Below are 132,206 nucleotides of genomic sequence, written 5' to 3'. Positions count from 1 at the left end.
ACAAGTAAATGCCAATGAGCCGATGGGCCCAGCCTTATTCCTTATATAGTTACTCTATTGTCAAGTAACAAATTATCCCAAAACTTAGCTACCTAAAACAGTAAACGTGCATCTCACAGTGTCTGTGGGTCAGGAATCTGGTCATGGCTTAGCTGACTGGTTTTGGATCACGGCTACTCATGAGAGAGCACTTGAGCTGTCAGCAAGGCCTCAGTCGTCTGCATGCTTGACTGTTGCTGGAGGACCGGCTCCCAAGATGGCTTGTTCATAGGGCTATTGGAAGCCTCTGTTCCTCACCCGGGCTTCTCCATAGAGCAAACTTGATCTGTCCTTGCAGCAGGGTAGCTGGTTTCCCCAGAGCAAGTGATTCAAGAGAGCAAGATGGAGACCATACCCTTTATAACTGAGCTCCAGAAGTCACACGCCACCATTTCCACAACATCCTATTGCTTAGACACTACTATGGACTGACTGTATTCCCACAAAATTCATATGTTGAAATCCTAACCCCAAAAGTAATGGAATGAGGAGGTGGGGCCTTTGAGAGGGGACTAGGTCATGAGGGCAGAGCCCTCACCAATGGGTCTAGTGCAGAAGAGGCCTGCGAAAGCTCCCTTGTCCCCTGTGCCCTGTGAGGTTACACTGGAAAACCACCTATTAACCAGAAGTGAGCTCTCACCAGACACCAAATGTGCCAGCATCTTGATTTTAAACTTGGCAGCCTCCAGAACTATAGAATATAAATGTCTGCTGTTTATAAATTTCTGTTGTCTGTGGTATTTTGTTAGTGCAGCCTCAATGAATTAAGACACAAAGTCAGCCCAATTCAAAGTGAGAAGGGATTGCTCAAGACTATGATCATTGAGGGCCATCTTAGCAACTGGCTACATCTCTTTTATTATAAAGTGGGTTTCTTGGTTAGAAATGTTTGTGGAGGGGCATCTTTAATACTATCAACAACAATCCTATATAATAAAAGTCTAATATGCAAATTGTTTCCTTGACTGGGAGTTTGACCGGGGGGTGGGGCCAGCCGGCCAACCACCCGTGTCTCCTCCCCCTGGCCAGCCCAGCCTGCCCGCCCGATTGGGGCAGACCAGCAGAACCCCACCCGTGCACAAATTTGTGCATTGGGCCTCTGGTAATAAAATAAACAAATAAATAAATTACATTTGTAGGATGCCAAGTTGATGAATAGACCCATTCATCCCTAATAGACATTCTGTCAGTCTTGCAAACTCAGGTTGATTAAGCACCCTTCAGGTACATTCATTTCCCTTCCCGAGTGTTTCTGAATGTTCTCAGATACCAATCCTCATCCGAGGTTTTCTACCTATATCATCCCACATGGCATTCATTATACATCATCTTGATTAAGTGGTAAGTGGTGCCTGCAATGTCATAAAGATCCTGAATCTGACTCACGAAGCTCAAACCTTCACATGCCTTTAGGTCTGCAGAACCAAATACACAAACCAGCATTGCCTCCTAGACCAGAAATCTTGGGAAGCTTAAAGCAGCTATTTTCAACCATTAACGTGCAGAGAAATCACCTGGGGATGTTGTTAAAGAGAAGATCCTGGCTTAGGAAGTCTGGGATGGAGCCTGAGATAATGCATTTGCAACAGTCACCCAGGCAATGCCTGGTCCTCAGATCACACTGAGTAGCAAGGGCTTGCCCCTGACTCCGAGCCCCCTACGTACCTTTACACGCTGCTGGCTCACAGCCCACCTCGCCTTTTGAAAGGATATCAGGTCCGAGGTCAGCCCTGGCCCCCAGCAGTCCCAGCCTGTGGAAGTAGGACTTGGAAATCCTAACATCTCCCTATCCAGGAAGGGGAGACAGCTGGGATTGGAGGCCTAGAGGAAGGGAGCTGGTGGAATGTGGAAGACTCACAGGACGCGCCAGTTGTCCAGGTTTGGCGGGCACCAACCCCAGCGTGCCTCTTTATGCTACTTCAGGTAAGAGTCGCAGGCGCTTCCTGCACAGCAGAACCTCCCCGAGAGGGGAAGGGGGAGAGGGAGGGAGGGGGGAGGGAGACACAGGGAGAGGGGGGAGGAGAGGGAGAGGGAAGGAGATGGCTCTGAGCTGATGCCCCGCCACCTCCTGTGTAATTGGGCAGGAGCAGGCGGAAAGGAGATGACGGTCCGCTTTTATTGGATAATTAAAGGAAGATCCAGGAGCCGCAGCCTCCGATTGGTCCCGTTCGGTAGAGGGTGCGCGCAGCGCTTCGGGGAAGAGGTGAGAGTGTCCCTACTTTGCTGCCGGTAGCTTAGCGGACCGTCTAAGGAGGTCCTCCCAGCGCGCGGGAGACGCACGTGGAGAAAGTGGGAGGGAAATTTAAGGGGGCCCCAAAAGCTTAGTAATCAACAAATATTTCAATGCAGTGGTTTATGAAAATCAAAATTAATGCAAAAGTCTTTAAACGAAATATCAAAATTTTAAGGTGTTAGTTCATTATTGAAGACCTTCGTTTGGCCCAGAGAAATTGTCAGACATGGCAATTCCCTCCGTTGAAACCAAGATAGGCCAAGAAGTAGATTTTGGTTAAGTTACTTCCACTAAAGCTGGTGTGAAAATAAAACACAACCGGAGGTTAATTAAAGCAGTGACAACCGATTTTATTCAGTAACTCCTGACAGCAGGGGAAGGGGCGGGCACCATTCCAATTTCTGCAGAGGTGATGAAAATGAGGAAGTGGGGAGGGGGAGCGGCCGGGGCGTAAGCACCCAGGAAAGTGGAATTTTACAAAAAAGTGGGATCACGGGGTTGGTCCTTGTGAAACCCATCTGGGTCTGCTCTTATGAAAGTTAACCTCCCAGCCTCTCGCAGGGACAGAAGGAAAGGGACCCCCCTCTTCAATATTCCCGGAACAGAGAGCAAATTCGTTTGGCAGCCTTACTTTTTCTGAGGCAAAAGTAAGGGGGGCCAGGGTCGTCCTGGAGATGTGGTCCTGAGCCGTCAGGTGCCACATTGGTGTTTGTTCAAGTTTTTCAGGCCAGAGTTGAGCCTGGTCCACAAAAGGGAGGAGCCTGACTAGAGTTTGGTCAAGGAGGGAATCTTTTTCACTAGGAAAGTAAAATTTTAAAATATTCTGGTTTGGACATAAGTAAAATATTGGAATTAGACCTGTGAGTTGTAATAGACTCTTTAATTTTTAAATATTTTTAACTACTTTAAATGTTTGGGGGAAAATTAACTATTAAAACATGACTGGGAAGCTCCATTATAAGGTGGCAGAGAGCTGAGCCAAGCCCATAAGTTCCTTCAGGAAACTTTTTCATCTTCCTCTCCAATGACTTCCCCATATATTTAAAAATATATATTTTCATTGATTTCAGAGATTCCTCATCAGGGCACATGCCAGAGGTTCGAGCTCGATCCTCAGTAGGGAGTGTGCAGGAGGTAGCCAATTGATGATTCTCTCTCATCGTTGATGTGTCTATCTCTCTCTACTTCCCTCTTTCTTGCTGAAATCAATAGAAATATTTTTTTAAAAAATAAAAAGGGGGCCCTAACCGGTTTGGCTCAGTGGATAGAGCGTCGGCCTGCGGACTGAAGGGTTCTGGGTTCGATTCCGGTCATCCCCAGTAGGAGGTATGCAGGAAGCAGCTGATCGACATCTCTCTCTCATCGATGTTTCTAACTCTCTATCTCTCTATCTTCCTCTCTGTAAAAAATCAATAAAATATATTAAAAATAAATAAATAAATAAAATAAAAATGGGGACTTATCTGAGATTTGAACCCAGGACTTCTCATACCCTACGCAACAATCTTAACCCAGACCAACAAGCTACCCAAAGTTCTGGACCTTCTTTATAATTACACTAGAGCAGTGATGGTGAACCTTTTGAGCTCGGCTTGTCAGCATTTTGAAAAACCCTAACTTAACTCTGGTGCCGTGTCACATATAGAAATTTTTTGATATTTGCAACCATAGTAAAACAAAGATGTATATTTTTGATTTTTATTTTATATATTTAAATGCCATTTAACAAAAATCAATCAAAAAAATGAGTTCGCGTGTCACCTCTGACACGTGTGTCATAGGTTCGCCATCACTGCACTAGAGGCCCGGTGCATGAAATTCTTGCACTCAGGGTGTCGGGGGGCGGTCCCTCAGCCTGGCCTGCACCCTCTTGGGGGATGTCTGACGGCTTAGGCCCAGCAGTCAGACAACCTTACCACTGCTGTGGAGGTGGGAGAGGCTCCCACCACCACAGCTGCACTCACCAGCCATGAGCCCGGCTTCTGGCTGAGTGGCACTCTCCCTGTGGATGTGCATTGACCACCAGGGGGCAGATCCTGCATTGAGCATCTGCTCTCTGGTGGTCAGTGTGTGTCATAACAACTGGTCGTTCTGATGTTCGGTCAATTTGCATATTAGGTTTTTATTATATAGGATTGTTGGGGTCCAGCCCCAGCAGGTCCAGGGGTTCCCAAAGGGGTGGATGGAGTCAGCGAAGAATGAAGGACACGGAGACAGCGTTCATTTGATCATCATAGCCAGGTTCTCTAGCCAGGATCTCTAGCCAAGTTCTGTGTTTATTGTCTTGTTACATCTGTATTTATACCAGTTGATTTTAATCCTATCAATTTCTATTCCAAAGGTTATCTCCAATCCAGGGAGTAAAGATTATGTAGCTTAAGCGTGATTGTTCGTAGTTAAAGTGATTAACCACTCGCCTGGCACTTAATTAAGGGGTTTTATTCTCTCCCTAACTTCAGGGGAAAATCCCTGGGGAAACAACCTTTCTTGGAGAGGTGACCTTGGTTAAAACACATAGCGCCAAGAAGGGGAGCAAACATATTAAGAACAGTATGCCATATACGCCAGGTCCCTTGAAACATAAGCTGTGCAGATGTTTCTTCCCTGCAGCGACTGTGTCAAGCAGCAAGGATGGACCGGCTTCCAGCATAGGATGACTCTCTAGGGATGGGACAGGTAGCGCCTGTAAAGTGGCACAGAGACTCCGATTCCACACCCACAGGGAAGGGTTCAGCCCGGGGGGGGGGGGTAGGAGGTAGGGGGAGCCCAGTGCTCCTCTTGCCCACAAAATGAGGAGCAGTCCCTGCACACCCTCCTCCCCCCACATGGTGGCTCCAGCTCTGACAACAGAGAACCGCTGGCCGGGAAGGGTGGGCGGCAGAGCCTGCGATCCCATCGTCCCCATGCCTTCCTTGGGTCGCTTCGCAGACACTCCTCTCAGTGACCAGGGCACTGGGCACGTGGTGGTGCAATACAGCAATAGGTCCCCAGCGTTGAGTGTTTTTGAGCCTCAGTCACTAAGACGCCTTGGAAAGGTCGCACCCCTATGGATGCTCACTAAATGCTGCCTGCACCTGCTGAATTTCTCAGGTCTCCTAGGTCCAAACCAAGAAACAGAACCGCCCAATGTGAGGCTAGAACCCATGACCTTGAGATGAACAGTCTCCTGCTCTACCAACTGGCCTAGCCAAAAGTCTCTCAGGATGTGTTATCGTGTCTAAAATTTTCCAAGAGCCTGGGGGTGGTGGTACCTAGGTTAGATAATGAATTGGACCTGGGCACCAAGGGCAGGTCAACAGCTAAAGCTTCCAATGCTACAACAGGGGCGCTCCCAGTCCAAGACTTCCCTCACCACCTGGTGGACTCCAGCTGAGAAACCCGGCCTGGTCCCCTTGCCCACCACCGGGGAGCCTACCTCTAGCACAGGAAGGAGCAGCTCCAGCAGCCAGAAGACGAGAAGGAGGTAAACAAATAAAAGTTTAACAAAATAACAAGTGAAAACTTAGGGTGAAATGAACCACAGTGAAATTATTGGTCCTTGAAAGACATCTGGATTGTTTCCTTTTTGTTACTGTTACGATATAATAGCTATAAACATTCATGTACAGTTTTTTTGTGTGTGAACATAAGTTATAAGTCTTCATTTTTCTGGGATAAACACCCTAGTCTATGTAAGGTTTTATGTGAGATCAAAATTTTTTCTTTTTTCTCTTGGTATCTTCCATTATTTGGTCTTTTTTTTGTTTTATTTATTTATTTTCAATTACACTTGAAAATATTAGACATGTAATTTAAAAAATGATCCCCCTGGTAAGTCTAGGAACCCCCTCTTTCCTGGCATCATACATAGTTATTACAATACTAGAGGCCCAGTGCACAAAATTCATGCACTAGTGGCTGCCGGCTGCTGGCCGGGTTCTCCCTCCCTTCCCCTGGCAGGCCAGACCCCTGGTCAAACTCCCGGAAGAACTCTGGTCACGGGGACCATTTGCATACTATGCTTTTATTATATAGAATTATTGACTATATTCCTTATGCTGTACTTTACATCCCCATGACTATTTTGTACCTACCAATTGTACTTCTTTTTTTTTTTTTTAAAGAGAATGTCTTTATTTTTAAAAAATATTTTTATTGATTTCAGAGAGGAAGGGAAAGGGAGAGAGAGATAGAAACATCAATGATGAGAGAGAATCATTGATTGGCTGCCTCCTGCACACCCCCTATGGGGATTGAGCCTGCAACCTGGTCATGTGCCCTTGCCTGGAACCGAACCTGGGACCCTTCCGTCCACAGGCCAACGCTTTACCCACTGAGCCAAACCAGCTAGGGCCCAATTGTACTTCTTACACTTGTCACCATTTTCACTAGTCCCCCCACCCTTCCTCCCATCAAAATTTTCTTTTTGAATGTTCGGTAGTACACTTAACTAGAACCGTCTGGGTCAAGAATTTCCTGTGGAGGATATTTGACTATTGATCCACTTTCATTACTGGTTTTAGGATCATTTACATTTTTATTCCATTAGGATAAGTTTATATTTCAAAAATACAAAGGCCAGCCCTAACCGGTTTGGCTCAGTGGATAGAGCATCAGCCGGAGCAATGAAGGGTCCCGGGTTCGATCCCAGTCAAGGGCATGTACCTAGGTTGTGGGCACATCCCCTGTAGGGGGTGTGCAGGAGGCAGCTGATCGATGTTTCTCTCTCATCGGTGTTTCTAACTTTCTATCCTTCTCCCTTCCTCTCTGTAAAAAATCAATAAAATATATTTTAAAAAAACAAAAACAAAGGCCAGCCGATGTGGCTCAGTGGTTGAGCATTGACCTATGAACCAGGAGGTCAGGGCACATGCTGGGGTTGCAGGCTCCATCCCAGGTATGGATGTGCAGGCTGCTGATCATCATTGATGTTTCTATCTTTTTCTCCTCTTCCTTTCTGAAATTAATAAAAATATATTTTCTAAAAATACAAATACAAATATACATATATACATATATATATATATATATATATATATATATATATATATATATATATATATATGTTTCAGAGACTTGTTTAGAATATGGGATGTATCTTAACTGCAACACTGTAAAGTCATTCTTATCCCTGGGTTAAGCGTGTCTTGTTTCATTAGTCCTTAATCAGTTTTTGCAGTTTTATCAATAACATTAGCTTTTCCCAAGATTTGTCTTCAGGATTTGTCATTAATCTCTATGATATACCTGTTTTCTACTTCATTAATTTAATCTCATCATTTTTTCCTTCTTCTAACTTTTGTGTATTTATTTTTGCTGTTCTTTTTCTAACTTCCTGTCATTAGTTTTCAACATTTCGTGTTTATTATGCACATTTAAGGCTATCAATTTCCCTCTAACTACTGCTTTAGCTATGTCCTACAGGTTTGGGTATGTAATATTTTCATCATCATTTTCAAAGTGTTTTCTAAATCCCATTGCAATTTCTTTCTTAAACCATACAAATTTTAGATGTGTGTCGTTTAATTTGCAATCATATTGGGATATTTTAGTTTTTCTTTATTTTTGTATTATTTATTTTTACTTATTTGTAGTTTACTATTTCTCTTTACTTTTTGACAGTTACATACATATATTTTTTGTTTCAATTTTGTGTATTTTTATTTTTAGAAGACAGTTCTTTTTTTATTTTACCTAGTTTCTATCCTCAAATATTCTTTTATTATTGTCTTTCATGGTTTTATACATAATAAGGATAGTTGTATTATATTCTTTCTTATCATCTTGGCATCTGAAATCTTTGCAATTTTATTTCCATTGCCTGTTCTTTGGTTGTTGCTTATAGTGTCTTCTTTGCTTGTTGTTTTTTATTGTGAGTTGCCTATTTTTCTCCTAAACTATTTTTGTGTGGGGAATTCTGTGAGGTCTGGAATAAAAGTGTATTTCACACAGAAAATTGTTTATTTCTACCAGGGAGGGGCTCAAGGACTTACTAGTCATGGATCAGTTTAAATTAAATCTTTTACTTGAGGGTTGTGTTTTTTTTTCCAATTGGCCCTTGCATACACAGAATTGGATAATTCATAATCCTTGGTTCATGGCACACTCTCAAACTCACCATCCCAAACAAAAGGAATAATATTTGTCCAACCACATGTCCTCTCCACCACCCCACTCCGCTCCAGCGTAACCGGCCCCCAGACCCCGTTGGAGACAGATGCTCTTGGCACCCCTTGGCACTCCCCTTGCCATCACATGCTGAAGGCACCAGCAGGCGGACACTTGCAGGAGGACTTTCCCTGGGCCCAGTGCTGGACCAGCAGGAAAGGCTGAAGGAGCTAATTCACCTCCCACAGCTCCACTTTCCTCTCACCCCCAGGTACTGGGAAGAAAGATGCCTTCCCAGTGAGGGAGTGTTTTGTAAGAACTGGCCACCCCCAGGCATCCTTCCCGACCTCCCCAGAGGAAAAGGGGAGCGTCAGGAGGCCACCCTAGGTGAGGGGTGACCGGCTGGGGAGGCAGCCTGGGGATGCCAGCGGCGAACGCTAGTAACGCTAGTAGCCGGTACCCATGGCCTCTCCCAGCTCCCAGTCCCCCTGGAGAGGCCCTGCCTCTGGGGCTCGGACTGCAGGGGGAGCCCCAGGCTGGGTGTTGAAAAGGCGTCCGGCGTCCGGCTAGAGAAGCACGGATGCCTGATGCACACAGGAGGGAACACCTAACTCGGACCCGCAACGCCACTAGCTTGTCGGGAGACAAGGTTTGGCGCTTTGAAAGTTTCATTTTATTTGTTTAAAGCGGTAGTGCGATGCACTTAGTCAGCCTTTTATGAATTCTCTCCCACGGAGCCAAGCTTCGTGACCCTGTGCTGAGATCCCAAGGCCGCGCCTAGATCTCTGATCTCTGGTCACATCTGGAGAGTCCCAGAGGGCTCGTCGGGATCTCCCGCACCCACGGAGATCGCACCCCGACACCAACGAGCTACCGCCGAGGCTCTTGGCGGCCGGGGTGGCGGCCGGGCGGGATCCGCGGAGGCGGTAGATGTGCAAGGGCAGGAGGCCCCGATTTCAGACCGCCCGGAAGGCAGCCCCGGGTTCCCAAAGCCCACACCGGGGAGCAGCCCTGCGCGCCCCGCCCTCCGCCGGCGCCGCCTCCTCTCTGCGCTGGGGCGACACAGACCCCCGCCCCGGAACTCCGCGCTGGGGAGACACAGACCCCCGCCCCGGAACCCCGCGCCGCCTCCTCTCCGCGCTGGGGCGACGCAGACCCCCGCCCCGGAACCCCGCGCCGCCTCCTCTCCGCGCTGGGGCGACACAGACCCCCGCCCCGGAACCCCGCGCCGCCTCCGGTACCGCCGGGCGCTCCTCCCTGCCGCGAGCGCGCGGGACCCGCTGGGGCAAAAGCCCGCGCGAGGAGTTCCCGGTCGGTTGGGGCGACGGCGCGTGGAGGTCCTGGAGCCCTGATCCCTGGGGACCCCGATTTGAAAAACGCCGCACCCCCACGGTGTGACACCCAGTGGGTGAAGCAGCCGCCACCGCCGCTGCTCCTCCCCGGCTCCGCTCGCCGCTCCACCCCGAGATCAAAACCAAGAACATGAGTTTCCGACCTGGGGCGTCCGGCCCCGGAGGCTGGGAGGCTGGGAGGGAGGCTGACGTGGAGAGTCGTTTTGTTCTACGGACCAAAGCAACCGGCCAGCAAAGGTCCTGGCCGCAGGGGCCCTGCCTGGCCCGGCCCCGGGAGAGGGTGGCGGTACCTGGGCGGGTCCGCGGCGCCCTCCCCAGCTCCCCAGCTCCCCGGGGCGAGGAGGCGGGTCCTCCCTCGGGTTTCCCGAGAGAGCGCAGAGCCCCACGCGCCCTCCCATCCCTTCCGATCGGTGGGGCTAATTTCCTTGCGCTCTCGCCTAGGAAGGCCCGGTAGCCTGGGAGGGGGCGGGCGGGGCAGGAGCCACTGAAGTTCCGCTGCCGGAAGCCCGAGCCCCCCACTAAATCGCAAGTTTAGCGGAGCGTGGGTAGGCTTTACCCCGGACTTGATGGCGTTGGTCTGGAACGCTAGGCGCTCTTATTCCCCGAGCAACCGGCGAGGCGCTCTCGCTCCCGGTGAGCAGCCTCCGGAGTCTCCGCCTCGGACCGCGGTTGGCTGGGAGGCGGACCCCCAGCGCCAGGGATGCTTCTGCGTTACTAGGCGCCCACCTGGTTGTGCCGGCAGGAGCCTCGGCCCAGTAAGTCTCCCCTATATCCCGCTGAAGACAGAGAAAGGGAAAGGGGGCTCATTCTGGACTTCAACCCGGGGCCACTGGCACCCAAAGCGCGAAGCAGACCCCCGAGACCAGCGATTTTCAATCCGTGTGCCTGGTGTGGGCGTGGGGGTGGGAGTGGGTTAGAAGAGGTCAATGGGGGGGAAAGGGGAACATATGTAATACTTTCAACTATAAACTATATTCAACAATAAAGATTTAAAAAAACACCCGTGATACCTGCCCAGCCGGTGTGGCTCAGTGGTTGAGCTTAACCCTATGAACCAGAGGTCACCGGTGGATTCTGGTCAGGGCACGTGCCCGGGTTCCGGTCTCCATCCCCAGTAGGGGGCGTTCAGGAGGCAGCCAATCAATGATTCTCATCATTTACGTTTCTCTCTTTCAAATCAATAAAAATATTTTAAACACACACACACAAAAAAAAACCCATGTGATACCTGACTAGTCAGGGGTACTGCCTTCTTTCCCCTTAGATTGTAAAAAACAAAAAACAAAAACAAAAACAAAAAACAGCCAACCAAACAATAGTCATCCGTGTGAATGAATCAAAACTATTGTATACCTATTTTTTTGTCAAATCAGCAAAAAATATATATGTTGTGATGTGCAGCAGGATTTTAGTCATCAGTTTATGTGTGCCAGGAGATGGAAAGGGTTGAGAATCCCTGCCTTAGATCAAGGAGCCACCATGCCACCCTGCCCCCCTTCTTTTACTTTCTCTTTCTCCTCCGGCAGCTGACAAGGGAAAACTTACACAATCAATCAGGTGGCTCAGCTGTTAGGGACCACACCTATACATTTGGCTCTGTGGTGAGCTGCTACAATTCTGGGACGTCCCAAAACCTCTTATGCCTCCTACCAAGGTGGGTGGTCTCCCCATGGGCTTCCCCAGTGGAGGAAACAAGAGTCAGGGAGTGGAAGCCATGCCCCAAGCCAGGCTGCTGCCACACAGACCAATCATCTGTCCCCTGTTTCGCAGGGGGCAGGGGGCAGGGGCCGGAGGCAGGGACAAAACAGACACTGGAATTCCCAGACTACTAAACGTTAGGATCCCTGTGCCCCTCTACTTGATCAGACATCTGAATCAAACTCTCCCCCAACATGACCCCATGGGGACCAGGGGGACTGGAGTCTGGACAGCGTTGCTGAGTGAGAGGTTAGCAGCAACAGGAGTTTCCCTGGGTGGCTCATTCGTTCAAGGGATGATTCTCGCTTAGTGTTCGAAGAGGGTCAAGTCCCAGAGGAGTCCAGTTTTCAGAGTTTCTTGTCTTTTAGTTGGGGACAGCCCTGGGGAGGGTAACCCTCGTGGGACTCCTTCCCAGGGCCTCTGCCAACAGGGAGTGAGGAAGCCCTCAGGTCGGCCTTAAAGGGCGTCATTGATCCTTGTCTTGGCCTGGGACTGCTACTCTCCTGGCCCTCCAGAAATGGGAGTCCAGAAGGCAGATCCCAGTTCAAGAGCTGAAACCCAGCATAGCTGGGGTGAGCAGGCATCTGCTTTTATTATCTATATATATAAAAGCCTAAACGACCAAACGACCAGTTGACTGGTCGCTATGATGTGCACTGACCACCAGGGGGCAGACACTCAACACAGGAGCTGCCCTCTGGTGGTCAGTGTGCTCCTACAGTGGGAGCGCCGCTCAGCTGACTGATGGGCACCAGATGCTGGGCTCATGGCTGGTGAGTGCAGCTGCAGAGGCGCAAGCCTCTCCTGCCTCCATGGCAGCTACCAACCAGCAGCCTGACATCCCCCGTGGCATCCCGAATTGTGAGAGGGTGAAGGTCAGACCGAGGGACCCCACCAATGCACAAATCCGTGCACCAGGCCACTAGTAACTATTATAACTGCTTTTATTTTAACTCTCATTGTGCCCCATCAGGGAGCTTTTAGACCTAGGTGGAAAACCCAGAACAGAAAAACAACCTACAAGGAGCAGAAAAACAGCCCGTAGGGACCGGGAACCCAGATGCCTTCATGGCACACAACTGGCGATTTAAAAACCCACCCAGCAAAAGTCCACCCCGCTGGGGCTCAAACCCACGGCCCTGACATCAAGAGTCTCCTCCACTGACTGAGCTGGCGGGAAACCACACAGCTACAGCTTACTGAATCTTTACGTTAAAGCCGAGTTTTAGATCAATGTGATGCCACCGTCGAAACCGGAATATGGACAACATTTTCAGTTGTACTCATGGCCTTCAACCCAGACTCCAAAGGTCACATGTAGCCCGAGACCCCCTGATGTTGCCAGGCACCAAGCTGGGTCCTAGTCCTTCTCTGTGCCCTGAGTCCCTGGGTCCCAGAACCACCCTGAAGCCATTGGAGGGGGGTGAGTCAGCTTGAGGCTGCTCCAGAGATACGGGAACCAGGGACACCTTCCACAGGGTGATGGAAAGCCAGGTCTGACCCACTGATTCCTTCTTCCCTCGAAAGATTCTGCTGAACTCAGACTAGAATCCTTCCTAGCGGGAGCAGGCCTGCAGAATCCAGCTTCTTTGGAGGGATTGACACAGAGCCAGGATCTTCCCATTTGGAACAAGAGACTGTTCCGTTTCCTGCCCAAAGCCAGTGAGGAGAGTGTGAGGCAGGGAGGTGGGAGGGGCCTTGGAGAGAAAACCTGGCTTCCACGGGACCAGCTGAAGGACTGGGACTGGGGTGGGGAGGCAGGCTGGAAACTCAGAGAGGAGTTCAGGTTATAGTCTTGAGGCACTGTTGAAAGGGCTTTTTCAAAAAATAAGTTTTAATATCACAAATAAGTTTTTGAGGCATGACCTGCTGGTATCCCCACTTTACAGATGAGTAAACCGAGGCCCTTGAGAGTCCAAGCATTGTAGGTCTGGATTTGTGGAGTCCTGGTTGGGAATTGAGGAGCCTAGTCCTCCATCCCTAAAAGAACTGCCCAGGATTTGTGTCCTGGACCTTTCACACCTAGGGGGAGGCTCAAGACCCCAGGCCACAAACCAATTGGCCATGGGAATTTCCCAGGCCAGATTTCTCCAGGAAGCACTGAGTTCTCCAGAGACTGGGGCTCAGGGATGGAGTCTGTGCAAGAAAGTTTGGATACAGGGCTCTGGGACAGGAGTTAGCTCTGTGTGTCTACAGTGTCCTAAAGTGGGATCTGAAAACTGGAGTGGGGGGTGGGAGGACTCAGGCACCAGGGACCTCCTCTCTCCACCATCTCCATTCTCAACCCCTTTTTTCTCCATCGTAAAATAAAGGGTCCACCATGGCATACACACTACAAACATGCCCTGGTGCAAGGGAAGGGCTTGTCAGGGATCTGAATCCAGGGCCTCTCACTCCCAAAGCCCAGAGAGTAGCCCTAGATTAACATGTCCATCAAGGTCAGTTTCTTTACCTCTCTCTCTCCCTTTCATGGAGGAAAATGGTTTTACCCCCTGGTTCTGTGGGGGCCGGGGCCATCCATTCTTCTGTAAGTCACTGGCTGAGCCAGGCCTTGGGCTGGGGATACAGCGAGTGCCAACCTGTCCAGGGGACCTCAGTAGCTGTGATCAGGGACAGGGTCTCCTACAGCGGGAAGGGTCTCCTACATGCTGGAGCGGCGACGGTGGACAAGGAGGGGATGAGACTGCCTGCACTTGGGGAGGGAGGACAGAAGGCCCCAGAAATCGGGGTCAGGTTTAGTGTTAAGCAGGTCTGTTCCTTATTCCCTGTATTGTCCTCACTGTCACTGGGGCTCCTGGCTTCCTCCGGACGGGGAGGGGGACGGTGGCTTGCTCCTGTGGGTCTGCATACAGCTTGTCTGGAAAAGGCCAGGAGGGCACATCTTGGGGAGTCACCTGCGTCCTTTTACATGATGGGTTCCAGTTTGGTCTGGGCCCTGCAATCAGATGGTCAGACTTGTTCCAGCTGGGAGCCCAGAGTGGGTGGAGGCCTCAGTTAAACCCACAGGTTCAGGGCCACAAGAGGGGGCCCAAGGAGGGGTGCTGGCCAGGTCCCTAAGATAAGAGCCTCAGCTCAGCACCCCCACCTCTCCCCCACAACCCTGCACTTCAGGCCTCACTCTGCCTTTGTGTATTTAGACCACCTCCCCCAGATTACACCTCCGAACCCCGGGAAGGAATCTCACCCAAGTGTGGTGCTGAGGAGGAGCCGAAGCTCTTCCTGTGAAGATCGCTAAGCAGATTAGTTGTTGAAGAGCCTGGGAAAGCCCAAGGAGGGGCGCGTATTGAACCCGCGACTCTCATATGCCGATCTCAGACTCATACTGACGGGCTGAGCCCGCCAGGCTCTCTGGCCTTTGTCCTGGGGCCTCGGGTGCCTTGGGCGCTGAAGTTCCAACTCTGCAACCGGAGGAGACGGAGAACGGAGGTGGGGCTTCTGCCCCGACAGCAGCCGGACAGTAGCTGATGCGCCCGAGCTGCCGGGGTTGTGCATCCGGCCGCTTCCCCGCCGGCTCGCACAGGCCTGGGCGCTGAGCGCTCGGCTGAACCGGTTTGAGGTCTGGGGTCGCTGGGTGCCCAGCCGGGCGCCCGGAATTTGAGGAGTGCGGCCTGTCTCTCCTGGAGGGTCCTGGGTCCCAGCCGAAGGGCATTTGTGGGACAAGGTGCCGCGGAGCTGGAGTGGGGCCGGGACCTGAGTGGGGCGGTGCTGGTTCTCCACGCCGCGCCGGGCCCTACACAGCGGAACCAGCACAGCAAAATGCTACACCTGTGCGGGGAACGCGGGGCCCTTTGGCACCGTGGGCGCCGCGGGGCACCTGGAGGTACCCACCAGCTCTGGGCGCCGCCAGTGTGCAAGGGGTGGGGGTCCGAGAAAGGAAGCTCGCGTGGGGCAGCGCACAGGGGCCTAACGGAGGAGGCACTGGCCTCCTAAACCAGGGATTATGGGTCTCACCCAGGGTGGTTTCCGTCGCCAAAAATGTCAGCATTCGCTGAAAGACGCACCTTCTAGGACTCCCACGATTGGGGACGGATGTTTCTTTGCACCTCGTGAAGGTTAGGAAAGAAAATGAGCCAGACCTGCTGGCTCTGGTTTGGGGCTCATTCCCCAGCGGGGAGCCTGCAGGAAGCAGCCAATCAATGATTCTCTCTCATCATTGTTGTTTCTATTTCTCTGTTCCTTCTCCCTCCCTCTCTGAAATTAATTAAATACAATTTTTTTTAAAAAAAAAGAAAGAAGTGAACACAGGCCCAGGCCAGCCCTGAGCAGACCCTGGCCCTTTTGGGTTGTAGCAACCGGACCATCCCGGGAAGAAAAATATCCGAATTACAGAGCTCACATAGAACCTGAACCTGGGACCACTTGCATCCAAAGCAGAAGTCACACCCCTATACCAGCGAACCGAACTGTCTTCTGTAGGTGTCCTCGATTCCGTCTACTTTCTCCCCCTCCCTCAGATGGGGCAATGTCCCAGATCCCCCCGCCCCCCTGGCCCAGGTCCAGAGATACTGACTGAACTGTCCTACTTTCAGGGCTGTGGGCTGAACATACCCACCTCCTCCAGGGCCACTTGGGATCAGGAAAGGCTGAGGCAGTGGTGGGCGGGGAGATGGGCAGGGGCAGGACAAGTTGAGGTGTGTGATTCAAGTCTCACGTTTGAGGCCCCTCTCCCTACCCCTTTTCGCAGAGTCAGCCTGGGACACCTCACCTTCTGTAACTCCTGCCCCCCCCACCCCACCCCGGGAAGCACCCAGCCAACCCTACTGGGCCGATAACTCCAGGGCCGTGGTCCACGAAGCCCCCAACTATGTTCAGGGTGAACAGGGTCTGGCCAGTGGCCTTACACTACTGTGTATTGTTAATAGTGACCAGTGTGGTGTCGGGGTACCCTGAGCATCCACTTCACAAAGCAGATCTCTCCACTTTGGTCCAGGTTTCTCCTCACCTCCCCGTTCCCTTCCTGGGATCCGAGCAGAGACGGCAGGGCTACTTCAGCCTGTGGCCCAGTGCCCAGCAGCAGCCGCCTGTCCTGCCTGCATTACTCTGGCCTTTAATGATGGACATAGAGATTGCCCCATCCTTCTCTTTGTCCTGGTGGAGTAGGGGGCGACCACCTTCTCCCTCAGCCAGAAGGTGTCAGTGGAGGCCTCCTGGGGATCTTCAACTCCACTCCTGCCCGGCAGCATAGGAGGCCCCGCCCGGGTGAGCGACCTCCGCAACAACGGTGCGGTGCCCTCTTTACCCACCAGAGGGCGCTTTTGTCAGAGGAGGCTGGTAAACCAGAGACAAGTAAGATCGAGTTTCCTAACATAATACCGAAAATGTCCAAGATGCAGTGAGAATCACCGGTCATATTAAGAACCAGGAAAAATGTCAACTTGGAGGAGAAAGGACAGCTGAGAGACACCGACCCAGATGTTGGAACCACCCGACAGGGTCGTAAAGGCAGAAAAGCAGCCACCGTAAACATACTCCAAACAGCAATTACAACCCGACTGAGAATTCAAAAAAACCCCAAACACACCAGAAAGTCTCAAAGAAATAGAAGCTATAAAGCATAACAAAATGGAAAAACTTAGAACTGAAAAATACAGTAACCTAAATAAAAAAAACGTAATGGATGGGCAACAGTAGAATGGACAAGACAGCAATAAGAATCCGTGAACTTAAAGATAGAATGATAGAAATGATCTGATCTGAAAAAAGAGAGAATATGGATTTTTTTATAAAAAGAGCCTCAGGGATTTGTGGGCTTTAACAAAATATCTAGTGTTTGAGTCATTGGAGACCCAAGAGAAGAGAAAGATGGGGCTAAAATAGTATTAGAAGAAAGAGGCTGAAATTTTTCTGTGTGTTTTTAAGAGAAGTTTTAGGCCCACAGCAAAATTGAGCAGAAATATATAGTTCTCATAAATCCTCTGCCCCCACATGCGCACAGCCTCCTCTGTTCTTGTATATTTTTTAAAACCTACCTGCTCTGGCTGGGTAGCTCAGTGGGTTGGAATGTAGTCCTCATGTACCAAGGTTTCTGATTAGATCCCTAGTCAGGGCACATGCAGGAATCAACAGATGAATGCATGAATGAGTGGAGCGACGAATCAATGTTTCTCTCTCTCTCTCTCAAAAAAAAAATCAATAAATTACAAAGAAAACTATCTTCCTCCACTTCTAAAAAGATATTTTAAAGCACATATAATATTGCTTTACCAATAAAAGCATTTTGCCTTTTTTTTTTTTTTTTTTGCAAATATCTCTACAAAGAAAGTTCTTTTGTTTTATAATATCCCCAATACCATGCTCACATCCAGCAACTTTAGTATTTTCTCATCCCCAGTTTCAGCTGCTCACACCTGCCATTCAAGGCCCTGTGGCAGGAAACCTGGTGGGCACCCCAGAGTCTCCAACTTTCTCTGCCCTCACAGCCAGGTGGCAGCTCAGAATTACCCAAAGGGCAAATCAAGAAAGGTTGGGGCAGAATAACTTAATTTTTAAAAAATAAAATAGTTTTCAGACAACTCCAAAAACAAACAAAAAAACACACAAACAAACAGCTGGAGTAATGTGAACAATTGGAATCCAGTAGGCCTAACAATTATTTTAAGTTCATGGGTTCGTTGACCACATACAGGGCAATGGGTTCTGTTGTCATTTCCCCATTTCCTGTCCAGGGACCCAACTTCTGGAGTCCAAGACCAGCATCCCAACCAGGAGGGTGTACAGGAAGTGGGGATATTTCAGTAGGGAGCAAAACGATGAGGAAGGATGTTGAGGAAATTCATGGAGCCCTCAGGGGAGACATCCCACATTGCCACTGCTCATAGCCTCGGGCAGGCGTCTCCCTGTCCACCGAGCACCCCTGGACACCAGGCCTCAGCTGGGATCTGCACCCTCCCTGCAGCCTGCCTCCCATCTATCCCCATAATCCCAGACCGCACTCCACTCTGCTGGGGACTCCATTTACCCCCTAAAATAGCCAGGAATGACAAACTAAGGGCTCCTCTGGGATTTGAAGCTGAAGCAAGAATAAGGGCTCCTGAACAGGGACCTTCCTCTGCAGCATGCTCTTCGCTGTCCTGGACTGTCCACTCCCCGTCCATCGGACAGATGACACTGAGCCCAGCTCCAGCCAGGCCCTGGGCTGAGGCTGGGTGGACAGCGGAGCGGACCCTGACGCAGAAGTGGGAAGGGGGCCCGAGGGAGGGCCGACACGGAAGAGGACTTTGGAGAGGAGCTATCCTGCTTGTGGAGGCCGTAGTGGTTTCCCCTTAAGGACGGGGAGTCTTAGAAGATTCTGATCACCAGAGAAGAAAGCCTTGGCCAGGGAGCCTGGTTCCTCCCTTGACGCCATGGGCCTTAGGGTAGGAAGAGCCCTCCCTGGGCATCCGCGTGGGCTCTGGTTTCTGCCCAGGAGACCCACTCACTCAGGAATCCAGAGTGGAAGGCTTGAAAGAGGCACCCAGATCACCCCCCACCCCCAGGCGAGGCGTAAGTAGAGAAACCACGGAGGTTTAGATCAGAGACGGCCCAGCCGCCTGCAGGCTCCCCGGGGACTCTGGCCCCGAAGCAGCTTGCAGGGAAGGGGGCTGGGTGGCTGTGCGGCAACCCCTGGGCCAGGCATGCCTCTGTGATTGGGATCAGGAAACTCTTCGCAGCTGGGAGCCCCCGTGAAACTTCCACCAGAGCTCCAGTCCTGCCTGTACCAGCCGTGTCTTCTATTTTCTGTATTCTGAAGCTCCGGCTGCCCCTCCCGGAGTTAGCCAATCTGTGGCGATAGCAACTCCCCCTCCCCATGAGCAGGCATTTCAAATGCAAACCAACCAATCCGGAGTCCACAGCCCCAGAGCAGCTGTGTATCCGGCTCACACTCAGAGCCCCCGTCCGCCTTCCAGAATCACCCCGAGGCCAGGAAACGGACATCGCAGGACCGCACCTAAGCCCGGAGCCGGCTGAAATGATTCAAACGAGCCCATCTACTAGGAAACCTGCTTACCCGGCCCCACCTGTCTCACCTCCCCGGAACCACCATGAAGCGCTGGCCCAGGTTCCCCGCATCCCTCTGCCTGGACCCACCTGGTGCTCCCCCTGCGGCGCCCTGAGGCCGCGTGTCCCCGGGGCTTGGGAGCTGAGTAACAGGCCGTCTTGTCAATGGCCGGAGCTGGAGGCCTCATCAGATCTGAGTAAGGAAGCACTGCAGTTCTCCAGCGAGAAGAAAAGACGCCCCATGTCGGAGCGCAGCCCCGGAGACCGGAGGAGCTCCTGCCCTCGGCGCCCCCACCCCCCCAGCCTTCCGCCGCGGGGTCCTTCCTTCCCTGCGGACAGCCCCCCAGGAAGGAAAAGGGCGTTTGGAAACGTGGCTCCTCCAGAATTTGAATTTATAACCTTTCACACCCAAAGCAAAAAGGTATTCGCAGCCATGTTTCCCGGTCGCGGGATTCGGAGACCGCAGGGCACACACCGACCATCTTCGCTCCCGGCCCGGCGGTCCCGGCTCCGCTCCGGGATGAAGCCTCGGGTCGCGGGAGGGAAAAAAGTGGGCTCGTCCGGGATTTGAACCCGGGACCTCTCGCACCCAAAGCGAGAATCATACCCCTAGACCAACGAGCCGGCCCGCCGAGGAGCGGCTGCCACTTGTCCTGGAAGCCTCCGGCGGCTCCGCCCTCCCGCCGGCCGGTTCGGGTTTCTCTGTCCCGGGAGCGGGACCAGGGGAGGCGGGAGGCGGGGCGCCGCCAGGCCCGCGCGGTGGGGAGCTGCGGCCCTCCCCCCACTGGACCCGCGGAGCCCGAGCCCCGGCCCCAGTCTCCGGAGGAGGGGCGGTGGCAGGAAGGGGCCGTGCCTGGGTGAGCGCGGAGGCGGGCCCCGGCCCGGAAACGTCACCGAAGTGGGACCCGAGGGCAGCACCTGAGCGTCACGCTGTCGCCCCCAGGGGATCCTCGAGCATCTCGGGGTCCGCACGGACCGGGGCCCCTGTCCCCAGCCGAGAACCCTCTGGAACCCACGCAGGGGTCAGAGGGGGTCGGAGCGGAGCGCACTTCTTCCCCAAGGGCAGCTCCAGCGCCCCCAACTTTTCTTTCCTCAGCCAGCATCGCCCCCAACTTTTCTTTCCTCAGCCAGCATCCACCTGCCCCCCAGTCTTCCTGATGCATCCACCTGCCCCCCAGTCTTCCTGATGCATCCACCTGCCCCCCCAGTCTTCCTGATGCATCCACCTGCCCCCCCAGTCTTCCTGATGCATCCACCTGCCCCCCAGTCTTCCTGATGCATCCACCTGCCCCCCAGTCTTCCTGATGCATCCACCTGCCCCCCCCCGTCTTCCTGATGCATCCACCTGCCCCCCCAGTCTTCCTGATGCATCCACCTGCCCCCCCAGTCTTCCTGATGCATCCACCTGCCCCCCAGTCTTCCTGATGCATCCACCTGCCCCCCCAGTCTTCCTGATGCATCCACCTGCCCCCCCCCCCCCCATCTTCCTGATGTGCCTCTTGCTGCGCCCTACGAAGGGCTGCGAGTTTGAAATGAGGGAGTCGGTGGTTGGAATCCGGCACTTCCCACACCCCGTCCTTGCCCGCCCTCTGGAGCTGCTGAGGCACCGAGACCCACAGGACGGCAGACGGACGCCGGAGGCCCCTCGCTTCCTGCCCACAGGACCCGCAAAGTCAGCGCCCCGGGCCGAACGCAGCACGAGGGGATCCAGGGTGGTTCCTACCCGTTTGGGGCGAAAGCTCCAGGCAGCTGCAACTAGCGCTGGGGCGATGAGCCCTTTCACTGCCTGGCCAGCTCAGTTAGTGCAGCCTGAGAGCCCTCACACCCCGGTGGCGGGTCTGAGCCCTGCGCTGGGTGTGACTTCTGCCCCATGGGGACTAAGCAGAGGTGCCTGGGTCTATGAAAACGAAATCTCTTCCTAAGGAAAACCTGCTGCTGGCCCAGGGAGGACAGCTCCCGGAGCTGACCCCAGTCTCACCAGAATAACCTGCTTTTGTCTCATTCGTGTTTTATTATATATATATATATATATATATTTGTAATTTAAGAAGTTGAAATGGACACAAAAGTATCTAGGCTAAGAATTACCCCCTAAAGTATTTGGAGACCGACAATAAAGGACTTGGAAGTGGACTTCCAGCTAAAGGTAGAGCCTCATAACTCGGGTCCTGAGCCTTTCCCTCCATGAGGTGTGGTGTCCTGAGGTGCTCCCCAGCCCAGGACTCTCACCTCCTCCACAACACTGTGCCCCTGTGCCCCTGCCCGTGCCTGCCTCCGTTTTCTTCCTTCCTGGGACAGAGAAGCAACAGTGAAGGGAGTCCTTTATTGGTCATCCAGCCCTGTTCCAGCACCTCCCCCACCTAAAGTAGAAAGAAAATGGGGGATCGTGGGATACTCCGAACAGAGGTTAGGTGTCACTGCACTCCTGAGAAGCAAGCAGTGAGGGAAGTGTGGGTGCCTTTCTGGGGATGGGTTAGTGTTACCCGGGAAACTCCCAGTTGAGCTCGGGCCGCCTGTCACTGTGTCCAATTACGAAGGCGGGTTGAATCATATAAGGTGTTTATTGAGAAGGTCAGCCAACCAAGAAAACAGGGTGCTCACAGGCATTCAAATCCTGTCTTCCAGCAAGGTGAGGGGACAGGATTATAAAGGGGAAGGGGCTAGAGTGAATCTGGGAACGGAATACAGCATGCAGGAGGCAGTCAGCAAGTGATTCAACTTTAGAACCTCATTCTCTCTCTCTCTCTCTCTCTCTCTCTCTCTCTCTCTCTCTCTCTCTCTCTATATATATATATATATATATATATATATATATAAATTGATTTCAGAGAGGACAGGAGAGGGAGAAATAGAAACATTAATGATGAGAGAGAATCATTGATTGGCTGCCTCCTGCATGCTCCCTACTTGGGATCGATCCTGCAACCGGCATGTGCTCTTGACTGGAATCGAACCCGGGAGGGACCCTTCAGTCCACAGGCCAATACTCTATCCACTGAGTCAAACCGGCTAGGACTGGAACCTCATTCTTGAAGTCTGGCTCCCACTATTTTTGGACAAGTTTCCTAGAAACAAGTCTGAGACAGGAGGCATCTGAAAGGAAGTAGGAGAACCAGGATAGGGCAGGTGTGCCAGTTATTACACGCTTACCTCTCCACTTCAAACTCACCCTTCTAGACCCTATTTAGGGAGACTGTGTAGATTTGCCAAGAGGGGGGCTAGAGAGACTGAAAGGCTGGAAGAGAAAGGACTCCCTACCGCCTCTTTCCTGTTCCTATTGCATCCCCTTCACTTTGTTTTGTTTTTTTGTTTTTTTTAATATATTTTATTGATTTTTACAGAGAGGAAGGGGGAGGGATAGAGAGCTAGAAACATCGATGAGAGAGAAACATCGATCAGCTGCCTCCTGTACACCCCTACTGGGGATGTGCACTCAATCAAGGTACATGCCCTGGACTGGAATCGAACCCAGGACCCTTCAGTCTGCATCCACTGAGCCATCCACTGAGCCAAACCGGTCAGGGTCACTTTGTTTTTTATCCATGCAACAACAGTTCATTCCAGAAATTGTAGCTGAATCCAGTTTGAAGTTTTCCCAACACTCACAGAATCAGCCTCATCATAGCTCATTAGAAACATCAGTGCAAGCTGACTGAAGTCCCCTCCTCAGAGATCTGCATTCCAGCTCTTTTCTGAGCTCAAAAACACCCACACTAGCTGAGTGGCACCTATTTTTCAGAGCTCCCTAAACCCTCTCCAAGCTTCTAATTTTTACTAATCTCACCTTGGCCCTAACCAGTTTGGCTCAGTGGATAGAGTGTAGGCCTGCGGACTGAAGGGCCCCAGGTTCGATTCTGGTCAAGGGCATGTACCCTGATTGTGGGCACATTCCCAGTAGGAGGTGTGCAGGAGGCAGCTGATCAATGTTTCTCTCTCATCAAAGTTTCTAACTCTCTATCCCTCTCCCTTCTTCTCTGTAAAAAAATCAATAAAATATATTTAAAAAAATAATAATCTCACCTTGGACCTGGCTGGCATGGCTCAGTGGTTGAGCGTTGACCTGTGAACCAGGAGGTCACGGTTCAAGTCCAGGTCAGAGCATATATGCCTGGGTTGTGGGCTCGATCCCCAGTGTGGGGCGTGTAGCTGATCAATGGTTCTCTCTCATTATTGATGTTTCTGTCTCTCTCTCCCTCTTCCTTCCTTTCTGAAGTCAATAAAATACATTAAAAATAAATAATAATAATCTCACCTTGACCTGGCCAGGTAGCTCAGTTGGTTAGAGTGTTTTCCTGATGCACCAAGGTTGTGGGTTTGACCCCTGGTCAGGGCACATGCAAAAAGCAATGAATGCATGGGTGGGTGGAGTGGCAGATGGATCTCTTTCTCTCTCTCTTCACTCTCAAATCAATGCTTTAAAAAATTTCACCTCTTCCCTTGGTCTCCCAGCTAGATAGGTGGTAGCTGCTTTCTCTGTGTTCCCTTTCTGCCTCATTAACAACTCTTAATGCCTTATTATTTTTTCATTAATAATCTGTTAAAATAATGAGTGGATTTTCTTCCCCCCCCCCCAGCTTTATTGAGGTATAACTGACAAGCAAAAATCATATATATTGAAGGTACACAATATGATGATTTGATATAACTATACATTGTGAAATAATTATGACAATCAAGCTAATTAACACATCCATCACTTCACCTGGTTTACCGCGTATGCGTTGAGAACACAAGATCTATTCTCTCAGAAAATTTCAAGTATACACTATGTTATTATTAACTATAGTCATCATTCTATACATTAGATCCCCACAACTTGCAACTAAAAGTTTGTACCTTTTACCAACCTCTCCCCATTTCCCTCACCCCCAAATGGATGGTTTTTCTGATTGTTTATGTACCTTAATTCAGTAATGAACTTGGGCTTGAACGGAGTACTGAGCTCCTTGCCAACATGAAACGGGATACTGGTAACTCATGGCACACAGTGGCCTCATGATCAAACCACAATCACCTGGTTGATAATGACAGCGTGCTGACTGAAGCAAGTGCTCTGGGGAACCACGTGGCTGCTGCACTGGACTGTTACGGCGGTAAAGGTGACTACAAGGACCGTGGCATGGAAAGGATACTGCGTGCACTGGCTTGCTTACGGAAAAAAGATGACAAGATCAAGACTTTAAACTTTCAGCCTAAGTCGTGTTCAGAGACAGGGACATTTTATGACAGCCATAAAATAATCTTATAGCTTCGTGGCTGATATTGTTAAAAATCCAATACATAATTGAATTATGCACGTTGCAGAACTATGTTTTTGTATGGATGGATGACAAATCTCCAGTGGTCATCTCTTCTACAGGCATGTGTTATATATAGGAAACTTCTAGTTTTCTAGATCATGTTCTGGCAGGCAGAGATGGTTAGGGGTGACCAGGCTGGCAGGGGAGGGCAGTTAGGGGTGACCAGGCTGGCAGAAAAAGCATTTGACAAAATCCAACACCCATTTTTGATAAAATCTCTCAGCAAAGTTGGAATAGAGGGAGCATATCTCAACATGATAAAGGCCATATAATGACAAACCTACAGCCAACATCATACTCAATGGGCAAAAACTAAAACCATTTCACGTAAGAACAGGAACAAGACAGGGATGTCCACTTTAACCACTCCTGTTCGACATAGTACTGAAGTGCTAGCCACAGCAATCAGACAAGTAGAAGAAATAAAAGGCATCCAAATTGGAAAAGAAGAAGTAAAACTGTCCTTATTCACAGATGACATGATATTGTACATAGAAAACCACAAGAATTCCACAAAAAAACTACTAGACTTAATACGTGAATTTGGCAATGTAGCAGAATACAAAATTAACACCAGGAAATCTATGGCTTTTTTATACACCAATAATGAACTCACAGAAAGAGAAACTTAACAAACAATCCCCTTTACCATTGCAAAAAAATAAAATAAAAATTAAGATACCTAAGAATAAACTTAACTAAGGACGTAAAAGACCTGTACTCAGAAAACTACAGGATGTTGAAAAAAGAGATAGAGGAAGACATAAATTAATGGAAGAATATACCACGTTCATGGATTGGTAGAATCAACATCATTAAAATGTCCATACTACTCAAAGCAATCTATAGATTCAATGCAATCCCCATTAAGATACCAACAGAATAGCCAGAACCGGTTTGGCTCAGTGGATAGAGCGTCAGCCTGCGGACTCAAGGGTGTCCCGGGTTTGATTCCGGTCAAGGGCATGTACCTTGGTTGCGGGCACATCCCTAGTGGGAGGCGTGCAGGAGGCGGCTGATCAATGTTTCTCTCTCATTTTTTTTTTTAAAAACCAGCTTTCTTTTTTGTGTTTTTTGTTTGTTTGTTTTTTAAATATATTTTATTGATTTTTTACAGAGAGGAAGGGAGAGAGATAGAGAGCCAGAAACATCGATGAGAGAGAAACATCGATCAGCTGCCTCCTGCACATCTCCTACTGGGGATATGCCCGCAACCCAGGTACATGCCCTTGACCGGAATTGAACCTGGGACCCTTCAGTCCGCAGGCCGATGCTCTATCCACTGAGCCAAACCGGCCTTGGCTGTTTCTCTCTCATTGATGTTTCTGGCTCTCTATCCCTCTCCCTTCCTCTCTGTAAAAAATCAATAAAATATATTTTTTTTAAAAAAAAGATACCAACAGAATATTTCACAGACCTAGAACAAACTGTCCAAAAATTCATCTGGAATAAAAAAAGACCCCAAGTAGCTGCAGCAATCCTGAGAAAGAAGAACAAAGTTGGAGGGATCACAATACCAGATATCAAGCTATTTTACAAAGCCACTGTTCTCAAAACTGCCTGTACTGGCACAAGCACAGACATATAGACCAATGGAACCAAACAGAGAACCCATAAATAGACCCAAGCCATTATGTTCCACTAATATTTGACAAAGGAGGCAAGAGCACATAATGAAGTCAAGATAGTCTTTTTTTTTTTTTTTTTTAAGATAGTCTTTTCAATAAATGGTGTTGGGAATATTGGACAGATACATGCAAAAAAATGAAACTAGACCACCAACTTACACCATACACAAAAATAAACTCAATATGGATAAAGGACTTAAATGTAAGATGGGAAACCATAAAAATCTTAGAAGAATCCATAGGCAGCAAAATACAAGACATATGTCGTAGCAATATCTTTACCGATACAGCTCCTAGGGCAATGGAAACCAAAGAGAAAATAAACAAATGGGACCACATCAAAATAAAAAGCTTCTGCACAGCAAAAGAAACCATCAACAAAACAACAAGAAAACCCACTGCTTGGGAGAACATATTTACCAATGTTATCTCTGATAAGGGTTTAATCTCCAAAATTTACTGGGAACTCATACAACAAAAGGAAGATAAACAATCCAATCAAAAATGGTCAAAGGACCTAAATAGACACTTTTCAAAAGAGGACATAAAGAAGGCCAAGAGATATATGAAACATGCTCAAAGTCACTAATCATCCGAGAAATGCAAATCAAAACAACAATGAGGTACCATCTCACACCTGTCAGAATGGCTATCATCAACAAATCAACAAATGACAAGTGCTGGAGAGGATGCGGAGAAAAAGGAACCCTCGTGCACTGCTGGTGGGAATGCAGACTGATGCAACCACTGTGGAAAATATGGAGTTTCCTCAAAAAATTAAAAATGGAACTCCCATTTGACCCAATAATCCCACTTCTAGGAATATATCCCAAGAAATCAGAAACACCAATCAGAAAGGATATATGCACCCCTATGTTCATAGCAGCACAATTCACCATAGCTAAGATCTGGAAACAGCCTAAGTGCCCATCAGCAGATGAGTGGATTAGAAAACCGTGGTACATCTACACAATGGAATACTACGCTGCTGTAAAAAAGAAGGAACTCTTACCATTTGCAACAGCATGGATGGACCTGGAGATCATCATGCTAAGCAAAATAAGCCAGTTGGAGAAAGGTAAATATCACATAATCTCACTCATTTGTGTGTGGGGAGTGGTTACGGTGTTTTGGCCAGGTTCAAGCCTCGGACTAATGAAAGGACAGGGTCCTCTCATTGCCACGTGCAAGTCCCAGCTGGAGGGCAGCCCCCCCACCCCCCCAGCACAATTATAGCCAACGGCTGTGGTTGTAAGCTTGAGCCTATGGTCCAAACACATAACCCCACATGCCTTGTGATAGAGTTCAGGTGCGTGTAGTTGAGTGAGGTTGGAGCTCATGAGAATGCTGTAAACAACATGATCACGACCCTACTTTGCCTCATGGCATCTGCTATAAAATAAAGACACGGCTTGTGGGCGCTGGCGCTGTCTCCTCATCAGGGAGCAGCGTCCCACCGAGACCCAGCTTTCATTCTCTTGTCTGTCTTTCCTTACTCCTTTCACACCCCCCACTCAGTTTACCCTTGGCCGCAACATTTGTGGAATATAATGAACAACATAAACTGATGAACAAAAATAGAGCCAGAGGGGGGAAAATATTCTAGAATATAATAGAAGTAATCCTGTTATTTGCAGATTTTTAATATTTCCTACAACTTTTGTGATCATACTATGTTAGTACAATTTTGGTAATATTATTATACTTAAAATCCTTTTGTTCTTGCATGTAATATTATTATATGTAAGATCATTTTTCTTGAATAATTGGTGTTTATTGCATATAACATTATTATATTTAAAATCATTTTTCTTGAAATAAAAAAACTGGGGAAAAATACATATGTAACCATAATACAATTAACACACCTAGAAAAAGAAATAATTATTCTTTTTTTTTTTATAGATTTTTTATTGATTTTTTACAGAGAGGAAGGGAGAGAGATAGAGAGTTAGAAACATCGATGAGAGAGAAACATCGATCAGCTGCCTCCTGCACATCTCCTACTGGGGATGTGCCCGCAACCCAGGTACATGCCCTTGACCGGACTCGAACCTGGGACCTTTCAGTCCGCAGGCCGACGCTCTATCCACTGAGCCAAACTGGTTTCGGCGATAATTATTCTTTATCATCAGATAGAATGGATTGTTTTTAAAATAGTTTTTAAAATGGTATAAAGGATGCCAGCATTTCCTCCTGAAATCTAAGGGATACATCTGGATAACTTTTTGGATCGAGGGGTCTAAAATTCAATCCTTTGTACCCAAGATGGGACTTGAACCCACAACCCCTGGCTTAGGGGGCCAATGCCCTATCCATTAGGCCACCAGGGTGTACTGCAATAACCTGACACCAATCTCTCAATCATCTCTTCTGGTTTCCTGCAGGTTACACTCAGTCTCCAAGTTCCATCCCAGCCCTTCTACTGTCCCTCCACTTCCGCATGGGGTCCACACTCCCTCTCAGATGCTTTCCGCCCGAGCATCCTCAGGTTAGAAGAGACTGCGCACTTGTGGAGCCCAAAAACCTGGGACAGCAGGCATCAAGTCATCTCATTGGATTGGGACCCCATCCTCACTAAGGGTACAGGAAGTCAGGGGCTCAATCCCAGAGGAACCCTTCCCCCCTCCTTTCAGGAGAGTCTGGGTCCCGGGATAAGTAGCTGCAGGAAGGTAATGCAACTTGTAGGAGCTTCGGGGAGAGCGGGCTCAGCCAGACGCTTGAGAAAAGTGCAGGTCTCTGCCTCCACCCTCCTCCCCACATTGCCCCTTTCGTCCAAAGCGGTACCTGGGCCCAGGTCTCCACGGTTTCTAGCAGAGCCCGATGGCCTTAGGCCTTTGTCCTCAGGACCCTGCGTAATGGCTCCCTGTCCCGTTCCACCTGGCTAGCTCAGCTGCAGGGCCTGAGACTCTGAGAGAGCCCAGCGTTTACTTTCCTACCGGAGGAAGACGGGTGTTCTTTCTCATCTGTAAAATGTTTATTTTAATGACGTTTTTCTTCTTTATATTTATGAGCCCTCAATAAACCACTGAAACATCACCAAAATGATAAAAGAGAAAGTGACACAATGCATGACTCCAGGTCAGCTGAGCTGATCATGGGGTGCCATTCCCCCAGCGTTTACCCCGGTGTGTGTGGGGGGGGCAGGGGGGGGGTCCAATCACCTTGGTCATTGGTCAGAATCCTTTGGAGAGAATTCCTTTGCAAAGGTAGAGACATTTTTCCTGGGCAAAATGATGGCTCAATCCTGGGCATACTCTTCATTTAAATTTTAATATATATAAGAAACCAGAAACACCAATCAGAAATGATATATGCACCCCTATGTTCATAGCAGCACAATTCACCATAGCTAAGATCTGGAAACAGCCTAAGTGCCCATCAGTAGATGAATGGATTAGAAAACTGTGGTACATCTACACGATGGAATACTATGCTGCTGTAAAAAGGAAGGAACTCTTACCATTTGCAACTTCATGGATGGAACTGGAGAGCATTATGCTAAGTGAAATAAGCCAGTCAATAAAGGAAAAATACCACATGATCTCACTCATTCATGGACAATAGAGACCATTATAAACTTTTGAACAATAATAGATACAGAGGCAGAGCTGCCTCAAACAGATTGTCAAACTGCAGCGGAAAGGCCGGGGCAGGGGGGGTGGGGGGCAGGAGGTAGGGGGGTAAGAGATCAACTAAAGGACTTGTATGCATGCATATAAGCATAACCAATGGACATAAGACACTGGGTGATAGGGGAGGCTAGGGGACTGTCTAGGGCGGGGGGATAAAATGGATACATATGTAATACCCTTTGTAATACTTTAAGCAATAAAAAAAAAAAATTTCATTGCAAAAAAAAAAAAAAAAAAAAAGAAAAAAAAAAAAATAAATTTTAATATATAGGGTGTCCCCAAAAATGTATCCACATTTAACAGCTGATAGCTCAATTGATGTTTCTTTTCAGATTTAATCCAGTTTAAATAATTATTAATTGGAATTAATAATTATTCAAACTGTGTATACATTTTTGGGGACACTCTATACATTCACATAGTAATTTAAGGGTACACTCAGTGCAAGAAATTGAAGTAATCTATTACATTTTAAAAAATACTTTATTGTGGTAAATATATATATATATATATATATATATATATATATATATATATATATATATATAGTTAAATTTGCCATTTTAACCATTTTTAAATGCACGATTCAGTGGTATCAATTACATTCACATATTGTGCAGCCATTACCACTATTTCCAAACCTTTCTCATCACAATAATCTCTTACATTTTAAAAGGCATCCTGGGGCAAATCCTCTATTCGATACCTCCCTCAACAGCCCGAAACCTCCTCTGGGACAGTTTTCTTCATCTGAACTGTATTTCATGCAGTTCCCAGTATTCGGGGTCCGCAGTCCGGTTGCTTCCCGCCGGCGCTGATGGAGTCGCCATGGATAACTCCGGGCTCTTAGAGGGGAAAATATTAAGCGGAGGGAGAAAAACCAACCTCAGCAGCGACCACGAAGGGACTTGAACCCTCAATCTTCTGATCCGGAATCAGACGCCTTATCCATTAGGCCACGCGGCCCTGTGAAAAAAACGCTGTACGGCTTTTTCCATAAAGCTTGCCTAGGCGCCTGCGTGGTGTGCATCGGTGTCCGCGCTCAGAGAGAATAGGAGCTCTGCCCCCCACTCTTTCCTTCCCCACCCCCAGCCCCTCGGGCTCCGTGTGGGCGGGGCTCCGGTCCCGGCTGCAATGGCTCTTGAGCACCGACGGAAGACGTGGTCCTGCTGCTGCGAATTCCAGACCCAATCAGGCCGCCAGGCCCCTCCTGCGGGGAGAGGCCCCTCCTCGCTTTCCCGCAGGCTCCCCGCTGGCGTTGGGCCAGGAGCTGCCACTGCTCCCCGCACCGCTGTGCTTTCCCCACCACAGCACCGCCAACCGGCAATGCCTTGTTCCCGGCCTGTGGCCCAATCTGGACTCTGACAGTCCTGAAGGCAGCGGCCAGGTCTGCAGCTGAGCCCAGCACCTGCTGTGATGCCCATTTAGAGGTGAGGGAACTGAGGCTGGATGGAGTCGGTGGTGGCCCTGGGTGGGGCCACTCCGTCAGCACAACTGGGTGGCTGCAGTCAGGCCTGCAGGCAGAGCCGGAGCCTCAAGGAGCTGCGGATCTCCAGGCAGGCCTTGCGGCGCTCATTGCAGTCCGGACCCAGCACATCCAGCTCACACACCTGGCGGTTGACCTGCGAGGACCAAACTCAGCCTGTGCCCAGCTCCTCTCGTGCCCAGTCCGGCAGCCAGTGTATTGTAAGGCCGAAAGTTTCAAGTGCTGCCTTGATATCTTTGGGCCTCACAGGGCTCCAAAGGACTAGCCGGGAGCCCCCCTGCTCTTGTCAGATATAACCCCCATCCCCCAGCAGGAAAGGCTCCCTACCCAGCTAGTCCCCCCACCGGCCAGACCAGCTGCACTCCACCCCAGCCTCTGCCTGAGGGGCTTCAGTTCCCTGCCAACCTGCAAAGCTATTCAGACAAGCCAGTCACTTCCTCCTGCTGGTTCCTCTGTTCCTGAGTGCAGCCCTGGTGGCCCTGCCTGGTGTAGGGTGTCCGCCCCCCCAGGCTGTGAGTGCCTGACTGATAGCCGCTGTGGGTGTCATGTGTTCAGCCACGCCATCCCATTGAGGTTGGGGATCCCTCCCTCACCAACGGGGTGCACAGGAGGCGATCAGGACGCCAGGGCTAAGAAGGATGAATCTGGCCTCTCCCCTTTGCCAACCCCCATTCCCCAACACACCTCCGTCAGCAGCTCCAGGAGGTCTCCCTCGGGGGTCGCTCTGAGGACCTCCACCAGTGTCTGGATAAAGTCTGAACCCTTCTCATCCCGATAGGCTACACAGCCTAGGCCAGAGGACGGGCAGCGCGTCAGACAGGCTGACCAGCCGCCTTCCCATCCCCAGGGGCCTGTTGATGGTGGAAGTGGGGCAAGTAGACAAGACCCTGGGAGTCAGGCAGGCAAACGGGGCAGGGAGCGGGAGCTTCTTGTTTCTGAAACAAGTGGTTGCTCGATATTTGCCGGATGGATATATGATGACTTCAATATTAAACGAACATTCACTGTGAACATCCTATTTGCTGGGCCCTGGGAAGGGCCCTGAGCAGGCAGAACTGCCCTGCCCTCATGAAACATACAGCCTGGAGGGAATGCTGCAGGTACAGTGCTTGGCACAGTCAGCCCGCAACACATGCTCACCAGCATTACTATTATCTATATATATAAAAGCCTAAGCGCCCCTCCGACTGTCAGAATGGTAGCTATGACGCACACTGACCACCAGGGGGCATATGCTCAAAGCAGGAGCTGCAGAGCGGTGGTGACTTGGCAGCTACGGTTCAGGAACCAGAGAGGAGGGAGCCTGATTCTGGGTGCATCACTCGAGAACTGCTCTCTTGCAATCGGGACCCCTCAGAGGACGTCAGAGAGCCAGTTTTGGCCCAATCTCTGCAGGACAGGCTGAGGGACCCACTTGGTGCACGAATCTGTGCACCGGGCCTCTAGGTATAAATAATAAACATGAGCCCTAGCCGGTTTGGCTCAGTGGATAGAGCGTCAGCCTGTGGACTGAAGGGTCCCTGATTCCGGCCAAGAGCACATGCCAGGGTTGTGGGCTCATTCCCCAGTAGGGGGCATGCAGGAGGCAGTCAATCAATGATTCTCATCATTGATGTTTCTATCTCTCTCTCCCTCTCCCTTCCTCTCTGAAATCAATAAAGAAATACATTAAAAAAACATAATAATAATAAACATGAAAGGAAAATGACCTAATGGGAATCAGATGGATGACCCTGTGCCACACATGTCAAGCCCCAGCTGCCACTAAAGCCACACCAGACCTCCCGCCAGGCTGGGTCCTGTGTAACGAGGCTTCTTGATGACCCTTACCCTTACCCTCGGCCGCTGCATAGACCATTAGGATGTCTGCTTGGTCACAGCTCCCTGGCGTGAAGCCCCCAGAAGAGTTGCCTGCAAGAGGGATCAATTGCATTTACTCAGCACCCAGGACTCCACCATCCCTGGGGTCTCCCTGAGTCTGGCTCAAGGGCAGCACACGCAGCGGAAAGAGTGCAGAGCAGGAAAGACAGATTAGAGTTCAAATCTCAGCCCTGCCACTTACCAGCTGTATGACCTCAAAAAAGCTATTTCACCTTCTTAACTCCAGGGTTGTTTCAAGGCTCAAGTAGGGGAGAAGCCCTTGTGGTTTCAGATGGTTTTTCTTCCCATCCTCTTGGCAAAGAGAGGACAGAGGTGGCAGCAGGACCCCAGCTCAGAGCCCCTGACACACACACACACACACACACACACACACACACACACACACACCAGCCCTGCCCAAGGCCAGGCTCCAGAAGGAAGACAGACCCACCTTGGGCATCTGCATAGATCCGAAGGACATCAGCATGGGAGGGGGTGGCTGGTGGTGCCCGCAGCCAGCGCCAGAACCAGGGGAGAGCTGTGGGCCCCATGCCAGCATCCCTGTGTCCTAGAGAAGGAGAGGACAGGCAGGTCCTTTCATTTAGCAGATCCTGGAGGTGCCTCCAGGGGTCCAACCCCCAGCCCCTAGAACTCCAGGGCAGGTCTGCCAGGCTGGAAACATTCAGAGCACTGAATGAAAAGTGCTGAGGGCAAAGTGCTCGAGTTCACGAACTTGACCTCTAGGAGACACTGGGAAAGGGGGCGGGCAGGAAAAGGACTAGTGTTCAGGCTTCCTGGAGGAGGTGGGCTGGGTGAGGACATCTAGGACAGGAGCCAGGCAGGAGGCTGACCCCAGGGAGGGCCCCAGACCCCACTCACCCCCACGGCAAGCCTGAAGCAGGAAAATCTTGGGACAGCCCCGCAGGGCCCTGCAGTGGCTCAGCTCCTGCACCAGTGCCTCTGGCCGCACTTCTTTCCCATCAGCCCCCAGCAACTGCCCCTGAGGTCCCCCATGAGCCATCAGGGCCACGAGGGCACAGCTCACGGGGCTCCTGCGGGTGTCCAGCCGCGCCTGGAACTGGGCCAGCTCCTCCCGGAAAGCCTAGAGTGCAAGGAGAGGAGCCTTGGGTCAGGGCCACTGCCTTCCCAGTACCTGGAAGCCTTCCAGGTAGACTTCTCCAGCCCAACCCTACCTCCCACCTCCTGCCAGCTTCAGGACCAGGAAGGAAGTCCTTCTAACCCCTGCTGCAAAGCCTGGCATGGCCTTATTGGAGGTGACAGACATGTGCTTGGCTCTGTAGCTGGTCCTCTGGTGCCAAAAAATTTAAGAGGCATGAGGGGAGGGCAGTGAGCTGATGAGCTTTGGGAAGGAACCTGAGACCCTTCCAGGAAAAACCTGAGGGTCCAACTGGGGCCTTGATCAGGAGAGCAAACAGCCAGCCTGGGAAGCCACAGGCGCCCTGAAGCCCAGGCTTCCAGAGGCAGGCATTCCCAGTGCATGCGGCAGGGAGGATGGGGCTAGACTTGGGGCTGCCTTTCCTGCCCCCCACGGGGAGAGGCCCAGGAGAGTCCCCAGGGTCCGGGGTGGGGGTGTGCCTTTCTTTAGAGCAGCACCAGAAGTTCTGGGCTTCCCCTCACCTGGGCTGTAGGGTCTGTCCTCAGGGTGGTCTCGAAGCCCAGGGTCTGGCACAGGCCCCCCAAAGCCTCCACATCACGCTGGGCCCCCGGCCGGTCCCGGGTCACGGCTAGGAAGAGGGCGGCCCTGTCTCTAGACAGGTCATACTGAGCACTGGGGCTGGGTTCTGGCTGTAAACAGACACGGTGCACTGAACGTAGTCACAGGACTTCCAGCTCCTTGTCTCTCCCACCTCGGGTCCCCCTGAGCCTCTGTCCCACTTGCCACTGTGCCACATGGTTGGACACTCCTCCTGCCCCCTTACCTCAGGCCCCCAGGGATCCACGTCCCCTAGGCACAGCGCCCCCCGCAAGGAGCTCTGAAGGACTGGGCAGTAGGTGGCCCCCGAGGACTCTCCAGCTGTCCTGCAGAAGACCTGGGGGGATGGAGCCACAGGGTCCTCAGGGGGCTGCTCCATGGGAGCCAGGTGGGAAGAGAACCTGGCTCCAAGGAATGACTCGACCAGACGCCTAGCTACTATGGTCCCTTTGGGTTCCTCTGCCAGTTAGAGGGACGAGACACATGAAAGAGGGGGAGGCTACAAGGAGAGTTCTATTTCAGGCTCAAGGTCATACGCTTCTCTGGACATGGGTTCTGCAGTGGCCATACCATTAACCACTGCCTTTCAAGGAAAGGCACCAGGCTGGAGCAGACCTGGGGCTCACCCCTCACTTGCAGGACCACCCAGGGCCACCCAACCATCCAGTGAGATCTTTGGGTGCTGGATCTAGAACAGAATCATTCCCAACCTCGCCCTCCAGGGACCTACAGTCTGATGGAACAGTCACTACCTGGATGAGTGTGAACCGGGAGGGCAGAAGTATAAGGGTTGACTCAGGGAGTGTGAGAGGGGATCTCACGGGCAGCCTGGGGCTGTATGAGGCTTACCGGGACAACAGGCAGGGCATGGCAAGTAGAGGGAGCAGCTGGAGCAAAGGCATGGAGATGTGAAGATGTTGGAGTGTCTGAGTGGGTGTGAGGCAGGGCATGGATGGGGTGTGAAAGACGGGGCCATGTCTACCACGTGTGTAGACAATGAACTGTAGAATAGTACTGTAGAATGAACGGGTGGGAAGCATGTGAATGAATCTGTGTCACAGGCTCACCCCCCTCCCTGCGGCTCCCCATCCGGGGCTCCCACCTCTGTCAGCAGCTGCAGCAGGGACCAGTGAGGACAGCGGCCACAGAGTTCACTCAAGCCAGTGAGGAAGGTCCCGGGCTTGGGGGCAGCTGGGTAGAAAAGTACAAGGTTGGCCTGAGGGAAGGTCTTGGCCGTCCATCCACCCCCACTCTCAGTCTGCTCTCCCCCACAACAGGGGTCCCTGCCCAGCCACTCACCCCCGGGAGCACTTGAGAGCAGCAGGAAGACTTTGGGGCAGCCCCGCAGGGCCTCACAGCCACTCAGCTCCCGAACCAACTTCTGTGGCTGCCTCAGCTGCCCACTGGGGGCCACCAAGGCCACGAGGACACAGCCCATAGGGACCCCGTGGGCATCCAGCTGCTCCCGGAACCCAGCCAGCTCCTCAAGGAAGTCCTAGAGCAAGAGTAAGAGGGAGGCCTGGGTCTGGGGAGGCCCCAGGTGGGGCTGAGGCTGGAGGCAGTAGGCAGGGTAGGGCTCACCTGGACTGAGGCCTCCCGCCTCTGGCAGCTCTCAAAGCCCAGGGTCTGGAACACACTCTCCAGGATAGCCACTGTAGAGGCCGATACCTCAGGGCTGCTGAGGTTCAAGGCCACCCTTGGACCCTGCACGCTGTACTTCCCCTGGGAAGGCAAGGCCAGAGTTGGGCGGGGTGGGGCTCTGCTGGGAGCCAGGAGTGAGGAGGGCCAGGCAGTGCCTCCCACTACCTTTCTTCCCAGGCTGTCTTGAGCATCTGCTATCTGCGCGGCCACCCGCAGTGTCCCGGACACCAGGAAGGCCATGGATGCCAGTTGGGCACTTCCTCTGAGCCCAGAGCTCACCTCCTGGCCCCAGCACCAATGCCTTGGCTCTCAGTACTTGCTCTCTCCCTGATCTCTGATCTATCAGCTGTTTATGAGCTGAGCCGGACTCTGTCCCCGTAGGCTACTTCCTGGCTGGCACTGCCATGCCCCTGCCTAAGCCAGGAGCCTGTGCCCAAACCTATTCTTAGCTCCTGGGCCACCTCTTGTCTGATTTTGTTACACCCGAGTGCCGCTTCTGAGCCAATCATCAGCATCAGAAGTTTGTGCACTACTCCTGCCACCTGTCACCCTACTCACTCATGCAAGATGCCCACACACATGCACACAGCAGCCTCAAGCATTAAAGTACAGAGTGAGGGGCACTGTCTCAGAGGTAGAATCCCCCCCCCCCCCCACAACTGGAGTCAGCTGTCCATGGTGAGACCCCAGCTGCTTCATCTGGGAAGAGGGGTCTGTCCCAGATCAGTGGTTGAGCATTGATCTATGAACCAGGAGGTCACGGTTCGATTCTCAGTCAGGGCACATGCCCGGGTTGTGGGCTTGATCCCCAGTGTGGGGCATGCAGGAGACAGCTGATCAATGATTCTCTCTCATCACTGATGTTTCTCTCTCTCTCTTCCTTCCTCTCTGACGTCAATAAAATATATTGACTGGCTGAGGAAAGGCCCAGGGGGCAGAGAGGCTGGCACACAGACCAAGGAGCGGAACATCTTGTCTCAGCCAGCCCCACCTCTCCTCAAGTGAGCCTGCTGAGGCCTGGTGCACTGGGAAGGGCGCAGCAGGGATGGAAGGAGCTGACATGAGCCCAGCAGCTACAGGCAGGCCCCAACCGGGGTCTGCGCATGCGAGTGGTCAGATGTCGAGGGCTACGTGGGGGGTGGAAGCAAGGCCCACTCTGATTGAGCAGCCCTCTCCCTAGTGGATTTGAGCACAGGAACCAGCATGAGCACACCACCACCCCGACCAGCAACCCTGTCTCATTTCACCAATGGGGAGAAGGGAATGGCCTGGCAAAGACCCCGAAGTCCTGTTCAGCTGGGATAGGGGAGGGTGCTACCGGCGGTCTCATCCTGAACGGGCCCCAGCCCGGGGCAGACACTGACTAGCACAGCAGGATCAGAGTCTCAAGGCTCATAGTTGCCCTTCGGGCCCAGCTCACCTGGAAGCCAAGAATGTGGCTCTACCTGGGAACCGCCCAGCACCATGTGCGAATGGGACTACCAGGTCAGGAGACCAAGGGGTACTATTCTAGGCTCCCCTACCCAGCAGCCACCTAAAGAACAGAACAGCCTGGAGGAAGTTTCCACATTTATTCAAACCCTTTTGCTGCCCTTCGGAGGCAGGCTGGGCCGAGCTCCTTTGGAGAGCCTGTGGTGTGTCCCTGTGAATGCCCATCTGCAGACGATGCAGACAACATGGAATGCCGTGCCTAAGGACTCAGTGACAAAGTGCTGAGAGAGTGCTAGTGTTAAGTACTATAAACCCCACGTCTCTGGAGGGGAGTGTGGGCGCAGTGGGCTCCCACTGGCCCTGATCTTGGTCTGCACAGACCTCCAGTCCTGGGAGCTACCACGAGCCTCAGCTGAGGCTCTGGTGGGCTCTCGAGGGGGAAGTTGGTACAGATCAGTAGTGTGTTGCCAGGACAGGGCAGAGTGGTCAGGGCAGAAGTGGGAGGGGGTGGGGGCCAGAAAGCCCTTTCGGCCTCACCGAGGGCCCAGATCTTCACAAGTGTGGCTGACTCGTGGTCAGAGCCTGTCCTCCACCCCTACGGGAAGGCACAGGTTGGCAGGGCAGAGGGCCTGGCCATGGACCCAGCCAAGAAGGCAGGGAACAAAGAGCCACAGGGCAAGCAAGGCCGAGGGCAGTTTCTTGGAGGGGGGACCCTGGGTCCTGCCCAAATCCTCACACTTCCCTGCTGCCTCAGTCTTTCTCCCATGCTAAGGCCACCTGCCAGGAATGTGCTGGGGCTCGGGGGGGGGGCCAGAGGGCAAGAGAAACCCCCAGAATGGCTGCGAGGTCATAGGGGATTTCCATTACTTGGTTGTGTTGACCAGGTCCTGGGGCAGAGAAGAGCAGGGCAGTAGGGGTGGTGGCTGGAGAGGGGTGGCCATCCGGCTGCTCCGTCTCCCGGAATATCCCTCCAGCCCTCACCCCACGGGCTGGGCCATCTTGGCATGCAGGCTCTGGTGGGCGATGAGGTGGGCGCGCTGCTTGAAGCTCTTGTCGCACTCTCCGCAGCGGAAGGGCCGCTCGCCAGTGTGCACGCGCCGGTGGTCCAGCAGGTAGGAGCGCAGCGAGAAGCTCTTGCCGCAGTCGCTGCAGCTGAAGGGCTTCTCACCCGTGTGGATGCGCTGGTGGTCCGCCAGGTTGGCGCTGCGGCTGAAGCTCTTGCCACACGCAGAGCAGGAAAAGGGCTTCTGGCCCGTGTGCACGCCCTGGTGGCGCACCAAGTCCGAGGAGCTGCGGAAGCGCTTGTCGCACTCCTGGCACTTGTGGGGCTTCTCGCCTGTGTGCGTGCGCTGGTGGCGCGCCAGGTCTGAGCCCCAGCGGAAGCGCTTGCCGCACTGGCCGCAGCTGTGTGGCTTCTCAGCGGCCAGGTCGCGGAACTGGCGCCTGCAGGTGGGCGGCCGCCCCCGCCTCGCCCCCACCGCTGGCTCCAAGAGCGCCCCTGGCCGGGCCTCACTCTCCCAGGGTTCGGCCTCCTCAGGGCTCCAGGCCACAGTCACATCGCTGCCCGCCTGGCCTGGGGGCACCCTCACTGCCTCCTCCAGCGGGGAGCGCCCCCTTTGGCTCTTGAGCCCCAAACCTGCAAGCGAAGAGGAGGAGGTGGGCTCTTCAGTCCCATCTGGTCTGGGCTCAGAGCTGAGGCAAGGCAGAAACGGGGCGCAGTGGCAAGTGCCTTGGCCGTCAGGTTCGGAGTCCTGGGCTGGGCAGACCCGAGCCTGTTCCCTCCTCCATAAAATGGGGACGTGATGAAAGGCCGGCAGAGAGGGCAGGGGCAGGGGCAGAGTCAGAGGCAAGGAGTCGGCTGATCCTGCCCCAGAGGCACCAAGTGTACACCGCACCAACCTAGGCTTCCCTCCCATAATAGGGTCCAACACCCCACTCTCTGAGCCCTGGCAACTCAAACTCCAAAACTTAAGAGATTAAGGTAAAGTTCGTAAACGATCCAAACTCTCACTATGCATTATCAGAAACAGGACTCACATGGGTTCAGCTACCATGGTTCCTCTCACTACACAAGCTCGTCTTCTTTTTTTTTATAAACTTAAAAAAAATTTTTTTTAAATTGGTTTCAGAGAGAAAGTGTGGAGAGAGAGATAGAGAGAGAGAGAGAGAAACATCAATGAGAGAATCATTGATCAGCTGCTTCCGGCACACCCCCTACGGGGGATCCAGCCCAGATCTCCTGGTTCATGGGGGGGACCCTCAACCACTGAGCCACACCCGCTGGGCCATGCTCTTGTCTTCTAAGCTCAAGAACGGAGTTGGATCCAGAGGGATCCTAGCCCACCACATCGCGTCGTGTAGATTATGTGAGATGACCCCCACATAGAGCTCAGAAAGGTCCTGGCTGGGAGAGGTTCCAGGGAGCGTGGCCTCTACCGCACAGGCCCAGGCCCTGGGGCCCAGCATGTGTTTCAGAGTCCCAGGTCAGCACCTCTTCCCAGGGCAGCCTGGAGGGCCCTGCAACCACCATTTGGACTGAGTCCCAGCTCTGTCCCTTCGGTGTCCACTGACCTGAGTCTCAGGTCCCTTGTCTATAAAACAAGGAGAACACCTCTATGTACCGGGCTGTGAGAACCACGTGAGAAAATGTCCATATGTGTGCTCAGCCAGTGCTAGCATGTTGCAAGCACCCACCATATATTAATACATGTTCAAAGGCAAAGAAAATGAACCTTAACCCACAAAAATAAATCAGCCAGGGCTCTTGGAGACGGGCTGGGAAAGCCCACCTTGGAGCCAGCTGGGAGGGAGTGCGGAGGAAGACTGAGGATCCCAGCAGGACGTGCAGGGGAGTGCGGCTACTGCCTCCAGCTCAGAGAGACCAAGGGCTCCCAGGGTCCTGGCTGCACCTGCTGCTTACCCACAGCAACGTTCCGGGAGTTTTCCCGCTTTATGTCCCAGAAAAGGTCCCGCTGAGCAGGGTCCAGGGACCCCCATTCTTCCTGGGAGAAGTAGAAGGGAACGTCTCCAAACGTCACAGGCCCCTGGAATGAGGTGAGAGATCCCGCTCAGGGATGCCTTGCTCCGGACTCGCCTGGCAGCCAAGAGGAAGAGGATTGGGATGGGGAACAGGCTGGGCCCAAGCAGGAGCAGGGGGATGGAGAGGCTTTGAGAAGGCAAGGCCCACAGAGAGTCGTCAGTACCAATGGCCTCAGAGGGGACAGAGGGACGGGTAACTTACGTGGATCTCAGAGGCAAAGCAGGCATTCGTTTTCTGTTTGGTACTCCCCTCCTTCAGAGGAGCAGGAAGCTGGGCTGAAAGAAAAGAACAAAGCTTCAGAGAGGCCAACTCAAGCTAGATATGAAACCCCACACACTCTCCTATGTGCACATACATGTACACACACACACGCCTGAGCTTCGCAGAACAAGTACCCTTCCTGGTACCCTTAGGGCAAAGCCCGGGAAGGAGCTTACTCACCACCGTGGCTGTGCTGCTCCCGGGGCACAGGTGGCTGGTTTGGTGCCCCCGCCTTAGGGGGAGGTCCCTTGGCCTGAGATCCCTGGACTGCAGCCTGGGGTTCCACCTCCTCTGAGGGCACGTCCTGTGCAGGAACCACAACATGTTCATCAGCACCGAGACCAGGTGGGGAAGACGGAGTTTAACCCCTGGGAAGGAGACATGGGACATGTCCCTCACGAGGCTGGGGTTTGGGGAGAGATCAATACAGGGCCCCAGGAAAATCCAGAGGATACCAGGCAGTGCCATGTACCCGGGGACACTCACTGATCAAACACAAGGCAAGAACCAGCCCCCAAAGGAGAGAACCACAGAGCCATTTAGCGAGGAGGAATGTGTGTGTGTGTGTGTGTGTGTGTGTGTGTGTGTGTGTGTATGGGCTGGGGAGACCTCCCTGTGAAGGAAGAAACCCTTACCCCAGTTACTCAGCACCTCCCCAGATGCGTCCAGTGTCAAGGACCCAGCACCTCACAAGACCGTAGGGCCCACATGTACAGCTCTACCTTCTCATGCCCCCTCTGCTGCTCTCACTATGCACATCACTGTATCCCCAGTGCCTGGCCTAGAGCAGAACATGAACACACATTGGCAGAGCTTGTGTGGCGCTAAAACCTGCCTTTCTGGAACATGCCTGCTTCGGGCCTGCTCTGCCTGCCAAGGCCACCAAAAGGAAACAGATTCACCTGGACAGTGTCTTTCAGACAGGCAGCCCCTGCGACGACATGCTCCTGTGGGTGTGCTCCCTGGCTCTGCGTCCCCCCCCACCCCCACGCCGGGATGTAGGAAGGGCCCCTCACCTGCGGCCATACTTTCACCGGCTGCTTCTGCAGGTCCTCCACCAAGGCAACAGCTTCCTCGCCACTCTCGGGGCGCCGCTCCCGCACCCAGTCCTGGACACCCCCGGGCAGCACGCTCAGGAACTGCTCCAGCACCAGCAGCTCCAGGATCTGCTCCTTGGTGTGCAGCTCCGGCCGCAGCCAGCGGCAGCAGAGCTCCCAGAGCTGGCTGAAGGCCTCATGGGGCCCGCCCGCATCCCTGTAGCAGAACTGCCGAAAGCGCTGGCGGCAGGCCTCCGAGTCCCTGCTGTCCTCGTGCTGGGCAGAATCCTGGTCCCAGGAGGAATCTTCCACCTTCACGATTAGAAGCCCTGCTCCCTCCCCAGGGGCCTGGTCCTGGGGCTCCAGGGGGGCTGCCATCCCCCTGGCCTAAGGCTCAGGGTTGGTGGGCCTCAACCCAGGCGCCTGCCCTTCAGTCTCCCAGAGGGATTCCCTGTGGCAACTGGGCCAGCATCTGGACGCAGGCTCCTAGGGAAAGAGCAAGATAGCAGGAGGGAAGAAGGCACATGAGCAAACACCCGTCTGGAGGGACATCCAGGGACTTGAGCTCCCATCCTTTCCGGGCCCTGAGGCCTTATGTAGGCTCTCCTGTAATGCCTTGCTCATTCGACACTCTCCCCCCTACCAGTACAGGTCCACAGCCCCTTATCCTCAGCTCTGACACCCCAAACTCCCAGATTATACCAGCTGGCCTACTGATGTGAGCATGTTCGTAATCTCCATTTATCCCACTTAATGTAAATGTTCATATATTTTACAGCAGAAGTATTCACGTATTTGAGTTTGTAAAACTCCATCAAGCTGTTCTTACGTGTATTTCTGTATGTGTACCATGGTTCAATAAAATAAAAAAAAATTTTAATAGGTTTGATTGAGTGTTGCCCCAGATTCTGCTGCCAGGGGTTACTTGATATACTATGTGCACTGTATTATCTTTCTGAAATTCAGAAACTTCTGAATTCCAAACAACTTCCGGTCTAGGGGTGCCAGCGATGGGCTCACGGGCATCATGCTAAGCCATTCATCCACAGGTATGTATGAATGTATGACGTGTATCATGCCTTACATTGCCATAAAAGTCTCGAAAAGAGTGTATTTTAGAACTCTGGTTTTTTGTTTCAATAAAGAAGTGACACCTTGCCGTAACCGGTTTGGCTCAGTGGATAGAGTGATGGCCTGCGGGCTGAAGGGTCCCAGGTTCGATTCTGGTCAAGGGCATGTACCTTGGTTGCGGGCACATCCCCAGTGGGAAGTGCGCAGGAGGCAGCTGATCGATGTTTCTCTCTCATCGATGTTTCTAACTCTCTATCTCTCTCCCTTCCTCTCTGTAAAAAACCAATAAAATATATTTTTTAAAAAAATAAGTGACACCAGCCATTGTAATAAAAGGGGAGAGGGGCTGCACAATACAGAATACATAATAGAAACTCTCCATTGGACACTGCAGTGCACCCTCCCATCAACAGCCTGACATATAACCTCCCAGACCTTCCCCTAAAGCACATTTACTAAAAATGTGCTTCTAGAAACGGAAAGTGTTTTCTGTGTGTTTTCACAGAATGAGGTCTTCTTGCACAAACTATTTTGCAATACGCTTTCCCGCCTAACACCGCTTCTTCATTAGCCACGCGGTGCGGATGTACTCGCTTCTGAGCCAATACCCAAGGGAGGCATTGGGGTTGGTTCCAGTCCTTTTCTCTACGGCACACTAAGTACTTTAGTCTGTCCTTTTAAAATTTTTATTTATTTATTAGAGAGAGGGGGAGAAAGAGAACCATGGGTTTGCAGTTCCACTTATTTATGCGTTCACGGGTTGCTTCTTGGCTGTGCCCTGACCCAGGCGCAAACCCGCCGCCTCGGCGGGGCAGGAGGACGCTCTTGTCTAACCAAACCGGGCAATCCGGCGGGGCGCGCACTTTATTCTTGTAACTTCTCACAGCACCCCTGAGAGGTTCGCGCTCCACTCTCGTCCTCTAGTGACCGAGGAGGAGGCTCCGCTCGGAGAGGGCGAGGGACTCACCAGGGTCGCGCGGCAGGACGCGGCAGGCGGGAACGCGGACCGCCCGAGCCCCGGGCTCGATCCCCGGCAGCCTCGCCTGCGCGGAGCCGAGAGGCGGCGGGGCGGGCAGGGGGTGCGGCGCCCGGGCTCCCCGCAGCGCTTCTCCGCGGTGCACGCCCCCTTCGGCTTCTGCCTGGGAGCGCGGGCCCCTCCCGCAGGGAGACCCGGGCTCGACCTGGGAGTCCAGCGGCCAGGTCTCGCGTCCCGCCCCGGGGCCACACCCCCCACAGCCGCCCTGGCGTTCCCAGTTCCGCTGGATTCCGGCGCCGGAAGTCCGCGCGGAGCTCGCCGGGAAACGGCAAGGCGCACGCGCTGCTCTAAGGACTCGGAACTACATCCCCCAGAAGGCCGTTGCTCAGTGAGCCCGTTCGCCTTGACCGATGGCCAATGAACGGAGAGAGTTACCTTGCGCGTCAACACCCACGGCCGCGGGTTGTGGTCTGCGTTTGACGCGGTCAGTCCTTTCGCTCGCCGTTCAGGTTTCTCAGCGCCTCCGACTCTGAGGAGCGTGGGGCTTTCTGGGAAATGCAGTGAGGGGCGCGGAGCCCCCTTCGGCTGTTCTCTGTCCCGGAGCGTCGGCCGGAGTAGCCCGACGGGACTCGGCAGGCGGGGACTCTGACCTCAGGGAGCCCCGCGCTCTCCCACCGGCACCTTCGCCTCCGGGGCGGCGGGGACCCCGGGCCCAGGGAGAAGCTAGAGCAGGCGGGCCGTATCCGGGAACCTTGGGGTTCTCCTGTCCACAGATTTGGACCTGCTCCCGCCCTCGCTACTTACTCCTCGACCTGGAGATCTGAGCCCTCAGATCTTTTTCTGAAATAGAAAAGGCTTTCTTGTTTTGATTATGTAAACATTGCATGCGTAGCGTGGAAAAGAAAATTAAGAAAATACGGAAAATATGGAAAAAAGGTATCGAGATCCACAAGGTGAGCTCCCTCACTTTGTTCAATGTCACTCCCTCACAATGGCTTTCCCTAACTCTGTGTAAACAGCACACACACACACACACACACACACACACACCGCCCTGGCTCTGCCCAGCCTTATTTTTCTTCCTTTTATTCAGTACCCGACATATTTGTATAATACCGTCTCTTGACTACAAACTCCACGAGGTCACACTATTGCCTTACTCCCAGCACCGAGAATAGTTTCTGACGCAATATTTGTTGAATAACTAAAGGTTTAAAATATTCCTAGCAGAGTCATTCAGAAATAAATACTATTAATATTTTAGTCTGTTCTTACAGTTCTACATCTATGAATGTTTCTAATGTAAACCTGGAATCATTTGCTCAGGCCAGGTGGCTCAGTTGGTTGGAGCGAGAGCCTGTGCACCAAAAAGTTTGTGGGTTGGTTTCCGGTCAGGGCACATACCTAGGTTTCGGGTTTGAGCCCCAGTCCAGGCACATACGGGAGGAAACTAATGGATGTTTCTCTCAGGTCAGTGTTCTTCTTGCTCTCTTTCTAAACAAACAGACTAAAAACATCCTCAGGTGAGGATAAATCTGGAATCATTTTATATAAGTAATCCTTTGTTGCTTTTTGTTTTTTCCTTTTTATTGAATCTATGGGGGCACCCAGGTTAACAAAATTATACAGGTTTCAGGTGCACAGCTCCATAACACATCATCTGTACACTGTATTGTGTGTTCACCATCCCAAGTCAAGTCTCCTTCCATCACCATTTATCCCCCATACCCTCCTCCACCTCTCCCTCCCCGCAAGTAATGTTTTGTTGACTGAAAAGTCTGTCAAGGATATTTTTCCATATCAGCATTGATAAATAAAAGAATGCATCTGTTTTTCAAGCTGTATTATTCCATAGCATGAAAGTTGCATATTTTATTTAAAGCCCCTTACTACTGGGCATTTAGTTTCCATTTTTTCTGTATTTCTACATACACTTTGCTGCATTCCCTTGGGGAACTTGCTGGAGGACATGAGCCAAGACTGTTCTATCGAACAGCTGAGGTGGATGTTACTGGATTCCCCTCCTTCTACTGGCCTCAATGGAAAAGGACAAGGGGAAGAAGAAACTTGAAAGTCCCCTTTATAGTGTTCTACCAACGCCCTCTATTGGCAAAAACTAACATCATACTGACGAGCAAAGGAGGAATGTCTACAGGATCCAGAAGGCTTCAGTATCACAAAGGACAAAATGAGTGTATTGGGGGCTGACAGACAAATTAATAACTAACACACCTACCATATATTCTATTGGGCATTACTGGTAGATGATAAATTATTTTCATACAGATATACGAAATTGACAACCTAGTTGAACTTTCTTTTCCTTCTGGCAGTATTTTAGTTTATTTTTCTAGCTAGAAAATATAATCTATAATGAAAAAAGTAAAAATTTCTTTCCAAAAAAAATTATATTCATTTCCAGAACTTATATGCATTATTTTCTTGGCATTATAGCATTGTCCAGAACTCCCTAAACAATGTTAGGGCAGCAGACATCATTCTCTTGGCTAATTAAAGTACTTTTAATGATTTACAACTGTCTATTGTTTGTCTCTTATCGCCATGCTCATATTAAGCAACATTTATTCTCATTTGTAGCAGAAAGACTACTAGTTGTTCCCTAGTATCAGTTTTCCCCTTCTGTAGTAAGAATCTTTAGATGGGCACATGGCCATTTAGAATGAAGAGTGTATGTTCCAAGCCTCTCCTGTAGCTAAGTATGGCCATGTCATTAACGTGAAACCCATGAGAAGTGAGCAGGTGTGATGTATGCATCTTCCTGGAAAGGGATAGGTCATGTCCCTAGTCTCTCTTCCCCAACTGCTAGCAGGAATTTGGACATAGCGGCATGGACCATGCAAATTAGAGTAACATCCAGAGGTGCCAAAGCAATAAGATGGAAGGTGCCTGGATTCCTCCTGACTGTGGAGCCACCAAACTAGCCCTGGACTTATACTCAGGAAGGTAATGTGAGAGGGAAAGAAATACCATGTTTAAGCCTCTGTTATTTGGAGTTGAACTGAATCCTACCTCATAGGGTCATTGTAAGGATTACACAAATGAGAGAATCCAAGTAGACCAGTATTAACTCTTAACACACAGTAAGTGCTCAGCAAAGAGTGGTTAGTCTCAGGGCATTACCACCACCAGGAACTTGTCAGGGGCATAGAGTACCTGGAAGCTGCAGGAGTTAGGACCCCTGGGCATCTTTTCCACTTTCCCCTGAAGATTTCAGCCCAACCTGCTCTGGTCAGTGGCCTGTTCCATTGTCTTACTCTTCATGCTGGCCTTGAGCTTTATTCGTTGAGAACAGAAAAACTGGAGTGCTCCGGGAGGTGAGTCGCAGGCCACCGAGTGCTGCATTTGGAACCCAGACGGAGGCGGCCTGACCCTGTCACAGGAACATGAGGACGAGGAAGGCTGGACCGGCCTCATAACCTCCCGTTCTCCACCATCCAGGAGACACCCGGGAGAAACCTCGGGCCACAGCCCTTCCCAAGTCCCACTTCTCTAGCTTCCCCTCCCGCCCACCGGGGTTGTCATGTCGCCTCATGAAACGCCATCTCTTCTTGGCAGGGCCCTGATGTTGTTGGCTTCATTTCGTTTTCCTAGCTTGGAAGGGTCTGCCCCCAAATTCTCCTAAAACGGCTTCTTGTCATTCTTCAAGTCTTAGCTTAAATGTTCCCTCCTTGCATGGGCCTTTTCTATTAGTTGCTAGCATCCTCCGTTGCTTCACCTGTCCTCTTTCTGGCATTTGCCACTACTTGAAATTAATGTAGCATTTATCTGCTTGCCAGCCTCCTCCACCAGGGCCAACCAACCCCATGAGCGCAAGGATCTTGTGTGGCTTTCTCATCGCTTATTCCTCTGCATTTAGCGAAGAACCTGGAATGCATTCATTTCATATTTGAAAGATTAATGAGTGAATGCAGCAAAGACGCTGTTTAATGTGTTCCCGCTTTTTACCACCCCCTCACCTCGCACCGGAGTCCTCAGTTTACCCCCCCCCCCCCCCCCCCCCAGGACCGCAGTCTCCTTCCAGGCAGTGGCCGCACCAGCGCTCAGCTCTCACTGGCTGCACCGTCAGGCCCCGCTCCGCTCGGAGGGTGCAGTGTCAGCGGCAGGTGTCCGGGCCGAGGCCGGAGGCGCGGGCAGGATCTCCCTGGCGCCGCGGAAGGGCCAGCCATCAAGGCTGGATGTGGCCGCCAGGCTCGGGCTCCCCGGGTCTCGGGGCAGCAGCCAGGTGAGGGGGGCTCGAGCAGGACTCCGGAAGTGGCCCTGGCCCTCCGTCCGCGTCCTGTCTAGGATGGCAGGAGGCTTGGCATCTCTGTGGTAGGCCCAAGGCCGGCTCTGGGGGCTCTGGGGCTGGCGACGACACCAGGAGTCCAGCCCCCAGTCGTTGGTTCCTTTTGCAACCGACGCCGGACTAAGGGGAAAGGGGCAAGTTTCAAATTCGAGAGCGTCGGGCCCTAGCCATGGGCTCAGTGGCTGGAGCCTCCGTCCGCACATTGGAGAGTCCCGGGTTTGATTCCCCGTCAAGGGTTGCAGGTTCCTCCTGTCCTGGTGGGGGCATGTGCGGGAGCAACCAGTCCATGTGTCTCTCTCCATCGATGTTCCTCTCTCTCTCTCTTTTTCTCTCTCCTTCCCTCCCTCTCTCCCTTCCACTCTCTCTGAAAATCAATGGAAAAAAATATTCTTAGTTGAGGACGGAGAAACAAAAATGAAATCCAGAGCGCGGGGACAGTTGCCCTAGCAACCCTCTGTGGCTTGGGGGCGTGGACAAAACAGCAAAGACAACAAAAAACGGTCCGCTCCCGAGAACGTCAGCCGTGATTGGCCGGTTTCCCTGGTGCCCGCCTCTCCCTTCGCCTACACACTTGATTGGCTAAAGGCAAGAGGAGAGGCGGGGCCTTCCAGAGCCAGTCCTCCGGGAGGCGAGAACCCTGGTGGTCGGCTCCCGGGGACCCCGGCGGGTTCCCGCACCCCAACGTGGTGCTGAGGCCGTGGACCACGCACCGGGAGGGCTGCGCGCCCCCCAGGACCTGTGCTGAGCCTGCGGCCGCCCAGGAAGAGGGTGGCGAGCCCAGAGGAAATGCTCTCCCCTCGCTTTCGCGCTTCTGAAGGCGCAGGTGTCGGTCAATCGTGGGTAACCTAACCAGGGTGGGGTCTGCAGCGCCCTGAAGCTGGATGTCAGGTGTGAGCAGCAAGGAGGGAGTGGGCCACACCTCAGTCGCTACCCAGAGCTACCAAAACCCTGGTGTCCCCCCACCCGCCGCCGCTACCTCTCAGTGGCACTCCCTAACTCACCAAACCGCCAACACCCTTCACCCTGACATTCCAGGCCCTGCTAGGATGCCCCAGCTACCTCCTCACTCTTAGCTGCTCTTGTCACATAGTTTCCAAACTGCCAAGTTCCACTCTTAAAATGCTCTTGCCTGGCCTGTGCCAGAACGGTGATCTGAGGATGGACATCTGGGAAGGGAGGGAGAGAGCCAGGGGAGTCTTGGAATCACCTCTCTATGCCTTACGCTAGGAAAAGGGAAGACAGTTTCTCCTGGATACTGCGGTCTCTGAGCTTCTCACGGGCCAGAGTGAAGCCTTTAGATGATTCCTTGACTCACTCAACAGACCTCGAGTGGTTCAAGTCCTGACACCCTGGCCGTGCAGCCCAAGCAAGCAAATAGCCACCGTGCAAGTGCATATTCTGTGCTAAGCTCGTGCCAGGTGATGACAGCTCCCAGTGTCCTTGTAAGCCGCCTTCTCACTTCTCTCTCCTTCAATGGAAAACAAGCTCCCGAACAGCAAGCCTGCTTTATGTGCATGAGCCCCGTCAGCCCTCACACTGAGCCAAGCAGAGGAACCCCATTTCTGGCTGTGACTGGAGCCATGAAGGCAAGCTGAAGGGAGGTAACTGCTTTCTTTCTCACCAGTCCTGCCGGCAACTAACCCTAGATCCCACTGAAGCCTCCCAGTCCTGCCTGGGCTCCCACTCGTCAGCAGCTTTCTGGCATCCCAATGGTCATATGCTCCTCCCTCCCCCATCTCCAGCTGGGTCCAGCACCCCAGAAGGTCAAGTCCACTCTCTTACTCTTTTTAGACAGCCCTACTCATAATACCATGCATTAGTGAATAGCTGTTGGGGTGCATGGAAATAGGGGTGTTCTTCACCTGGTAAAATCCCTGGCCCTGAACCCCAGCTTTCAGCTCTCTAGTTGTATGGCTTTGGGAAAGTTAGCCTTTTCTCCCGCCTCCATTTCCTCATCTATAAAACTGGGATAAGCCCTAGCCGGTTTGGCTCAGTGGATAGAGCATCAGCCTGCGGACTGAAAGGTCCCAGGTTCGATTCCAGTTGGGGGCACATGCCTGGGTTGTGGGCTTGATCCCCAGTGTGGGACGTACAGGAGGCAGCCAATCGATGATTCTCATCTTTGATGTTTCTCTCTTTCTCTCTGAAATCAATAATAAAATAAGTTAAAGAAACTGGGATAAAACCCACTCTTCCGTGTTGTGGAGTAGAGGTGACATATATGGCACTTGCCCATGCCTGGCAGGGCAGCTGCTCAACAACTGGCAGCTATCATTACTATCCCCAGTCCGCCATCCCTGAGGAGCTGGGAGCCAACCAGGGCTGCAGCTGCCCTGCTGGCTCCATGATCCACAGAGACAGGTGCGGTCTCCATGGCCTCTCTGATGCAGACATCAAGGTCAGAGCTGCATGTTATCTGGAAGCCAAGCTGCAAAACCTGGATAAGAAGCAGGCTGAGCCCGCCCCTCCCAGGAAAAACAGTAGAGAATGGGAAACAAACAACAGAAGTAAAAAACTAGAAGGCCAGGGGTAAAATAACCAGGCATAGGTGAGTAGGGCAGATTATAAAGGACATGTGTGAAGAGGCCAAGGAGGGGAGAAGTAGCAGGAACTGGCAGCAGCCCCAGAAGGAACGAGGAGGGACAGTAGTCCCTGGTGAGTGAGGATTTCGTACTGAATTACCACTGGACCCCAGGGGAAGCAGATGGAAAATGTCCAGCCACCATACTCGGCCCTGGTACCTGCGACAGGAGACAGGGCAGGCCGGAGACAGTAAGCATGAGTTCACAAGCTGGCCCCGGCCCGCTCCTGGCTCCCAGCGGGCCCAGGGGGGTCAGGGCTCAGTGGGCAAGGCCCATGGGATGAGAGTGATAGCAGCAGTAGAGGGCCCGCCAGGGGTCCACAACTCCAGCAGTGGCTGGTTGGTTTCAGGTCTTGAAACCTCCTCTGCCTGGAGACTTATGGTCCTGACCATTTGGATAGGGCCCCAACCCAAGTCTGGGGGCAGCCACCAGCATCACCAGCATCCCCCATGGCCCCAACTTTCCCCACCCCCACCACCCCACCCCAAGACAGTAATAGGCTGTGGCTTGAATTCCAAGTCTTTTAATTTAATTTGCAACTAGCCTGCCTGCTCTTCAACATAGATCCTCCCAGTGTTGCCATGTCCCACCCACATGCCAGCACCTCCCAACTCCCTTCCCACTACTTTTCTCACTGCCATTGCAGCTGCCCTCCTTCCTCCCGGGGGGCCTGGCCCCGCCCTCCAGGCCTCCTAGGTGGGAGCAGGTGGGGGTGCCGCCAGAGCGCCCGCAGCCCCCAGCATCAACATGGCCAAGGCCTTAGGGCCCGTGGTGTGGATCTTTTCATGCCGGTGCAGGTTGGAGCGCCTGCTGAAGCTCTTGCCGCAGAGGGGGCAGGAGTAGGGCCGGACCCCGCGGTGGGTGCGCTGGTGGGCCGTGAGGTGCGAGCTGTGGCTGAAGCTCTTGCCGCAGTCGAGGCAGTGGTAGGGCTTCTCCCCCGTGTGCGTGCGGTTGTGCGCGATGAGGTTGGAGCGCTGGCTGAAGCACTTGCCGCACTCGGGACACGGGTAGGGCTTGACCCCCGTGTGGGTGCGCTGGTGGGTGACCAGGGCCGAGCTCTGTGTGAAGCACTTGCTGCAGACGGGACACTTGTGGGGCTTGGCGCCCGTGTGCGTGCCCTGGTGAGTGACCAGGTCCGAACGGCGGGTGAAGCGCTTGGCGCAGCGGTCGCACACGTAGGGCTTCTCGCCCGTGTGGATGCGCTGGTGCTGGATCAGCGTGGAGTGGTGGCTGAAGCTCTTCCAGCAGGAGGGGCAGGTGTAGGGCTTCTCGCCGGTGTGGATGATCTGGTGCTGGATGAGGTGTGAGCTGCGGCCGAAGCGCTTGCCGCAGTCCGTGCAGGCGTAGGGTTTCTCGCCCGTGTGCGTGCGTCGGTGCGTCACCAGGTGGGAGTGCCAGCTGAAGCCCTTGCCGCACTGCTCGCATTTGTAGGTCTTCCTGCCGGTGTCACCATCGGGGGCCAAGCCCTCCTCGCTGCTTTCGGGGGCGCCTGTCTCCCCCTCGCTGGGCTTCTCTAGGAGGTCAGTGTCGGACAGGGCTGGGTCCAGCTGTCTCTCCTCCGGGGGTCCCGGCTGCCCCTCGTCGTTGGCTGGCCCCGTTCTCTGGCTGCTGGCTGCCTGCCGTCCACACGGTAGGACATCCTGGGCTCTCCCTGCCCTGGTCCTAGAGGACTTCACATCCCCAGGGGCTGCCGGGGATGAGGCCGGGTCCTCCTTCCTCACCTCCACTCCTGGAGAAAGGGTTTCCAACCAGAGAGAGGCTCTTGTGAGGGACCCAAGGGAATCCCAGAGATGGAGAAAAAGCGCAAGGACTCAAGGGGGGCCTGGGGACGACGGCCACCCTGTGCAGAGGCGGGGAGGCTGCACCCCACAGGAAACAGGGCCTGCACCCACAAAGGGCACCTGGGAGTGACACTGACAACCCACTGCCCACCCATCACCTCTGGACGCACCTCTCTTCTCCTCTTCATCTCCCATCTGCAGGCACGAACTTGAGGCCTCGCCCTTGCCCTGCACCTGGGAGGCCCAGAAAGTTCTGCTGAAGGGAAACCCTGCCCAAAAAGAGATGCAGTGCTCAGTCACAGACCTCCCGGGCAAAGGGGAATGGGTGCAACGCTGGGAACACCAGGTAATACCACATGAGCTCAGAGACTGCTTGGGGTCAGTGTCCACCCTCTCTAGGGTCACCCCTAGACACAGTCTTTTCAGGGCTGAGTAAGGGCTCCTCCTTGTCTCCCTGAACGAGCACCAGAAGTAAAGGGAGAGGGACTGGTCAGCTGCCAGCAACCCGCTTCCTCACACGGCCACAGCAATGGCCCAGCCTTGTTGGAAACCAGTCTCCCACCCCTGCACCTACACCTTTCCAAGATCATCAGCATAAAAGGGCTCCTGGGGGAGTGCCGGGGACAAGAAGGCCAGAGACACTGACCACCTAGAAGTCAGGGACCAGAGGTCCACTTGGCAAGTCCTTGGTAAAGGCCTGAGAATTCTGGTCAAGTCAGTAAGAGATCAGAGGGCCTGGCCTCCATACCCTGATCCAAGCTCCCGGGAAGGAAGGGACTGTGTTGGACAAAGTGGGTAATTTAGGTCATTCGTGAGACCTGTCATGGGGCCACAAATGGCACTAGCTTCCCTCTGATCTCCAGGACTTGCCCAGACCTGCTGATCTGGGCCCTGAGAGTGCTAACAATTAAGGGAGTGAGCAGGGTGGCTGTGATTTGGGGGTCCATCAGGGACCGTAGGGGTCTCGGCTCACCACTGAAGTCAAAGGAGGCCATTACCAAGCCCCCAGCTCCACTTGGACTAGCAGGTGTGCAACAGATGTGTTGACAGACATACTCACTTAATGAGTGAACGAAGAGCCCAGCCTGCGTGGCTCAGTGGTTGAGCATAGGCCTAAGAACCAGGAGGTCAAGGTTCGATTCCTGGTCAGGGCATTTGCCAGGTTGTGGGCTTGATCTCCAGTGTGGGGTGTGCAGGAGGCAGCTGACCAATGATTCTCTCTCTCCTTCTTCCTTCCTCTTTGAAATAAAAAATATACATTTTTTAAAAAATGAATGAACACACTGAGTTTTCCATAAGATCTCATAACAATCTGCCAAAAAAACCCTAGAGTCTGAAAGTGAGGAGTACAGCCCTGGGACTTAACTACTTACAGTGAGAAAAACAGAGCGAGCCACGGCCCCTCTGAGAGGAGGACATGCCCCTTGGGCATGAGTCTACGAGTCTGGAGATTAACTGGCACCATGTACCCCCTCCTGCAGGCACGCAGCCCTGACCCCAGAGCCAAGTTTTCTGCTCAGACACTTCTAAAGCCTGGCTTCAAGAAAGAGGAGGGTGCCTGGCTGGTGTGGCTCAGTGGATGAGTGTCAACCTATGAACCAGGAGGGCACAGTTAGATTCCTGATCAGCACACATGCCTAGGTTATGCGCTCAATCCTCAGTAGGGGGCGTGCAGGAGGGAGCAGATCAATGATTCTCTCTCATCATTGATGTTTCTATCTCTTTCTTCCCTCTCCCTTCCTCTCTGAAATCAATAAAAATACATCAAAAAAAAAGAGGAGGGTGAAACTACAGGAATAAGCACCACAGAAGCACTAAAGAGAAGCAGGATCTGCAGGTACACACTGTCTAGTCCAGCGGCCAACTAGCCACATATAGCTATTTCAGTTAAAAATTGAGCTGATTAAAATGAAATAAAATTAAGTACCCACCCAGTTGCTCTAACCACATTTCTAGTGCTCAACAGCCACATCTGGCTCATGGCTACCATCTCAGCCCAAACATGGAGCATGCCCATCTCTAGGAAGGTTCTACATAACAGCACTGTCTACGTGAACTGTGAGAAGGTTTAAGCCTTGGAAAGCTGGGAGTGACGGTGGAACGGACCCCACTCTGACACCCAGGGCCTCAGGAAGTGGTCGCCCCAGCACAAGTGCCAGCCCTTACCCAAGGCCAGCCCATTTCGCTTCTGCAGGACATCCCGGTAGAAACTCTGCTGCGAGTGGTCCAGCTGCCCCCACTCCTCCCGGGAGAGGTACAGAGCCACGTCCTCAAAGGTGACTGGCATCTGGAACAACACAAAATGCCTTCTCTGCAGGACGTGACAAGGCATGGCGGAGGGGGCCTGAGAGTGCCAAGATGAGGCCAAGATGAGATTCCCAACTCCCCACCTGCTGTCCAGGCCTGAGGGTGAAGCAGGAGCCGCCCAAGGATTTTTTTTTTGGGGGGGGGGGGCAAGAATAAGGTGGTTGTGTACACAGAAGACAGGAACAAAACCCAAGGCCTTCTTTCCGACCCCACAGCCAAAGCTCGGGATCTCCAGCACATTTCCCTCCAGCACCCACCCTCGGGTCCGGCACTGAGACCTGGAGAACCATGCAGTCAGAGGTGCTGTCCCTCCCGCCTTGGACAGGTGCACTCACCTGGGACCAGGCAGTGAGGAGCGCTGCAGCCATCTGCCGGTCTCTGGTCCTCCCCTCATGGGAAAGCACAGGGATCTGGGGGGAGGGGAGGGCTGAGAGAGGAGAGAGGTCCTCAGAGAGGCCACCTCATCCTGCTGCATCCTGCTGCTCCCCAAGGGGGCTCATGCCTGGCACACCCACAGCTGCCTCAAACCCCACCGCTGAGCCCACCCAAGAAGAGGTCAGGCCGAAACCGGTTTGGCTCAGTGGATAGAGCGTCGGCCTGCGGACTGAAAGGTCCCAGGTTCGATTCCAGTAAAGGGCATGTACCTGGGTTGCGGGCACATCCCCAGTAGGAGATGTGCAGGAGGCAGCTGATCGATGTTTCTCTCTCATTGATGTTTCTAACTTTCTATCTCTCTCCCTTCCTCTCTGTAAAAAATCAATAAAATATATTTTTAAAAAAAAAGAAAAAAAAGAAGAGGTCAGTAGGCTCTGAGGCTGTGCCAGGATGGCCTCCAAGAGGCAAGTGAGCAGACATCCAGGCATCTCTCCTGACCACGGCAGGGGCCTCTTCCCCTCCCCACCTGGGCTGTGAGCCTCCATCTCTCCTCACAGCTGCTGCCCAGGAAAGCACTTCTCTTCACACCCCTCTCCTCACCTCCTCCAGGCAAAAAAGGAGCTTTCTCCTTAGAGCCCTGGCTTAGGCGCCCCCAGCTCCAAGCTCCTTGAGCCTTGTCCTCCTGCAACGCCTCCTCAGGGTGTGGTTCTTGCAGCTCTGTCTTAATGTGGGTGGACCCCTGAGCGGCTCCCAAAGGCACCATCTCCTTGGACTCAGAAAGCATTTCTTGACAAGAATGCCCAGGACCTGGAACCTAGGAATGGCACCCCATCAGCACTGGGGTGGAGACGGGGAGACATGGCCAAGCACCATGTCCCCCACACCGAGGGGTCCCTGCAAGGGCAGGCACCTCGTGTGGCCGAATGCACAACCAAACACAAGACACGGCTTGAAGGACCGGCCTTGCTTCCTTTTCCCATCCCCAGGGACCTGTGCATCTCCTGCTCGCCACAAGGGAAGGAAGGCAGGCTTACCAAGGCCCTGCTAGGTGCAAGCTGGCCAAGTGCCCACAGGACGGCTGCCTGTTTCCGTTCAAGCCTTGCACCTCTAACAGCTGTGTGGATTATTATTTTTAATATATGAGGAAACCAAGTGCAGGAGGTTGAAAACTCTAATGAGTGGTGTCCTTATAAAAAGAGGAGAGGACACCGAAATAGGGGGGAGGCCATGTGAAGACAGAAGCAAAGGTTGGAGTGATGCTGTCACAGTCAAGGGACAGCCGGAGCCCCCAGAGCAGAAGAGGCAGAAAGGACTGTCCCCTAGAGCCTTGGGAGGGAGCCCTGGCAACACCTCGATTTTGGGTTTCTGGCCTCCAGAACCGAGAGAATAAATTCTGGTTGTTTTAAGCCACCAAGGTTGTGGTCCTTTGTTACGGCAGCCCTAGGACACGAACGTACCCAGGCTCAGAGATCCATGGCCCAGGATCGTGGAGCTGGTGAGTGACTCAGCCAGGATTTGAACTCAAGTGTATCTGACTCCCAAGTCACCCTAGGGCCACCATGTCTTAGAGGTGACAGGGAGGCGTCATGTGGCCTCGGGCTGTTTCTGTCGGACTCAATTTGGTCACAGCAGTTGGGAGTTGGTTGGTTTGGAGAAAAAAAGCCCAAGGGTGCCACTAAGTGTGCTGAGGCCTGATGCCCATCCTGGTCTGACAGAACTCCTCTCCAGCTCACCCCCTTCAGCACCACCCCGCCCCACACAGTGGGACTTCAGGGTCCTCCCAATTTGTCCCCAATTCATCACACCAGCCTCAGCCCCAGTCCTCTGGGAGAGTGAGGAGCAGGCTTTAGTTAGGTGACTGGGGCTCAAATCTGGAGCCATTCCTCGCTAGCCATTCACCCGAGCAGGCACCGCCTCCACCCAAACCTCCAGAGTCTCAGTTAAGTTACTTCCCTTACACCTGGAGGCCCCTGGTGAAGCCTCATTGCCCTCCACAGCACAGGGACCAGCCAGCCTTCTGCTGGGAACTCATGCAGAACCCTCCCCACTCCCCCCGACGTCCATCTGTGTTAGGGTCGCACAGGAAAAAACGCCAGGCCAGGAGTCAGGGTGCCTGAGAGCCACGTGGGTGAGGCAGCCTCCAAGACTCAGCTGCTCTGCCTCCTGCACAGATAACGGGTGAGCAAGAGCTGCCCAGAAAGTTCTAGGTAAACATAAAACAGTTACTATAATTCTTGTTACTCAACTGTGTGAGCTGACAGAACCCAACATCAGCAGAGAATGTCATGGATGTGTGAGGCCCTCTGGTGTTACAAAGGCATTGTGGAATGGAAACCGAACACGAGTAACAATTCTTTGTGCTTCTATGGCAGGAAAAACAGAACCAGTACTGGATTTGTATTTGTACTACTAGGTGAGGGGATAGAGGTCTCTCTGACTAGGTTCCAGTCGCTGTGGGTGCTCTTGTATTGTGTGTTACAAAAGGACCTCCTACAGGCCGATGAACTGCTTACAGAGGACTCTTGTGCCCATTATCTCCCCGGAGCCTCCTAAGCACCTGGGTGAGACAGATGGGAACAACAGGCACATGATCCACATTTTATCGGTCACACACCTGGTTTCCAGAGGCCAGGGGACTTGCCCAAGGTCACACACCTGCCTGTGGCTGACTCATATTCCTGATTCCAAGCCTGGTCACTCTGGTCTCCCTACAGGTTGTAATTACACACACACACACACACACACACACACACACACACACACACACACACACACACGCTGTACAGAAAGGCCTAGGTGCTCATACCCAGAGAGAGGAGAAGGGGTCCCAGGCCAAGGACAGTGCGGGGGGCGGGGGAGGGGGGTACTGAGGCGTCCCTGTGTGCTCTGGGTTCTGTTCAGAGGGTCCTCCTCAGTAGGGTCCCGACACAGCCTAACTGCTACCTCACAACGTGGCCCTTGGTCCTCTGACTATGGCAAAGCAATGCAGTTCCGCAGAAGTCAATTCCCAGGTGGAAAGTATTTCCCATCATACCTTCTTCTTTTGAATACCCCCATCACCCGCACCTACCAGCTCTGCACCCCACTGAGTCTCTCTCTTCCATTGGTCCAGATACCCTCCTGCGAAGATACCATCCAGCTCCAGTGCCTTCCAGAGCACACCCCCCTCACCTGGCGCCCCGTCCATACCTCTGGGGCTCTCTCTTTGTCCTGGGTAGCCCGGCTGCCTCCACGATCTGCAGACATTCTATCTCACAGCAAGAAAGCACAACTGAGTCGTTTCTCCTCTGTTGGCCAGGACCCCCTCCAGCTTCTGGCCAGGAGCCTGGAAGAGCAGAAGGAAATCAGGCAACGTCTCCTGGACACCTCTGCAGTGCCCCCCAAACCCCATGTAGGGCCAGATGCACCCCTGTTTTCAATAAAAAATAAAGCCTCCTTGATGCCATCCAACGGCCTCCCTGTTCTTTGGCTCCTCGCTTCTACACTGTGCTATTTTGTATTGTCCCGTTTGTCACTAAACAAGAGCCCATCCGCGCAGGCAAAGCAGGGCTGAGGAGGAATCTGTATCTCCTGTCATCGGAAGCTGAAAGGTCTGCAGAGGGGCAAACCAGGTGCTGCGTGGGGCCCCAAACACCACAGCCAGCTCAGCGGAGGAATCCAGGCGCTGGCGTCTCTCTGGCCCAGGACACACAAACACCCTCAACTCCCCGACTCAGCCCTGCCTGGGCTCCAGAAAGTGAGCTGCCCGCTCTCGGCAGCCCTCCCTGCAGCTGCAATGGCCCGCCTGGGCTTGGGAGTGGACAGAGGATGTCCTTCCTGTCCTTCCCCTTCCCCAAGCTGGGTCCGGGACCCCTTCTCTCCAAGCCTTGCCCCTCTGACCCCGTCCCCCCTGCCAGCTGGCCGCCCGCACCGGTTTTTGGATTCAGGTCCCTGCCCCAGCCCCCCACCCTCACTGAGGTGGAGGCGAATGGGGCACCTTGAACAGTGGGAAGGGGGGTCCTCCCCAGGAAAGTTGTCGCGGCGGGCAGCACCAGGGAAGGGGAGCCCGGTGGAGACCGGGATTAAGGGCAACAGGAAGTCCTTCCCAGATCCCGTTCCCCGCGTAGCTGCCGTCCTAGAGGGTTCCTGGCTTCGAGGGTTCCTGGCTTCGAGGGTTCCGGGCTTAGGGTCCCGAGCCCAGCTGTGCCTGCTCTTGCTCCAAAGGTCACTCCCAATCCGCACTGGCAGCTCACAACCACTTTTCCGGGCAGGTACTACTCGTGAGGCCCCCCAAGCGGGGGTGCAAATATGGGAAAATGCATTTTATGGGAGGAGTTTGACATTTGGCATTTCAGAGAGAACATTGCAGCTGTCCTCACAGGAGGACGGGCACTTTGCTGGGTGGAGGGTAGAGGGTCCTTTTCAGCACCCTTGAGGACTTCTGAAGGTCTGTGGTGTCTCTATAAAGATGCCCCCTGGATTTTATTTACGGCCCCCAGGCTGGTCAGCAGGTCCTCTGGGTCCCCCCAAGACGGACACTGAGTTCCCTCTCCATAAGAGAGAACTTAGGAAACAGAGAGGTCCAGGATCTCCCTTCCCCCCCTCCCCCCCATTTCCCTACACCTCTGACAGATGGGGGATCAATCTAATTTTTCTAGTTGCCTCCTACCCCCTACTCCCTCTCGAGGCTGAGGTTAGCGGAGGTTAAGGGGTCTGGCCCAACTATCCATGGCCCAGACCCTCAGACATCCCTGGTAGTTTCAGATTCCACCTCCCAGTCAGAAAAGGGGTGGGGACTAGCCCTGAAGTCAGATTCCAGGAAGATTCATTCCTCCAAGAAACATTCCCCATTGCCTTCAGCCCATCAGCCCTGTGAGACATATCCACTTCATCCAGTAAGACAAGCATGACTGGCCCCTGTTCCAGCCCATAGGCATGCTAGAAAGACTCACAAGAATTTCACTTTTTAGAAAACTAGAGGCCCGATGCACGAAATTCGAGCAAGAGTAGGCCTTCCTTCCCCCGGCTGGCTGCGGGCACCGGCTTCCCTCTGGCACCCGGGACCTGGGCTTCCCTCGCAGCCCCGGCTTCATCCAGAAGGTTGTCCGGTCTAATTAACATATTACACTTTTATTATTATAGATTAGTTTCCAACATTTAAAAATTAGAAGCATTCTCATGAATTTTATTTTCTTGAAAAATCAGAACATCTGGTAACCCTGGACCCAAATTCCTCACACCCAGGGGCTGCTCTCAGATTGGCACATTTGGTCCCCACTTGGCCCCTGCAGCATTTCGAGTTTGCAACTCTCCTTTTGGAGTTGAACATGTTTTAGGAGTCCTAGGACTCGAACCCATTCTGTTGTCACTTTGATGAAGGAAAAATTACCCCTAGGGTTTATCTCTGGTCGGTATTTCCAGGCATTTGAATCCTCAAGGTAAAGGGAGATGTACAAAGGTGTAGCAAAAGTAAATATTGTTGTCAAGCCAGAGAGGGCTACAAACTGAGAAGAAGCCACAGGGAGCCCTGGAAAAGATGAACTGCTCAATCTGTGAGCATTTCCCCATCAAGGAGGAGCACAGCCAGTGTCCAGAGTGAGGGACCTTGCTCCTCAGGTGAACCATTTTAGCCCATGGCAGTCCCAGGAGCGCACCGAGTCCAAAAAGAGCGCTTCCTGGGCAAAAGTCTCTCTACCAGACATAAGGGACACGCGAGGGATACTGGGAAGCCTGGAGATTTGGATCCCACCAGGGGATTGCCTAAACTAGACCGAATGAAGTAACATTTATTTAACTGTTAAAAATATATATATATTGAGCATCTGCTATATGACAGACATTAGCCCCTTCTTGGAAATAAAAGGAAACCCTTCCAGGACTGGCTCTAGGGCTGAGCAGGTCTAGGAGGAAAGACTCTCACATTTGCTATGTGGGAATTCCCTGCAAGAGTTCAGAAAGGCACCCAGGCAGGGTGAGTAAATAAGTAAAGCAGAGATCAATACCTAAATGCATTGGTTGTACCAAACTTGTGTATTAAATATAATCATGTTCTGTTTAAAAACCAAAAAAACCTAAATGCACCAAGCAGCCAGGCAGTACCACAAATGACTGGTTCCTTGGGTATAAAACCAGAGTGGGGAGGGACTTCAGAGGCCTCAATAAACCATATTTTGTTTAAAGGGGGGCAGTTGGGGACCCAGAATTGCCAAAGCTCGAGGATTTTTCAAGAGAACTCAAAAAGAATTAGATTTCTATGTGAAATGTCCTGACTTTTAAATGTTGATGACTAAAATAAAAAATTAAAAAAAATAACTCCATATAAATCCAGCACAAAACACCGGCTGTCCAGTTCACAGGCCACCAATTTAGGTGTGTACTCACCTCAGGAGCCTGTCACAAGGGTAATTATCATGGATGAAGGCGCTTATCGGAGCTTCAGGCACGGGAAACACAAATGCAAACTGGTATCAGGTGGCTTCATTGAGCTTGAGTAAGGAGAATACGCTACCTTTAGAAAATGAATCATGACCTATCCTCAGAGATTGGCCTCAGAGCTAATTCAGGTCTTAAAGAGGACTTTACAAAAACAAAAAACAAACAAAAAAACACCCACAATAATCTCCAGTAAGGAAAAAACAACCTTGTATTAAGTCAGCCCAGGCTGGAGACAGGGCAATAAAAACATCTAGTCTTAGGCAGAAGAGACCAGAGGGGGAAATAAAGGAATGGGGGAGAGGGAGAAAAACAGGAATAATCGAGTAAATAGAGCAAATGTTAACAACTGACAAAGAAAAAAAAAGAAGACCCGTATAAGTGTTAGATAGGAGGGGTCCCAGGAATAAAGAAGAAAAATAAGAAACCCCAAGTCTGCTGGAGACCAGGTCGTGGGAGCTCACCCCCAGAGGCACCGAGGTGACTCCACGGCTGGGTCCCCTAATGCGAGGCAGCGGGAGAGGACGCGTTCGGAGCACCGATGCTGGGAGCGTGTTGCCTAGGCAACGACGTTGCCCCGCCCCGCGGAGACGCCGGTGATTGGCTGACGTCCATATGACCCCGCCTCTCCAAGGCACCGCCCAGCCACTCTCACCTGCGCGCTCCCGTCCGCGCCCCCGAGGGGCAGCCCTGCCGAGTGGAGTCACCGTGGTGCCTCCCGACCCAGGCGTGTGTGTCGGCGTTTCCCGTCCGGCTGCCCCACTCCAACTTCCGGTTTTCCCGACTCTGGCGCCGCCAGCTACGGGCCCTGGGCGCGGGCCACCCGAAGCAGCGAGAACCGCGGGGCAGACACTTGCCAGCCCGCGCGTCGGCTGGGGAAGCTGAGGCGGACTGCGCGGGGCTGCCAAGCTCGCAACCCGGAGCAAATTCCGGCCCAGCCGTCCGGGGACGAGGGTCTCCTCCCACACCCACCTGTTCTGAATTTTGTTTCAGACATGGGAGTATACCACCCTGTGCTGCTGACTTGCCCCCACGCTGTGTGACACATCTTAGAGATTATTCAATACTAAAAACATACAGAACCCTAACCGGTTTGGCTCAGTGGATAGAGCGTCGGCCTGCAGACTGAAAGGTCCCAGGTTCGATTCCCGTCAAGGGCATGTACCTGGGTTGCGACACATCCCCAGTAGGGGGTGTGCAAGAGGCAGCTGATCTATGTTTCTGGCTCTATCCCTCTCCCTTCCTCTCTGTAAAAAATCAATAAACTATATTTAAAAAGAAAAAACATACAGAGAAGAAAAAAAAAAACATGCAGCGTGTCGAAGACAAACACAGCCGGGCATTAGCTAAAGCGGCGGGAAGATTTTATTCGGTAACTACTGACAGCAGGGGAAAGGGCTGCATGCCATCGGTTTGACAGGGCTTTGGGGAAGGGAGAATGAGGGAGGGAGAAGGGGCTCAGTAGTGGACGGTCACAGAGCCGGTCAGTGCAGATGTGATTAGGCCAGCTGTGTCTGCTCCATGTGTCAGTAGTCTGTCCTCCCACGGAGTAGGCAGACAGACGCCCTGTCCTTCCTGGCAAATACATTTCAAAGGAATAACTCTCAGGTCTGGGACAGATGCTTCTGAGCTTTAAGAGACCCATATTCACAATTATAAGCCCTTTTTAGTAAATACTCTAAGAAAGGGAGGTCAGGGGCCATCATCAGGTGTTGGCTAGAACAAACAGTAAATTCTCCTGGCAGCAGCGTTTTGCTTTTTCAGGCAGGCATTTTAGGGGTGCGTGGGGGGGGGGGGGGCGGCGGGGAGGCGGGGCTGCTAGGGTCATCCTAGCCTTATGCTGTTAGAAGCCATGCCACAATTTGGTCAAGTCTCTTAGTGCAGGTTTAGATGGAGCGGTTGTGTGCTGAGAGTTCTGCAGCTCTCAAGTAGTGCCTTGCTGTTTTTTTAAACTACGGCATAGCTCATTGTGTGGCTATATCGGTTTCTTTAACCAGGACCCTCTCACCACCAAATTCTTGATGCCCTTGTCTTACAGCAACAGGAATACCCAGCAGTTATTATCATGGAGGCTTTGTTCCTGCCTAGTGGGTGAACAAGACTAACATCTAACCTTGCAAACAGGGGAGGCAGAGAGGCTGCCAACCCCAAGCCTGGCTTCTGGATATCAGCCACAATGCTGGCTTGGCAGTCTGCCCATCCCAGTTGCTTTTTCCTGCCCTGGGCAAGCTCCAGGGGGACAGAAGTCTGGTCCGTAGGCACCAACACTAAGTCTTTCTTTCTACAATTGTCAAGGCTAGCAGTTTCAGCCTCAGCCAAGCAAGCCACCAAATTTAATAGGGTAAACTGGTTGTGTTCCCCAGGCGTGTTGATATGTTCTTTTTTAAAAAAATATTTTTATTGATTTCAGAAAGGAAGGAAGGAAGAGGGAGAGAGTGATAGAAACATCAGGAGAGAGAATCATTAATTTGCTGCCTCTTGCACGCCCCTACTGGGGTTCAGCCCACAACCTGGGCATGTACCCTTGACCTCCTGACCCAGGCGAATGTCCCGGGGTTCTTCAGTCCACAGAAGAATCCACTGACCCAAACCGGCCAGGGCAATAAGTTCTGATTTGATCCCAATGCTGGCTAAAAGGCTGTTTTCACTTGGTGGAAACCCATCACACTCTTCATTGTTGGTTTGTATACGTTTCTGATTGTTACTTTTAACAGTTTACTTTAAAAAACAACAACAAAGTGAAGGATGAGAAACCAGTTTAGCCATTGCTATGGTTCAGGTAAGACATAATGGGAACCTGGATTTGGGTGACGGCAATGGAGGTAGGAAACAGGCAGATTTGAGAAGTATTTACAATGTTAGACTTACAGAACTTAGAGATTGATAAGATGTGAGAATGCAGGAAAGTGAGGGGGTCAAGAATAAATCCAAATTTCTGACTTGAGTGACTAAATGGGTTGTACTATATTTACCGAAATAGAGAACTTCAGAAAAGATACAAGTTTGATGTGAAATATTAATCCAACCTACAGTTAGTGAGGATTTACTATGTGCTGGGCACTGGGGACATAGCAGTGAATAGCAATGCAGCCACTCTCATGAAATTTGAATTTATTTATGTAGCTGGGTGAGTTGGGTTGGTTTGTTTGTTTTTAAAAATATATTTTATTGATTTTTTTACAGAGAGGAAGGGAGAAGGATAGAGAGTTGGAAACATCGATCAGCTGCCTCCTGCACACCCCCTACTGGGGATGTGCCCACAACCAAAGTACATGCCCTTGGCCAGAATCGAACCTGGGACCCTTCAGTCTGCAGGCCTATGCTCTATCCACTGAGCTAAACTGGTTAGGGCTGGGTGAGTTGGTTTTGAACTGAAAACTTTGAGGAATTTATGAAACAATAAAGTAGCAATGTCAAGAGATTTGAGAGGAAAATATAAATACAGAGATACTGTCACTGAAGCCACAGGAACTATGAAACCATCAATGGAGGTATGTTAGTTATCTCTTGCTGCAAACAGATTATCCCCAAACATTGCAGCTTAAAACAAATATGTGCTATTTTAAAGTTTCTGCACCCAACCGAGTTTAGCTGGGTGCCTCTAGCTCTAGGTCAACAGTTATATTCAAGTTGTCAGCTGGGGGTGTGTTCTCATCTTAAGGCTTGATTCAAGGGAGGAGAAAACACATTGGCTGGCCTTGGTCTCTCACCACATGGACCTCTCCACAGACACTGCTCCCTCCAGGGATAGCAAGCAAGAGAGTGAAAGTGTGCATATGAAGGTCCCCAAGAGAAACTACATTCTGTTTACAACCTAATCTCAGAAGTGACACTCCACCACTAACCAGACTGGATTCTGTTTATTGAAGCAATAACTGAGATTAAAAACGGCGGTAGAGTAGGAGGATGCAGCACAGACATGCTCCCAGGAACAAGTTGGAATTACAACTAAAATATGGAAAGTCTTCCTGAACAATCAATGAAAAAACTTACAGGAGAGAACCCTGATACCCAAGGACCAAAGGTGGAGACCACATAGAGACTGGTAGGAGGGGCAGAGGCGAGAAGAGCTGGTCTGGCACCCATAGACAGCAACTGAAGTCCCGGAGAGATATCTCAGCCGTAGTAGATATCTCACTGAGAACACTGGGATCTAATCCCAAAGCTAGGCTCCCCAGCAGAGAGCACCAAATCTGGGGAGGGTACCCACATAACATCTAGCTGTGAAAAGTAGTGGGGTGCTGGCTGCCAGAGAGTGGCAGCTGAAAGTTCAAGCACCCTCTTGAAGGGCTAATACACAAAAATTCCCTGTGGAGCCACCCACCTTGTGCTCTGGCAAAGGGAGAGTGAAGTGGACTGGAGCTGTGAGAGCAGATCCCAGGACTGGGGATTTGGGGGGATAAATCTCAGAAGGCAGACACCCCAAGTTTCCTGAGCTGAGTCATTCCCTCGTGCAGTGGACATCTTTCCCACATAGACACTTGCTTTGTCTGGGGGGGAAGACAGTTGACACACCCTATTGGAAAACACCTTGCCCTACGGCCACTTAAGAGATTAAAAGTAACAATTAGCCTTCAGGCAAAAGCAACTGCCCCATCCTTTTGAAAAATTCTCCCTACATCTGAGGACAACTGCCTGGGGGCAATTCAAGTCGAATCCTATTAGTCTCTAGACAAAGGCAGTCTCTGGAGGCTTTGAGTCTTTGCCTGATCCAATTTGTCAGAAACAGACTTTAACACTGTCCTGAACTACAGATTGAGAAGTGTAGAGCAGCAGTCACCAACCTTTCAGACTTTACGGACCACCAGTGGTCCGTGGACCACCGGTTGATGACTGCTGCTCCAAAGGTTTTCTTAAACCAGTGGTTGCCAACCTTTCGAACCTCACTGACCACCGGTGGTCCATTGGCAACCCCTGGTGTAAAGAATCAACCTAAAACATAGACACAAACCCAAACAGACAACCAAAATGAGGAGACAAAGAAAGAACCCCCAAAATGAAAGAACTAGAGAATTCTCCAGAAGAAGAGATAAATGAAGCAGAAATAAGAAATTTATCTGAAACAGAGTTCAGAATAATGATGGCAAAAATGCTCAACAGTATAAAAAAAGATATAGTAACTATGAAAAAAGAACAGTCTGAGATAAAGAATGACATAACACAAATAAAGAACACATTGGAAGGAATACACAGCAGATTAGGGGAAGCTGAGGATCAAATCAGTGAATTAGAAGACAGAGTTGAAAATATCACTATTTCAGAGAACCAAAAGGAAAAACAATTAAAAAACAGGATGACAGCTTAAGGGAGATGTGGGACAATGTGGAACCTAACAATATTAACATAGCAGGTGTGCCAGAAGAGGCAGAAAGGGAGAAAAGGATAGAGAAGATGTTTGAAGAAATAATGGCAGAAAACTTCCCTAACCTGGTAAAGGAAAAAGTCACACAAGTTCAGGAGGCAAGTCAGAGAGAACCCCAAGCAAGAAGAACCCAAACAGACCCACGCACAGAGACATCATAATTAAAATGCCAAAAAATTGGGGGTGGGTTCGAGCTGGAGGTGGGCTGGGTGAAAAAAAAAAATAAATAAAAATAAAAAAATAAAATAAAATGCCAAAAAATTAAAGACAATGAGAGAATCTTTTGGGTAAAACAAAACCCAAAAACTTTTGCCTATAAAAGAGTTCCCTTCTCATAAGGCTGACACCTGATTTCTCATCAGAAACTCTACAGGCCAGAAGGGAATGGCATGAAGTGCTCAAGGTAATGAAAAGCAAGGATCTGAGACCAATATTACTCTATCAATCAAGGCTATCATTCAAAATAGACAGTCAAATAAATACAAATAATAATTTTAAAAAAGAAGCAATAACTAAGTCCAGCCGACCCTCAAGGGGAGTGGATTCCACTAGGGTGTGAATAACAACAGGCAGGAATCACTGGTGGCTGGGAGGAAATGGAGGGAGAAGGCTAAGCCAGTGCCCATATAGGATGCCAGTAGTTAATGGTCAGGCAAAGAGAGAAAAGTTGGCGAAGGAGACTGAGAGGAGACACTGGAGAAATATAGAAAGGAAAAAAAAACAGCAGAGTGTGAATTCTAGAAACCAATAAAGTTCTAACGAAGATGAAAGTTCAAATCCACTGAGAGGTCACGCTGGGAAGCAGTGAACCACAAAGACATGGTCTATGGCTTACAGTCCAGCGGGGAAGACAGACGAATAAACAAAAAAGCAGTAAGTGACTTACAGGCGGTAACAAGTGCTAGGAAGGAAATGAGAGTGCGGAGAGAGAACACTTTTAAAAGAGCAAACAGAAGCAGTCTTCCCAAGGAGACTGAAATGTAAGAATGACGAACTGGCAAAGTGGGGATGTGGTGAAAGCATCCAGGCCAGGCCAGGCCGGGAGGTAGGATCTGATAGGCCTGTTCAGGAATTGAAAGGTGATGACTGGACTGTGTTAGGCAAAAGTAAGGAGGGAGTTAGATGAGATCCATGGTAGGAAGGGGCCTTGGATGGGCCCCCAGGGTACGTGGTCTGGGTCTACTAGTAGTTCTAAGTACAATGGGAAGGCATGGAAGAGCTTGGAGCAGCAGAGTAAAAGGAGTCGATTAAATGGCTTGCCAAAGCCACACAGATTGCAGCAAATGGCAAAGCTGAGACTTCAGCTCAGGCCTTTGGATCCAGACTTCCTGCCAAAGAGTGACAAGGAAATGAAAAGCTTGGGGGACAGATAATTTGCAGACCCTGAAGAAAGTCGGGGACAGGCCACGTCTCATCTCGTGTTCTTGTCAATATCCCCAACACTTTAAAAAATATATATATTTTATTGATTTTTTACAGAGAGGAAGGGAGAGGGACAGAGAGTTAGAAACATCGATCAGCTGCCTCCTGCACCCCCCTCATTGGGGATGTGCCCACAACCAAGGTACATGCCCTTGACCGGAATCGAACCTGAGACCCTTCAGGACGCAGGCTGACGCTCTATCCACTGAGCCAAACGGGTTAGGGCTCCCCAACACTCCTGGGGGAGTTGGCCCTCAGTGAGGGGTCTGGCTATGCCATAAACACCATGTAATTACTCCTTCAAGACTGTGACTGCCCAGAGGAAAATGCTAGAGTTACAGCTTCAGGAAAAGATATTATAAAAAAGAATTATTAATTATTAATAAAGATATAAAGTTTATTTTTTAAGCTTTTATTGATTTTTAGAGCGAGAGGAAGGGAGAGAAACATCAATACATCAACCAGCCACCCCTGCAAACCGCCTACTGGGGATTGAGCCCACAACCCAGGCATATGACCTGTCCTGGAATTGAACCGACAATATATATTTTTTTGTTAATCCTCACCCAAGGCTATTTTTTCCATTGGTTTTTAGAGAGAATGGAAGGGAGGGAGGGGTAGGGGGGGAGAGAGAGAGAGAGAGAGAGAGAGAGAGAGAGAGAGAGAGAGAGAGAGAGAAACATCAATGTGAGAAAGACACATCAATTGATTGCCTTCCACACACACCCGACCAGGGCTGGGAATGGAACCTGCAAACCAGGTACATGCCCTTGACTGGGAATCCAAGACCATTCAGTGCATGGGCCAACACTCTAACCATTTAGCAACACCAGCCAAGGCTTAATGCAGTTTAGGGACACACTTAGGCCACTGGGTTAACCAGAGGCTATTCAGGGATCAAAGGGCTTTAACATATATATTATTGATTTCAAAGAGGAAGGAAGAGGGAGAGAGAGATGGAAACATCAATAATGAGGATCATTGATCGGCTGCCCCCTACTGGGGATCGAGCCTGAAACCGCAACCCAGGCATGTACCCTGACCAGGAATCTAACCATGATCTTCTGGTTCATAGGTCAACACTCAACCATTGAGCCACGGACTTTGCAATCATAGAGCAGTTAATAGTAATTCTTCCCAGTGTTGGAGAAATTCTCCCTTTGCATTGAATTATTTATTTATTTTTTAAAATATATTTTATTGCCGAACTGGTTTGGCTCAGTGGATAGAGCGTCGGCCTGTGGACTGAGGGGTCCCGGGTTCGGTTCCGGTCAAGGGCGTGTGCCTCGGTTGCGGGCGCATCCCCAGTGGGGGGCGTGCAGGAGGCAGCTGATCGATCTCTCTCATCGATGTTTCTAACTCTCTGTCCCTCCCCCTTCCTCTCTGTAAAAAATCAATAAAATATATTTTAAAAAAAAAATAAATAAAATATATTTTATTGATTTTTTACAGAGAGGAAGGGAGAGAGATAGAGAGTTAGAAACATCGATGGGAGAGAAACATTGATCAGCTGCCTCCTGCACATCCCCCACTGGGGATGTGCCCACAACCCAGGTACATGCCCTTGACCGGAATCGAACCTGGGACCCCTCAGTCTGCAGGCCGACGCTCTATCCACTGAGCCAAACCGGTTTCGGCTGCACTGAATTATTTTAAATGGAGGAATCCTATATAAATTGAAAATACAGGAAAATTTGTTTTTCTTTTGGAATCTCTGAAGAGATGGGAGGAAAGATGAAGACCCCGTCAGCCATCACTGTCAGATACTTCTGCTGACCTGACTGATATTAGATTTAATTTTTTCCACATTTAATAAATAAATGCTAAGTTGTGTGTGTGTGTGTGTGTGTGTGTGTGTGTGTGTGAAGACACCAATTACTTCCAAAAATTCTAAGGTAACAAGTAGAATAGTTGAGGTTTGCATTTTCAAGATAATTTCAGGAGATACTGAAATATACCTCAAATAGGTAGGTGAATATTACAAGTCCTTTGGGGATGTGTTTATCACTTGCTAAATAGAGATAAGTAATCCAGCAATTTAACAAGAATTTTTGTTTGTTCATGGATAGCACTCTGGGAGAGGGGGATGTACTTTCAAAGATCAGGACGAATTTGAAGAGAACTAAATGTTCATTAAGCACTTTTTTCCTGCAAAGTAACTTCTGTTAATAAGAGAAATCAAAAGGAATCCTGCTTCAGGGACCTAGTTCTGTCCAGACTAAGCCTCATGGAGGCAGCACTTGTGCGTCCACTGGGCCCGCATCCCTGGAGGGGGGCATCCCTGGGGTGGGGCCCTGGCCCGACACACAGTAGGGAAGCAAATATTTTCCGAGTGAATGAATGGTGCAAGTGCGCGGCGAGCCAGGAGCTGGGATATTAGGCAAAGCCCACAAGCTGGCGGGGGTTTAGGGACGAAGGCCAAAAGCTGCTGTCGGTCTTGTCTCACTCCAGGCCTTCCTGGTAGTTGGGTCAAGCTGGTCTCTGCTTTCCTAACATATTTCCAGGAAAGGTGTGCGCCTGAGTCGGAGGCCCTGGAAACCCGTAGTAACAGCGAACCCCGAATCTTCCTGCCGCACTCCCAGCCAGCGCCCGGAGACAACCAGGTCGGATCCTTAACCAGACAGGCCATGTTCCTGCAGTTCGGTCCAGCCACCCCCGCTCCCAGGGGTCAGGTGCAAGGCCACGGCCTCAAAGGCAACAGCCCTGGGGTCGCAGGAGCAGGGGCAGCAGCCCAGGGGGTCGGTAGAAGAGCCCAGGTCAGGGTGTGCGGGAGGAGCCTCCGCCCCGCCCCGCCCGCAGGGAGGTTGCAGGACTTCCCACGGCAGGGCCTTGCTGCCCCCACTGCCCCCAGGACTGACCGGCCTCGTGGACTCGGCTCAGCGCTAAGAGCAGGGCCCAGCCAATAAAGACAAGCCGCTCCTGCGCGGGGAGGGCCGCAGCAGCGGGGTGGGGGTGGGGGTGGGGGTGGGGGTGGGGCTAGGGGTGGGGGTGGAGGTGGGGGTGGGAGGCTGTGAACCCGGGAGGAGTCGCACAGTGGGGAGCCCGGGGTGGAGGGCGCAGCAGACCTCGGACTACTGTGGGCCCGCGGGCTGCTCTCAGCCATCTCGTCCGTCCTGAACCGTGCCAGGCGCTGGGCCAGGAGAGGAGGATGCCGAGCAGAAAGGGAAACACCCCTGTGGGCAGGGGCTTGTGGTCCCGCGAGGCCCACGCCGGACAAACAGAGGGACCAGATCAGCCCGGTGCTCAGCACAGGACCACAGCGAGCCTGCAAGGGGCTGCCAATCTCCAGCCTCCATGAAGGTGGCCCCGGGGTGCCATGCCACCGGGGCGCACCTTCCAAAAGCACAACCCAAAGGCCCCTTAGAACAAAGACGTTTGAGTCAGAGGTGAGGTCACTTCCCCTCCCGGGAGCCCCTGCTTTGTCATTGGTGAGGCTGGGGTCAAAAGCCACCTGGCAGGATTCTTGGGAGGATTTTAGGTGGCAATGTTGCCGGCGCCCTCCCCTCCCCCATTACATAGTCCTATTCCGTTTTCTTCCTGGCACCCATCACTGTTTGTTCCGCACCCTGGCGTGTAAGCCCCTGAGCCCAGGTCCTGCCTACCTCTGTGTCCCCAGCACCTACAGCTGTGCCTGCCCGTGGCAAAGACTTGCTGCACGAATGAAATGCCTCGCAAAAAGCCCAGCCCACAGCAGGCATTTTTATTAATTAATTAATTAATTAATTACTCCTCACCCAAGGATATTTTTTCCATTGATTTTTAGAGAGACGGGGAAAGACAGAAACACATCGATTGGTTGTCTCCTGGGCCCGGGCCAGGAAGGAGCCTGCAACCGATGTACGTACCCTTGACAGGAATCGAACCTGGGACCCTTTGGTACGCAGGCCGATGCTCTATCCACTGAGTCAAACCGGCTTGGTCCACTGGCTTGGGCATTTTTAAATGGCACCTCTTGTGTCCCCCTCACCCCAAAGTATAGGCTGACAGACCCCAAGGGGCATAGAACCAGTCTTGACTAGGTGGGGGCAGTTCTTACTTGGAGGGGTAGTTAGACTCACAAGCAGTTTGGGGTTGGAATCTGGATTAGCCTCTTTGTCTTTATTTCTCTGGCCCTGCCCTGCCTTCTCTCCACCCAGCTCCCAAACTGGGAGGTTAAGGGTTAACTCTAGGATGCCCCCTCATCACCTGGATGGGGCTGGGAACTTCCTGTCCCATTTTCCTGGAGTCCTTCCCCAGGCTGGCCGAGCCTGACTGGTCCTACAGCCCTCAGAACCCCAGCACCTCTGGCTCTGGAGTGGGGACCGAGTGGTGAGTTGCAGGGGCGCCTGGGGTGCAGGCTGCCAGGACAAACGTAAGGGGTCATAGCAGCTCGGAGAGAAAACTGGCGGAGGGTGGGGCGGCCGGGAGTGGGGGGAGGTTGGGTGCTCCAGGCCTTGATGGGGGATTAGGTCGCTGGAAGACAGTCTTGAGAGGATGTGGGTGGTCCACGCTGGGGAAGGGTCCAGTGCCAACCAGGTCAGTGGCTGGTGTTGATGGGGCATCAGGGAGGTTACAAGACTTGCTATGACATGGGCTTGCTGTACCCGTGGCCCCCAGGAGGACCGACCGGTCTTATCAACTCAGTTTAGCACCAAGAGCGGAGCCCAGCCAACAAAGACGAGCCACTCCTGCCAACTGTGTTCAGGGAGAAAGGTCGAGTTCCTGGCCAAGGACCCCCGCTCTGTGCCCATGGCAGCAGCTCCCCTCTGGGCTGGTCCAGCTTTGGCCTCCCTGACTCTGGGCTCCAAATTAAGATGGTCACATGCCAGAGGGTGGCTGCAGTCTTCCCCCTCCCCCAGCCCAACCCCCACAGATGATGTGCATATTAGCAAAGCTTTTGTGTGCTCCGGCTAGGGGAGGGGGCGAGGCACGGAGGGGCTCAAAGGCCAATTTCCCTTGAATTCCACTTCTTTCAACCCTTTTGGTGAGACCTCACCTGGCGGTTCCGGCACCCCGGGTAGCTAGGCCTGATGGCTGGAATTTGGAATACCCTTATTTTTTCTGATTCACATTATGATGTTCTGCTAAGATGAGGGCAGGAGGGAACCTGGGCCCTTTTCTGTTTCTGGGCTTTTGCTTGGTGGTCAATTTCAGCAAATCTTGTCTCCTCCTGGGGTGACCTTGACCAGTTTACCCATCCTGTTTGAACACAGTCTTTGCATTTGTCAAATTTACCCCGTGGGTCGGAGTGGGACTCAGCAACCCATATAGCTAGGCACCCTGTTAATACCGGGTTCCTGATTACGCGTGATTGGTTCTCTAATTATTTTGCTCTTGCTACCAAAACACAATAGAACTGTTAGGTCAGACCTAACCTAACAGGAACAAAACTCCATTTTTTTGAATATTTATCGAAGACCTTTTCTGTACCATTTTGCATGCATTCCTCAAAAATGACAACTGCAAGGCAGCCATTATCGTCTCATTTTGTTATTTCTATTAACAAACATTGAAGTCACAGCAAGTGCTGGGTGAACAGTTACTGAACAAGAGCCCGTTTGTGGCTCCGTTGGTCCGGAGCGTTGTCCTGTGCGCCGAAGGGTAGCAGGTTTGAACCCTGGTCAGGGCACATACCCAGGTTGTGGGTAAAATCCCTGGTAGGGGCTGCTTTCTCTCTCACCTTGGTACTTTTCTCTCTCCTTCTCCCTTCCTCACTCTAAAATCAATTAAACAAAACAAAACACACACAAACAGTCCCTACTCGCAGGCCAAGGGAAGAAATACACTCACACAAAATTGTGGCACCGAGTGACACTGGAGGGGGAGAGCCACGTGGCTGGTGTGTTGTGGAGTTCCACAGGCGAGGGGACAATGGGTAGAGGAGCCGGCAATAAAGGGAAAACCCCCCAGATGACATAGAGCAGGAAAGACTAGAAGTTGGAGAGGCTAAGGGGAAACAGATGCAGGAGAGTCTGGGGGAGTGCTGGAGGGAGGAGGGGGAGAAGGGGAGATTAAGGAGGGAAGGGGAAAGACTGAAGAGAAGCGGGAAAGTGGGGGAAGGGGAGGGAAGCTGGAGAGATGCAGGACGGAGGGTGGGGGAGGCTGGAGAGAGAGGCAGCCTGGTCAGGTGGTCAGGATGTAGGCCTCTCCCTTCTCCTTTCTCCTCTTCTCTGCGGCAGGAAGTGTAGGACCAGGCTTTCAAAAAGCCAGATTCTTTCTGTTCTACCAGTTCCCACCCCACTCATCCCACCTGAAAAGGAGGTTTACAGAACCCTCAGCCCCTTGGCCCCTGAGTCCCATATCAAGAGGGCTCAACATATTGTCAAAGCTCTGCACCAAACTGACTTCTCCCTGGCTCCATGGCCAAGGTTGAGTTACCTCCTTTTTTTTTTTTTTTAATACGTTTTTATTGAATTCAGAGAGGGAGAGAGATGGAAACATCAATGATGAGAGAATCATTGATCGGCTGCCTCCCGCACGCCCACAACTAGGGATCGAGCCCACAACCGGGCATGTGTCCCTGACTGGAATTGAACCTGGGACCCTTCAGTCCGCAGGCCAATGCTCTATCCACTGAGCCAAACCAGCCAGGGCTGAGTTACCTTCTTGGTCTGTACCTCTGGACATTGGCGTCCTCAGCCATCACACGGGACCACCTGTTATCTGTGCTCATTTGTATTATTACCCAGGAATAATGAGGATGATAATGCCCCCCCCCCTTCCTGGCAAGTCCCAAAGGGTTCTGTGGGGCTACTCAGTCTTTTTTTGGGAGGGTAGCCCAGCTACCAAAGTGGGAGCTCCCCCAACTTCAGCCCCACTCACAGGGGACTCAATTTAGTCCTTCAGCACAACCCAGTGCACACCTGTGCGTTTGTTACAGAGCTCTGCGGCACCTACCATTTACTCCCTTTGGGTGGTGGAAAGTGGTGTTGAACCTCTCTGCCTGGGATGTCCATGGGGTGGGAGTGAGGAGACAGGTTGGGGAGAAGCTCATTTTTAATTGTCCTGAGTCTGGACAGCATGGAGGGCAGAAAGAGATCTGGACTCGGGTTTCAATATCCACAGAATAATTCCTGCCCAAATTAAAATATAAAAGTGCCCCAAAGCTCTGTAACAAAAGTACAGGTGTGCACTGGGTTGTGCTGAAGGACTAAATTGAGTCCCCTGTGAGTGGGGCTGAACTTGGGGCAGCTCCCACTTTGGTAGCTGGGCTACCCGCCCCCCTATGCCCCGCCCCCCGCCCCCCCCCGCCCTCCCCCCAAAAGACTGAGTAGCCCCACAGAACCCTTTGGGGCTTGCCAGGAAAGGGGGGCGGGGGGAGGGGGGGGCGGCATTGTCAGTCACAGGGATCCAGTGCCCCCTGGTGGCCAGTTAGAAGCACTTTATTGCCGGCCAGACTCAGGGATGGATTCCTCCCAGAGGGATAGACCAAGGAAGAATCCAAAATTTAAAACAAAAAATAAAGAAAGGGAAGAAAACTGCCTCTCCTGCCCATACCCAGCTCCCAAGGGCACACCCACTAGAGGACTCTGAAACGGGCAGGGCGGTTCTGGCCTGCCTTGGGGACCCGTCTGTCACAAACTTCTGCAAGCTGTAAGCGGATCTCTCACCTGGAGACCATCCCAGCTCTTTGTCGGCCCATAAATTTCATTGAACCCTCATGTCCCTTCACTTCCAAACCCTTCAATATCTAAGAATAAAGACATTTCCTGCACACCACAAAACAGAAATTCCATCTCAGAAATTCAACTTCATTGTCATCTAGTGCCCCATCCATGTTCAAGTTTCCCCAATTAATCCCGAAATATCTTTGAGAGCCAGCCTTTTTAAAAACATCAGAATCCAGCCCTGGCCAGTTGTTCAGTGGTTAGAGCGTCGGGCCCAGGACTGAAGGGTCTCGGGTTCGATTCCAGTCAAGGGCGTGTACCTTGGTTGCAGGCTCGATCCCTGGCCCCGGTCCAGCCTGCCCAGTGTCACTCAGTGCTTGAGAGTCAACCCATGCACCGAGAGGCAGGTTCGATTCCCAGTCAGGGCACATGCCTGGGTTTCCCTGGGTTCCAGGGCTCGATCCCCAGCAGGGGGCCTGCAGGAGGCAACTTATTAATGTTAATGCATCAATATGTTTCTTTCTCTCCCTATCCTTTCCTCTCTCTCTGAAACCAATTAGAAAAAAAATATTTAAAAAATCAGAATCCGGCCCTAGCTGGTTTGGCTCAGTGGACAGAGCGAAGCCGGACTGAAGGGTCCAGGGTTCCATTCAAGGGCACGCACGTGCCTGGATTGTGGGCTCAATCCCCAGTGGGGGGCATGAATAAGGCAGCCGATCAATGATTATCTCTCATCATTGATGTTTTATCTCTCTCTACCTCTCCCTTCCTCTCTGAAATAGAAAATATATATATTTTAAAAAATCAGAATCCTATCAAGTTTAATGCTTTTGGTTGCAAGGGGTGTTAGTCTCGAGCAATTCGCCCCTACAGGGACTTATTTTTTATAACAGAGACAGAAGAGCCTGGGCCAGCTGACCCGGGAACATCCTGTCTTTAGGCTTGATTCAATTTTTCCCTGAGGGCTCATTTGACTTCTTATGCCCTACGCTGCTGCCCTTTATACTGGAAGTTGGGCCTGAAGAACGGATTGGGTTGCGATGGAACATAGCTGGTAAGGACCCATCCTCAGTACTGCCAGGTACTCCCCTCGGCATAACATCAAGAGGCCGGGAAAGCCGCCAACTTTGACCACTGGGGCAAAGTGAGGCGGAGTTCTAACTACTGCAGAGAGGATGGTAATACACAACTGTCCGTTTCTCTGCCATTTGGTGCATTGGCCATTCTCATGACCAGGGCAAGAAACGATTCCTCTGGAGGCCACATCTTTAGGCATCTCTCTCTCTCTCTCTCTCTCTCTCTCTCTCTCTCTCTCTCTCTCTCTCTCTCTCTCATCTCTTACCACAGGTGTGGGAGCAGAGAGGGAGAGAGACTCAGAGTGGGAGCAGTGTGGTGAGGTGACCCCGAAGGTGAAGGATGCTCGTGGAAACCGACCCGGCGGAGAGGGAGCCAGAGCAGCTCAGTGCAGTAAAACTGGAGGAGGAGGAGGCTGCTGGCCAGGAGGACCCCAGGCGGCCAGAGATCAGGCTCCGGCCCGAAGTGGCTCACCAGCTCTTCCGATGCTTCCAGTATCAGGAGGACATGGGGCCCAGGGCCTCGCTGAGCCGGCTCCGGGAGCTCTGCGGCCACTGGCTGCGGCCAGCACTGCACACCAAGAAGCAGATCCTGGAGCTGCTGGTGCTGGAGCAGTTCCTGAGCGTGCTGCCCCCGCACATCCTGGCCCGGCTCAAGGGCCAGCAGCTCAGGGACGGCGAGGAGGTGGTGCTGCTGCTGGAGGGAGTCCAGAGGGAGTCCATTGACGTGGGGCCACTGGTAAGAGGTGGCAGCTCGGGGGGCTGGACAGCTGGTGGGAAAGAGGGGCTTCATGGCCCCATTAGGAATCACTGGGCACTCCCCTTTCCTCCCTGTGCCCATTCCTTCTTAACCTCCTAATTTCTTCCCCGTCTGACTCGCATCTTTCCTTGGTTTCGTGTCTGAGGAGCCGGCAGGACATGGGTTACCACCCTGTCTGTCGCCTGACATGGATTTGTTTTGAACAGGACTTTAGTTTTAATGCTGGCAAGAACTGTCCCCGTGCAGACATCACCGTGGAAGAGCACGGGGACCCTTCCCAGGTCTCTGTCCACAGCCCCAAAAAAGAAGTGCCCCCAGAAAAGCCTCCAGCCCTGGAACCAGCACCGGAACTCCTGCCCCCCCAGCCAGGGCCCTCCCAGCCTGCTGAGCAGGGGGCCTGGAGACTTCCCCCAAGTTCAAAGCAGCCGCTGAGCCCAGGTCCCAAGAGGACATTCCAGGCCCTGCAGGATAGTGGTGAGGAGCTGGTGCCCAAGGAAGGTGGGGGCTGGGAGGCCAGGTGGGGAGGGAAGTGGGCAGCCCCTAATTGGCGGGAGTGGGTGAGAGCCAAGAAGTCGCAGAGACTGAACAACAGGTGCCTGTCCTCCGCCTGCTGCTGGGTAAGGCTGGCTCTCACAGCGCTTTCTCCCCTGATGCTGTCAGCCCCCCAGGGCCCCGAGCTGTGGTCTGAAGAGAACTCCCGTGACCAGGAGCTGGCAGCTGTCCTGGTGAGTTGGACTGGGCCCCTCACTCCAGGATGCTCTTCTGTCCAAATGTTCGTAGCCTCTGCAGTTTTAGCAAGTCCATGTCTTCCCGAATTTAAGCCTAGTAAACTCTTCCATCCCCTCAGGCCCCAGGGCCGTGCTCCTCACTCACTGCGGGTTCTGCCCCTCCTTTTGTTACAGGAGTCCTTGACCTTTGAAGATGTCCCCGTGAAGAAGGCATGGCCTGTGTACCCTCTGGGTAAGAGCCCCTTCCAGGGCTTACACACCCTGAAGCCCCTTGCTTTTTGTTGGGATGTGATTCCTGAAGCTCCAGACCCCCTACCTGATACTTGAACCTTTTTGGCTAAACATTGGCTATTTTGATGGAGATCATATATATGGTGGAGCAAATGTAGGCTTACAGTCCTGCCAGGGAGGCCCAGTGGTTGAACCAGGAGGTTATTGGTTCGATTCCCAGTCAGGTCACATGCCCGGGTTGCAGGCTCCATCCCCAGTTTGGGGTGTGCAGGAGGCAGCCATCCAATCAATGGTTCTCTATCATGATTGATGTTTCTGTCTCTCTCTCCCTCTCCCTTCCTCTCTGAAATCAATTTTATTTATTTATTTTTAAAATATATTTTATTGATTTCCTACAGAGAGGAAGGGAGAGAGATAGAGAGTCAGAAACATCGATGAGAAAGGAACATCGATCAGCTGCCTCCTGCACATCCCCCACTGGGGATGTGCCCGCAACCCAGGTACATGCCCTTGACCAGAATCGAACCTGGGACTCTTCAGTCCGCAGGCCGACGCTCCATCCATCGAGCCAAACCAGTTTCTGCACTGAAATCAATTTAAAAAAAATATTTTTTTAAAGTAGGTTTACTTTATGCCAAAGCCGGTTTGGCTCAGTGGATAGAGCGTCGGTCTGCGGACTGAAAGGTCCCAGGTTTGATTCCAGTCAAGGGCATGTACCTGGGTTGCGGGCACATCCCCAGTGGGGGATGTGCAGGAGGCAGCTGATCAATGTTTCTCTCTCATCGATGTTTCTAACTCTCTATCTCTCTCCCTTCCTCTCTGTAAAAAATCAATAAAATATATAAAAAAATAAAAATAAAAAATAAAGTAGGTTTACTTTTTTAAAAAGTGAGTACCTGAAACAGAGTTTATTCTTATGTTATCATTTATTAATTATTATTTTCCATACAAACAACTGTAAACCTACTTGTGCCTCACCTTGTATATATTCAATGGCTCATTGTGTCTGGTCTAATCATCAACCACTTTAACTCTGGGCTTTTTTTTTTTCTTCATTAATTTTTTTATTGATTTTTTTTTTTTTAGAGGGCAAGAGGGAGAGAGAAGGGGAAACATCAATGTGACATCGATGGGCTGCATTCTGCACACCTCCTACATAGGATCCAGCCTGCAACCCCCCATGTGCCCTGACTGGGAATTGAAATGGCAACCTTGCCATGCAAGGGTTGATGCCCAACCAATTGAGTCACACCAGCCAGGGCTAACTCTGAATTTTTAAAATAGGTAGTCAGCCCTACCCAGTTTGGCTCAGTAGATAGAGCATCTACCTGTGGACTGAAGGGTCCCAGGTTTGATTACAGTCAAGGGCACATGCCCAGGTTGTGAGCTCGATCCCCAGTGTGGGGAGTGCAGGAGGCAACTGATCAATGATTCTCTCTCATCATTGATGTTTCTATCACTCTCCCTTGCCCTTCTTTTCTCTAGTGTATATATATATATATATATATATGTTAGAGGCCCATTGCATGAAGATTCGTGCAATAGGCCTTCCTTCCCCTGGTTGCTGGCACCAGTTTTCCTCCAGCACCCAGGACCCAGGCCTTTACTCTGGCCTGAGTCTTTGCTCAGGTCAGAGCCTTCAGTGTTTGCTCTGGCCAGAGGTGCCCACACCCTTCATAGCAGGTGTCCCACCCCGCCTGGTTGCGCCCATCTTTGTTGGGTTAATTTGCATACTCACTCCTGATTGGCTGGTGGGTGTCGTGGAGGTACAATTAATTTGCATATTTTCTATCTATCTATATATAGATAGATAGATATATATAGATATATATATATATAGTCATCGGAGTGCTTGCTAATAGTTATGGAGTTTCCATTTGGGGGAATGATCAAGTTCTAACACTGGATAGTGGTGACAGTTGCACAGCATTATGAATACTAGCATATCTAATGGATTAGAAGTGCATGCTATACAAGTTACAGTAGTAAATGGTTTGTTACTTGTATTTACCCCACACCTTCTGCCCACCCACCAGCTTTACCGGATCCTGGATTTCCTTCTGTTCCCAGGCAACGAGGTTCTGGCGCCTCCTGGGAGCCCCTTGGAATAGGCCTGATCAGTCCTGGTTTTGCTCCTTTTACAGGATTTACCAACAGAATCCCACACGAGTTCCAAGAAGATCCCAAAGCGGTCGCCTGGTCTGCTGCTAGTGCAACAGAGCCTCCGGGCAGTCCAGGGGCGGCAGCAGAGGCCCAGGAGCAGCCGCTGGGGCAGGGCCCCGCGGTGAGCAGCTCGCGTGGAGGAGAGTCCTCCGACAGCAAGAGTGACTTGCTTGCTGAGGGCCAAGCGGCCGCCGGGGCCCCCAAGTCGGAGCCAGAGCCCAAGTTCATCTGCACAGAATGTGGGGTGAGTTTCCCGAAGCTGACCCGCCTGGAAGGGCACCTGCTGCGCTCTCACCCGGGCCGGCGGTCCTTCCAGTGCCTGTGCTGCGGGAAGACCTTCGGCCGCAACTCCATCCTCAAGCTGCACATGCGCACGCACACGGATGAGCGGCCGCACGCCTGCCATCTGTGCAGCCACCGCTTCCGCCAGAGCTCCCACCTCAACAAGCACCTGCAGACACACTCGGAGCCCGCCTTCCTGTGCGCCGAATGCGGCCAGGGCTTCCAGAGCCGGACCAGCCTCCTGCAGCACCTGCTGGCGCACGCCCAGGACCAAAAGGGCCCCTGTGCCCCGGACACCAAGACCAAAGTGGCAGAGCTGACCATCGTTCTGTGCTCGCACTGCGGCCAGACCTTCAAGCGCCGCTCCAGCCTCAAGCGTCACCTGCGGATTCACGCCAAAGACAAGAGCCACCAGGGCCCCGAGGGCGCAGACAGCCCGCGCCCCGCCCCGGAGCGCAGGCCCTACGTGTGCAGCGAGTGCGGCAAGGCTTTCCGGCGCAGCGAGCACCTGGCGGCCCACCTGCGCGTGCACACGGGCGAGCGGCCCTTCTCCTGCCAGGTGTGCGGCCGCGGATTCAGCCAGAGCACCCAGCTGGTCTGCCACCAGCGAGTGCACACCGGCGAGAAGCCCTACGGCTGCCCACAGTGTGGCAAGCGCTTTGTGCGCAGAGCGAGCCTGGCCCGCCACCTCCTCACCCACGGCGGCCAGAGGCCCTACCGTTGTGCCCAGTGTGGCAAGACCTTCAGCCAGACGCAGGACCTGGCCCGCCACCGGCGCAGCCACACGGGCGAGAAGCCCTGCCGCTGCAGCGAGTGCGGCGAGGGCTTCAGCCAGAGCGCCCACCTGGCGCGCCACCAGCGCATCCACACCGGGGAGAAGCCCCACGCCTGCGACACCTGCGGCCACCGCTTCCGCAACAGCTCCAACTTGGCCCGCCACCGCCGCAGCCACACGGGGGAGCGGCCCTACGGCTGCAAGACGTGCGGCCGGAGCTTCCGGCGCAATGCCCACCTGCAGCGGCACCTGGCCACCCATGCGGGCACCGGGGACCTGGCATCCGGGCAGGCCGAGCCCCCCCAAGAGTGCCTGGAGTGCGGCAAGAGCTTCAGCCGCAGCTGCAACCTGCTGCGTCACATGCTGGTGCACACAGGGGCCAGGCCCTACTCCTGCACACAGTGTGGCCGCAGCTTTAGCCGCAACTCCCACCTGATTCGCCACCTGAGAACCCACTCCCGGGAGACCCTGTACTAGCAGGCTTGCCCTGCAGGCCTCTCCCTGGCCTCCTGGCAGCCTGGGCCTGCAGGGGAGGTCCTGGCCTCACCCACCCTTGCCCGGGCCCACACCACCTCCCTCTGGCGCAGGTGAATCCTGCGGTTAGCTCTTCCCTTCCCCGGAAGCATCTCTTCCTGGCCTCGGCATGTATTTGAAAATGCCCAAAGAAGAAGAGCCTTTAAAAACAATCATGTTGTGCTTAAGCATTAATTTTACAAAATGTGGCATAAAGGTGAACTAAATGTACAACTTAAATTGTTCATATAAGTTGTCTTCAAAATATATTACACCTAAGAGGTTAATAAGATTTTATATGCATTTTGGGAGAAATCACCCGGAAGCAGCTGCTTTTTCAATAAACGTGTCCAGTTTCGCGCCTCTTTTGGTCAGTCCACCACAGCCATGTGAGGTGAGAGTGATCTGGACTTTCTTGTATACACTGAACCATTCCCAGTGACTTATTTTTTCTGCTTGTAGGGCAACTCCAGACAGAAAGCCAAATGCCTGATTGAAATTTTTGAAGAACTGTTTGTAGATGGCATCTCCCATTTAATTCTGACCCTCCTGCTGCTTTAAGGTCAAGCATAACTTGGTTCCTCTCCTCTGCTGTCAACCGGTGTGCCTCTGCCCACAGGGCCACAGGGCTGGGACTTGAACCCCACAGCAGGCACGGCATTGCCCCCAGCGTCTGTGCTGCCCCATGGCCACCACAGAAGCCTGCCCTATAACAGCCTTCCTCTTTCTTTCTTTCTTCTTTTTTTTTTTTTTAAATCCTCACCCGAGGATATTTTTTTATTGATTTTTAGAGAGAGGGAAAAACAGAAATATCGGTGTGAGAGAAACACATCGATTGGCTGCCTCCTGCACGTGCCCCGACCAGGGCCCAGGCCAGGGAGGAGCTTCAAGCGTGGTACCTGCCCTTGACCAGAATCAAAGCCAGGACCCTTCAGTCTACGGGCCGAAGCTCTACCCACTGACCCAAACCGGCGAGGGCTCCTCTGTCTTTTTTTTACATTTACCCTAAAGACATCCAGCACCCTCCTGACTGTCACACTGGTGGCTTTCTCCCTCCCCCCCAATCCCAGAAAGGCCTGGAGTGGGGTGAGTGTGAGAGGAGAAGGTGGCTCTGTCACAGCCAGCCGTGGGCAGGGCCAAGAAACCTCACCCAGGATTTCTCCTCTGGGGTGGACCCTAGTCTGTGCTGTCCGATACAGTATCCTCTAGCCATAGGTGGCTCTTTAAATTAATTAAGATTGGATAAAATTTAAAGTCCCAGTTTCTGGATGATTATGGGAAACTGTTTGGGAATGTTCGTAACTAATTCAAATGGGAAATGCCAGCACGTGAAACGAAACCTGCCTGCAGCTAAGTCAGGTTATCAGCTGGGGGCCCTTGACCACGTATAGTCCTCTAAACCAGTGGTTGTCAACCTTCCTAATGCCACGACCCCTTCATACAGTTCCTCATGTTGTGGTGACCCCGATATCATTGTTACAAATTGAACATAATTAAAGCATAGTGATTAATCACAAAAACAATATGTAATTATATATGTGTTTTCCGATGGTCTTAGGTGACCCCTGTGAAAGGATCGTTTGACCCCCAAAGGGGTCGCAACCCACAAGTTGGTGACCCACAGGTTGAGAACCGCTGCTCCAAACCCAAAGCTGGATTGTCAGTGTGCCCCCACCTTCTTTTTCCTACCCATCAGGCATTCTTGGCCTCTCTCCCCCTCCCATGGGCAGTTTTTTTTTACTTGAATTTTTTAGAGAAAGGAAGGAAGAGAGAGAAAAACATGGATATGAAAGAGAACCATTTGTTGGTTGCCTTCCACCCGCACCCTGACTAGGGATTGAACCCACAACCCAGGTATGTGCCTTGACCAGGTGTGCGTGGCTGTTAGATCTGATGGAATAATTGAATGGAGACCCTCCCCTGGGAGCTGGCCTTCAGGCCACAACAGACATTCCCTTTTGCTTAGCACTTGCTGAGACCACATTCTGCTTGCTAAGACCATTATCTTTCCCCTCAGGACCCGCCCAGAGAATACTCGCCCAGAAAATGCCCGCCTAGAGTCCTTTAGAATCGCTGACTCCCAGTCCCTGGGTGCTGGTGCCATTTTGGGGCTCAGCCCATCTGGTTTTCCAGTGATGTAACAAATTCATAATTCTTTATCTCTTTGGGCCTTGTGTATTCCTCCTTCGGTGACCCTAACAGTGACGATGTTCCAGCCAACTCCAGCCAGGACTTTTATTATTTGAGAGAGACAAAGGGAGAGAGAAACACGGATTTGTTGTTCCACTTATTTAGGCATTCATTGGTTTATTCTTGTATGTGCCCTGACGGGATTGAACCTGCAACCTTGACCTATTGGGCTAACACTCTAACCAACTGAACTATCCGGCTGGGCTGGACAGTTTTCGTTTCTTTTCTTTTTTAAATATATTTTTATTAATTTCAGACAGAGAGAGAAATACAAACATCAATGAGAGAGAATCATTGATCGGCTGCCTTGTGCACGCCCCCTACTGGGGATCGAGCCTGCAACCCGGGGCATTTGCCCTTGACAAGAATCCAACCTGGGACTCTTCAGTCCCCAGGCCAATGCTGTATCCACTGAGCAAAACCGGCAAGGCCTGGACAGTTTTCTTTGTGTGTGTTGGTTATGTTGTTTTTTAGTAAAGCTGACAGTTGTACTTAATGAGTGTTAAAGTTCATCATTAACTAGCTACTAGAACTTAATATCTGTTACAATACTGGTAGTTTTCTCTTAATCAGGAATAAAACAAAAAACAGAAGAGAAAAATATTTGGTCAAAAGAGAGACAATTGGATAAATGTCTACTTGTGACCAGAAGTGTCTAGGCCAGCGATTTTCAACGGGTGTGCTGTGAGAAGTTTTACAACGTGCAATACCTGACTATGTAGTCATGGGAACTGACCTTTTCCCTTAGATTGTCAAATAAAAAAGTGACAGCATCCAACACAATAACCATACAATCTGAATGTATCAAAATTATACCTATTTTTTGGTCAGATGGACGAAAAATATATTTTTGGCGTGCCGCAGGATTTTAGTAATTTACGTGTGCCATCGGATAACGAAGATGGAAAATCGCTGGTCTAAAGAAAAAAATTAAAGGCATGGTGCAGAAAGAACTGAGGATGAAAAAGGAATTAAATTCACTAACTTGATGATAATGCCAGAGAGGAAAGCAAAAATGAAGTCGGCTCTGTGTTGATAACAGGGATTGAAAGAAATAATTTCAAAAGAATCATCCACAATATTAAAATGCCTTTATATTTGCCTTAGATGCTGATTTGAGACTAAACTAACTCGGCAAAGAAGATGGCATCGCATTCCTTCTCTTCAAAGTGAAAGCTCTGGGTGAGATTCGGGATGTCAAATGCGAATGCCCCTCCGGCCTTGCTCTCCAGCACCCATGGCAAGCACAGCTCAGGGGATTTCCTTGATGAGACCAGACTGAGTCTGGTGACCCTTCTCTTCACAGCGAGGCGGCCACTGCCCATCAAACCCTTTGTTGCTCAAATTGGAACCAATTTGCTCTTCTCAGTTTGTTTTTCCTTTTTTCTCTCTCTCTCTTCTCAATTTTGATATTACATTGTATGCCTTCCGGGATAGAGTTCTATAGTCATATAACAGCAGTAGTCAATTAATATAATTTTGGAATGTTTTATTTGGAAATGTCTTACCCTTTAAAAAGTATATACTTTTATTGATTCCAGAGAAGAGGGGCGAGGGAGAGAGAAATAGAAACATCAATGATGAGAGAGAATCACTGATTGGCTGTCTCCTTCAGGTCCCCTACTGGGGATCGAGCCCACAACTCTGGCATGTGCCCTTACCGGGAATCGAACAGTGACCTCTGGTTCACAGGTCGATGCTCAACCACTGAGCTATGCTGGACAGACTAAATCATGTGATTTCTAATAAAATTACAGGAGAGCCTGACCAATGGTTGAGTGTTGGTCCAAGCACCCAGAGGTCACCAGTTCAATTCCCTGGGTTGCAGGCTTAATCCTCAGTAGGGGGCTGTAGGAGGCAGCCGACTGATGTTTCTATCACTCTCTCCCACTCCCTTTCTCTCTCTGAAATCCATTAAAAAAACATCAAAATACACAAATTATGAAAAAGAATTACAGGAGAGGAAGACAGCCCACCCCAGCTCCAGAGCACATCAGAACTTCCTGTTGTTGTCTGTGCCTTTTCGCCCACAAAAATGCTGTGTCTGAGTTTCTGTGGCCCCTCCACCTCACTTTAGTCTCAAATCAGCATAACTGCTCTTTAACAAATTTTTGTAGAAAGTTAGAGAACTTATTCACCAGGGCTCAAGGGACTAAGGGAGGTGGGTGGGAAAGCTCTGAGTCTAGCAAAGATCAGCATTTTGGGGGTTGGGAGGAAGATTGGGGTATAGAGAGCCACCAGATGTCACACAACAAATTCAACTCCTGGAAAACCCCAGGGGGAGAAATTTCAAAAAGGAAGGACTGGTCAACCAGGAGACTGAGAGGAGCTGGGAGAACCCACGGCATTGAAAGCTTATTATTGATTGAGCACCTACTGTGTGCCAGGGACTATGTGGGCTATTGAGGGGAACAAACACTCCAATAGAGGGAGGGAGGGAGGCAGCCTCAGGAGAGTGGAAAGGGCCTCCCACACAGAGGGAACAGCATGGGCAAAGGGCCTGAGATGGGAGAGGCCTGGCAGGCAGCTAAAGAATGCTGTCCAGGAGGGGGATCTGCAGGGACCTATGATGCAGGCAGAGCCTTCCAGGCCAGGGTTGGGCTTCAATCACATTGAGAAAACAGGAGATTTTCAGGCCGGGAGTTATTTCATTTTTAACAATGGGAGCATTTAGAGCTTGGCTTCTGGACAGAAATAGCTTAAAAGAGGCAAGACTGGGAGGTGAGCCAGGAGGTGACCCCAGGGATTGGTGGGCCACAAAGCTCCTGGTGGCTTTAGTGCCGGGGGACAGTTTTTTTCTGTTAGAAGAATTAAGTGGGAGGGCATGAGCAGAGGTCAGTGGAGGTTTGATACAGGGTCACTTGGGAAATTCAGGGACAGGGTTTGAAAGAACAAGAATGATGACTGGAGAGAAACCAAGATGGCAGCATAGGTTAATGCCGGAGATTGCTGCCTCGAACAACCACTTCAGAGATATAACTAAAGGACAGAACAGACATCATCCAGAACCACAGGAAGGCTGGCTGAGTGGAAATTCTACAACTAGGAGGGCGGGGTTGTTGTTTTCAATCGGGAGGGAGTTTCAGTCTCTGAGCTCCAGATCTGGGCGAGTCTCTAGGGACCCAGACTCAAACGGGAGAAGCGGGACTGTCTGGCTTCGGTCAGATCTTGAAGGCAGCTTTCTCTCCGAGGTTTGCAACAGTTGCTGGGACTCTGAGAGGCAGAGCCCCTAGGGACGGAACTGAGAGCAGCCATAACTGCTCGCTCCGCCCACCCTGTAGATCCCCGGGGACCCGCCCCGCCCAAGCCCTGCGCAGAGCCATTTGCCAGATAGCCTCAGGCAAAGGCTAGATTAGCACCGCCCTAGAGATCCAGCACAGAAGCTCTCCCACTGCAGACACAGTTGACTCTCATAGCCAGTTAGCCTGGAGGTCAAATCACCCCTGGTATTACCGACAACAATCAAGGCTTAACTACAAGACTACGCACAAAGACCACTAGGGGGTGCACCAAGAAAAGATAAAAAAATGCGGAGACAAAGAAACAGGATGCAAATGTCAGAAATGGAAGATATAGAGCTCAAAACCACACTTTTAAGGTCTCTCAAGAACTGTCTAGAAGCTGCCGATAAACTTAGTAAGGCCCTCGAAAAGACTGGTGAGACCGCCGATAAATGTAGTGAGATCCTCAAGAAATCTAATGAGACCCTCGATGTTGTGATAAAGAACCAACTAGAAATTAAGCATACACTGACTGAAATAAAGAATATTATACAGACATCCAACAGCAGACCAGAGGAGCGCAAGAATCAAGTCAAAGATTCAAAATGCGAAGAAGCAAAAAACACCCAACTGGAAAAGCAAAATGAAAAAAGAATCCGAAAATACGAAGATAGTGGAAGGAGCCTCTGGGACAGCTTCAAGCGTACCAACATCAGAATTATAGGGGTGCCAGAAGATGAGAGAGAGCAAGATATTGAAAACCTATTTGAAGAAATAATGACAGAAAACTTCCTCCACCTGGTGAAAGAAATAGACTTACAACTCCAGGAAGCGCAGAGAACCCCAAACAAAAGGAATCCAAAGAGGACCACACCAAGACACATCATAATTAAAATGCCAAGAGCAAAAGACAAAGAGAGAGAATCTTAAAAGCAGCAAGAGAAAGAAACTCAGTTACCTACAAGGGAATACCCATATGACTGTCAGCTGATTTCTCAACAGAAACTTTGCAGGCCAGAAGGGAGTGGCAAGAAATATTCAAAGTGATGAATACCAAGAACCTACAACCAAGATTACTTTATCCAGCAAAGCTATCATTCAGAATTGAAGGTCAGATAAAGAGCTTCACAGATAAGGAAAAGCTAAAGGAGTTCATCACCACCAAACCAGTATTATATGAAATGCTGAAAGGTATCCTTTAAGAACAGGAAGAAGAAAAAGGTAAAGATACAAATTATGAACAACAAATATGCATCTATCAACAAGTGAATCTAAGAATCAAGTGAATAAATAATCTGGTGATCATAATAGAATCAGGGACATAGAAAGGGAATGGACTGACTATTCTTGGGGGGGAAAGGGGTGTGGGAGATGCAGAAAGAGACTGGACAAAAATCGTGCACCTATGGATGAGGACAGTGGGTGGGGAGTGAGGGCGGAGGGTGGGGCGGGAACTGGGAGGAGGGGAGTTATGGGGGGAAAAAAGAGGAACAAATGTAATAATATGAACAATAAAGATTTAATTAAAAAAAATTCAAATACAAATAAATAAATAAATAAAAAAATAAAAAAATAAAAGAATGATGACTGATGCCCAGCTGGTGTGGCTCAGAAGTTGACTCATGAACCAACCTGTTCGATTCCCAGTTAAGGCACATGCCCAGGTTGCAGGCTCCATCCCCAGTAGGGGGCGTGCAGGAGGCAGGTGATCAATGTTTCCTTCTCATTGATGCTTCTGTCTCTCCCTTCCTCTCTCTCTCTAAAGAATCCATAAATGTCTAAAAGAGCCCAGTTGGTGTGGCGTGGCTCAGTGGTTGAGCATCGACCTATGAACCAGGAGGTCACGGTTCGATTCCTGGTCAGGGCACATGCCTGGGTTGTGGGCTCGATTCCCAATAGGGGATATACAGGAGGCAGCTGATCAATAATTCTCTCTCATCATGGATGTTTCTACCTCTTTCTCCCTCTCCCTTCCTCTCTGAAATCAATAAAAACATATATTTTTTTAAAAAGCCATAGAACCGAAACTGATTTGGCTCAGTGGATAGAGCGTCGGCCTGCGGACTGAAAGGTCCTAGGTTCGATTCCGGTCAAGGGCATGTACCTGGGTTGCGGGCACATCTCCAGTAGGAGATGTGCAGGAGGCGGCTGATCAATGTTTCTCTCTCATCGATGTTTCTGGCTCTCTATCTCTCTCCCTTCCTCTCTGTAAAAAATCAATAAAATATATTTTTTTAAAAAAAGCCATAGAAACATAAAGAAAGAAAGAAAAAGAATGGTGCCTGGGTCGTGAGATGAGGACATGGCCAAGGGTGAGTGAAGGCTGGTCAGGCCCTGCAGTGGGAAGCCCGTGGAGCCGGGGAATTCAGGCCAGAGATGGGCCTTACAGTGTGAAGGCATGTCAGAGGGTCCCCTGGAAGTGAAGGAGGAGAGGATGTGAGCATGGGTGGGGCTCTGCCAAAAGGAACTCTCAGAGAGGCTGCCTTCTTCCTTAGGAAGGTAGGGGCCAGGGCCAAAGGTGAGGATGATCCTTGCCACTCGTGCCCTCCCTGCTGGGGCCGGGTCCCTCCGGATTATCGGGATCACCGAGAAGCTACCAGAAGGGTCCGGGTCCAGCCATTGCTCCTCTTGCAGGACTGACAGCTGGCCCTTCCCGGGAGCTCCCCCTAGGAATCAAGATGTTCCTACCAGCCAAAGGGTGTGAAGCTGGCAGAGGAGGGTGCAGGATACTGACCCACTGAAATGCCCCCATCCCTCAGGTCTCCTGGTTCCCCACCCACACACACCCACTGCTGGTGTTTGCTCTTCATCAGGCCCACTTCCTCCCTTTTCTTCCTGCTTCAGGTCAGCCCCACCTTCATTTCATTGCAGCAGCTGCTGTTTGCTGCCTGTCACCCCTGAATGAACGCTGGTCTTTATGCATCTGCCTGGAGCAGGAAGTCAGGGCTGGGGGGTGGGAGGCATTTGGCCTCATAGATGGTGAGCAGTGCTGGCCCCCTCAGGCCTCAGGCCTTGCTCCAGGCTCTCCCCAGTCTCTGCATTTGCAGTCCCAGGTGAGGTGGCCAGCCCAGAGATCAGATGGCTGCCCCCTCCCTACCCTGCCTTCCTTCCAGGCTCACACAGAAGTGCACTCTGCCCGCTCCCTACACCACCACTGCCCCGTCCCTGGGCCTCAGATCTTGGAAGGAAGATGAAGGCTTTTCAGAGGCCCCGCCTAGCCCCAGTGACAAAGGCCCAAAGAGGGTGGTCAGGAAAAGAAAAGGGGCCCGAGTGCCTCAGGCCTGAGCTCCTTGCGTTCAGGAACGGGCAGCTATGGAGCACTTACTATGTGCCAGGCCCCGCGAGAAGCCGTGCACAGGCTGAAATCCTCCTGTGCTCATTATAATCCGTGGCCAGTGTGACCAGGGCCCTGTCTACAGATTAGAGAGGCCAGGTGGCTTCTCCTTTCTCACCAGAGCCGAGATCCAGGCCTAGATCCATCTGATTGTTGCACAGCCTCTCCCTGTAAGCACTGAGCACCCTGCCACCCACCCACACAGGCACTCAACTTGGTTCAATCAACTTTTGAAGCAAATTACCTTTATTGTTGAAAGCATTACAGATCCCCCTTTCTCCCCATTGACCTCCTCCACCCACTCCTGCCCCCTCCCCAGGCAAACCAACGTTTATTAAAATGCTGTAGCAAGAGAAGGAAGCCCACGCAAGCTAGGTGGAGAGGCTGTGAACAGGGTGGAAGTGAGGGAGGTTGTTGAGGGTGGGTCATGTGTGAGCAGGAAAGCAAATGTTACTCCAGAAGATTCTTTCTGAGAAGGGGGGAATCCAAGGGCTGAGAGGTGTGACTGAGCTCCTCCAGGCCCTCATGGGACTCCTTAGACCAGGAATAAACTTGAGAAGTACTTTGCCACACGGGAGCAGAAATCCTTAATCGCACTCCAGATGGACTTCACCACGTTGACAAAGGAGGCCCACTTCTCCTGCACCCAGGCCAGCACGGCCTGCCAGGTCTTCTGCAGTCGCCTTAGCATCTCTCGGAACCCCCTCAGTACCCATTCACAAAAGCTCTCCCCAGGCTTCTTGGACCCTGTGAGAGAGACTAGTTAGGAAGCCAGGGCAAGTGGAATAGGGAAACTGAGACAGATGGTTAAACAACCAAGTCTTTACAGCCATCTAATACTAGCACATTGCAAAATCCTGTCTTCCCTAAGCAGGGACACAAGAGTAAATGGTTTAGAGTAGTGATGGCGAACCTATGACACGCATGTCAGAGGTGACACTCGAACTCATTTTTTTGGTTGATTTTTCTTTGTTAAATGGCATTTAAATATATAAAATAAATATCAAAAATATAAGTCTTTGTTTTACTATGGTTGCAAATATCAAAAAATTTCTATATGTGACACGGCACCAAAGTTAAGTTAGGGTTTTTCAAATTGCTGACACGCCGAGCTCAAAAGGTTCACCATCACTGGTTTAGAGCATCATCCCGTACACCAACACAGATTGTGGGTTCGATTCCCAGTCAGGACACATACCTAGCTTGAATGTTCAATCCCTGTTCAAAGCAAATACAAGAGGCAACCAATTAATGTTTCTCTCTCACATAGATGTTTCTCTCATTCTCTCATTCTCTCTGTCTCTCTCTCTATCTCTCTCCCCCTTCCTCTCTCTCTAAAATCAATAAACATATCCTCAGGTGAGGATTTAAAAACAAAAAGACTAAGAGGCTTACACTTCTCCTCCCAAAACAGGGAGTAAAGAGCTTAAATCACCCCACTCAAAGAGATAGATAGCAGAAATCTAATTAGTGCCAACCACTCCCAAGCACAGATAAGTTAAAGGAAACATCTCATTTTGGCACAGCAGCATAAAGCTGATGAATATTCTATTGAGATCCTTCCCCAAGACCTCTAAACTCCCAGCCTTTAAACCCTCAAGACAAAGGACCAGGAGCAAGCCCACACCTTTCTTCCCTTTCAGGCATGCATCGCCTAAACCCTGGGTCCCCAGGAGACTTGCAACCAGAGGAGCAGTGGGCAGCAGCAGCTCATCTGGACTGACCCCCCCCCAAACCTGTCTCCAAGGTCCCCCTTTTCTCTAAGTTAACAGTGAGCAAAAGCAGCCCCGCTTAGGCTCTCTGCTGGTGCTTCTTCTATCCTAAGCCCTTCCTGGTTTCACTGTCCCAAATTTAATTAACATCCTCTCAAAATCACCTGGATTTTGGTTGGGCGATCCTTCTGGCTCAGGGTCCGGCTCCGGGCCTGGTTTCTGTCCAGGGCGGACTCTGCTACGGACTCTGTTACGCAGTTCCTGCTGCTGCTCCGAAAGTAAGGGAGTAGATTCCTGTGGGGATGGGGCATGTGTAGGGTTAGACCAGGTCCTGACAGAAGCTCACACAGGGAGCTGCCTGCTTTCCTGCTGGCAGTCCACAGACAAAGACTTCTCGCAGAGGTTCAGCGCCCCAACTCCACTTTGCAGGTAAACCATGATGGTCGTACCTGCTTGTTGGCTGACTGGCCTCTGAGGCCAGCACCAGGCCCAGGGGGTTCCTCATTAACGCATGAAGTTGAGGGCAGGACTTTGGCCACTGTGTGCTGGGGTGGAGGTCAGGAGCTGGTGCCAGCCACCCCTCCACCCCCACCCCACCCCACCCCACTCAGGGGCTGTGTATGCACATGGCAGCGCCAACATCACAAGCGATTAGGGGTGAAGGGGAAGCACAGAGGGCTGTGACAGGAGCCTCAGACTCACCTGGTCGTTGTTCTCACAGTGAGCAGATATGGCATCAAGCGCGGCCTCATTGAAGTTGTTCTGAGGAGAGGAGGGTGGGAGGCTGCAGACCTGTTTCTGCCGGCTGTGGTCTGTGGTCCCCACTGTGACCTCCAAGGGAGCTAAAGCTCACCCCAATAACCTGCCCCAGCCAAACTCCTGGGGACTAAGCTTTGGGGGAGAGGGGAGGCCAAAACTCACCTCCAGCTCTTCCAGGCCTATGTTGACCTGTTGGGAAAAAATGACTTTGTTTAAATTCCCCCGGCCTCCCTCACTTTCAGTCTTATCCCCTGTTCTCAGCTGGCCATCTCCCCATAATGGGTCCAGCCATGTGCCTGGGGACCTGCTCTGTCATCAGTATACCTATGACTTGGACGCCTCTCAGGCTTCCTGGTCCTTCCTATCCCCCACCTGTGTACTCACCCGCCACACAGGTGTGAATTTTGTCCAGTGTAAGGAATGAGCCAACCTGAGCTGGCACCTTCATTATCATCATCGTCATCATCATTGTGAACCCCACAGAATTGTGCAAGCACAGGAGTGGGAACCCTGACCCACCTTGTCCTCTTCTTCGGATTTGACTAAATCACAGAATGTGTCTACATCCTTGTGCTGCAAAAAGAGATAGAGTTGGGACAAAGAGATCTGATCCTTCTCTCTCCTGGACCCCAGGAGGGCCAGAACATTCTTAGCCTCCCACAGTAAAACCCAGGCCCCCACCCACACCCTATCTATACATGGGGAAGAGCTTCTTACCATTTCACTCCTCATTTTCTCAATATTTTCTTGGAATGTCTGTGGAGGGAACTGTGACATTGATCTTATATGACTTATCAACTCCCAGACCTGTTGTACACATGCTCACACACTCACACTCACCATGACACACAACCGTACAAGTATGAACATTGTCCTGGAGTGTGCAGGGCAATCTGGTTCCCAGATACCCAACCCTCTATGGTATCGGTGAGAGTTGGCTGAGGGAGGAATTGGCAGTGACCATCCCTCTCTGAGGACGGGACAGGCACAGCGGTGCCTACATCCAGCTGCTCTTCCTGACTGCTGACCTTGCAGGCCCACAGCACCCCAGGTCCCTTTTTACCCCTAAACCCTTGGCTCAACCAACGAGGCAGGGAGTACCCCATCGACTTCCTCAAGAGTCCACCTTATGGCCCCAATCTGGTCACTGAGCTCTGGATCACTTTATTCCTCAACGATGATTCCACGATCCCTTGGTCACCATCCCAAAGCATCCTGGAGCATCAGCCAACCTCATGGTTAGGGTGCGGGTGGGGCTGGGGGCGGTGTTAGGGTGTGGGAGGTTGGAAGGCACCACAAAAAGGAGGAATAGACTCTGAGGCCAATGCCAGTGCTGGGCTGCTGGCCCAGGCACCTGAGGGGATTTTTAAGTTCCCAGGAAAGCACTGCCCACCTCCCACCTCCCACCTCCCACCTCCCACCTCCCACCCCCCACATCCCATCTCCCACCTCCCACCTCCCACCTCCCACCTCCAGGGTATTAAGATATAAAGGATCTACTGGGATTCGTGTTTCTTCTCACCTATAGACCCTCCATTCTCCAGCTCTTCCCACAAATACGTCAGGTCTAATTGTTAAAGTAACACTTTGTCCCATAAGACTCATTGTTTCTCAGTCACACACACACACACACACACACACACACACACACACACACACACACCCCTCTTCTCATACACACAGAGCTGCCCCCATAATTTCTCTCCCGGACATGAGTTTTGGCCCCACAACCAGAAGCTGCTACATGAAGTGAAAGGCTGAGCACAAAATGAAACTGTGGGGCCTTTGTCAAGAATTATCCAGAATTTCAGTTTGGTGCCAGGATAGCGTTCAACCAACCAGGCAGAGGGCCATCACGATGAGCATACAGGTCACATTCTCAAGACACCCTACTTCCAGGGGTCTCCCCATGGCCCAGGAGGATGGAACAGAGCCCGGTGCATGTAGAGATCAGCTAGGGTGGGGCTGCACTGGTGGGAGAGGGGAACAAACACACAGTGGGAAATGGGACTCCAGGGCCTACTGTCCCCTCACCATTTGCTCTCACTCACCTTGGAGTAACACATGGTTGCTCAGGGTTCAGAGGGCTGTGGCCTGATGGCGAGGATCTGGTATGAGAAGTGTTTCAGAGGAGCAGCTTCTTCTCCAGAATCCCTTTGGCTGCAGCTCCTTTTGGGGCCCCCACTGAGCCAATCACCTTCTCTCCCACATCCTCCCAGCACAGAGCTAGCTGAGGTTTCTGCACCAGAAAGTCAGCTGATTTCAGAGCAGTAGAAAAAGGCTTGGGGGGGTGGGAGGGTGGGGAAGGTGACCTGCCCTAGAGAGTAAAATATGGCTAACCGATGGTGTGGGGTTGGGGGGAGGGGATGAGACAAAAACAGAAAGAGAAGGAGGAAAGACAGGAAGGGGGAGGTCTAAGGCAGTGGTTCTCAACCTTTCTAATGTCGCGACCCTTTAATACAGTTCCTAATGTTGTGGTGACCCCCAATTTCATTGTTACAAATTGAACATAATTAGAACATAGTGATTAATCACAAAAACCATATGTAATTATATATGTGTTTTTCGATGGTCTTAGGCGACCCTTGTGAAAGGATCCTTCGACCCCCAAAGGGGTCGCGACCCACAGGTTCAGAACCGCTGTTCTAAGGGCTCTGGAAGGGGAGGGCACATCCCTAAGCTCTGACCATGGTTCCTTTACTCTCTGAACCAGGGAATCTCTGAGACCAGGAATGGCTTTCTTCCTCATCCCCTCATGAGCCTGAGACAGAGACGGGGCAGAGGAAAGGGCAGATTTCAAAAGCAGGTGGGAGCATTTCTCAGAGCTTCCACAATGAAGAGCTTCAGGCTGGGGAGTCAAGGTGCAGGGAAATGTCTCGAATGTCCACCAGGTCCCTTGAACAGAGTGCACACCAGCTTCAGAGTCCAGAGGTTTTATTGATGGGGAGCATAAGACATTTTTGTGTCTAGCAATCTGATTTTGATCCAGTAACCTGCTTTCTACTGCACACTCTTTTTTTAAAAAAAAAACACCACGTTGTGGAATTAGAATTCCTGATTTCTTTTCTTTTCTTTTTAAAAAAATATATTTTATTGATTTTTTTGCAGAGGAAGGGAGAGGGATAGAGAGTCAGAAACATAGATGAGAGAGAAACATCGATCAGCTGCCTCCTGCACACCACCCACTGGGGATGTGTCTGCAACCAAGGTACATGCCCTTGATGGGAATCGAACCTGGGACCCTTCAATTCGCAGGCCGACGCTCTATCCACTGAGCCAAACCGGTTAGGGTTCTACTGCACACTCTTGCTGTCCGATAATTAACTCCATTTGTGAAAGAATGTAGGAGACTAGCAGCTGGACTCTGTACCTAGTTTATCACTGTCCCTAATGCTCATTCAGGAAATCACTTCCCCTCTCTTAGTTATCTGGTCCTGCAGGAGCTATTTATGTAAATACTCCCAATCTACAAGGGTCATAAACGAAGGATGTAACAGCTTAATTAGAAGGAGGTCATTGGCACCATCCATGATAGACATTAGATACAATCTAAGTTAACCATTCTGATTCTCGAAGGTCGGGGGAAGTTGGGGTCCACTACAGAAGCGTAGTAGTTAAGGAACAAAGAAACTCAGAAATGTATAAAGAGAAAATCTCATTGTCTAAGTTGTTCAGGATCTGGATCTTAGAGTCCCCTGAACCAGCAGTGCTGCTTTGAATAAAGGCTTTTCCTGAAACCTCAGAGTGTCCAACTGTCTCTTCTGCACCAAAACCATAAATTCCATATTCCATAACACTATAGCAACAACAGGCTCAGGAGAGGGCAAGACCTGCAAGACCCCTGAGGTGGCTTTGTCACACATAGCCTTGCTCACCTCTCAGCTCTTCCCTAAGACCCAACTCTGGGCCAAAGCCCCACACAGCTCAGCACAGCCATTGTCTGCCCTCTGTATTAGGGACCCAGGGCTGCCAGAACAATGCACCACAGACTGGGTGGCTACACAACACAAACTGATTTCCTCACAGTTCTGGAGGCTAGACGTCTAAATCAAGCTGTTGGCAGAGTTGGTTCCTTCTTGAGGTGCAAGGGAAGGCTCCTAGGTTTGTAGATGCCGTCTTCATGTTCACAGGGCATTCTCCCTGTATCCATGCCTGTCTGCTAACTTCCCACTTTTATGAGGACACTGGTTCTATTGGACTAGGGCCTACCCTAGTGACCTCATTTAACCTGATTCCCTTCATAAAGACCCTGTCTCCTGGTAAGGTGATATTCTGAAGTACTGGGGGTTAGGGCTTCAGCATACAAATTTGTGGAGGGACACAATTCAACCCCTAAGATCCTCAAACAGAACCTGGCCCCTGAGAGGCCACTCATATGAGCCCCATTGATGCATAGGCACTCCATCTTGCTACTGTAATCTCTATTCTGTAAAAACAAAACAAAACAAAAGAAAAACACCCTGCTGTTTGGAATTTAACCCAGCTATTTTGGCTTCTGTAAATGCTTGCCTGCTTGAATAATAGGGAAAATAAGTTCAACTATCTGACCTTCCAAACCGCTCTGTTGCCGCTTCTAGCTACTCCCACACCAGCTATTTGTTAGTTATCTGAGTTGTGCTGTGCTCAAGGCCAAAAGCTCCCTACAAGAGATTTACTAGGTGCACTGCCCCCCACCCCCACCCAGCACACAGGGCTTCTTTTATTTTTTTTTTTAAGCCTACGAAAGGTTCGGAAGTGTCATTCCAAATTTGGGAGACAGAGAGACCTAGAAACTATAAAACTGGAAAAGCTACTTCCACGTTGGTGCTCAGAATTTGAGAGACATATTCCTCTGAGCCCGCCGGCATAATAAAACTGCGTAACTCCATTTCTCTAAGTGTTGCTTGGTTTTTCTCCAGTCTTCTATAACATCACTGGTTCCCGGACCAAGAAGGACTAACCGTGCTGGCCTTTTAGCCTCTGGTGAGTAGACCGGGTTTGGGGTCTGGGGACACGGGATAGGCCTCTGGGAGGCACTCCCTGCTGATCTTAGCAGAATTGAACTGGGGAACTCCGGGAGCTCCCGGGCCTCAGCCTAGGACCCGGCCGGCATCTGGAGAGAGCGGACGGACACCTCTGGACCTGTCGACAGAAACGGTAAGGTAGGGGCCCACCCAGTTAGGCCCACTCCAAGAGCGTGGAAGGGGGAGCTTGGTCACCTCCCCGGAAGTCATAGAACCTCGCCAGGCAAATTAGTCAGGACTCAGGTGGACTGTTTAACTGAGTGAATGTCTGCTGAAGTGCAGTCCAAGTTCAGGCATGCCGTTAGGGGCAGAAAAAGTAGCTGAACACTACTTAGGCAAAATATTTGCCTCAGGGACTTTCTGTGGGTAAAAGTCAAAACTCGGACTGACTGGTGTGTAAATGTGAGTATGAAAGTGTTAAAGAGAAAGCTACCTTGTGTTGTCCTGTGTTTCTGTTAACTAGGAGGGAATTGTGCTGTCTGGCTGCAGACACAGGAAGTAGTTTCTGTAAATCTGCTGCCTTCGAATACGTGCTAAAAAAAATTAAGACGGGCCCCCAGCTTATGGCCCAGGCATTTGCCCTTGACTGGAATCAAACCTGGGACTCTTCAGTCCGCAGGCCAATGCTCTATCCACTGAGAAAAACCGGCTAGGGCTGGGCAGTTTTCTTTGTGTGTGTTGGTTGTGTTGTTTTTTAGTAAAGCTGACACTTGTACTTAATGAGTGTTAAAGTTCATCATACATAAACTAGCTACTAGAACTTAATATCTGTTACACTACTGGTAGTTTTCTCTTAATCAGGAATAAAACAAAAAAACACAAGAGAAAAATATTTGGTCAAAAGAGAGACAATTGGATAAATGTCTACTTGTGACCAGAAGTGTCTAGGCCAGCGATTTTCAACGGGTGTGCTGCACGAGGCACACTTGTGTGCTGGAAGAAGTTTTACAACGTGCAATACCTGACCACTTAGTCATGGGCACTGACCTCTTTTCCTTTAGATGGTCAAATAAAAAAGTGACAGCATCCAACACAATAGCTATCCAATGTGAATGAATCCAAATTATACCTATTTTTTGGTCAGATGGACAAAAAATATATTTTTGGTGTGCCACAGGATTTTAGCAATTTATGTGTGCCGTCGGATAAAGAAGATGGAAAATCGCTGGTCTAAAGAAAAAAATTAAAGGCATAGTGCAGAAAGAACTGAGGATGAAAAAAGGAATCAAAATCACTAACTAGATGATAATGCCAGAGAGGAAAGCAAAATGAAGTCGGCTCTGTGTTGATAACAGGGATTGAAAGAAACAAGAAATAATTTCAAAAGAATCATCCACAATATTAAAATGCCTTTATATTTGCCTTAGATGCTGACTTGAGACTAAACTAACGCGGCAAAGAAGATGGCTTTCGTGGGCATCGCATTCCTTCTCTTCAAAGTGAAAGCTCTGGGTGAGACTCGGGATGTCAAATGCAAATCTCCCTCCGGCCTCGCGCCCATGGCAAGCACAGCTCAGGGGATTTCCTTGATGAGACCAGACTGAGTCTGGTGACCCTTCTCTTCACAGCGAGGCGGCCACTGCCCATCAAACCCTTTGTTGCTCAAATTGGAACCAATTTGCTCTTCTCACTTTGTTTTTCCTTTTCTCTCTCTCTCTCTCTCTCTCTCTCTCTCTCGTCTCAGTTTTGATATTACATTGCATGCCTTCCAGGATAGAGTTCTATAGTCATATAAGAGCAGTCGTCAATTAATATAATTTTGAAATATTTTATTTGGAAATGTCTTACCTTTTAAAAAAATTTGTACTTTTATTGATTTCAGAGAGGAAGGGTGAGGGAGAGAGAGATAGAAACATCAATGATGAGAGAGAATCACTGATTGGCTGCCTCCTTCACGTCCCCTACTGGGGATCGAGCCCACAACTCGGTCCTGTGCCCTGACCAGGAATCAAACAGTGACCTCCTGGTTCATAGGTTGATGCTAAACTACTGAGCTATGCCGGCCGGGCTAAATCATGTGAGTTCTAATAAAATTACAGGAGAGTCTGGCCAATGGTTGGTGTAGGTCAATGGTTGAGTGTTGGTCCATGCACCAGGAGGTCACCAGTTCAATTCCCTGGGTTGCAGGCTTAATCCTCTTTAGGGGGCTAAAGGAGGCAGCCAACTGATGTTTCTATCTCTCTCTCCCTCTCTCTTTCTCTCTCTGAAATCAATTTTAAAAAAACATTAAAATACACAAATTATGAAAAAGAAATACAGAGAGGGAGACAGCCCACCCCAGCTCCAGAGCACATCAGAACTTCCTGTTGTTGTCTGTGGCTTTTCACCTACAAAAATTCTGTGTCTGAGTTTCTGTGGCCCCCCCACCCCACTTGACACATAACTGCTCTTTAACAAGTTTTTGTAGAAAGTTAGAGAACTTATTCACCAGGGCACACAGGACTAAGGGAGGTGGGTGGGAAAGCTCTGAGTCTAGCAAAGGTCAGCATTTTGGGGGTTGGGAGGAAGATTGGGGTATAGACAGCCACCAGATGTCACAGAACACATTCAATTTATGGAAAACCCCAAGGGGAGAAATTTCAAAGAGGAAGGATTGGTCAACCAGGAGACTGAGAGGAGCTGGGAGAACCCACGGCATTGAAAGTTTATTATTTATTGAGCACCTACTGTGTGCCAGGGACTGTGTGGGCTATTGATGGGAACAAAGACTCCAGTAGAGGGAGGGAGGCGGCCTCAGGAGAGTGGAAAGGGCCTCCCGCACAGAGGGAACAGCATGGGCAAAGGCCCCGAGATGGGAGAAGCTTGCCAGGCAGCTAAAGAATGCTGTCCAGGAGGGGGATCTGCAGGGACCTATGATGCAGGCAGAGCCTTCCAGGCCAGGGTTGGGCTTCAATCACATTGAGAACACTGGAGATTTTTAGGCGGGGAGTTATTTCATTTTTTAAAAAAAATTAAATCTTTATTGTTCAGATTACTACAGTTGTTCCTCTTTTTTCCCCCCATAGCTCTCCTCCACCCAGTTCCCACCCCACCCCTGCCCTTACCCCTCCCACTGTCCTCATCCATAGATGTACGATTTTTGTCCAGTCTCTTCCTGCACCCCCACACCCCTTTCCCTCCAAGAATTGTCAGTCCACTCCCTTTCCATGCCCCTGGTTCTATGATATTCACCAGTTTACTCTGTTCATCAGATTTTTTATTCACTTGATTTTTAGATTCACTTGTTGATAGATGTGTATTTGCTGTTCATAATTTTTATCTTTACCTTTTTCTTCTTCCTCTTCTTAAAGAATACCTTTCAGCATTTCATATAATGCTGGTTTGGTGGTGATGAACTCCTTTAGCTTTTTCTTATCTGTGAAGCTCTTTATCTGACCTTCAATTCTGAATGGTAGCTTTGCTGGATAAAGTAATCTTGGTTGTAGGTTCTTGGCATTCATCACTTTGAATATTTCTTGCCACTCCCTTCTGACCTGCAAAGTTTCTGTTGAGAAATCAGCTGACAGCCGTATGGGTACGCCCTTGTAGGTAACTGACTGTTTTTCTCTTGCTGCTTTTAGGATTCTCTCTTTGTCTTTTGCCCTTGGAATTTTAATTATGATGTGTCTTGGTGTGGTCCTCTTTGGATTCCTTTTCTTTGTGGTTCTCTGCGCTTCCTGCAATTGTAAGCCTATTTCTTTCACCAGGAAGGGGAAGTTTTCTGTCATTATTTATTTAAATAGGTTTTCAATATCTTGCTCTCTCTCATCTTCTGGCACCCCTATAATTTGGATGTTGGTACGCTTGAAGTTGCCCAGAGGCTCCTTACACTATCTTCATATTTTTGAATTGTTTTTTCTTTTTGCTTTTCTGGTTGGGTATTTTTTGCTTCTTCGTATTTCAAATCTTTGACTTGATTCATGGGATCCTCTTGTCTGCTGTTGGATCTCTGTATAATATTCTTTATTTCAGTCAGTGTATGCATAATTTCTAGTTGGTCTTTTTTTTATATCCTCCAGGGTCTCACTAAATTTATCAGTGGTTTCTAGAAAATTCTTGAAAAACCTTATAACTGTGGTTTTGAACTCTATATCCAGTAGTTTGCTTTCCTCCATTTCTGTCATTTGTGACCTGTTTCTTTGTCTCCTCATTTTTTATGCTTCCCTGTGTTGGTAGAGTGGCTTTCTGTGCTAGGTGTCCTATAGGGCCCAGTGGCTCAGCCTCCCCAATTACCTGAGGTGGACACTCTTGGTACACCCCCTTGTGGGCTTTGTGCACAGTCTTGTTGTAGTTAAGCCTTGATTGTTGTAGGTATCACTGGGAGGAATTGACCTCCAGGCCAATTGGCTGTGAAAATCAGCTGAGTCTACAGTGGGAGAACTTCTGTGCTGAAGACACCCTTATGGGGCAAGACTTGCTTCAGTGGGGCTTTGGTGGTCACTGAGTCTGCCCCCTGAGTGTGTCCCTTATGGATCTGAGGAGTTATAATCTGGATGGTCCCACTCTGACCACTGGGTACACTGGCTCTTGGATCTCTATGGAGGTGCTAATTTAGCCTCTGCCTGAGGCTACCCAGCAGGAGCTACAAAGAGATCTGCTGATTCCCCTTCCTTGTTTGGGGTTTGGAGGTGTCCAGATGAGGCCCAGCTGTGAAGCAATGCAAGCTGCTGTGGGGCCTTGGGCCTTCTTTTGGAAGTTCTGGGTCTGTCTGGCCCAGCTGCAGTTTGTTAGGTAATTTTCAGATTGCAAAGGGCCAGGCCATTCATATGCAAAAGCCTCTGCCACAGCTTGGGTGGGGCGGGGTCTCAGGGAATCAACAGGGCAGAGCAAACAGCTATGGCTGATCCTCAGTCCTGCCCTAAGAGTCCCTGCATCTCAGTGTCCCAGTAATCGCTGCAAGCACCTCTGAGAGAAAGCCACCCTAGAGTTCTGAGTTCTGCCTGCTGCCAGACAGTCCAGTTTCTCTCCGTATGAGTCTGGGTTCCCAGAGACTTCCCGGAACTGGAGTTCAGAGCAGTTGGGTGCTTGTGACTCCCTCCCGATTCAAAAAGACAGCCACGTCCTCAATTGCCAGCCCCTTTCCATGTGCGCCTCCGTACCTCTGCACTTTACTTCTGCAGCTCCTCTGAGTCTCAGTGTGCTTTTCTCTTTCCTTCTAGTTGTAGAGTTTCCACTCAGCCAGCCTTCCTGTAGTTCTGAATGATGTCCGTTTTGTCTCTTAGTTTTTTTTTTGAAGTTTTTGTGGGAGGCAGCAATTTCTGGTGTTTACCTATGCCGCCATCTTGGTTTCTCCTGGGGGTTATTTCATTTTTAACAATGAAAGCATTTAGAGCTTGGCTTCTGGACTGAAATAGCTTAAAAGAGGCAAGACTGGGAGGTGAGCCAAGAGGTGACCTCAGGGATTGGTGGGCCACAAAGCTCCTGGTGGCTTTAGCGCCGGGGTGCCAGGAGCCGGTCCATCCTTGCTGTTTCAAGGGACCTGACATATATGGCATACGGTTCTTAATATGTTTGCTCACCTTCTTGGCGCTGTGTTTTAACCAAGGTCACCTCTCCGAGAAAGGGTGAATCCCCAAGTAGGGATTTTCCCCTGAAGTTAGGGAGGGAATAAAACCCCTCAACTAAGTGCCAGGCGGGTAATTAATCACTTTAACTACACACAATCATGCTTAAGCTACATAATCTTTACTCCCCAGAATGGAGATAAGAAACTCCCTAACCTTTGTAATAGAGATTGACAGGATTAAAATGAACTGGTATAAATACAGATGTAACAAGACAGCAAGACACAGGGCTTGGAAGACAGGACCAAGAGAGACAGAGCCTAAGCACAGAACCTACACAGAACGTTCTCTAGAGACAGAAGAACTTTGCTGGCGAGAGCATGCCGGAGGATCCTGGACAGGGACTGGCCTCGGAGCCTGGAGGCGGAGCCTGGCGAGAGAGCATGGCAAAAGATCCTGGACTGAACCTGACTGCAGAGATTGGCAGGAGAGCCTGACTAGAACCTGGTGACTGAACCTGACTGGAGAACCTGGACAGAACCTCTCTGGAGATCCTAACCAGAACCTCTCTGGAGATCGAGACCAGAACTTGGCTGGAGATCCTGGCTAGGCTGCTGATCAACTGAACGCTGCCTCTGTGACATTCCTTCTTCGCCGTCTCCGTCCACACCTTTGGGGACCCCTGGACCCGCTGGGGTTGGACCCCGGCACCGGGGGACAGTTTTTTCTGTTAGAAGAATTAAGTGGGAGGGCATGAGCAGAGGTCAGTGGAGGTTTGATACAGGGTCACTTGGGAAATTCAGGGACAGTGTTTGAAAGAACAAGAATGATGACTCATGCCCAGCTGGTGTGGCTCAGAAGTTGACTCATGAACCAACCTCTTCAATTCCCAGTTAAGGCACATGCCCAGGTTGCAGGCTCCATCCCCAGTAGGGGGCGTGCAGGAGGCAGCTGATCAAAGTTTTCTTCTCATTGATGCTTCTATCTCTCCCTTTGTTTCCTTCTCATTGATGTTTCTATCTCTCCCTTCCTCTCTCTCTAAAGAATCCATAAATGTCTAAAAGAGCCCAGCTGGCATGGCTCAGTGGTTGAGCATCGACCTATGAACCAGGAGGTCACGGTTCGATTCCTGGTCAGGGCACATGCCTGGGTTGTGGGCTCTATTCCCAGTAGGGGATGTACAGGAGGCAGCTGATCAATAATTCTCTCTCATCGTGGATGTTTCTACCTCTTTCTCCCTCTCCCGTCCTCTCTGAAATCAATAAAAACATATGTCTTTAAAAATCCATAGAAACATAAAGAAAAAAAAAAGAGTGGTGCCTGGGTCGTGAGATGAGGACATGGCCAAGGGTGAGTGAAGGCTGGTCAGGCCCTGCAGTGGGCAGCCCTTGGAGCCGGGGAATTCAGGCCAGAGATGGGCCTTACAGTGTGAAGGCATGTCAGAGGGGGAGGAGAGGATGTGAGCACGGGTGGGGCTCTGCCTAAAGGAACTCTCAGAGAGGCTGCCTTCTTCCTTAGGAAGGTAGGGGCCAGGGCCAAAGGTGAGGAAGATCCTTGCCACTCGTGCCCTCCCTTCCGGGACAGGGTCCCTCAGGATTCTGGGTATCACCGAGAAGCTACCAGAAGGGTCCGGGTCCAGCCATTGCTCCTCTTGCAGGACTGACAGCTGGCCCTTCCCGGGAGCTCCCCCTAGGAATCAAGATGTTCCTACCATCCAAAGGGTGTGAAGCTGGCAGAGGAGGGTGCAGGATACTGACCCACTGAAATGCCCCCATCCCTCAGGTCTCAGGGCTCCCCACCCACACACACCCACTGCTGGTGTTTGCTCTTCATCAGGCCCACTTCCTCCCTTTTCTTCCTGCTTCAGGTCAGCCCCACCTTCATCTCATCCCAGCAGCTGCTGTTTGCTGCCTGTCACCCCTGAATGAACGCTGGTCTTTATGCATCTGCCTGGAGCAGGAAGTCAGGGCTGGGGGGTGGGAGGCATTTGGCCTCATAGATGGTGAGCAGTGCTGGCCCCCTCAGGCCTCAGGCCTTGCTCCAGGCTCTCCCCAGTCTCTGCATTTGCAGTCCCAGGTGAGGTGGCCAGCCCAGAGATCAGATGGCTGCCCCCTCCCTACCCTGCCTTCCTTCCAGGCTCACACAGAAGTGCACTCTGCCCGCTCCCTATACCACCACTGCCCCGTCCCTGGGCCTCAGATCTTGGAAGGAAGATGAAGGCGTTTCAGAGGCCCCGCCCAGCCCCAGTGACAAAGGCCCAAAGAGGGTGGTCAGGAAAAGAAAAGGGGCCCAAGTGCCTCAGGCCTGAGCTCCTTGCGTTCAGGAACGGGCAGCTATGGAGCACTTACTATGTGCCAGGCCCCGCGAGAAGCCGTGCACAGGCTGAAATCCTCCTGTGCTCATTATATCCAGGGCCCTGTCTACAGATTAGAGAGGCCAGGTGGCTTCTCCTTTCTCACCAGAGCCGAGATCCAGGCTGATCCATCTGATTGTGGCACAGCCTCTCCCTGTAAGCACTGAGCACCCTGCCACCCACCCACACAGGCACTCAATTTGGTTCAATCAACTTTTGAAGCAAATTACCTTTATTGTTGAAAGTATTACAGATCCCCCTTTTCCCCATGGACCTCCTCCACCCACTCCTGCCCCCTCCCCAGGCCAACCAACGTTTATTAAAATGCTGTAGCAAGAGAAGGAAACCCAGGCAAGCTAGGTGGAGAGGCTGTGGACAGGGTGGAAGTGAGGGAGGTTGTGGAGGATGGGTCAAGGGTGAGCAGGAAAGCAAATGTTACTCTAGAAGATTCTTTCTGAGAAGGGGGGAATCCAAGGGCTGGGAGGTGTGACTGAGCTCCTCCAGGCCCTCATGGGACTCCTTAGACCAGGAATAAACTTGAGAAGTACTTTGCCACACGGGAGCAGAAATCCTTAATCTCACTCAAGATGAACTTCAACACGTTGACAAAGGAGGCCCACTTCTCCTGCACCCAGGCCAGCAGGTCCTTCCACATCTTCTGCAGTCGCCTTAGCATCTTTTGGAACAACCTCATTATCCATTCACAAAAGCTCTCCCCAGGCCTCTGGGCCCCTGTGAGAGAGACTAGTTAGGAAGCCAGGGCAAGTAGAATAGGGAAACTGATACAGATGGTTAAAGACCAAGCCTTTACAGCCATCTAATACTAGCACATTGCAAAATCCTGTCTTCCCTAAGCAGGGACACAAGAGTAAATGGTTTAGAGCATCGTCCCATACACAACACAGGTTGTGGGTTCGATTCCCAGTCAAGGCATATATACCTAGCTTGCAGGTACAATCCCTATTCAAAGCAAATACAAAAGGCAACCAATTAATGTTTCTCTCTCACATAGATGTTTCCCTCCTTCTCTCTCTCTCCCTCCCTCTCTCTCTCTCTCTCTCTCTCTCTCTCTCTCTCTCGCCCCCCCTCCTTCCTCTTTCTCTAAAATCAATAAACATATCCTCAGGTGAGGATTTAAAAAAAAAAAAGACTAAGAGGCTCATACTTCTCCTCCAAAAACAGGGAGTAAATAGCTTAAATCACTCCACTCAGGGAGACACATAGCAGAAATCCAGTTAGTGCCAACCACTCCCAACCACAGCTGAAGTTAAAGGAAACATCTCATTTTGGCACAGCAGCATAAAGCTGATGAATATTCTATTGAGAGCCTTCCCCAAGACCTCCTCTAAACTCCCAGCCTTTAAACCCTCAAGACAAAGGACCAGGAGCAAGCCCACACCTTTCTTCCCTCTCAGGCATGCATCGCCTAAACCATGGGTCCCCATGAAACTTGCAACCAGAGGAGCAGTGGGCAGCAGCAGCTTGTCTGTACTCAATCCCTCCCCCCCAAACCTGTCTCCAAAGCCCCCCTTTTCTCTAAATTAACTGAGCAAAAGCAGCCCCGCTTAGGCTCTCTGCTGGTGCGTCTTCTATCCTAAGCCCTTCCTGATTTCACTGTCCCAAATTTAATTAACATCCTCTCAAAATCACCGGGACCTTGGTTGTCTGCTCCTTCTGGCTCAGGGTCCGGCTCAGGGTCCGGCTCAGGGTCCGGCTCCCGGCCTGGTTTCTTTCCAGGGCGGACTCTGTTACGCAGTTCCTGCTGCTGCTCCGGAAGTAAGGGAGTAGATTCCTGTGGGGATGGGCCATGTGTAGGGTCCGACCAGGTTCTGACAGAAGCTCACACAGGGAGCTGCCTGCTTTCCTGCTGGCAGTCCACAGACAAAGACTTCTTGCAGAGGTTCAGTGCCCCAATTCCCCTTTGTAGCTAAACCATGATGGTCGTACCTGCTTGTTGGCTGACTGGCCTCTGAGGCCAGCACCAGGCCCAGGGGGTTCCTCATTAACGCATGGAGGTGAGGGCAGGGCTTTGGCCACTGTGTGCTGGGTGGGGGAGGTCAGGAGCTGGTGCCAGCCACCCCTCCACCCCACCCCACCCCACCCCACCCCACTCAGGGGCTGTGTATGCACATGGCAGCGCCAACATCACAAGCGATTAGGGGTGAAGGGGAAGCACAGAGGGCTGTGACAGGAGCCTCAGATTAACTTGGTTGTTGTTCTCACAGTGAGCAAATACGGTATCAAGCGAGGCCTCATTGATGCTGATCTCATTGAAGCGAGGAGCGGAGGGTGTGGAGGCTGCAGACCTGCTCCTGCCGGCTGTGGTCTGTGGTCCCCACTGTGACCTCCAAGGGAGCTAAAGCTCACCCCAATAACCTGCCCCAGCCAAACTCCTGGGGACTGAGCTTTGGGGGAGGGGGGAGGCCAAAACTCACCTCCAGCTCTTTTAGGCATATGTTGACCTGTTGGGAAAAAATGACTCTGTTTACATTCCCCCGGCCTCCCTCACTTTCAGTCCTATCCCCTGTTCTCAGCTCGCCATCTCCCCATAACGGGTCCAGCCATGTGCCTGGGGACCTGCTCTGTCATCAGTATACCTGTGACTATGACACCTCTCAGGCTCCTGGGCCTTCCTATCCCCCACCTGTGTACTCACCCGCCACACAGGTGTGAATTTTGTCCAGTGTAAGGAATGAGCCAACCTGAGATAGCACCTTCATCATCATCATCATTGTCATCATCACCATCATCATCATTGTGAAACCACCCCACCCAAATTGTGCAGAGCACAGGAGTGGGAACCCTGACCCACCTGGTCCTCTTCTTCAGGTTTGTATCCATCCCAGAATGCGTTTACAGCTGCCTTCTGTAAGAAGAGATAGAGTTGGAACAAAGAGGTCTGATCCTTCTCTCTCCTGGACCCCAGGAGGGCCAGAACATTCTTAGCCTCACACAGTAAAACCCAGGCACCCACCCACACCCTTACTATACATGGGGAAGAGCTTCTTACCATTTCACTCCTCATTTTCTCAATATTTTCTTGGAATGTCTGTGGAGGTAACAGTGAGATTGATCTTATATGACTTACCAACTCCCAGACCTGTTGTACACATGCTCACACACTCACACTCACCATGACACACAAGCCTACAAGTATGAACATTGTTCTGGAGTGTGCAGGGCAATCTGGTTCCCAGATACCCAACCCTTTATGGTACTGGTGAGAGTTGGCTCAGGGAGGAATTGGCAGTGGCCATCCCTCTCTGAGGACAGGACAGGCACAGCAGTGCCTACAAACAGCTGCTCTTCCTGACTGCTGACCTTGCAGGCCCACAGCACCCCAGGCCCCTTTTCACCCCTAAACCCTTGGCTCAACCAACGAGGCAGGGAGTACCCCATCGACTTCCTCATGAGTCTCCACGTTATGGCCCCAATCTGGTCACTGAGCCCTGGATCACTTTATTCCTCAACGATGATTCCACGATCCCTTGGTCACCATCCCAAAGCATCCTGGAGCATCAGCCAACCTCATGGTTAGGGTGCGGGTGGGGCTGGGGGCGGTGGTAGGGTGTGGGAGGTAGGAAGGCACCACAAAAAGGAGGAATAGACACTGAGGCCAATGCCAGTGCTGGGCTGCTGGCCCAGGCACCTGAGGGGATTTTTAAGTTCCCAGGAAAGCACTGCCCACCTCCCACCTCCCACCTCCCAGCTCCCACCTCCCACCTTCCGGGTATTAAGATATAAAGGGTCTACTGGGATTGGGGTTTCTTCTCACCTATAGACACTCCATTCTCCAGCTCTTCCCACAAATACATCAGGTGTAATTGTTAAAGTAACACTTTGTCCCATAAGACTCATTGTTTCTCAGTCACACACACACACACACACACACACACACACACACACACACACACACACCCCTCTTCTCATACTCACAGAGCTGCCCCCATAATTTCTCTCCCAGATGTGAGTTTTGGCCCCACAACCAGAAGCTACTACATGAAGTGAAAGGCTGAGCACAAAATGAAACTGTGGGGCCTTTGTCAAGAATTATCCAGAATTTCAGTTTGGTGCCAGGATAGCATGCAACCAACCAGGCTCAGGGCCATCACGATGAGCATACAGGTCACATTCTCATGACACCCTCCTTCCAGGGTGTGTGGGTAGGTCAGCAGCTGGTGCCAGCTATCTCTCCACCCCATCACACCCCACCCCACTCCACTCAGGGGCTGTGTATGCACATGGCAGCGCCAACATCAAAAGCGATTAGAGTGAAGGGGAAGCACAGAGGGCTGTGACAGGAGCCTCAGACTCACCTGGTCGTTGTTCTCACAGTGAGCTAATATGGTATCAAACAAGGCCTCATGGATGCTGATCTGAGGAGAGAAGGGTGTGGAGGCTGCAGACCTGCTCCTGCCGGCTGTGGTCTGTGGTCCCCACTGTGACCTCCAAGGGAGCCAAAGCTCACCCCAATAACCTGCCCCAGCCAAACTCCTGGGGACTAAGCTTTGGGGGAGGGGGGAGGCCAAAACTCACCTCCAGCTCTTTTAGGCATATGTGGACCTGTTGGGAATAAATGACTTGTTTTACATTCCCCCGGCCTCCCTCACTTTCAGTCCTATCCCCTGTTCTCAGCTCGCCATCTCCCCATAACGGATCCAGCCATGTGCCTGGGGACCTGCTCTGTCATCAGTATACCTGTGACTATGACACCTCTCAGGCTCCCTGGGCCTTCCTATCCCCCACCTGTGTTCTCACCCGCCACACAGGTGTGAATTTTGTCCAGTGTAAGGAATGAGCCAACCTGAGGTGGCACCTTCATTATCATCATTGTCATCATCACCATCATCATCATTGTGAAACCACCCCACCCAAATTGTGCAGAGCACAGGAGTGGGAACCCTGACCCACCTGGTTCTCTTCTTTGAATTTGAGTCTATCACAGAATGTGTCTACAGCCTTCAGCTGTAAGAAGAGATAGAGTTGGTACAAAGAGATCTGATCCTTCTCCCTCCTGGACCCCAGGAGGGCCAGAACATTCTTAGCCTCCCGCAGTAAAACCCAGGCACCCGCCCACACCCTTACTATACATGGGGAAGAGCTTCTTACCATTTTACTCCTCATTTTCTCAATATCATCTTTGGATGTCTGTGGAGGTAACAGTGAGATTGATCTTATATGACTTACCAACTCCCAGACCTGTTGTACACATGCTCACACACTCACACTCACCATGACACACAAGCCTACAAGTATGAACATTGTTCTGGAGTGTGCAGGGCAATCTGGTTCCCAGATACCCAACCCTTTATGGTACTGGTGAGAGTTGGCTCAGGGAGGAATTGGCAGTGGCCATCCCTCTCTGAGGACGGGACAGGCACAGCAGTGCCTACAAACAGCTGCTCTTCCTGACTGCTGACCTTGCAGGCCCACAGCACCCCAGGCCCCTTTTCACCCCTAAACCCTTGGCTCAACCAACGAGGCAGGGAGTACCCCATCGACTTCCTCATGAGTCTCCACGTTATGGCCCCAATCTGGTCACTAAGCCCTGGATCACTTTATTCCTCAACGATGATTCCACGATCCCTTGGTCACCATCCCAAAGCATCCTGGAGCATCAGCCAACCTCATGGTTAGGGTGCGGGTGGGGCTGGGGGCGGTGGTAGGGTGTGGGAGGTAGGAAGGCACCACAAAAAGGAGGAATAGACTCTGAGGCCAATGCCAGTGCTGGGCTGCTGGCCCAGGCACCTGAGGGGATTTTTAAGTTCCCAGGAAAGCACTGCCCACCTCCCACCTCCCACCTCCCACCTCCCAGCTCCCACCTCCCACCTTCCGGGTATTAAGATATAAAGGGTCTACTGGGATTGGGGTTTCTTCTCACCTATAGACACTCCATTCTCCAGCTCTTCCCACAAATACATCAGGTGTAATTGTTAAAGTAACACTTTGTCCCATAAGACTCATTGTTTCTCAGTCACACACACACACACACCCCTCTTCTCATACTCACAGAGCTGCCCCCATAATTTCTCTCCCGGACGTGAGTTTTGGCCCCACAACCAGAAGCTGCTACATGAAGTGAAAGGCTGAGCACAAAATGAAACTGTGGGGCCTTCGTCAAGAATTATCCAGAATTTCAGTTTGGTGCCAGGATAGCGTTCAACCAACCAGGCTCAGGGCCATCACGATGAGCATACAGGTCACATTCTCAAGACACCCTACTTCCAGGGGTCTCCCCATGGCCCAGGAGGATGGAACAGAGCCCGGTGCATGTAGAGATCAGCTAGGGTGGGGCTGCACTGGTGGGAGAAGGGAGCACACACACAGTGGGAAATGGGACTCCAGGGCCTACTGTCCCCTCACCATTTGCTCTCACTCACCTTGGGGAAGCCCATGGTTGCTCAGGGTTCAGGGGGCTGTGGCCTGATGGCGAGGATCAGGTATGAGAAGTGTTTCAGAGGAGCAGCCTCTTCTCCAGAATCCCTTTGGCTGCAGCTCCTTTTGGGGCCCCCACTGAGCCAATCACCTTCTGCCACATACTCCCAGCACAGAGCTAGCTGAGGTTTCTGCACCAGAGGAGGTCAGCTGATTTCAGAGCAGCAGAGGCGGGCCTGGGGGGTGGGAGGGGTGGGGGAGGGTGACCTGCCCTAGAGAATAAAGTAGGGCTAACTGACAGTGTGGAGTGGGGAGAGGGGATGAGACAAAAACAGAAAGAGAAGGAAGAAAGACAGGAAGAGGGAGGTCTAAGGGCGCTGGGAGGGGAGGGCAGATCCCTAAACTCTGACCATGGCTCCTCCTCTCTCTGGACCAGGGAATCTCTGAGACCAGGAATGGGTCTCCTCCTCATCCCCTCATCAGCCTGAAACAGAGGAGGGGAAGAGGAAAGGGCAGATTTCAAAAGCAGGTTGGAGCATTTCTCAGAGCTTCCAGAGTAAAGAGCTTCCCGCTGGGCCGTCAAGGTGCAGGGGAATGTCTGGAATGTCCACCAGGTCCCTGGAACAGAGTGCACCCCAGCTTCAGAGTCCAGAGGTTCGATAGCAGCGACAGGCTCAGGACATGGCAAGACCTGCAAGACCCCTGAGGTGGCTTTGTCACACATAGCCTTGCTCACCTCTCAGCTCTTCCCTAATACCCAACTTGGGGCCAAAGCCCCACACAGCTCAGCACAGCCACTGTCTGCCCTCTGTATTAGGGAGCCAGGGCTGCCAGAACAAAGCACCACAGACTGGGTGGCTACACAACACAAACTGATTTCCTCACAGTTCTGGAGGCTAGACGTCTAAATCAAGCTGTTGGCAGAGTTGGTTCCTTCTTGAGCTGCAAGGGAAGGCTCCTAGGTTTGTAGATGCCGTCTTCATGTTCACAGGGCATTCTCCCTGTATCCATGCCTGGCTACTAACTTCCCACTTTTATGAGGACACTGGTTCTATTGGACTAGGGCCTACCCTAGTGACCTCATTTAACCTGATTCCCTTCATAAAGACGCTAGTAAGGTGATATTCTGAAGTACTGGGGGTTAGGGCTTCAGCATACGAATTTGTGGAGGGACACAATTCAACCCCTAAGATCCTCAAAGAGAACCTGGCCCCTGAGAGGCCACTCATGAGCCCCATGAGGACAGGCCTACACATCACACTTCCTTAGTGAAAGTCTCACTTGGGTTAGCTGAACCTCAGCTGATATCTCCCTGCCCCTTAAAAACCCATTCAATTGTCTGAAACCCCCTTTCCACACCTTGGAAGTCCAGATCCTTCCCTGAGCTGTCTTTGAATTCCAGGGTGGGAGAGAAGGGAGCTGCTCCTACTTCAGGTACAAGTATTACTTCTGGGCTTTGTCTGCAGAAGCCTGGCTCCCTGACCCCTCCTCCCCATAACACTCCACTCCTCCATGACTGTCTCACAAAAGCCACCATCTGAAGACATTTTGTGTTTCATTGTGCACTGTACCACTTTTTAAAAAATGTTTTTATTGATTTTTTTTTGAGAGATGAAGAGGGAAAGAGAGATAGAAACATTGATGAGAGAAATACATCACGGCTCATTATATAGAGTTCAGGGTGCTTTCCTTGTAGAGAGAGTCAGATTGGCTGCCTCCTGCACACCTCCCACCAGAGATTGTGCCTGCAACCAGGGCATGTGCCCTGACCAAAAAGCTACCTCTTTTTTAAAAAATATATATTTTTTTATTGATTTCAGAGAGGAAGGGAGAGGGGGAGATAGAAACATCAGTGATGAGAGAGAATCACTGATGGGCTGCCTCCTGCATGTCCCCTACCTGCATCAAGCCCGCAACCCCGGCATGTGTCCTTGACTTGAATCAAACCCAGAACTCTTCAGTCCGCAGGCTGATGCTCTATCCACTGAGCCAAACCAACTTGATAAGCTTTGAAAATATAATTTTTCCCCTCCTTGTACTTTAACAGGATCCTGACAGAGCATGAGATGGTTTTTCTGATGGCTTAGAGTTCTCAGGTCATGGATAGGTCGAAGATGTGCCTGGCTGTTGTCTTCACACTGGTCTGCTTGCCTTGGTAAACAGCAGGCACTGTCTGTGCTCCGTGGGACTGCAGCCCACAGCTTCAGCTCCAGGTAGCACGGCTGGACAGCAGCCCAAGAAAAGGCCACTAAGTGACTCCAGCCATGGGGGTGACCCCTATCAGCTGTGGCCATCAGCTTGGCTCTGTAGGCGACATGAAAAGTTGGCTCCTGGGAGATCATGGCAGAGACACAGAAAAGCCAGAAGACAGTCCCATCCCAAGTGAAGATTCAGGGTGAGGGCATGGGATTTGCATTTTTAACTTCCCTGGGTGGTTCTGATGTGGAATGTTCCAGAAGCACAGTTCCCGGGGCGCTGATTTAGATCCTGAATTCTGGGGAGAGTGGGAAATGAGTGAGATGGCCCAGGTTTCGCCCACTCATCAGCCAGGGGTGCTGAGGAAGCAGTGACCCCAGGTGAAGAGACCGCTCAATCTACTGTCTTGCGGTCAGCACTGAGCGGACAGGAGCGAGGGAGTTCTCCTTGAGGGAACTGCAGACACGTGGGGTGGAGGCAAAAAGAGGTTTTTAAAGATGGGGAGGGTGTCCTACTGAATGGAACAATTCTGGATTCAGGGTGGTGACCAGCAGGGAGGTCCAGATTGTGGAAGGTCACCCTTGTGGTCATTGGTGCCACCCAGAACGGGCAGCACTGGTGCCCAGGGGTGGTCTCAGGACTGGGTCCCAGTTCCCCACCCATGTGGTGTTGACTGGGACCTGGTGGAAGAAAAACAGGGTGAGACACTTCTGGAAAAGTGGGGTGGGGGGGTGGGGGGAGGCGTGCTGGGGCTCAGTCTCCAGATCAGGCCTGTCCTCTAAAGACCCATGCACCTGAGCTGCTGTTGCCAGGCAGGGCTTGGGCTGCAAGGAGTCTGCAGGCTGTGTTCTGAGAAAAGCCAGCCATTCCGGGAAATGCACAGTCCTGGGGGGGGGGGGGCCAAAGCAGGTGGAGCCGGGTTTGGGGGAGGGGAGGCTGAGCACTTCCTGTGTTCGGTCCAGGACCAGCCTTCGTGTCCCACCCACCCCACCCCTACCCCCAGGGCTTAGCTCCACCCACCTTGCTGGGCCCGTCACCACCCCCGACAGGCCATCACCGCCCCCTACTGTACAGGCCGGTGGTGGGAGAACCGGCCCCGCCGTGGAGCGGCCTGACCCTCTCAGCGGGAGGTGATGTCCCCCACCAGCAGGGCCAGAAGGAGCAGCAGGAGGGTCACCGACGTCGAAGACGAGGACAACCGCCCAGAGGCCTGGTTGATCTCGCAATGACAATTGCAGGGTTCGGGCTTGAGAGTCGCTTTGGGGGGTCTGGGGTAGCGAGGGCCAGCGCTGGCAGCCGGGCAGTCCAGCCACTGGGGGCCCATGGGCTGCGGGGAGTCCGGATCGGCCTTGACGCTGCCCTTGGGAAAGCGCCAGTAGTGGGCGCCCTTGAAGAAGTAGGTGGCACCTGCAAGGCGGGCGGAGAGCTGCAGGGCTGGTGCCGGCTGCCCCCCCAACCCCCGCCCCGTCCACCCGAGGACTCCTCCGCACCCCCAGGACGACCTCCAGCCCCAACCCCAGGGCCAGCAGCTGGCCAGCCGGGGCGCGGGCTCTCCTACCGTCGTTGCTGACGGCGACATCGTCGGGGCTGGGAGGCGCCCCCTCCCAGAGACTCAGGTCGCGCGGGTAGCCAGGGTCCGGGCGCGCGGCCGCCTCGTCGTACCGCCAGTAGCGGTGGCCCCGGACCAGGTAGGTCTTCCCGTTCAGCGGCCAAGAGAACGCGGCGTCCACCTGCTCCCCTGCGGGCAGCCCCAGCTCGGCCAGCGGCCGCGCGCCGCCCTCTAGCTGCCGGTCCCGGAACACCCAGAACTGCGGGCCTGCGGGAGGGAGCCCTCTGAGCAACTGCTCCCACGCCCCGCCCGTCCCCGGGGGCGCCCCGCTCACCACTGAAGAGTAGGATTCGGCCGTCTCGGTGCCGGGTGTAGGCAGCCTGGACGACATTCACCTGGGGGGGCAGCCCCTCCCAGAAGCGGTGGAGCCTGGCAGGCCGGGGGGACACCAGCTGTCCTGAGGGCTGGAGGCGCCAGAACCAGGGGCCTGTGGGAGAAGGGATGGGCCTGAGCATGAGGTGGCAAGTGGTCTTGTCCCCCAGGGTGTGTGGCTGGGACTTAGTGCTGGCTGGAAGGTCCATCTGGAAATCAAAGGGCCCAGTGGTTCTCAACCTTGGCTGCACATTAGAATCACCTGGGAATCTTTAAAATCCTGATTTCTGGGCCTCCTCCTCCTGAAGTTCTGATTCTTTGTTACTAATGTTGTGGCCCCACCCCATAACAAAGAAACAGAATTTCCGGAGGAGGAGGCCCAGAAATCAGAATTTTATAAAGATTCCCAGGTGATTCTAATGTGCAGCAAAGGTTGAGAACCACTGCCCTAGGGTGACCAGATGGCCCAGGACTTTCCTTCTACCTCCACCCCCCACTTTGTTTGTTTGTTTTTCAAATACAAGCAAAAGTTTATATAGAAAGTCACACAGGTAGAAGAAGTGAGGCCTGGGATAAGTGAGCCAGCTGGGCTGGGTGGGCTCAGGAGGCAAGTTACAGAGGGAAAAGTTGGGTTTAGGACAGTGATGGCGAACCTTTTGAGCTCGGCATGTCAGCATTTTGAAAAACCCTAACTTAACTCTGGTGCCGTGTCACATATAGAAATTTTTTGATATTTGCAACCATAGTAAAACAAAAACATATTTTTGATATTTATTTTATATATTTAAATGCCATTTAACAAAGAAAAATCAACCAAAAAAATGAGTTCGCGTGTCATAGGTTCGCCATCACTGGCTTAGGAGAAAAAGCAAGGATATAGCCTGGGGGAGGTAGGGGCAGAGAGGCTCAGGTGAGCTTCAAAGAGTGTGCGCTGGGGAAAGTAAGGGATTGGGGAAGGGCAGTCACTGGTGTGCTCCACAGAGAGCCACTCGCACCCAGCTTGAAAGTCCACATCCTGGGAAACCCCACAGGCCTGGTGGGTCACCCTAAGTGGGTAGGAAACCAACTCTACAGGGCTGGGGAGACCCGGAGTGACTCACCTTTAAAGAAGAAGGTTTCCCCTCGGATGTTGGCGATAGCATCAAAATTGCCATCACATCGATCAGGAACAGGAAGGGAGGGGCTGAGGAGGAAAGGAGAGGTGAGGAGAAAGGGGTCAGGGCTCCTCCTCTCTGTACTTCACCTTGAGAACAGCCCTATGGGGCAGGGACCCTTACCAAGCCCTCTGACCAAAGAGGACTCCAGGGGTAGGAAGCTCCCCCAAGATGGCAAAGCTGGAGGAGGACTCACCTGCCTGGGGGCAGGGCAGGGGGCGGGGGAGGAGGAGCCAGGGGTTTCACTGTGGGCTCATCATATGGGGTTTTGGGTCCTTTCCCTGTAGAGAGAGTCAGAGAGACCTGTGTTCCCCGACCCTGCCGCAGAGGCCACATGGGGAGCCCCCCCCACACCACTCCCTGTACCGTAGAGCTGCTGCAGGCCCTCACGGTCATCCTGGGACAGGCGGTACTTGGTGGGCTCCCCGACAGGACCCTGGTAGAAGGGCCTCATGATGGAGTCAGGCGCAGAGGAGTGGCCCAGGCCCAGTGCGTGGCCAAACTCATGAACTGCCACCGCAAACAGGTCTGTCCCCTCACCATCTGGGGAGGAAGGGAGACTGGGCTGGAGCTGGAGCAGCCAGGAAAGGGGCAGCGAGGAAGCCCCTGGGAGCGGGGCCTGCTGGCACAGGAACAGCCAGGAGACCCTCAGAGGTGCTCACAGCGTCCTCCGCCCAAAAGCCTCCCCGAGCCACCTCATCCTTCCTGCACGAGTTTACTTATTCAGCAAATATTTTTGCTTGGCAGTGCTACACACCGGGATACTGGGCTCAAATGACCCTTAGAACAGGTGAGGGACCGGGCAGGAGGAGTCAGCCTGGCCCAAGGAAGGCCAGCTTACACTGATGGAGGCCTGCCCACAGAAACATGGGGGAGGGGAAGCAGGAGCCCGGGGTGCATACAGTTCTCTCAAGGCAGCCCCAGCCCTTGCAGTTTCCCCCTCCCAGCTCCAACCAGCGGTCTGAGGTCCCCACCCCTCGACACCCTTCCCACTCCCACCCGCGAGGAATGCCGCTCAATCACCTTGGCCTCTGCTCCCAAGACCCTCAGAATCCCACTCCCACCCCCATGGTTCTTCCACCTCCCCTCCTCCCATCTCTGTGGGCCTTGCCCATCTCTCCCTCCCACAGCCTCCACCACTCCCCACCTCCCTGGGGTCCTGGCCTCTCCTCCCCACCACTGCAGCCTTCATCCATCTCCTCAGAACCCGCAGCCTCAGCAGGCACTCTCTGACCACAGTCTGCTGGCCTGGGTGCCCAGCCTCGCTCCCAGCCTCGCTCCCAGCCTCTCTGAGCACGGAGGCCTCTTCCTTGGGGACCCCGCCCAGGCGCCAGGAGCAAGCCAGATCTCAGCTCCTCATCCATCCACAAGCTTCCTGCTGGCTCCTGCTAAGCAGGTGAGAGGCCAGAAGAGACAGAGTCAGTAAGAGGGGTGAGCAGCCCCCAGGAGGCACAGATTCCCCCCGAGGCTATCTGCTCCCTGGCCATCTCGAGCTGGCATCAGCAGTGCTGGACACGGGTGAACTGGACATGGCCTCCCAACTGAGAAGCAATTTCCTCTCAGCTCCTGAAGACCGCTAACTGGGAGTCTAAGAGCGAAGTGTGTGAGTCATAAGAGGAGCAACAAACACTTGCCCTCATTGGCTTCCCACAGAACCTCGACCTCCAACCACATTTACAGGCCCGGAGGCCGAGGCGCTGAGAGGTGAGGTTCCATGACAGCGGAAACCGAGGCCGAGTCCTCTGGCTGGGCTGTCCTGCACTGAGCAGTGACTGCGGAGGGTCTGTCCACACTCGTATGTGCTGATGAGCTCCTATGTCCTATGTTGCCTGTGGGCTTCTGATCGCTCTGGGTCCTTTTTCTGAGAAACGAGGAAGTTTGGTGGGTTTTTTTTTTGTTTTTGTTGTTGTCCTCACAGGAGGATATTTTTTCCATTGCTTTTCAGAGAGAGTGGAAAGGAGGGAGGGAGGGATGGAAGGATGGAGGAAGAGAGGGAGGGAGGGGTGGAGAGGGAGAGAGAAATAGAGAGAGAGAGGGAGAGGAAGAGGGAGAGAGAGAGAAAGAGAAACATCGATGTCCATCGGCTGGTTGCCTCCCCCACTTGCCCTACTGGGTGAACCCCGAAACCTAGGTATGTCCCCTTGACTGGGAATCCATGCTTGAGCCAACACTCTAACCACTTAGCAGCACTGGCCAGGGCCAGTTAGGTGTCTTAATCAGGTAGCTCTCTTTCATCTTTCACCGCACCCGCCCCTCCTCTGTCTAGCTTCTCCTTTGGCCACACCCCTTCCTTGCATTCTTCTCATGCTCTGCAGCTGGGGGAAATTACCCAACTGTGCAGATCAGCCCCAGATTAGACTATGGGGGTCCCCAACACCTCCTCTTAAACTTGCCCTGGGCCTCGGCTGGAAGCTGCTTTGCTCTCGGCCTCAGTTCCAAGCCCACAGCCCCTCAAGTTACCACCCAGGTCCAGCCCCCAAGTCTTAGATGACAAGTGCTGACAAATGCATTTCCTATTTCAAGACAGGCCATCCTTTGTGATTTGTAATTTCCTGTGTACCCAGAACAGGTAGCTTCATCTCCCCCATGCTCACCTCTTGCCCTGCCCTGTTCAAGGAGCCTGCCTTGCTCAACTCCTCTAGGACAAGAACAATGCCCCACCCACTCGTCCATGCCTGCACCCTTCCATGCTTCCATCTGTCAGTTTATCCGTCCATCCACCAACCCTTTCTTTCTAGTAACTCATTCGGCATCCCCGAGCGCTCAAGACTCCCGCATCCTAAGACATTCCCTAGACCGGTCAGTCCACTGCCTCGGTTCCTCTCACGCCTACCCCTACTGTGGTCTGGATTCTTCCCCCATCCACCAAGCCTACAGGCACTAAGGTCACTTCATCCCCAGATGACCAAATCCAAGCCCATGTCAATCACGGGATTGGTTTGCCATGCTGACCACTTCCTTTTTCACTCTTGTTCTTGATCACCTTTTGGCCTGTTCTTTCTTTATTTCTTTGATTCTTCCTTCCTTGATGCCTTCCCCTTTACTATGGGGCTCTCCACAGCTCGATATTCGACCTTCACATTCCACACTCTCCTCCTTACCAACCCCCCAGTACCTCTGACTCTTAAATCGGAGGAAGGGGGCAGATCAGGCAGCAGCTGGCAATGAACAGAGCGCTACTCTGTGTCAGGCCTCGTGCAGAGCGCTGGAGGTGAATTACTCATTTAATCCGTAAGTCCACGCTACCAACAGGTAATATAATTCCCACTTCTCAGCGCAAAAACTAAGCACACTGAAGTCAAGTAACTTATACACATAGCAAACAGGATCCCAGCCTTGAGTTCTGCTTCAAGCATGCATTCTTTTGTTGTTGTTGTGTTTTGTTTTTGAGAGGAAGAGAGAGAGAGAGAGAGAGAGAGAGAGAGAGAGAGAGAGAGAGAGAGAATAGGCCGCTCCCTGCATGCCCCTACTGGGGATTGAGCCTGAAACCCAGGCATATGCCTTGGGAATCAAACCTACAACCTTTCAGTGCAGGGGATGACACCCAACCCACTGAACCACACAGGCCAGTGCAAGCTTGTGTTCTTAAATGCTGTGTTACACAGTCTCACTATTGTGGCTGCTAGCTGTACCTGGCCCAAATCCTCTCTGAGCCTGTGTGCCTATTCCCTGGCTGCCCCCTTCCTCAGAAAATCGCTCTCTCTCCCTCCCAGGCCACCTCTGCCCAGCAGGTCACAGTGGCTGATCGATGCAGGACTATGAGAGCTGGGCACTTCGCCTCCAGGGAGGACCAACCCTGTGACACCATTTGTGCTCCAGAGCTCCGAGTGGGGTCAGGCTCCTCTGGAGCCCAGACCACATCCTTGCTCAGCTTCTCTCCCGTCTTCTCCTGCTTCCCTTTCCCCTGAGAACGTACCCCTGAGAAACTGCTTGCATAAGAAATTATATCGTGAGCTCCAATTCTGGGGAACCTGACCTAAGTCAGAGGAGTCCAAGCTCTAGAGCAACATACTGAACCACCAATGCACTGGTTGCACTGACTGCCCATAAGCACTGCAGACACACATCCCACCTGAACTCACCCCTACCCTCCCCCAGCCTGCTTCTCTTGCTCCCACACTTCCCACCTGCATTAACAGGACTGTCCTCCAGGGGCCAGCACGCCAACCTCCTATACCCTTTGCCTCCAGGATCCAGTCAGACCCCCACCTTTGCCCATCCTGATTAAACTTCCCTCAGAGCCGCCCACTGCCCTCCATTCAGCACCTCCCATCTCCCACCACCATCTCTCACAGTGACTCTGCAGCAACTTTCTGCCGTCCTGTCCTCTTGCCCTGCTCCGCAGCCAGTGGCATTTCTAGAATGCAAAACCTTCCACATCTATTGCCTTCAGAATCCTACAGTTCAGATTCCTCCCCGTGCTCTCCAAGGCCCTTTGTGTGGTATGAAACCTTCCATCCATCCTCCATGGTCTCCCTTCTGACACTGTATTTTTTGCCTTCCAGCCCCAAATGTCCTGGGCCAGTGGTCGGCAAACCGCGGCTCTTTGGCCCCTTGAGTGTGGCTCTTCCACAAGATACCACCCGCGCACGTACAATGCAATTGAAACTTTGTGGCCCATGCGCAGAAGTCGGTTTTCGGCCTGGGCGAGTCTATTTTGAAGAAGTGGCGTTAGAAGAAGTGGGGGGTGGACATATAGAGAGGATGAACGAAAGGAGACAGACGAAGCAGTATACAAGACGAGTGTGGATGGGAGAGTTGGAAGGGGTCGACCTCGGCGAACGCACCTCAATCAGATTGAGGACGTTTTTAGCAAAGGCCAGCTTAGGAGTCCCCTAATGGAGTTAATAGCAGTGTACCTACCTATATAGTTTAAGTTTAAAAAATTTGGCTCTCAAAAGACATTTCAAACGTGGTACTGTTGATATTTGGCTCTGTTGACTAATGAGTTTGCCGACCACTGTCCCAGGCCATTTCTCACCTCAGTGCTCTCATCCTTGACCACCCTGACGACTCAGCTAGCCTTTGGCTTGTGCTTCCGTATTGTGCCTCACCCCCTCCCTGTATACTCCAGGAGACAGGAGAGCAGGGCCTTGTGTGCTACCTGGTACTCAGTGTGTGTGTGTGTGTCTGTGTGTGTGTGTGTGAGAGAGAGAGAGAGAGAGAGAGAGAGAGAGAGAGAGAGAGAGAAAGAGAGAGAGAAAGAGAGAGAGAGAGAAGAAAACAGAATCACTGCTTCCAGGAAGTCCCCTGCAGCCAAAAGCCTCAGATCAGTCCTCTCTCTGAGCACCGCAGGCCTGAGGACTTCCCTGTTGTAACTCCCTGTGGTTGTGTCATGATGTGTAGCAACTGCCACTTACTCTTCTGACTCAGCTGCTGCACAGAACTGCGTTTTCACCTTTTTAAGCTCTCAGCCCCAGCTCGGAGCTGGGCATCTAACAGGCCTCTTTGATGGGTCATTTTCTATGTCAGAGTGGCCAGACTGTGGCGCCCAGTTGCTTGGTCAAATGCCAGCCTGGATGTTGCTATGCAGGTTATTCTGTAGATGTCATTTTAAGTAAAGCAGGTAACGCTCGGTGCTGTGGGTGGGCCTCGCCTCATCAGTTGAAGGGCTTAAGAGCAAAAACTGGGCTTTCCCAGAAGAAGAATTCTGCCTTCAGACTGCAGCTTAGAAAGCCTGCTTGGCTGTCCAGCCGGCTGGCTGGCCCTACAGATTTTGGACTCAAAATTGCCACATCAATTCTCACCTGAACTTCCAGCCTGCCTTACCGATTTTGGACTTGCCAGTCCCACAATTCCGCGCACCGATTCCTTAAAATAAATCATGCCCATGTGCACATACTCACATCTTATTGGTTCTATTTTCCTGGAGAAGCCCAGCTGATACAGCCTCCATCAATAAATGCACTTTAAACCTAATTCTTAAGGACAGACAGACAGACCTGGGGAGAGGACTTCTCAGAAGAAGGAACATTTGTACCTTTTGACCCAAAAGTCCAGATTTCCTCATCGTCGAAGTGAGTGTCCCCGGAGATGGAATGTTCCCCGGGGAAGAAGGCGTGGGCGAGGGTCCCCCCCTGCCCGTCGAAAGGGTAACTGTCCTGGTGGTAGGCCCGGACAAAGTCGATGAGGATGTCAGCCTCCGGTGGGCCCTGAGAACCCACCTCCCGGAATTTGAGGCCTGACTCAATACCCCAGGCCGCCAAGGCATGGTGCATGAGAGTCCGCACAGTCTCCTGGCTCAGTGCAGAGCTCCGGGGGAAGGAGTGTATCCTGGGGAAAGACGAGTGGAGAGTGAGGATAGCCTGGGACACAGAGACTAGGGCCCAGCAGGCCAGCCCAGGGTGGGGTAGGCACCAGGACCTACCTCCACGTCAGGGTTCGCTTCTTCCAAATACCGCCGCTCAGGGCATAGCGCCGGCGCCGGCGCCTAACCAGCTCTGCCACCCCCAGCACGTCGGGCAGAGAGCAGCGGGGCTTGTGCATGGTGGCCATCGTCGCTGGGTCTGTGGGACAGGTTGGGGGAGCGGGATCAGCAGAAGGACAACCTGCCCTCCCTAATCATGGTACCAGCTAACTGTCCACATGGGGAAACAGGTTCAGGGAGATGAAGAACTTGCCCCCACTTGGATTGGAACCCAGACAGTCTGACTGTAAGCCAGCTCATCCACACCAGCACCTGGCCCTGGAGGGCGTGGCTGCCTCCAGGGGGTGCTCAGAGCTCAGGCAGGGAGCTTCCCTGAGCCCTGGCAATTGGGCTCAAGGAAGGAGCCCTGGGGGTGTCGTGCAAACTCCCCTCTCTGAGGCTGGGAACCCCTAGGAGGGTGCTCACACCCCACACCCCACACCAGAGGTCCAAGACCCTATCATGATAAAGTCCGGAGTCCCCATACCGGTTGGGTCTCTGGTTTCCTGTGACTAACCAACCCCTCCTGGGTTAGAGCTGCCTGGAATCCCCTTTTCCAGCTGAGCTCAATTCCCAGCAGTCTCCTCCTCCTCAACAGAAGGTCAAACCTCACCTCGATGGTTGAGGTCACAATGTGTAACTGAGCCCATGTAGATGCCAAGCAGGGCAGGGGAAGACCCTGCCTTCCCTCGCAGCCAGCCAGGAACCCACCAGTTCTCTCTTCTTCCCCATTTAACCCAACAGATGAGCTGCTCAGCTCTACCTCCACAGTGTGCACTCTGGCTTCAACCACTTCTCATCACACCTCCCACCGTCAGCCCTGGCCTGGACACTGCATAACCTCCTCGCTGGCCTCTGTGTTCCCCACCCACCACTCTCCATCAGCAACCAAAGGAAATGTAAAACTGCAAAATAGACCAAGTTGCCTTCCTCCTTCAGACCCTTCCGTGGTTTCTTACTGTGCTTCTGAATCCAACCCAAACACCTTTCAAGCCTCCTCCCACCAGACATTTGCTTAGCTCCGTACTCCTCTCTCATCACAGCTGCACAGCCTGTGCCTGCCACAGGGCCTTTGCACTGGCCTGGTACACTCTTCCCCCGCATCTTCCCATGGCGGGCTCCTCCTCGTTGTGTCCTCTGCGTTCTCTGTGTTATAGGAATTCCTCTCGACTCCTATGACACCTTTCAGAGGACCCTGACCTGACCAGACCAGCCCCTCAATGCCATTAGCATTTTATTTTCTTCGAAACACCACTATCTGAAATGATCTTGCATATTTCTGTTTCTGATCTCTTAGAATGTATCTGTCTCTAGAAGTTTAGCTCTAGGAGAGCAGGGACTTATCTACTTTGTTCGCTGCTGTAGGAGCGGAGCCTGAAGTGGCCTCTCATGCAAGAGATTCTCAACACATATGCACTGAAGGAGAATGCTTGGGAATTCCCTGGGTTAGGACCTGAGATCAGCATTGTCATACCCCCCATGATTCAGTGCGTGCTGCGGTTTAAGAACAGCTGGGTAACGGCCAGGCTGCGTGCGGAGGCAGGGCTGGGGACACCTACCCAGGAGGCCGGTCTCAGGCAGCCCAGCAAACCTCTGCATCACCTTGATGGCATCCCGGAGCTTTTCAGGGCTCCGCAGCTGGGCCTGGGCTGGGTCGGGCGGTGGCAGGTAGCCATAGCGGGTCAGCCAGTCCTGGGCCGGAGAAGTGAGCAGGTGAAGCGGGAAGGGCCGCGGCGATGGGACCTGCCTCCCCACCGCCCTCTGAAAGCCTCACCTCTCACCAATTAGGAACCCAGGGCTCCCCTCTCCCGGACCTGCCCTCCAGCCCTGGGTTTGCAGTCTTCATCTAGAGTCGAGTCCTGGTCCCCACCTCCCCGCCCCCAGTCCCATTCCAACAATCCGGTTCCCAGCCCCCAGCCCCAGCCAGTCACTCCGTGGACGTTTGAATCAGCCCTCAGCCTGACCTAGGCGTCCGGCACCAGCTTCCCTCTGCCCGCGCCCCTGCAGATCCCAGAGGCCGGGGGACCCCACTCACCAAGCCCAGGCTCACGTCCTGCGCCGCGGGCTCCGGGGCGAGCGCGGGCAGCGGCGGCGGCTGGAGCAGCACCAGGAGCAGCAGCGCCGGGAGCCGGAGCATCGCGCGCTCCTGCCCGGGCAACGTGGGGCTCCAGGGGGCCCGACCCGAGCCGCCCGGGGCGTCGGGGGAGGAGACCGGAGAGGCTAGGGTGGGGCACCCGGTGCTGGGTAGGAGGGCCGGGCGGGAGGACTGGGGGCCGCACAGGGGTCAGGGACCCGGGGCAGCACGGAGCAGGGGCGTGTGGCGTCCAGCGGAGGGTCCAGGGGCGCTGGGTCTGCTGCGACGGCTTCGAGGGGTCCCGGCCGGTCCTGTGCCGGCGCCGCACGGCACTGGCGGCCCCTCCCTCGGAGGGGGGGCGGGGGGGCGGGCGCACCCTGATAAGCGGTGAGGGTGCGGCCGGGAAATGGCCCAATTTTCGGACCTCCAGCGAGAAGGGGCGGGCCAGGTGGTGACCCGGTCCCCGGCCCGGACCTAGTGACCCTCCTTCGAGCTCTGGGCGGGTCCGGGTTGGGGGGGGCGGGGCGCGGGGGGCGAGGCGCCCCGGCCGCAAGTTTCTCTTCCCAGGTCCTGGAGCCGGTGGGACTCCGGGGACGCGGCTCACTTCTGCTTTCTCAGGCCCGCGGCTGCACGGGAAGGGGCGGCTCCGAGTCCCCCCACCGCCGCTCCTCCCCCCTCCCCCTCCCCTCCCTCCCCTCCCCACCCCTCTCCCAGCCGTCGCTCCCGGAGACCCTGCGCCCGGAGGCGGGCGGAGCGCCGGGGTGGTTCCGGGCGCGAGAGAGTGGATGATGCTTCTGTCTCCGCGGTCCCGGCGCCCCAGGCGTGTCGCCGCCGGTGCTCCCTGTGCCCGGGCGGCGCCTGCGGTCCCGGGTTGGTCCCCCCCACCGCCTGTGCCGCGCGGTCTCAGCCTCCGCACGCGGGGTCCAGGCACCTCCGATTCCCAGGCCTGGAGCTGCCGGGACCGCGCGCTTTCTCCGCAGACGGGAGACCTCGTAACCTAGTAACGTCCGCGGAAGGGCTGGGGCGCGAGGGAAGCAGATCCCAGAGGCAGAGATTGGGGACCCGTAGAACCCCGCCTCGCTCTCGCCATGCCGCCCGCGGAGCCCAGGGCCGGGAGGCCAGGCAGCTAGAGACGAATTAAGAGGAACCGTGGGCACCTGGCCGGTGCGGGACGGGTGCGAGGGACCCAGCTCTGTCCCTGGAGCAGGGCAGCCACAGGACCCAGGGGTGGTTTAGCCAAAGAGCAAGCAGGATAGCGAGCCGGAGGTACAAGCTAAGGCACCGAGCTCCCGCGTGCGTCCTCTGGGCTGGCATAGCGGGCTATTGCAGACCGGGTGACATGAGCAACAGACATCATGTTCGCACAGTCCTGGAAGCCGAAGTCCAAGATGATGGAGCGGGCACGGTTGGTTTCTCCGACCATTTCCAGGCCTCTCTGCTTAGCTTGGAAGTGGCAGCTTCTTCCCTGTGTCTCACATGGTCTTTCCTCTGTAGCCCATGTAGCCCAGATGCCTGTGTGTGTCACATGTCCTCTTCCTTACACACACACACACACACACACACACACACACACACACACACAACACCTGTCAAGCCCAGCCCCCGTGGCTCAGTGGTTGAGCATGACCAGGAGGTCACTGGTTTGATTCCCCGTCAGGGCACATGCCCAGGATGTGGGCTCGATCCCCAGTAAGGCGTGCAGGAGGCAACCAATCAAAGATTCTCTCTCATCATTGATGTTTCTACCTCTCTCTCTCTCTCACCCTCTCCCTTTCTCTCTCTGAAATCAATAAAAATACATATTAAAAAAAAAAAAGATGCCAGTCAAGCCCTGGCGGGTGTGGCTCAGTGCTTAGGTCATGGGTTCAATTGGGGAGGGGGGGGCAACCAATTAATGTGTCTCTCTCACATCTATGTTTCTCTCTCCCTCCCTCCCTCCTTCCACTCTATCTGAAAATCAATGGGGAAAAAATAATCCTTGGGTGAGGATTAACAACAACAACAACAAAAGACACCTAAAGGGTTTTTTTTAAAAAATATATATATTTTTATTGATTTCAGAGAGGAAGGGAGAGAGAGATAGAAACATCAATGATGAGAGAGAATCATTGATTGGTTGCCTCCTGCACGCCCCCTACTAGGGATCAAGCCTACAACCCAGGCAATTGCCCTTGACTGGAATCAAACCTGGGACATTTCAGTTCGCAGGCCAACGCTCTATCCACTGAGCCAAACCAGCTAGGGCTAAATGGTGTGTGTTTTTTAAAAAGGCACCAGTCAGTCAGATAAGGATCCACCCTAATGGCCTCCTTTAGCCTTGCTCACCTCTGTAAAGCCCTGCCTTCAAATACAGTCCCATCCTGAGGTCCTGGGGTGGGGGGTTGGGAGGGCACAATTCAGCCTGTTACAGATCCCACCCTCCTCCTGGGTGTTTCCCCTCCACTCTCACTACTGCCTCTGACAGCAGCTGTGGTTCCTCCCCACGCCAAGTAATTCTCTGACACCAGCTCAGTGTCCTAAAACTCACTTCCAACACGAACCAGAGCTAGCACATACCCCACAGGCTAAGGGCTCAGTCCCAGGAGACTTGCCCCATTTTCAGATGCCAATTGCAGACAGTGGGAACAAGTTTAAACACAATTTCTATTGACTTGACTACAACGTGTAGGTTCCTGTGACCACCACACATTATTTGCTAGAACAGCTCACAGAACTCAGGGAAATATAATAAAAGATACAGCCCTAACCGGTTTGGCCCAGTGGATAGAGCGTTGGCCTGCGGATTCAAGGGTCCCAGGTTTGACTCCGGTCAAGGGCATGTACCTTGGTTGTGGGCACATACCCAGTTGGGAGTGCGCAGGAGGCAGCTGATGTTTCTCTCTCATCGATGTTTCTAATTCTATCCCTCTCCATTTCTCTCTGTAAAAAATTAATAAAATATATTTTAAAATAATAAAAGATACAGATAAACAGCCAGACACATCGGGTGAGATCTGGAAGGGTCCCAACCCAGCACAAGAGCTGCTGTCCATGTAGAGTTGGGGCACCACCCTCCTGACATGTCAATGCTCACCAACCCTGAAGCTCTCTGAACCCCATTCTTCTGGGATTTTCATTGCATTGGCATGACCAGTTACTAACTCAATCCCTCTCCCCTCTCCCCTTCCTGAAATGTGAGCTGTGGGGCTCAAAGTTCCAAGATGCTAATCATGGTCTTCCGGGTGACCAGCCCCCATCCCGGAGGTATCAGGAGCCCCCTCAAAGTCACCTCATTAGAACAAAAGACACTCCTCTATGACCCAGGAGATCCCCAGGGATTTAGAGCCTATGTCAGGAACTGGGGGAGAGACCAAATAGAGCCAAAGATGCCCTTAGTGCTCTCATCACTTAGGAAATTAAAAAGGTTTTAGGATGTCTGTGCCAGGAACTAGGAGCAGAGACCAATACATATATTTTCTATTATTTCACAGCCCACCTCCTGGCCTCTGGCCACGGAACACTGACAGCAAAATGATGTACGACTCAAAAGATATTGGCACATTGCTAGAACCCCACACAGTCATGAGTATCCATTTCAGTCAGTCATCATATCGTATGAAAACGCCCCCCAGAACGAGGCCACTCAGGTTTGCAGGCTTCCATTCAATCTAGCAAAAGCCGAGGTTCCAAAAGCAGAAGTGGTCCCAGCAAACCTGGGTACACCCTCTCAGGCATCTGATATGATCGTGCTAAGACACGATATCATCTCTTGCTCTGAGCTTCTTTCGAAGTTTTAATGTAATACTGGTCTCTCATTACATAACCCATTTGTTCATAACTTTTCCCTTAGCTCAGCGCATCTCAACCTATGGGTCGCGACCCCTTTGGCGGTCGAACGGCCCTTTCACAGGGGTCGCCTAAGACCATCCTGCATATCAGATATTTACATGACGATTCATAACAGTAGCAACATTACAGTTTTGAAGTAGCAACGAAAATAAATTTTATGGTTGGGTCACAACATGAGGAACTGTATTTAAAGGGCCAGAAGGTTGAGAACCACTGCCTTAGCTGCTGTTTCTCCTCTTTATTTATGCCCAGACTCTTACACTGTTGGAAGAGACATTAGGTTTGGCCGTTGTGCTGGCCTAGATTGCAGCAGCAACACTAGTCTAGCAAGTGCCTCCCCTTCGATCCACTCCTGTTCACGTGGGGTGAGGCTACACCGGTGCAGACCTTGTGAGCTGTTCTTATCACCAGGTATGCAGCTGCATTCACTGTGAACACCAGTTTTGGCAGATGGAGCACATGAAGGCACATCTTGTTCCACCAGGCGCTTAGGAATTCTCTCATAAGGTTTAAAATATAGTTGCAAACTCTTATTGAGGAATCATTGCTGTTTCAGGCACTTGCATTTGAAGCCCTGGTCATACGACCACTGAATCAGGTATGAAAAAACAGCTGAAACCGGTTTGGCTCAGTGGATAGAGCGTCGGCCTGCGGACTGAAAGGTCCCAGGTTTGATTCCGGTCAAGGGCATGTACCTGGGTTGCGGGCACATCCCCAGCAGGAAATGTGCAGGAGGCGGCTGATCGATGTTTCTCTCTCATCGATGCTTCTAACTCTCTATCTCTCTCCCTTCCTCTCTGTAAAAAATCAATAAAAATATATTTTAAAAAAAAACCAGTTAAGGTGATGTGGGAAAGAAGAAAGAAAAAGGTTGATTTGTTATACCACCATCTTCTCCTCTTGGGAAGAATGGCAGTGTCTTACCAGCATAATTCTCCACCCCCTCCCCCCAGATCCAGTGGGGAAACCCCTTTAGCCCCACTCATGTTCCTGCTGAGTGTGAGCACACACTCCTGAAGGTGTGTAAGCCTTTATCTCCTTTCATTTTAGACAATAAATGTCTCGACTGCCCCT

General features: G+C 52.0%; 6 protein-coding genes, 1 long non-coding RNA gene, 3 other non-coding genes and 1 pseudogene across 21 annotated transcripts; 1 reads left to right on the top strand and 10 right to left on the bottom strand.

Moving 5' to 3' along the window:
• Nucleotides 1-19,938: 19,938 nt before the first annotated feature.
• TRNAP-UGG (transfer RNA proline (anticodon UGG)) lies at nucleotides 19,939-20,010 on the bottom strand. The gene has a single exon. It is a non-coding gene; the product is annotated as a tRNA-Pro (tRNA).
• An 8,564-nt stretch (nucleotides 20,011-28,574) lies between these two features.
• On the bottom strand, nucleotides 28,575-28,647 carry TRNAR-CCU (transfer RNA arginine (anticodon CCU)). Its single transcript has one exon. It is a non-coding gene; the product is annotated as a tRNA-Arg (tRNA).
• A 1,839-nt stretch (nucleotides 28,648-30,486) lies between these two features.
• Nucleotides 30,487-37,275, bottom strand: LOC132233002 (caspase-14-like). Of its 4 annotated transcripts, none has more exons than XM_059692884.1 (11): nucleotides 36,816-37,275; nucleotides 36,591-36,731; nucleotides 36,309-36,504; nucleotides 36,112-36,200; nucleotides 35,236-35,346; nucleotides 34,934-35,101; nucleotides 34,175-34,397; nucleotides 33,747-33,863; nucleotides 33,272-33,346; nucleotides 32,120-32,223; nucleotides 30,487-31,463 (listed from the first exon to the last, which is right to left on the bottom strand). In XM_059692884.1, exons 1-11 carry the CDS (start codon nucleotides 36,888-36,890, stop codon nucleotides 31,458-31,460), a joined length of 1,305 nt encoding a protein of 434 aa, XP_059548867.1. In that variant the 5' UTR covers nucleotides 36,891-37,275; the 3' UTR covers nucleotides 30,487-31,457. The 4 variants fall into 4 exon arrangements, with proteins under 4 accessions (XP_059548867.1, XP_059548866.1, XP_059548869.1 ...); XM_059692883.1 differs by having other exon boundaries at nucleotides 30,487-31,571; nucleotides 36,816-37,272; XM_059692886.1 differs by lacking the exon at nucleotides 34,934-35,101 and having other exon boundaries at nucleotides 30,487-31,571; nucleotides 36,816-37,273.
• On the bottom strand, nucleotides 30,843-30,915 carry TRNAR-CCG (transfer RNA arginine (anticodon CCG)). The gene has a single exon. It is a non-coding gene; the product is annotated as a tRNA-Arg (tRNA).
• A 932-nt stretch (nucleotides 37,276-38,207) lies between the features above and the next one.
• Nucleotides 38,208-44,773, bottom strand: ZNF213 (zinc finger protein 213). 3 transcript variants are annotated; one of them, XM_059692889.1, is made up of 6 exons: nucleotides 44,458-44,773; nucleotides 42,411-42,905; nucleotides 41,563-41,686; nucleotides 41,323-41,396; nucleotides 41,002-41,125; nucleotides 38,208-39,717 (listed from the first exon to the last, which is right to left on the bottom strand). In XM_059692889.1, the coding sequence occupies exons 2-6, from the start codon at nucleotides 42,795-42,797 to the stop codon at nucleotides 39,059-39,061; spliced, it is 1,368 nt and encodes a 455-aa protein (XP_059548872.1). In that variant the 5' UTR covers nucleotides 42,798-42,905; nucleotides 44,458-44,773; the 3' UTR covers nucleotides 38,208-39,058. The 3 variants fall into 3 exon arrangements, with proteins under 3 accessions (XP_059548872.1, XP_059548873.1, XP_059548870.1); XM_059692890.1 differs by having other exon boundaries at nucleotides 41,002-41,083; nucleotides 42,399-42,905; nucleotides 44,458-44,772; XM_059692887.1 differs by having other exon boundaries at nucleotides 42,399-42,905; nucleotides 44,458-44,770.
• Nucleotides 44,774-51,887: 7,114 nt separating this feature from the next.
• On the bottom strand, nucleotides 51,888-62,810 carry ZNF205 (zinc finger protein 205). Of its 4 annotated transcripts, none has more exons than XM_059692828.1 (8): nucleotides 62,693-62,810; nucleotides 62,178-62,304; nucleotides 59,007-59,142; nucleotides 56,418-56,631; nucleotides 55,778-55,869; nucleotides 55,302-55,422; nucleotides 53,306-53,404; nucleotides 51,888-53,083 (listed from the first exon to the last, which is right to left on the bottom strand). In XM_059692828.1, the coding sequence occupies exons 3-8, from the start codon at nucleotides 59,061-59,063 to the stop codon at nucleotides 52,047-52,049; spliced, it is 1,620 nt and encodes a 539-aa protein (XP_059548811.1). In that variant the 5' UTR covers nucleotides 59,064-59,142; nucleotides 62,178-62,304; nucleotides 62,693-62,810; the 3' UTR covers nucleotides 51,888-52,046. The 4 variants fall into 4 exon arrangements, with proteins under 4 accessions (XP_059548811.1, XP_059548814.1, XP_059548813.1 ...); XM_059692831.1 differs by having other exon boundaries at nucleotides 62,178-62,281; nucleotides 62,693-62,759; XM_059692830.1 differs by lacking the exon at nucleotides 62,693-62,810 and having other exon boundaries at nucleotides 62,178-62,359.
• Nucleotides 62,811-63,575: 765 nt separating this feature from the next.
• LOC132233001 (uncharacterized) lies at nucleotides 63,576-72,307 on the bottom strand. Its single transcript, XR_009452532.1, has 2 exons — nucleotides 72,078-72,307; nucleotides 63,576-63,858 (listed from the first exon to the last, which is right to left on the bottom strand). It is a non-coding gene; the product is annotated as an uncharacterized LOC132233001 (long non-coding RNA).
• Nucleotides 72,308-78,179: 5,872 nt separating this feature from the next.
• Nucleotides 78,180-83,087, top strand: ZSCAN10 (zinc finger and SCAN domain containing 10). Its single transcript, XM_059692825.1, has 5 exons — nucleotides 78,180-78,410; nucleotides 78,638-78,905; nucleotides 79,092-79,156; nucleotides 79,334-79,391; nucleotides 81,535-83,087. The coding sequence occupies exons 1-5, from the start codon at nucleotides 78,180-78,182 to the stop codon at nucleotides 83,085-83,087; spliced, it is 2,175 nt and encodes a 724-aa protein (XP_059548808.1).
• Nucleotides 83,088-83,363: 276 nt separating this feature from the next.
• LOC132232995 (pterin-4-alpha-carbinolamine dehydratase 2-like) lies at nucleotides 83,364-83,819 on the bottom strand (annotated as a pseudogene).
• Nucleotides 83,820-91,883: 8,064 nt separating this feature from the next.
• IL32 (interleukin 32) lies at nucleotides 91,884-113,798 on the bottom strand. 4 transcript variants are annotated; one of them, XM_059692863.1, is made up of 11 exons: nucleotides 113,559-113,798; nucleotides 112,288-112,326; nucleotides 112,090-112,143; nucleotides 109,614-109,640; nucleotides 109,385-109,444; nucleotides 95,057-95,095; nucleotides 94,859-94,912; nucleotides 94,502-94,528; nucleotides 94,283-94,342; nucleotides 93,745-93,874; nucleotides 91,884-92,615 (listed from the first exon to the last, which is right to left on the bottom strand). In XM_059692863.1, exons 1-11 carry the CDS (start codon nucleotides 113,571-113,573, stop codon nucleotides 92,404-92,406), a joined length of 717 nt encoding a protein of 238 aa, XP_059548846.1. In that variant the 5' UTR covers nucleotides 113,574-113,798; the 3' UTR covers nucleotides 91,884-92,403. The 4 variants fall into 4 exon arrangements, with proteins under 4 accessions (XP_059548846.1, XP_059548845.1, XP_059548847.1 ...); XM_059692862.1 differs by lacking the exon at nucleotides 109,614-109,640 and adding an exon at nucleotides 111,715-111,741 and having other exon boundaries at nucleotides 91,885-92,615; XM_059692864.1 differs by lacking the exon at nucleotides 109,614-109,640 and having other exon boundaries at nucleotides 91,887-92,615.
• Nucleotides 113,799-114,610: 812 nt separating this feature from the next.
• Nucleotides 114,611-127,773, bottom strand: MMP25 (matrix metallopeptidase 25). Its single transcript, XM_059692827.1, has 10 exons — nucleotides 127,266-127,773; nucleotides 126,790-126,922; nucleotides 125,192-125,330; nucleotides 124,805-125,097; nucleotides 119,191-119,367; nucleotides 119,021-119,105; nucleotides 118,771-118,853; nucleotides 117,633-117,785; nucleotides 117,308-117,565; nucleotides 114,611-117,156 (listed from the first exon to the last, which is right to left on the bottom strand). Exons 1-10 carry the CDS (start codon nucleotides 127,365-127,367, stop codon nucleotides 116,870-116,872), a joined length of 1,710 nt encoding a protein of 569 aa, XP_059548810.1. The 5' UTR covers nucleotides 127,368-127,773; the 3' UTR covers nucleotides 114,611-116,869.
• Nucleotides 127,774-132,206: the final 4,433 nt, after the last annotated feature.

The sequence above is a fragment of the Myotis daubentonii genome, chromosome 4, assembly GCF_963259705.1.
Source record: "Myotis daubentonii chromosome 4, mMyoDau2.1, whole genome shotgun sequence".
In the NCBI taxonomy this organism is placed as follows: Eukaryota; Metazoa; Chordata; class Mammalia; order Chiroptera; family Vespertilionidae; genus Myotis; species Myotis daubentonii.
This window is presented reverse-complemented; position numbering and strand designations above follow the sequence as displayed.

Excerpts from the sequence above, each read along its gene's own strand:
- LOC132233002 (XM_059692883.1), bottom strand. The coding sequence starts at position 36,890 with ATGGCCTTCCTGGTGTCCGGGACACTGCGGGTGGCCGCGCAGATAGCA. Across the intron at positions 36,732-36,815 it reads AAGACAGCCTGGGAAGAAAG|GGGAAGTACAGCGTGCAGGG; the intron begins GTAGTGGGAGGC and ends TTGCCTTCCCAG. Across the intron at positions 33,347-33,746 it reads GATCTATGCAGATGCCCAAG|GCAACTCTTCTGGGGGCTTC; the intron begins GTGGGTCTGTCT and ends TCCCTCTTGCAG.
- ZNF213 (XM_059692887.1), bottom strand. The coding sequence starts at position 42,797 with ATGGCAGCCCCCCTGGAGCCCCAGGACCAGGCCCCTGGGGAGGGAGCA. Across the intron at positions 41,397-41,562 it reads GGAGCAGCACAGCCACGGTG|CCCAGCTTCCTGCTCCTCTG; the intron begins GTGAGTAAGCTC and ends CTTTTCTTTCAG. Across the intron at positions 39,718-41,001 it reads CTCCCGGAACGTTGCTGTGG|GTTTGGGGCTCAAGAGCCAA; the intron begins GTAAGCAGCAGG and ends CTTCGCTTGCAG.
- ZNF205 (XM_059692828.1), bottom strand. The coding sequence starts at position 59,063 with ATGTCTGCAGATCGTGGAGGCAGCCGGGCTACCCAGGACAAAGAGAGA. Across the intron at positions 55,870-56,417 it reads TCCTTTTTTGCCTGGAGGAG|CCCTCCCCTCCCCCCAGATC; the intron begins GTGAGGAGAGGG and ends CTCCTCTCTCAG. Across the intron at positions 53,084-53,305 it reads AGATGAAGAGGAGAAGAGAG|GAGTGGAGGTGAGGAAGGAG; the intron begins GTGCGTCCAGAG and ends CCCTTTCTCCAG.
- ZSCAN10 (XM_059692825.1), top strand. The coding sequence starts at position 78,180 with ATGGGGCCCAGGGCCTCGCTGAGCCGGCTCCGGGAGCTCTGCGGCCAC. Across the intron at positions 78,906-79,091 it reads CCAGGCCCTGCAGGATAGTG|CCCCCCAGGGCCCCGAGCTG; the intron begins GTGAGGAGCTGG and ends TGATGCTGTCAG. Across the intron at positions 79,392-81,534 it reads ATGGCCTGTGTACCCTCTGG|GATTTACCAACAGAATCCCA; the intron begins GTAAGAGCCCCT and ends CTCCTTTTACAG.
- IL32 (XM_059692863.1), bottom strand. Across the intron at positions 109,445-109,613 it reads TATGCCTAAAAGAGCTGGAG|ATCAGCATCAATGAGGCCTC; the intron begins GTGAGTTTTGGC and ends CGCTTCAATGAG. Across the intron at positions 95,096-109,384 it reads ACTGTGAGAACAACAACCAA|ACATTCCAAGAAAATATTGA; the intron begins GTTAATCTGAGG and ends TTCCCTCCACAG.
- MMP25 (XM_059692827.1), bottom strand. The coding sequence starts at position 127,367 with ATGCTCCGGCTCCCGGCGCTGCTGCTCCTGGTGCTGCTCCAGCCGCCG. Across the intron at positions 119,368-124,804 it reads CTGGACTTTTGGGTCAAAAG|ATGGTGAGGGGACAGACCTG; the intron begins GTACAAATGTTC and ends CTTCCTCCCCAG. Across the intron at positions 119,106-119,190 it reads GGGCCTGCAGCAGCTCTACG|GGAAAGGACCCAAAACCCCA; the intron begins GTACAGGGAGTG and ends CTCTCTCTACAG.